The 144179-nt window shown below is 40.0% G+C and overlaps 3 protein-coding genes across 3 annotated transcripts in view; 1 reads left to right on the top strand and 2 right to left on the bottom strand.

Annotated features, from left to right (window-relative positions):
• Nucleotides 1-442: 442 nt before the first annotated feature.
• Nucleotides 443-2600, bottom strand: esm1 (endothelial cell-specific molecule 1). The gene is made up of 3 exons (XM_079486056.1): nt 2207-2600; nt 1213-1356; nt 443-1096 (listed from the first exon to the last, which is right to left on the bottom strand). Exons 1-3 carry the CDS (start codon nt 2511-2513, stop codon nt 1023-1025), a joined length of 525 nt encoding a protein of 174 aa, XP_079342182.1. The 5' UTR covers nt 2514-2600; the 3' UTR covers nt 443-1022.
• Nucleotides 2601-4101: 1501 nt separating this feature from the next.
• Nucleotides 4102-61930, top strand: LOC306911281 (putative E3 ubiquitin-protein ligase HERC1). Its single transcript, XM_079486511.1, has 78 exons — nt 4102-4164; nt 8189-9158; nt 10354-10449; nt 10544-10729; nt 11859-12170; nt 12281-12377; nt 12614-12757; nt 12887-13014; nt 13097-13241; nt 13858-14029; nt 14673-14807; nt 15919-16084; nt 16364-16489; nt 16660-16881; nt 17434-17586; nt 17723-17855; nt 18093-18284; nt 18362-18574; nt 18656-18829; nt 19257-19368; nt 19630-19756; nt 19847-20018; nt 20268-20565; nt 20674-20752; nt 20843-20891; nt 21377-21615; nt 21699-21896; nt 22816-22936; nt 23435-23675; nt 23757-23926; nt 24034-24287; nt 24399-24497; nt 24587-24751; nt 25338-25577; nt 25672-25755; nt 25854-26077; nt 26444-26707; nt 27018-27775; nt 29568-29769; nt 30170-30327; nt 31048-31131; nt 31840-32047; nt 32858-32985; nt 33072-33280; nt 33363-33631; nt 33704-33756; nt 34304-34501; nt 34629-34803; nt 34894-35143; nt 35312-35528; nt 35639-35901; nt 39270-39397; nt 40039-40163; nt 40270-40485; nt 40564-40691; nt 41931-42130; nt 42383-42497; nt 42660-42791; nt 42869-42970; nt 43062-43235; nt 52985-53290; nt 53399-53464; nt 54038-54163; nt 54252-54390; nt 54673-54854; nt 54934-55089; nt 55170-55292; nt 55411-55513; nt 55587-55756; nt 55862-56000; nt 57489-57655; nt 57917-58086; nt 58187-58352; nt 58428-58504; nt 58581-58833; nt 59607-59759; nt 59924-60229; nt 60471-61930. The coding sequence occupies exons 2-78, from the start codon at nt 8223-8225 to the stop codon at nt 60654-60656; spliced, it is 14346 nt and encodes a 4781-aa protein (XP_079342637.1). The 5' UTR covers nt 4102-4164; nt 8189-8222; the 3' UTR covers nt 60657-61930.
• A 30686-nt stretch (nt 61931-92616) lies between these two features.
• hcn1 (hyperpolarization activated cyclic nucleotide-gated potassium channel 1) overlaps nt 92617-144179 on the bottom strand; it is a gene marked incomplete at its 3' end in the record, with an annotated part of 63916 nt that continues 12353 nt past the window's right edge. The window contains exons 3-8 of the mRNA XM_079485963.1: nt 125264-125425; nt 113650-113868; nt 106201-106347; nt 104324-104564; nt 101388-101552; nt 92617-93620 (exon numbers count right to left, since the gene is read on the bottom strand). Coding sequence (XP_079342089.1) covers nt 92617-93620; nt 101388-101552; nt 104324-104564; nt 106201-106347; nt 113650-113868; nt 125264-125425 — 1938 coding nt within the window. The remainder of the gene's footprint in view (nt 93621-101387; nt 101553-104323; nt 104565-106200; nt 106348-113649; nt 113869-125263; nt 125426-144179) is intronic.

A 144179-nucleotide genomic window follows, 5' to 3' on the forward strand; every position in this document is an offset into this window, starting at 1 on the left:
ATCCAATTGCATGAAGGTCGATTTTTTGTGAATTTTATCCTCCAAATAAAAAGTCAGATTGTCACGATAGTTGGACACTATAAGGTGGGTAAACAAGGATGCCCAATAACAACATTAAGATACATCCAGACAACAGAAAGAAGTATTTTTCTGTTATACACTGAACTCTGTTCTAGATTAATCATTTTAATAACCATAGAACCATTTCTGGCTGAACCTTTAACATCCAAGAACATTTCTGCTTCACAAAAATTGTTCTTGACATTTGAGTAAAGGGTGCTTTGGGGATCCAAAAATGGTTCTTCTGACAAAGCTACGAGGAACCATTATTGTTTTACAGAGTAGGCATCACAGATGATATTCTCTATGTTATCATATTTATTGATATAGATTTCAAACAATCTTCTCAAATCAAGAAATAGACCAAGACGTATATATTTTTAGAATAAGGTTGCTTTAATTTAAATGTCATATAAACAGAAAATCATATCTCCTTGAAGAAAAACACTTCATACCACACAGATGAAAATGTACATAAATTATAATCATCTCCTCACAGAAAGCTTTATTGTTTAGCATCAAAGCGAAATTAAACAGAACCACTTGGTTTAAAGTGTGACATCATACTGTATCAGTGAACTTTAACTCTCAGAAAGCATAGAATGTTTAAGATTTTATTAACACGTGCTGCGTGTAATACATTTACGATTTAAAAGCGTGTGAAAGTTCGTGTGTGAATGAACCACAAAAGAACATTATCATTAGATGTTGAATAATCGTATATGTTCAGTGTGTGATGTACATACGGCAAACATGGGTATGGGAGTGCATTGTGAATGAATGCAGAGGTGCATGCAGTATGAAACTGCTTTGGATTGAAAACATAACATATAAGATATACACAACAATATAGTCATCATTTTAAACAGCCTTTTTAAACATATCAAAATATATCAGTTTGGTCCTTTCATTTATTTTGCTACATATACACTGACTGAATCAAGAAGATGCTAGATTTTCTGTCAGCGAGGGGTGAGAAAGTTACGAGCGGACGATCTGTTGCTGCTGTTGGAGTCACCCGAGCCCAGCTCATTACCTGTGATACGATCCAAACAAACACACATGAGACCAATAACACAACTGCGCTCTTTTACAAAGGAACATTTTAGCTTGGTTTTAAGTTCACATTTATATTTATAAAAATAAGCTCACCTTCGTTTGCCTGGGATTTAAGTTTGGCCATTTTAGACAATAATTTAAAAGACAAGCAAGCTCCCGTTTCTCTGTCACAGAGTACCCCTGCTTTACAGTTGCATGTTTTCCTGCATTCTATACCGTACGTTCCATACATGCAGTCTGTTGAGGGAAACACAAACATGTCACTCAGCGGTTCAACTTGGTTACAGGATTTCTGGGTTTTATGGCCAATTTGTTACAGCCGATCGATGTGACATCATTCAGAGACTGAGTTGACAACTGATTCAACCGTTCCTTTTAAAAATGCTTCTTTATGTACATCCCATAACATAATCTGAGTTCATACACTTAAAGTTAACGTACACTTAAATCTTGTGGTAAAAGCATCATTTAATGGTAAGACGTGTGAAATTGGTGTGTAAAGAGTGTTCCACTGATACAAAGCAATAAATGTTCGTTCACCACCGCATGTATTTTACATAATAAATTAAAATAAAAAAATAAAATCTTACACTAACCCTCTCTCTTTCTCTCAACAGGTAGTGGTCTAGCTTTGTTGAAACTAGTAACTTTGTATTAGCACCTATCGTACTATTGCTCTTGTATGACATATAACTTATTGCCCCCTGAACTCTTTGGATAAAAGCGTCTGCTAAATGACTAAATGTAAATTAAGCAACAATTCAAGGACTCTGCAGAAAACACAACCAGTGGCAGACATTCAACTTTAACATTTAATCTTGATCCGTTCAGAACTTTTTATTTGGTCACATTCTCTCCCATAAAATTATAACTGGAACTTTTTTTCATATAAATTGTGCGAATAATGTCTTGTTTAACGAACAATAATTCAATGAATTATACTTGTAATCTATTTTTATGCATCTTAATTCAACTATCAATTTAAGATTTTTCCTCTCACCAATTTTTTCCCACCCCCATATTTTTAAACCAAGATGATCTGGTCTATTCTACCCGCAGGTGCGTACATCATCATTTCCCACCTTACCTTTACATATCCCATATTCGTCGCCATAATCATCCTCATCCTTGTAGAAGTCGCAGAAGAGTCCCGGTCCGCACTTTACGCCGTGCATCCCGGACACGGTTCGATAGCAGTGTTCTCCCCGTCCCGCGGCGCAGACCTGGCAGCATCCGCAGTCATCCAACACCGTGCGTCTGCAGCGTTGCGTCGAACCGCACAGCGCTGCGTTACATTTCTCCGGGCAGTTCACTGCATATTTACCACCCGCACCCCAAGCATCAGCCTCACCGAGCATCATCAGGAAAAGCGCTGTCATTGCGTATACATGCATGACTTGGATCGATACTAAACACACTGTGCGATGCTGAGCTGTTGCGCACCGGGGAGGAGCTGCGCTCTTCTTAGATGTGATAGTGAATTAACCAGCCCGGGCTGCATTGCTGTCAGCTTTAAACAAGTTTGTTTTGCACATAGAATGCCATCGTCAATTTCCTCAATCCGGTGTTGTTGTCTGTTTGCCAGCCTCCCCTTCCCTGTTTTAGAGATCCGGCGTGGAAGTGGAATTAGAGCTGTGCTGCCATCCAGGAATTGAAATTCGTGGATAATGATGTCAGTCCCCGAGTTGTTTGTTTGAAGATGCCCCCCCAACGGTTCCTGGCTCCTGTTTTGACCCGTGTATAATGGGAATGAACTCTTAACTTTAGCATAGGCCTATTTCATAAAAGAAATAAAAAAAACTCGCTTAGAAGAGGTGCATGCCTCGGTAAATGGATAGATACAATGTTAGTTATTACAGCTGTCAAAATACCGAGTTTATTTGAGGAAACGTGTCCAATAAATATCCAGCATGATAATTAAATCAGTGAGATTTAAAAGCATCGCAGAATCGTATTTGAGAACGTGTCTAAGGTGTGCGCAAATGGATAACGGCAACGCGTACAATCCACCACTAGATGGCGCTGATGCAAGCAAAACGTCTCAGGGAGAGTAAAAAGCAAAAAGAGATGTTCTCGTCATAAATACACAGATTGATAACCGATACAGAAGTTCAACCGATGAAATGCAAATAGGAGTAAAAACGTGTGATAATACATTCACTGCGTTTGCAAACATGCATTTTAATATATGAATTTAGAAAGAAACGCCTAAATACTAGTTCATAAAATACGACGTTGCAATTTAATTATCATTAAAATATTAATAAAACAATCAAATATATTAAGGCTGTGATACACAACAAGACTTTTAAAATCTGAACGGATCAAAAAACTAGACATCACACGCACTTGCAGACTTTTTGGACGTTTTGCACAGAAAACAATAGTTGATCAAATCTGCAAAAATCTGAGCTAAAGGTTTCTAGCGCATTCCAGCATTTGATTCATAAAAACAATCATTTTAAAACTCATTTGCAGAATAAAACGTAAAGACGCAACATGAATTTACACAAATTGACCTCATGAATTTACATAAGTTTACATATTATTTATTATATTAGATCCAATCTTTAAAAAATAATCAACGCATATATATATATATATATATATATATATATATATATATATATATATATATATATATATATATATATTCCGTTATATAACGGAACCTTTCAAACGTCACGACGTCTCGAGGCTACGCTAAATACGTATTCCTACGCTCTACGTGCATTCACGACAGCCTACGCTTCTATTTTTCATGGCAACAACAGTCCACAGCTCGCGGAGCGGTAACCCGCCTCACTATAAACACCCTCCTGAGATTAACCGGCGTTTGACCTCGCCATGCGTATCTTCTCTTTACCGACTGCCATTTAGTCATAGTTCATTTAAAACGTGCGTTTGTAGAGATGAAAACGGGACATGTTTTATAATAAAGCGAAGGGTTTTCGTGTTTACCGGTAGGTTTAAAGAGCCTCGCGGGGGGCCGGTGGTGGTGGACGTTGGGCGTGAATGACACAGGAGAGGATATCAGATCAATCGGTAAGCTCAAACTATACCGGGTGTATTCGACTATATACGATTCTAGCCGTTTGAACAGCTGCTATTGAGTAGATGTCATCTATTTTTGTATCTTCGTTGTTGCTGTTAAGCACCAGCTGATGCGGCAATGTAACTCTAGTGACACTTCATGCATGTTGCTGTCGTAATGCATCTTATTGTGGTTACAATGTTGCGGATTGCGATGGCGTGCATGGATGTGCATTTAGCTTTCAGGGTGAGGCGAGATCAGACGCATATGGTACTTGTCCGATCAGATCTGATTCATCTTGGTCCGACATGCTCGAGAAGATGGCAGTTTGGGTAATGTTGTTTTTAATAGTGGGTTCAAACCGTAGAAAGGTTGATTGATGCTGTTTGAGAAAGTCGTTTAAAGATGTGTTTCCTACACACCCTAATGTCGTTTAATGTGTTACAGGCAGAACGTTGTTTGTGGAAGTTAATAGGAACAGAGAAGAATGGGAATTAAAATGAATGCAATTTGTTAGACATTATCCAAGTTACATTTGCATACATTCAAATATTGAAAATCTAAACTTGGCCTGCCTGCCGTGTTGTTGATATGTGGTACAACTCGTTGCTAGCAGGTGATCTATAAATGGAAAAGCAAGCATTTATTTCGAGGTTAAGGATGAAAGAAATTTGTTTATCTGCTCTACTCAAAACCAGAAGCTCAGTTCCACGGACAAGCATCTTGGTTCCTTTGCCTTTCTTTGGCACGTAAGACTTCGACATGTGCTCGGTATTTTGGTGTCTGAAACCGAGGAGCTCACGCTGTACGGAAGCTTTAGTGGTCACAGTTGCTTCAGATTAGTCCGCCGCTCGGGCCATTCTGACCGGTTGGTTTGTATTCATGTCTCTTGTCTGTCTTTTTTGGTCTCACACGAGGTCAGCAGCGATGGGCAGCTGGTGGTGGAGTCAGCGCCGTTCTTCACTGCTCTAGCTGGGAATGACCCTGCCATTCCTTATGCTGTACAGTTTAAACGGACGACGTCTGTGAAATTATTAAGAATTCCATATAGGTGTCGTGAACTGCGTTTGTATTTATAACGTTCTTATGGGTAGATGTACATCACGTAAAAACATCAGAATTTAGGAATAGTAGGCTATTTACTGTACTAGTTTTGACCCTCTCTTTAAGAGATGCTGTTTTCATAGGTGTGGTGTAAAACACCCACTGCTATGGTTGGCTAATAGTTTAGCATATTGTGTGACTGTGTATTTTGAGAACAGTATGGATCAATTTATTTCAAAACTGCCTTACTGTTGTCATCAAATATATTCAGGAATGTGTTTTTGTCTCAGCTCCTGGATGTGAATCGGTGGGCGGAGCAAAAAGGGGAAACTGCGGAGGTGTTGATCTAGAAGCGGTTTTGCTGACATCATACTGAGGCAAAATCGGACACAGTGTTTGGTCAGCTTGGCAGCTTTTTTGGAGTAATGAGGAAGTTCTATGTTTTGAAACTCACAGGTGTTTTATAGCACAATGACCTATTATATGCCAAAAGATCACAACTATTTTCACGTTTCGAATCACCATCCTTTTGGTAAAAAATTTCTCTGAGCCTATTTTTAAACATGTTCCAAAATGACTCTTTGGGTGTATTATTTCCTCTTTCTCATTATTAATAGCAACATGCAACCTAAGATTGTCTGGATCGGCACCCAACACATTGTAATGAGACCAAAACATCTGTTGTAATCCAGTAAACTCGCTGTATAAACTCAATTATGCAAAACATCTCTCTGCGTAGGCCATCATATTACAAACTTATCCTTGTTGTGGTTTTGAATTATTAGTTGGAGTTCTTAGAGAATGTTACACTCTGTCCCACATTGCCTCCCACATGTGAGGTAGCTTCCAGATGGTTTTTATTTTTACGCACAGTGAAACCGTATAGGTGTACGGCTGATCTTTGAGCAGACAGAGAAGTGCTGGGTCATTTTGCTTGTGGCTGTGACCACGGAGGGGGCCGGTGGTAACCTACTGGAAGGAATGAAGGCCGTTGGGTTCACTGACTCGAGACTTTTCAGGCGGAGGTCCAGGTCGCTCAATTCTCAGACTGATGGTGTCTGGATTATTTTAGACTTGAAATGTCATTTTATATGGACCCAATAGTGCATTTGTGAAGAATGAAATGCTGCTGATTGCTTATGGGCCAACATGACAAGTGTTTTCAAGATAAAGGTGAACATTATTTGTTTACGGAAAATATTTGTGTGGGATGTGATTTTATTCTTTGGCTTGTTACTGGGTGGCACTTAAGGTATGATATTATTGGTTAAAGCCACAATATGGAATAATTTTATCATGAAATGTATTTGTCGCATATCAATATCCGGTTCTTTGCAATACCGGAGTCCGGTTGTAGAAACTATGGCAACAGAGAAATGCAGAAGTGGTTATACAGCATCTGGGACGCAGCAGCTTATGTTCTGTTATTATGGATCACGATAACTCTTTGGCGAGTTAAGGCAACCCAAAAAAATTTACTTGTTGTTTACTTTTTAAACGACGACTGTCTGACTGTTTTAAACACGTATTACTGTGTAGCTTTACGCTACCAAATAAATTGACAAAGTCCAATATCCTTCGCAGGCTAACGTAGCATTCCATTCCATGTTTCTTGCAAGCTAATTCATTACGATGACATAAAATAAAATTCATTCATTATCTCGTCCGTGAACATGAAGGGCTATCTCCATACGGCTCTGGATGGTGAAAATTCCACTCTCCTACATAACGTCATTTAGCGTCGCCTTTTGTTGTTGTTTCGAATGTGCACCATCTAGCGGTCCAAATTTACATACTGTGGCTTTAAAATTTTCTATGCCCAGACAGTTTTCATTATGAAAAGTTTCATAGGTTGTTTTGGATTATGATTATGAAGGATCATAAAGTTGATTGTGTTTTACCATGCGCTGAAAATGGAGCACAATTAGACCAGGGACATAAAGAAGGAATAATGCACAGTTCAGATTTAGTAAAGTAGGTCAATTGTAGGTTAGTTTCTCTGATAAGTGCAAAACAATCAATAGTTTTGTTATTCCGTTTCGTGATGATATTGGTGCAGAAATTATACACTTCTTTAAAACATGGCACTGCTCAGCCTATATAAGCTGGCTATAAAACCCACTGACATGAAAAGTTAATAATAAAAATCGAATTGATAGAACTTTGCCTGTTCCATTGAGTTACTGACCCAGTCTGTCAATTTGGCTGACTATACTGTGTGTGTGTGTCTGTGTGCCCGCTGACATGTTTTGACACAGACTATGTGAGTGAAAGCCGAGTTCTCATGAGTCATACTGCTGAGCAACTTTTAGTTTAACAGCATTTGAGTTAGTACCACAGCCTCAATGCACAAATAAAACAAATAAAACGCAGGAAATTCATATTTTAATGATATGATATAATAACAGCTAGTCATATGATAGCTAGTCATGTTACCCAAGATTAGAGTAAAAGATCTTTTACAAGATTAACATATGGACAATAAAGGTAAATATAGCTGACAGCGTGGACTTCTAGACAATATCCATTATTAAACTGTAACTCGAATACATTTTGATACACATCTAAAATAAAATGTATGGACCTAACTGTGCATAGCTATGTCTTCAGAGGTTTATAAAGTCCATAATGAAGCGTTATGTTTTTATTACCTTAGAATGAACTATTTCTATCTACATACACCATGGGTCCCCTTACATGGAATTCATCATGTTGTTTCTACAGTAGCCCTAAATGGACAAACTGCTCTACAGATTGCGTTTCGTAAATACGTTATCTTCTTCGGCAAAGAAGCGAAAAAATGACGGCATCTTACTCGTGTATCAGTCACCGTAGTGCTTCAAAAGGGAGTGAACCATTGGTGGAACTCTGTTGATGACATGTGTATAAAAAATTATATCACTTATATGTGATATGTCTAGTTGTCACCAAAACAAACACATTCTGAATAAAGTGACTGACCCCCTTTTTTCTCTTTCTTTCTCTCTTCAGCTTTCAGCCTCGTGTGTGTGAATGATGTTCAGTAATGGTGCCTTCTCAGACACACGTGATGCTCAAGTGGCAGGAGCACCTGAACGGCTCATGGGCGGCGGAGGACAGCCTTAAGACGGCCACGCGTTATGGAGCCGCTGCTCTCTATGCTAAGCTACACTACAACAAGGAGGTTGTCGGCCTGGCCCAGCCCGTGCAAGATCTGATGGGCCCGCGTCTGCCCGACTTCCAGTATGAATGCAGCGCTGAGGAAGAGAAGGAGGAATATCTGTCCGCCCTGCTTCACAGCCAGCGCTGCCTGGCCCATCGCATGCTGGCGCGGACCCCCTTCGCCCTATCTGTGCACCACAGGCTGATAGTTCTACAAAGGGTTTTCTATGCCCTCCACAGCAAGTATCACGACCGTTTCCGTGCTCCCCTGCCTCCCCAAACCGCATCCTCCACTGCAGAAGGGGGTGCTATTGAGTCAATCTCGGAGCCTTGGCCTACAGGTAGTTCCCGTTCCAAATCGGGCACAGATGTTCTCATCGAGATGGGCGTCCGGACTGGGTTGAGTCTGCTTTTCGCCCTCTTAAGACAGAGTTGGCAGCGTGGGAGTCTTGAGAACCCTCCAGATGTCGCTCTGTGCAATGAAGTATTAGCCACTGCATCTTCGGTCCTGGCCGCTCTGCCCCCTCTCTCATTGGCCAACGAGAACAAGATTCCAGCGGTGGGACTGGACTGCCTCACCCAAGTCGGAGACTTCTTGAAGAAGACGGCAGTCAGCAGGTCCGGGGCTGATCGGGCGGGTCGCAGATTGGCTTTGGAGCTCTTGCTTTCTCTGGCGTTGCAAAGAGGATCCCTACGCTTTCTTTTGGAATGGGTGGAGGTGGCGCTGGCTGCCTCTGCTTCCTCTACATCATCCTCAGAGACTGTTGGGGTGGGCTACGAGCTGATCCATCAGACCCTGCAACAGATGCGCCAGCACACGGTGTGTTCCTACGCTGTGCATTTGACCTAGCGGTCATGCTAATAACATGAGTGAAGTAATGTACAGAAATGGTGACGGGTAATGGGCACTAATATAGGAAGCTGCGCCTCTTTCGCACTCAGCGAGAGGATTGAGTTACAGTACCAGCCTTTATTTCTATTTGTTCACCCTTACATCAATGTTTCAAGCACTTAAAGGAAAGTGCTACTGATAATTGTTACTGAGAAAACATTACCACTGTTGGCAAGATGCTAGTTTAACCACAACATCTTGCAATATTTTGTAGGGTTGGGTCGCTGTAGCAAAAAAATATCTTTCATTATTTCAACTCATTTTAATTCAAAGCTTGTATGTGACTCTTACTTCTGAAGAAAACTAAATATATTTTGAGAAATGTTTCAGTGGTTTTGTGTCCATGCAATGGAGGCCAATGGGTGGCAACGTTGTTGGAGCACCAACATTCTTCAAAATAGTTGAGTTCTAAAGAAGAAAGAAAGTCATACAGGTTTGGTATGGCATTAGGGTATTTTTGGTGAACTACAGTATTCCTTTAAAGGTCCATTACGTAATTATGTATATTATATTACATTGAAAGCAACATAATATACATAACTATGTCTTCAGAGGTGTATAAAGACCTTACATAATGAAGCGTGGCGTTTTATTACCTTAAAATTAGAGCCTATAATAGTAACTTTTTAAAAATGCTATCTGAACATAACTATATTGTTGCTCTCAGACTCACTAGACAGGGAAGACAAGTAAATTTTGTCGCCAAATAAAACCATCATTGCAATGTTCACAATGTTGCTCTTAGTATACTGTTGAAATATCAGCCCGTTTTGATTCTGTATTCCTCTCATGAAGAGCAAGAGCAGCACATATTTTATCCTACTGTAAATCAGACTGCGGCTTTTATTTGACCGGGAGCTCCAGGCTGTGTTCCAGCCCTGAAAGCCACCAGAGACGGGACGGACCCGCCATGTGCTGCACTTTCATTTATTCATGTCTTTATCAATGCCAAACCCATCTCTGCTTCAACCACTATTATTAATTTATCCCCCAAGATCATTTGTCCTCTGAAGCTCTAGCTGGTAAACACATCGGTGTAGCCGCAGTAAAAAGCGCTCAACAATGAAACTGTAACACAATTTAAGGATATGTGCGTTTGTTTAATTAGTTGTTTTTGTTACAGGCTGTCCGCGGAGAATCCCTCAATACTCAGGTGTTGAAGAAAGATGCAGATGGACTTTGTAGCCTTTCACATGTGGCTCTCTGCCTCTTTGAAGAGGTGTGATGATGTTTCTTGCATGCAAATCTCAAGTCTCATAATAAACATTTCTTTTTACAGGTAAATCTTTAATCTGTATGTTTGTTTGTTTTAGATCTGTACCCTGGCCTCTAACTGCCTGTGCTCATGTAGCGCGGGCTCGTCTGCGTCCACGGCCTCGGAGAACGATGCTGTTATGGTGTACGTGTGGGGCAGCAACAGCAGTCATCAGCTTGCCGAAGGAACTCTGGAGAAGATTTTACAGCCCAAGCTAGCTCAGGGCTTCAGCGATGCACAGATGGTATGTATGTTTGCGTGAAAGAGTTTATTAAAACATTAGTATTGCAACAATATCGGAGTAATGTGGGGATAACTGTGGAGGTTTATAGTATTCCATGGCATGGTGTTGGTTATTGGCTATACAGTAACAGGTACAGTAAAACATTTTTTTTTCACAATGACTAAATCTAGTCAAAATTGCTAGATTTACTGATATTTTTGACAAATGTATGAAAGAATATTTGCATTATGAAAGTAATTGGTAGAATGTCTAATTTGTTTGGATCGGTAGCTGGGATTTCATCATAACTATAAACAAAATTCGTATCTATATTTGAATGAAATCACACAAAGTCATTCATATGATCTCTGTTATGTAAGGGATAATGTACAGGCTGTTATCCCAGAAATAAGCCCCGACAGTTGTTGTTTGTACATTATCCCGCTTATTATACGGCTTCTTGCCTCTTGAGAAAAAAATTGGACATAAAATGGGAACTTTTACAGAATGCAGACCTTCTTTGTGGAAAAGCTGTTTAGTTTTGGATTTAAAGTGAGAAACGACGTTCAAACGTCACGAACAAAGTGGTTTAAACATGTGTAAATATAATGTCATATGTTATTAAAAGACATATTTATAATACATTTTTGTGTATTATTAAACTGCCCCTCTCAAAATGATTTGCAGCATCCGGGTTACAGGGTGCTGTTAGTGTTGAGTGTTGGAATGTCGCAACTGGCCAATCAGAATCAAGCATTCACATTAGCATTGTAATACGTTTTATTATTGTTTCGTGCAACGGTGTTGCTTCATTATTGTTTTTCCGAATAGGTTATTAAAGACGTAGTTCACATTCAAAATGAAAATGCTTGTAACCAAACAGATCTCGACCCCCATTGACTAACAGTTGGGAAAACATATATCGCGATATGCATGTTGTTTTACTCACATTTGTGATATTTTGATAATTTTGAGGGACTATCTTGCAGCCCTTATTAATTGTCTGAAATAAAAAGTGAATTGATTCATGTTCAGGAGTCAGTTCTTTTCAATACAGACAATTTTGAGAAAAACTAAAAAAAACTAAACAACGTCACTGTTTTGACACTAATTCTCTGAGCACCGATTGGTGTTCTGGTCTTTCTTACAGATCGAGGCGGGACAGTACTGTACATTCTCCGTGTCGGCTGATGGTGCGGTGAAGGCTTGTGGGAAGGGAAGTTATGGTCGTCTGGGTCTAGGGGACTCTAATAATCAGTCCATGCCCAAGAAGCTAGTGCTGGAACCGCCTCGTACCATGAGGAAGGTGTCGTCTTCCAAGGGCTCCGACGGACACACGTTGGCCATCACCGCTGAGGGTGAGGTGTTCAGCTGGGGGGATGGAGACTACGGCAAACTGGGCCATGGGAACAGCGCCACTCAGAAATACCCCAAGATTATACAGGGGCCTCTGCTGGGGAAGGTAAGAGGAAATGGGATTTAAGTTTGTTTTATAGATTTTGAGTTTCTGGGAATGGAACACACAAGGATTGCATCATATATGATGTCGTTTTCTCTGTCCGTATGTTGCAGGTGGTTGTGTGGGTGTCTGCTGGATACAGACACAGTGCTGCAGTCACTAATGATGGAGAGCTTTACACCTGGGGAGAGGGAGACTTCGGTCGACTCGGTACATCGCTTTCTTCTTACATAGACACAGTGCATCAATAAACACACTGTTAACGTGTATAGTGTTGTCAGTGTAATACGATCTAGTATGGATTTTTTGAGGTGGTTTTTATTTCCCAAATTACCCCAGTGCGAGCGTATTTATATTTAATCCAGTATGAAATTATTTCTCAGGCAGTCGCCAAGACGCCTTATCCCTCAGAATGAGACTCAGTTTTTCGTCTGTCTGTTATGTAGGACACAGCGACAGTCACAGTCGTAATGTGCCCACTTTAGTGAAGGACATCAGTGGGGTGGGTCAGGTGGCCTGTGGGAGCTCTCACACCATCGCTGTGGCACAGGACGGCCGAATCGTCTGGTCTTTCGGAGGAGGTGATAATGGTATGTTTATCGTAGGTTTTAGAGATCACTGCTAAGGCAAACATCAACATTTCTATTGTACATACAAAGTAACAGACTTGAGATTTGACTCTGTAATGTCGAAGGTTTATCACATATTTTGCATCGCAGGTAAACTGGGACACGGGGACACGAATCGTGTGTACAGACCTAAAGTAATTGAAGCCCTGCATAGTTTCATCATCAGGAAAGTGTGTGCGGGGAGCCAGTCATCACTGGCTTTGACATCTGCTGGCCAGGTATACTCACACAACACATTAACTGAGGACTTAAATATATAAATTCCTGTGACTCTAGCTTATGTGTGTGTGTGTTATGCAGGTGTTTGCGTGGGGCTGCGGCTCGTGTCTTGGTTGTGGCTCATCTGAAAGCACTTCACTCCGACCTCGACTGATAGAGGAACTGAGCATCTCAAGGATCATCGACATTTCTTGTGGAGATAGTCACTGTCTCGCCCTTTCTCACGGTGAGAATGTTTGGGAAACGGGGGGGGGGGGGGGGTTATTTGATTACATTTTTTAAAGGTCCAGTGTACGAAATTTAGTGGCATCCCGTGGCGAGGTTGCGAATTACAACCCACGGCTTACTTCACGTCTCCCTTTCGAAGCACTACGGTGACTGATACAGGACTAAGATATCGTCACATTTTCGCTTCTTTGCCGAAGGAGATAACGTATTTACGAAACACAATCTGTAGAGCAGTTTGTTCATTTAGGGCTACTGTAGAAACAACATGGTGAATTCCATGTAAGGGGATATAATGTCTTTTTACACCTCTGAAGACATAGCTGTGTATTATTATATTGCATTTTGTCAATAGACCCTTCAAAAAAATTACACTGGACTTTTAAACATAAACAATACTTTATTATAGCCACCAACTTCACGAGGTGCATTCTGGGATGCATTCTGACAGAAATAGCATGTATGCTGGACATTCCTAATAATTATCCCAAAAATGTAATTTTAAAGTCTGGATTAAAACTCTTTACAGAATGTTAAATGTACACTTACCCTTGCTCAAATACATCATATCTTTTTTCTCAATATGGCAGAATATTTCACACTGTTCTGTGTTACAGAAAATGAGGTGTTTGCTTGGGGAAACAATGCCATGGGGCAGTGTGGGCAGGGCCACACCTCAACGCCAGTCACCAAACCCAAGAAGGTGATTGGTCTAGAGGGAGTGTCAATACAGCAGATTACTGCAGGCACCTCCCACAGCCTAGCCTGGACAGCCGTCCCGACAGACAGGTGAGGAGAGAAAGAGAATGTTTTGCAGGAACATTAGTGTAAGTGGATTACTTTAAAAAAAAAAATTTGCACAGTTGCTACCAATAGATCTTAAAGTGATAAAAAAGGAAAATTCTGTATAAATAGAAAGATATTTGGAAGAATGTTAGTAATTGTCAGTTCCTGGACGTCATTGACTACCATGGTAGGACAACTTGATGGGAGTCAAAGGTATCCAAGAACTGTTTGTTTTCCTAAATTCTTCAAACATCAAAAGAAAAGAACTATATATTTTTTCCTACTAGTCAATGATGTTGCAGAACTCAGAATTGCTGACATTCTTCCAAATGTCTTTCACTGTGTTCATCGGAAAAAGTCATGAAGACCCGGTATACACAGCTTAAGATAAACAAGCCACACATCTCTGAAGAAACAAACAATCTGTTCAGAAATTTATATGATAGAAAAAGCCTTCCGGCCAAAACCATAGCCATTTAACCTAAAATGAAAATATGCCAACCATCAGCCATTTGGTTTGTTCATTATCATCCAGACCTTTAGTGCATTTAATAACATTTACATCTTTCATTGTTTAGAGTTTGTACGGTTCGTTCTGGCATTAATTCACTGGGAATAATTAAAGTGGTCTGTGTGTGTTTGGCAGGCAGTTGGTGGCTTGGCACCGACCATTTTGTGTGGATCTTGAGGAGAGCACCTTTTCCTACCTTTGCAGTTTTTTGGAGCGTTATTCTGACAGCGTCAGCAGAGACACACCACCCGCCCCTTTCCCCTCTAAGAGGTAACCAGTTGCATCACAATGATTGATCAGTGTTATGTAGAGCCAAAGAATGTTGGATTTGGCAACAGATCTTGGATGGGAAGGGTTGTATGGGGACAAAATCACCACCAGCAGCCAAATGCAAGAACATTTTTGCACATTGCTAGGTCATTTTCATATCCTTCAACATTTGGGTGGGCAACCTCTAACATGCTGTGGATTTCTATTTGAATATAAATGTTGTTTAATGGACACGTTTCAAGACTTTTTTTTACATTTTAAGAAACAAAGTAAAGTCCAAGTCGAAGTGTAGGGTGGTGAGATTTGTTGAACAGTAGCGCCTTGCACGCAGCGTGAGAACCTTTCATTGAAAGCACAAACAAAAGCAAAAGTGTTTTTTGGTCAATTTAATTGCCAAAAATATATAAGTTAAATATCTTGTAATAAATTTGCATAACCTTTAAATAATTCATGTTTTTTTAAATACTAGAAGCTAATTGGTCGTGATGTGACATTTAGTTGACTTTTTATTTTAATATTTTATTTTATTAATTATTTTGTACTACTTTTTTATAATTTGTTTGATTTATTCTTTTTGGGAATGTGTTATTCTTTAGTTAGCTTTAGCCAGGTTCCACAAAACAAGTTTGAGGCTAAATAAAGAATATGGATACGGGTGGAGAATTCCATAACTTAACACTAAATGACCTTCCACCTGCAGTGGACAGTCTAAACTTGGGAATGCTAAAAAGCCCCAAATCAGATGATCTAAGAGACCGAGTTTGTATATATGGGTGAATTAGGTCTTTGATATAGCGAGGGGCAAGACTGTTCAAAGTATTAAAGGTCAACAGGCGAATCTTAAACTGTATGCGTGAGGAAACAGGTAGCCAGTGAAGACTGTGTAGCAGTAGAGTAAGTGAGCACTGGGCCTGGTCGCAAAAATCTCTTAATATTTGAATAATATTTCCTCACTCTCATGGCAGGGGTGTGATAAACATCCACAGGGTAACTGGCACAAACCCACGAGCATCTACACACCCACAGGGCTGAGGTCAGAGCAGCATATGGCCTGGCATTCTGTAAAGTTCACTTCATACTTCAAACGTCTCTCTCCTTCTCTCTTTTCTAGGGAACATCACCAGTTTGTGTTGTTGTGTATGAAGCTGCTGTCCATACACCTGTCTCTGGCTCATGCAGGAGGAACAGGGGCTACAGTGCTGGGCGCTCAGGGCCGGCCCCTCAGGAATCTGCTCTTCAGACTCATCGATTCCAATGTACCAGAATCCATACAACAGGTGTGAACTACAGAGCTTTTGCGCGGTCTGCATTTTGTGTGTCAATGATCCAACGCTCTACCAATTGAACTATATCATTATATTCTTATTCTCACTGGTTAAAAGTCCTAAAGGTTGAAATCTAGCTCTGTTATTTAAGACGCATATCTTTGAGGGAGTTTGAAAAGCGTCACAACTTTTAACAACCTTCAGGAGTTCAGTGTAACAGATTAGACCGAGTCATCTGTCTGAATGCCAGAATATGAGTCATGCCACGTTGATGGATCTGTGTGTGTTTAGGCGGTGATGAGCACGCTGTCCATCGGAGCGTCTCTGTTGCTGCCTCCTCTCAGGGAGAGAACAGAGCTACTTCACTCGCTGTTACCTCAGGGCCCAGAGAGCTGGGACAGTCTCTCTAAAGGACAGGTATACACAAACAGAACACACACAATGTTATTTAAAGGCCTAGATTAAAGAAAATGAAACGCATTTATGTGTGAAATGCATAATAATCCGTAACAATTTCCATTTTTAGATTATAAAGATTTTAAAATTGATGCACAGGTTTTAGGTATGACATTTGTCTATCTCTACAGCGTTTACAGCTGGACATGGTGCTAAACAGCCTGCAGGAACAGAGTCACGTGGCGTCTCTGCTCGGGTACAGCTCACCCGGAGAACTGAGCGCAGGTCTGGCCCTGCCGCCCACCCCTGACCGTCCCACAGGAAGTTTGAGCTCCAACTCCGAAGCTCCGGATCACCTCCACCTGGCCGAGGTTCTCCTGAAGACCCTGCTGCTCAGTATGGGCTTCTATACGGTCAGGCCACCAAACGTCTTAAAGTTCACCGGGGCAACATTTAACAGAGGGTCATGAAAATTTCTGTCTACCTAAGAAATTTGTTTCAGTCATAAAGCCAGATCAAACTACTTTTTGTTTTAGTACTAGCATAGGCGTGCCGTGCCGCACACGCCCTGAAAAGTAAAGCCAAAGCAAATTGATCGCCCCCTGGTGGTTTGCTGCAGTATAGGTCATAAACCCAGCCCTCTTCCTGTAAACAAACAGGAATCGTGGCAAACTGAAATTCAATTGCACTTCAGATATATTTTTGCTAACTCACTACTGTGCAGACTCTGGTTTCAAATCGACGTCACCACTGCAATATGTTAGCTCCGACATTTTGGCTTTATTGGCATTTTTCTACAATGGAAGTGAATAGGGGCACGTCGTCCATCTTTTATACGGCTTATGTTTACTACAGAAAGATTCAAAGCTCCAAAATGTGTCTGAATTTTAACATTTGTATTTTCTCAATTATGTCCATCAGTGAAGTTCTCCTTTTGAATGAGAACTGTGTGTTTGTGCGTGTAGGAGCGTGCGTTTGGAGAGCTGGAGAAGAACAGTGATAAACAGAGGTTCAGTCAGTCTCAGAAACAGACTGAAGCGCCATCACACTTCCACCACCTGCTGTCTGCTCTTCACAGACACCTGCTGGCTCACTGCTACATCCACACAGGTGCCGAGGTACAACACCTTCCCCTCTCACACCTCTCCATAATGCCTACACCTAGCTCTGAAATAATAAGTAGGCAGATGTAGCAGCTGTTTTATAATTATACACATGTGTGAGGCTGAAGATTGTGTGTGTTTGTGTGTGTAGGATGAGAGCAGCGTTGTGTTGCTTCATAAGCACCTCTGTTTGCTGCTGCCGTATGCAGCTGAGACCTTCAGGAGGTCCACATTACTGCTGGAGGAGAGCACGCTGGACAAACACGTCATCAAGAAACTGCACAGTAAGAGCATTTACTGACACATACACATGTGCGTGTTCAAATGTTTCATCCATCTTTCTGTTTATACGTTCCTTAATTCATCCATATATCCGTGTCAACTATTCATTCATTAGTATATCCCTCTCACAACCATCCATCTAAACTATTTCTCCATCCATCCATCAATCAATCTAATGATCATCCGATTACTAGCTCTTTTGTTTTTGTGTTCACTAAATGCGTGTGTTTTTTTTGTAGCTGTGTTGTTTGGCTCAGTAGCCGGCACCCTGCTGTGTCAGGTGATGTACTCCCTGCTCCTGCTGCCATTGGCTGTCGTTAGGCCCCTCCTCCCTCACCTGCTCACACTCCTGGAACACCTGAATGAGCTTAACTGTTACCTGCCCAATACGGCACACCTGGAGGACATGGAGTTGGAGGGAAGCACACAGGGTAAATACTATTAATTAAACACAATTTATTGTCTAAAAACATCACACAGTAGTGTAACGTCTACCGTCTCATTACAGAAGTGTCTGAAACCACGGAGCCGATCCTGGTACCCGAGTCGGAGGATTGGGAGTGGCTTCTGGACTTGGAGAGGTCTGTAGCTCTTGCTATTGGCAGATGCCTTGGCGGTATGCTGCAAGGCCCGCCCTCTTCCATCCAAGAGAAGACGACAGAGTTCTGGTTGTGTAACCCGCTCCTGAGAAACGGGCTGGACATGGACTTCGAACAGCTCGGTAATGACCATGAGGCAGCAGTTTTGTTTATACTGTGATGTACGACCACAAAGAAACAAGTAAACACATTCTTTTTTGTAGATTGGGCAATGGGTTGGTTGACGGAGGCCGTGTTCGTGGGCTGCGGAGATGTCAGGTTAGCCGAGCTGCGTCTGTCAGAGGAGAACACAACGCTGGTGGACCTCGCCCTCGGGTCACCACGAGAACCTGCGGGCGCCCTCTGGAGGAAGATGAAGGAGTATGCAGCGAGTAGAGGTGAGAACAAAAGTACAAGTTATTATATAAGTCATAATACATTCAATTGAATGAGAAACAAACAAAAAAGTAGATTATATTTCATTAAAAAATTCAAACACTCACCCTCACATCATTACAGATCAGTGTGACTTTTCTTCTTCTGTGAAACACAAAAGAAAACATTATGAAGAACATTGGCAACCAAACAACATTGGTCCCCATTGATCTCTATTGTATGGATACAAAACCAAACATTTCTCAAAATATCTTCTGTGTTCCATTGAAGAAAGGGTCATATATAGGTTTTGATTGACTTGAAAAAATGAATACATCATTTTTTATCTTTTGGGTGAAATAATCCTTTACGCTATAAAGGAAAATCAAGCATAATTGACATATTGACATATGTATCTGTATCATACTATATGTGTGTGTGTTTCTACAGACTGGGACAGTGGGGGGTCAGGATCAGATTCTTTATTAGAAACAGCGTGCCGCTGCAGTTTGGCTGCTCTGCTTAAACACGCTGGTCTTCAAGAAGCATATTGGCAAGATAAGTAAGTGTCACCAACATCTATTAGATGCCTTTCTCACTCCATGTCTCACTTCTGCTATAATATACTATTAGTTGAATCACTCCAGATTAAAGGAATATACAGTATTCCCAGAACCACTCTTATAGCCGTGGTCAGCAATGTCTGTACTGGGTTATATCTCGCATGATAAATGGCACAGCTATGATGGCTCATTTGTCAGAGTTGAATGTGAACTGACTTTTGTAAATGCTGAGAAATGTAAACCCGTCATTGTGTGCGCAGATACGAGCCCTGTGAGGTGCTCATCGAGATTTATCAGCTGGTGTATAAAATCCGCACAACCCTGCTTTCATATAAGGAGAGTGTAGGAAGCACGAGCAGTGCACAGCCTACATCTGCCACCAAACAGGTAACTCACCAGTAAACATATAAGCAAAACTGTGTATGTTACAGTTACTCTTGTTGAACTTCCTGTTTCTCTTTTCTACTTTCTGTTCAGGCGTCGCCGGGGTCTCAAAGCCCCAGCGAGGAGAGGCAGGAGGCGGGGAGCTCAGGAGAACAGGCAGGAAGAGACACAGATCCCAGCATCCAGACGCCCCACACAGCTGAACACAACCAGGATGATCCATTAGAAGAGGAAACACCCAGCATCAGCAGTATGTACCTGCCGGGTAAACACACTGCTTTCTGTGTTTTTCACACAGCGAGTGTGTGCTGTCTATTGAGCTGTATTTCAAACATTTTATTGTGCTTTGGGGATAAATATTTAAAATTAAACAAATCATAAAGAAGACATATTATTATAAGATTAATAGTTTCAGTTTACTCACCTTCCACGTAAAAGCAAGAGTGGTAAGTTATTATATTATTCTCATTAATGCACGAGTTACAGTATGTGCCTGGTTGTGTTTACCTACCAGAGGTGCTGCAGTGTTTCCTGGCCACCCGGGAGGCCATGCAGCTTCAGCAGAATGAGACTGTGTACGAGTCGTCTGGAACCAGCACTTTACCCAGCAGCACTGAAAGCCCCGGTACCCCAGACAGAGAGCCCCCGCAGCGGCCCTGGGAGCATCGCAGCTCAACCAGCCAGGGTCTGTCCTTCCCTGCCGCCTGTCACCTGCTGGTCTCACGCTGCCTCTTCCTGCTGCTGGGGGTGCGAGCTGCCTGGCAGGAAGAGAGTGTGTCGTCACAGACGAATGCCGAGAGCGGCACAGTCAGGTCTGTGTGTTTTGTATATTTGAAGCATGTGATTTTTGTAATGTAACATTTCATAGGGAATGACAATTGCAGGTCATTTTTCTGAGTGATGTGTCTCTTTCTCCTCAGGGCTCCACTTTACTATGAGGGACTTGGCACAAATATGGAGTTGTTGTCTCCCTCTGAGAGAAGATTCGGTGAAAGAGAGGTATTTGCTACGTTTACCTCCTGAGGATATGCATTATATGGATCTTTTCTATGGTAACTTCTCATTGGTGTTGTTTGTTGTCCTTTTAAGATAACCGAGCAGTCTAGAAGTTCCTCAGGGTCATTCAGGAATAAAATGGGTGGGTGGAATATGTTATGATCTGTATATTATTACATATCTCACCTTGCATTCTGATCCCACATGTCTAATCTCTCAAATCTAATTCCACGTATCTGATCTGTCACATGTGTGATCTCACACATCTGATACGTCACACTGTCTGATCTCAAAAATCTGATCTGTCACATGTCTGAGCTCATGTATCTGATCTGTCACATGTTCTATTTCACTAACATGAACTGTCACATGTATGATCTCACTTATCTGATCCGTCACATGTATGATCTCCCTTATATGATCTGTCACATGTATGATCTCCCTTATATGATCTGTCACATGTCTGATCTCACTTATCTGATCTGTCACATGTCTGATCTCCCTTATCTGATCTGTCACATGTCTGATCCGTCACATGTCTGATCTACCTTATCTGATCTGTAACATGTCTGATCTCTCCCATCTGTAATACTTCCTTGTACTGATCAACTGTATTTTTTACCTCAGGCCTGCCTCTGTGTTCTCTGGGCATCATGAAAGATGCCTGGGAGCGACTGCGGCAGTGTATCAGCCCCACTACCATTGTGTGCCATGGTGGAGGGGGCACCCCTATACTGGGACATGTCTTCCATTTTCTGTGTGGGAATCTCCTCCGGACATCAGCTCTGGTGGACAAAGATGGAGAGGCGCAGGCCGACCCAAAAGCCATCACTGTTGCCATGGCACAGCAACACCAAAGAGCACAGGTAGGAAACCCATGGCTCATAAAATCAGTTAAGGAATAATGTTGGTGTAGAGTCACATACAGTGTTTGGTATCCTGTGTTCAGGTACGTTTAGAGGCGTTGTGTCAGATCTCCTCATTCCTGACTGAGATGGAAGAAAAGAACACATGCTCTCTAGCGCCACCTCGATTCCCTGGCCTCCTGCAGTCAGTGCAGCTGCAGTTCCTCTCTGGATGCTTTGGTCTTGGAGCACCAATCACTGGCAGTCTGACTGCACCCAACAACAAGGTTCATCATTACACTGTAAGACAGTCTGAAAATGTATATAATGTATTTATATAGAGTAGACGATTATGCAAGACGTAAACCCCACCACCCCAGAAGCACTTTGTGTTTCATTCTCCAAGATGTTTGTTTACAATTGATTCAGTTCTAAATATTCTGTCGGTTGTATCTGTACCAATGTTGTTTACGTCTTACGTCTGTACCAGTGTTGTTTACGTCTCATTAAAGTCACCCGGAAGTTCAGATCGTTTTTACTTCCGTATTCTGACACATTTCCGAGTGAAAAGGAATTTCAAAGGAGAAAATAAGTGGGTGTGGCTTGCGTTTTTCACTAAGTATCGATTGGATGTGTTAAAACTGCTATTGCATTGATTTTGAAATGAAACTGACAGCTGACTGACATGTTGAAGGGGAGGAGTTAATGGATGCTCCGCCCAAGCTCTATTATTTACCACATTTGAGGGCGGAACTGCATTTTCAGATTTTATTTGAAGATTATGAGGGTACATGAATTTTAAAAGAACATGGCCTACATTGATAAGCTTTTTACTGTAAATCTGCAATATTTCATGAACAAAATAAGAATTGTCATTTTCTATTTCACTGGGACTTTATATATTTTTCCATGATATAACATTATACTTGTTTTAGGTTTCTAATTTGTTTTTAAACTAAGAACTTGTTTTTTTAATCTGGCTAGTTTTTAAAATAGTTTAGAGTTCTTTCTTTCCCATTTCATTGCAAAATGATCTTAGTCTTACTGATGTCAATTTAACTTTATGCACAAAAATACACAAAATGCATGTTTAATGTTTTTACTGAAATATTGAACAAGATGATGAAACATGCATTACATTAAACTTGTGCACATACTGAGATATAACTGTTTGTGTGTATTTGTTTGTGCTCTTTTGTCGGTCTGTGTTTGTATGTGTAGGCTGGGACTCAATCGGCCCCGACAGGCGTTCAGAGGGATCTGCAGTCTGCGGCTCACACACTGTACCAGCAGCTTGTGCGTGTGCTTAGACAAAAGGTGGCGCAAGAGAGAGAACAAGCAGGTTGGTAAGACCTTTCACGGAGCCTAAATCTACATAAAGGTTTTGTAAAATTATATTTAATTTCAGAACAGAAGGTGATACACACCAAGATATAATTGTCAACGGTGAGTGCATTGAAGTAGTAGATGAATACAAATATTTGGGGCCAGTCATTGATGCAAAATCGGGTGCAAACACAGGGGTTATTTATAAGAAAGGGTTGCAAGGAGTATGTTTCATGTCTAAGCTTTGGTTAATTTGGTGTGGATACACATATAGGATACTGGTTCTTTTCTATCACTCATTTGTGGAGAGTATTTTGACTTTCGGCTTTATTGCTTGGTATTTCTCACTGTCTGTGGTACATAAGAAAAATGAAATAAGATTGTTAATATGGCAAGTAAGATTGCAGGTCAACAACAACATGGTATGACAACATAATGTGAATCTGGAGTTGTAAGAAAATAATTTAGTTTGTTGGGTGAACATTTACAGTATTTGTGGTCGGTCTCATTCCAGGCTCTTGTCAGCACCTGCTGCTAGCTACGGTCTTTGCTTTGAACTTTCACTATCAGCCTGTGGATCTGGTGGTGATCATTAAATGTGGCGTCCTGGAGATTTTGTCCACGTTGACCGATAACACATGCGTGCTGGTGAATCAGCGCTGGCTGGCCGCGTCCATGTCGGGTCACATGCAGCTGGGAGGAGCGGTGAAGCTGGCTGCGGCCAGACACCTGCAGATATTTGCCATAGCTGCCAGGTGAGATTATGGATTTGTAATTAATCTGAGTTTGCCTATTGGTTGTTTAGTCAATTATTCCCTGATATACTATAAAAAAAGTGCGTGCGACACATCTCGCTCCTGTGAGGAAGCTTTGCCATTGGAGGTGTCCCAGGCTCTCATGGATGTCATGAGCGAACAGTTACAGGGTTTGTTACATGCAGTCCACCAGGAGGGGCCAGAAAGAGAGTCTACAGAGCATGTGCAAGAGGAGACCTCCAAACAAGAGAGTAAGTAGTTGGATTACGGTAGCGAGTGCCTATATAAAAGAGTATAGTTGTAACTGTCGTATTTATTTTTAGTGAGTTTATTGATATTTATATACAATTTTCTTTAGATTTAGGTCGTAGCAGCAGGGTTGTAGAATCCCAGCTCGCAGACTTTCTGGTCTTCCTAAGACGCATTTTGTCGCTAAGGGTCGCCAAAAGAGCCTCTGCGTTTGTGAAGTGGATCGATCCGCTGATGAACATCATCTCATATAAGTGTAACTCAGGAAATCTGCGTTTCCACAACCTGCGGACGAAACTGCTGGCCTTCCATATTCTAGAAGCTCTGCTGCCGACGTGTTCAGACCCCACCATGATGAAACAGGTAAGTTAGGAAGTGCTTTATTTCTTAAATCCAATAGTTGTTGTTGTAATAGTGTAATTGAAAATGATTTAAAAATCTGATATTTAAATTCCATTTTCTGTTTTCTTTTAGATTGTAGAACAGTTGTTTAACCTTTTATCCGCATACATGTGGGAAGAACCCGTAGCCTTGAGAAAACATGAAGAAAAAGCTTCAGAGATCTCAAATAAGGTATATAAACGCATCTTTATCCATCATGACGTTATATTCATATTCACTTCAAACACAGTTTATATTGTCTTCGGTGTGTATTCCCACAGGGCGGAAGTGAGGATGAATGTATTCCGATTGGGGATTTCTCCTTTGATCCTCACAAGCTGATTTGTTGTTCTCTGGAGAGTGGGAATATACTGTCCCACGGGTCGGGCGGTAAAGGATACGGTCTGGCCACCACTGCAATTACATCAGGATGCTTTATCTGGAAGGTACAACATTTAAAAAAAGTTTCCTATGACATAACCAAAAACTGTTTAAATGACCCTTTCTTTTCCTCTCTTTGATCTATGAGAGTAAAAGGGAGACAGTTATAGTTATATTATCTATGACAGTTATCTATGACATGATATTTTGAAGAATGTTATTCATTTTCAGTTTCCATCTACTACAGTTTTTTTTTTCATCTAAATTCTTCAACATATCTCATTTTGTGTTCAACAAAACAAAAGGGGATATTTCACGTAAAAATTATGATTGTGTCATCATTTAGTTTAAATGTCTTTGTTCTGCTGAACACACGGGAAGATATCTGGAAGATTGTCAAATCTCACCCCCCCATTGACTCCCATAGTATTTATTTTCCCTACTATGGTAGTAAATGGTGGGTGAGATCTGACATTCTTCCAAATCTCTTCCTGTGTGTTCAGGTAAACAAAGACATTTATAAAGGTTTGGAACAATCTAAGGGTGAGTAAATCATGACAGCATTGTCATTTGTGGGTGAACTATGCCTTTAACACAATTTCAATCTTTTTAGACATCTGCAATTGACCTCTGTCATCTTGTCTCCAACAGTTCTATATCACTAAAGAGAACAGGGGGAATGAGGGGACGTGTATCGGAGTGTCCCGCTGGCCCATCCGCGACTTCAACCATCGGACCACAACAGACATGTGGTTGTACCGGGCGTACAGCGGAAGCCTGTATCACGGTGGAGAACTGGGCCGAGCCCTGCCCTCATTCACCCAGGGCGATACCATAACCTGCATTTTAGACATGGAGGCTAGAACCATCTCCTTTGCCAAAAACAACAGGGTAAGTGTTGAATTTTGTAATATTGAGTCTTTTGTAATTGAAGTCTGATTGGACTAACCACGGTGTTAAATGTGTTTTTATGTGGGGCGAATAGGAACCCAAGTTGGCTTTTGAAGGTGTAGATGCCACAGAACTCTATCCCTGTGTTTTATTCTACAGCAGCAACCCTGGAGAAAAGGTTGGGATCTCTGAAATCAACACACCAATAGCTAAATAACAATCTTTTTAAAATGGTTCATGCACATGTACGTTATATTTTCTCCCTCTGGACTTTAGGTGGCGCTGTGTGACCTGCAGATGCGTGGGATGCCAAGCGATCTTCTGCCAGGTGAGCCCTTGTGCAGCCCGCGGGCGACAGTCCTGCTGGAGTCCATCGTTCAGCTGCTGAGACGACTGTATGTCAATGACGAATGGGTTCATCATATCAACCAGCACATGTTAAACAAGCTACAACTGATCCATCCACTCATGAGGGAGGGAGCGCACTGCAAAATCAGTCAGTAGACTTTGATGAATTTCTTTTATTTTTGTTTTTTTAAGTGATTGATATTTTGGAAATATTTACTGTGTGTGGCCTTAAAGGGATAATTCACCCAAAAATGAAAATTCTGTCAACATTTACTCACCTTCGAGTTGTTCCAAATCTGTATAATTTATTTTTTCTGATGAACACAGAGAACGATATTTGGGAGAATGCTTTAAACCAAACAGCCTGTGAAGTGAAGAACAAAAAAGGAGTTTCATGGATCTCAATGCTTTCAAAGTCTTTCATCAGATGACTTTAATGACTTTTAAAGATGTTGTATTCTGTTTTTGACACCAGGCTCTACCAGCAATGAATCGGATGATAAATGTGAGGTGAACAGAGAGAGGGGCTCTATTTGGGCTGATGTGGGGACATCTACAGACCACCTCTCCGGTCCAGCGGGTCTCTCTGATACCCAGCTGAGCGTTTTGTGCACGGAGGTCTGGCCTGTCATGGCCCTCATCGGAGGAGTGGACAGCGGTCTCCGTGCCGGAGGGACTTGTCGGCACAAACCCAGCGGGCGACGGGCAACTCTTCTCGGGGTATTGAAAGAGGGAAGCCCACTGGCTAAACTACAGTGGGAAGAGACAGATTTTACTGTGAGGTAAGTACATGAGGACACGCAGTTTCTTTGGGATGTTATTGATGGGATGTGTACCAGCATTGTCATTATCTGTATACAGACGTCATTGTAATCGTTGTATGTGTCTTATATCTGCCCTGTTCTTTTTGGCAGTTGCATGTCTGTTTCTTTTCTTTTTCGATATCACTTCCCTTGTCTTGTATTTGTCTTTTGTCCTCTTAGTTTTTTTTCTAATCATTATATCCTTTCCACCCTGTTTCTATCTTTTCCTGTGTTTCACTTCTACATCTTCATACTGCTTGTGACCTGCTGTGGTCCCACTAACCCAAAGCTTCCTGAATTCTTGGTCACCTAGCGACACCCCTCTCTCCTTGCTGGAACCGTGCGACGTACCCCAGTTGGACATGTCCCGCTGCTGCGGTCTCAAACCGTCTGTGCTCTTTGACCTCATCCTGATGACGGGCATCTTAGAAGAGCAAGAGTCGCCACCCAGGACGTCCGGATTGCCCCGGAATAGAATCAGCTCAGAGGGTGGACCGCGCAGCGAGCTGGAGAGGCGCCTGGACGAGGACATTGCACGCATCATGATGGACGAAGACGGAATGGCCTGCTCGGTGGACGGGGAGAGGAAAGGGGACACCCAAGATGATGCGTTCAGACCTCTGAAGCAATCGAATGAAGAGTGCGGTGGCACCCCCTGTCCCCTGATAGTTGCACTACAACCCCGTGCAGACTTCTTTGCTCTGGAACTACGTGCCATACGCATTTCCTACCTCCTGCTGGGGGCGCTGAAGTCTCTGGCTGTCATTCTGAGCTGCGGGAAAATCTCCGACCTTCTCCTGATTCCCAGATCGGAAGCAGGGGCCAACATAACTAGTCCTGATCCAGCGAGGACTTCTGCCGACGGGGAGGAAAATGCAGAGCTGCGCTCTGTGCTACAGTTTGTGGTACGGAGCATGGTGAAGTGGGCGGTCAGACCCTGTCCGATCAAACAGGCCGTGGCTTTGTCAGATCTCGAAAGAGCTCAGATCATCATCTTTAAAGGAGCGCTGAGCAGACTGCAGGAGGATGGAAACAAGGAACACAAGGGTTTGTACCTGGTTTTTACTAAGCTAGAATCCAGTGTGTTTTAGTATGTTGATACTTGCTGTATTCAATGCAAAAGTTATGAAATATTCAAAAAGACATTTTATTGAACACAGCGTTTTCTTGGATCTTTAGAGATAAAGGTTTGATGTTTTGTGAAGCCACATTTCTCTAGAGCGTTTTCTTTAAATAATGCATGATTTTCATTGAAACTATCAAAAATATATTAAAGTTTTTACAATTTAACTTTCAAATTCGAACATTTATCAAAATCGTAACATTTGAAACCATAAATGATAGTGGATTGGATTTAATATCTCTGTATTTTGAAATAAGTAACAGGAATCAATTGATATTTAAACAACATATTTACTTGGTTATCAATTTTCAATAAAATTTTTGTTGTACACACAATTTTTTAGAGAATTTACTACAGACAAAGTTTAATTGAACCTTTTGTATCTTAATTTGTACAAATTTAAAGGAAAGCAATAAAATAATAAAATGAAAAACAAATCGCCACAGTTCTGCTGTACAGATCCACCCCATTTATGAATGAGTTATAATAAACACAGTTGGGTATATAGAGGCTAAAGTTATGGATTGCAGCTTTCAGCATAAAACATTAAAAGGGGTCATATGGCGTGAATACGTTTTTGTGTGTCTTTGGTTTGTTATAAGTAGGGCTGTGCAATTAATCGAAAATGAATCGACAATTTTAGCCTTCATTAATTACAAGACAAAATAACCCAAGCAAACGATTATTGTGCCGCATTCCATTTAGCAAGGATCCTCTTTTCTTGTAGTATAAATCCACAGCGCACCCTTTTCTTTACAGTGGTTCAGCAGTGCTATTTCTTTACATTTATTTTTCAGTTAAATTCAATGTTTAAAGCAATGATTTTCTATGTTGTTTTATGGGTTAATGAGTCATCGTGTTAAATTATCGGGATCTCAATATTGGCCCAAATAATCACAATTATGGTTTTTGGCGTAATCGAGCAGCCCTAGTTATAAGTTGCCCATGCATGCATGTATTAGAGACGTAAAATTGTCAAAATGTAAGTGTCGGCACAAAAGATGCATTCTATCTAAAAGCGAATGCTCACCCAGACCTGCCTGAAACGTTCGGTACAATTGCTTTGTAACTACATTTCCTTCACACGCTTGCAGTATTCGACCAATCACTACGCACTGGTTAACTGGCCAATCATAGCACACCTTGCTTTTCAGAGCGATGAGCTTTGTAAAAATCTGTGCGTTTAAGAGAGGCGGGGCAAAGAGGAGATACTACCATGCACGGTATGGTATTTTGGTCAGTCCAGTCCAGTGTCTGTTGAATTTCAACAAAATCAAACCTCAGGATTGACAAAGTCATCCAACACTAATCTGAAAGACTGACGGCATGACAAGACACACGAAAACTGTGATAAAAATCAAGATTGTCACATAAGAAATATTTTTTGTCATGGACAAATATTACTGTTTAATTGCTTTAAAGTGAATATGAACTTGTTTTCTTGCAGAGCATCTTTTGTGTTATTTTGACCTGTTTTTCCAGTTTCCATTTTCTGCAAATAAATGCAAATAGAAACAATATTTTTATTTTACATTTGGCAGAAGTATTGTTTGTAGATTACAGAATGAAACAAAAATTCTGAAAAACAACAAAAAATTTAAATGGTCTCTTTATGTTTCCCCGCACTGTAACTCAATCAACAGTTGTCATTATTGTATGTAGCGCACAGCAACAACACAGTTAATGTGTGATTTAACCTGATTCGTGTGTTTTTAGATTCTGCAGGTAATTCTTCATCTCAGCCCGTGTCCAAATCATCCAGTTCAGTCTCACTGTACAGCAACGGTTCTGAGGGAACCGCCATCTTCGGCCAATCAGCTTCCCCCTCCACCAATGACCTCACAGCATCCCTTCTTACAGCCCTGCATGCTGACGGCCTGGAAAACTTTAACCCGTTCCTGCCCATCAACCTGCTGCAGTGAGTTTCTGATCAGTATCTGATTTACTTGTGAAACAGATCATTTAACATTCTCCGTAACATTTTGAGAAAATCAATGCATAAAATAGTGAATTTAACACGCACAAACACATGGTAGCATCCTTCTTATGTGGATGTTGTCACTCCAGATCGCTGTCAAATGAGACACACACTCACACACAGGTCACTCAGAGCACGTGTGAGAACACAGGTGAGTGTGTGTGTGTGTGTGTGTGTATGTACAGCTGTGGCTGTGTGTGTAACTGTCTAAATCTAAGCACGGCTTGATAACTAGAGTCACATGCTCATAAAACGCTATGAAAACCCACATCAAATGCTTTGGGTGCTAGCAGTTTTTCTGTTTTTGTGTGTGCGGGTGTGTGTGGCTGGGCTCTTCTAGGCGGATGGTTCTGGCCCGTTTTCCCACATTGGCAGGTCTTGTCCACAGTCCGGTTCTGCCCCCCGGGCTCAGCCTGACTAGCTCAGCATCCTGTGAGGGGTTTACTGAGCAGCAAACCAGCTTCCTCGAGCCCTGCGGCCAGACCAGGACGCCTGTGGGTAAGACTAGACAACAGAGAAAAGCATCGAGATTTGAGTTTAATGTCCAACTACGGCACAGTTCACCCAAAATGAAATTCGACAGCTTTAGTCACCATTCACTTTCACTGTATATAAAAAGAATACAGTCAGTGCATGTTTCGCATGTTTGATTATTTTGGTTGTCATATACTAACTGAATGCGAGAAATTGTCGTTTAGTTTTTTCTGGAATTTCACACCCTATTGAATGGCATCTTGAAACTTGCAAATAATTACATTTGCTTGTATACAAAATAAGATGTATACATTTATTTTGAATAGTTTTAATAAAAAAAGTTTTAATAAAAAAATTATACAGTTAGTGTAACGCTCTGACAGAATAAACAAGATACTCAAAAAATAAATAAGAAATATTTAAGATTTAGTTCTTTTATGTACAGTAATAATGTGTTTTTTCTAAACCTTTCTGTCTATTACGAGGTAGATCTAAACAAGGTTCCAGATTCTTTTGATGTGGTCTCAGTGTAACTTTTTAAATACCAAAAAAGAAGACAGTACAATGTGTCATTTCATTGCAACTTTTCTTACCTGTATTGTATACAGTAGCACATCAGACTTAACCTTGTGCCGCATCGTTCATAAATCATAAATCGCAGAATAAGAATCATGTTTTCTGAAACAACCACAGAAATAAGTCCAGCCCAGACACACGTTTAACCTTTTTATTTCTGTCCCTTAGAACAGCCCCAAATGTTTGTCCCTGTTCGATTACTTGAAATGGGCTTTTCAATGAGACACATCTACAGGGCCATGGAGGCAGCAGGTACTAAGTGCTTACAGGAAGACCAGCGTGATGTGCTTTTTACAGTAAAACTGCTGTCAAATTTGGGAAACAAATAGCTGCTGTTTAATGATGCCAATTCAGAAATATCAATAATAGGTTATTGGGTTAGGTCGTGTCTCAGTTTTTTGTCATCCGAGTATGCTGTTATTGCACTAAATGCACTTAAAAGTCCCATCTAAGCCCTTCAATTTAAAGGGGCACCACCAACAAATTTAAATTCTGTCATGAATTACTCAATTTCAAGTTGTTCCAAACCGGTATACATTACTTGTATAGACGAAAGATATTAAGCAGATTGTAAGCAACTGAGGTAGTCAAAAAATGCTAGTCAAAGGTGCCCACGAACTGTTTGTTTTCCTAAATTCTTCCAAATATCTTATTTTTGTGTTTCTTCTACGGTAGTCAATGGTGCCCCATAAATGTCGGTTGCTAAAATGGTTGTCAAAAAAACTGTATACCGGTTTAGAACAACTTAAGGGTAATTCATCACAGAATTTTCATTTTTGGGTGGACAATCTCTTCAATTCACCCTGTTCTTGAAATATTAGTGGAGCACTTCACAAAGTCTATTTGTGTTCGTATTAATGTTTTCACAATTAAGTAAATAAAGTCAAGAGTCAATCATAATGTTTATTGAATCACTTTCTTGGGTAGTGGTAGCATATTGTTCTATGACCTCTCTCCCAGGGGTCACGGGCGAGGTGGACTCTCGCACCATTGAGGTTCTGGCCAGCTGGATGCTGGAACACCCTTTAACTGAAGAGCAGCTGGCGGTAGAGGGTTCGTCAGCAGGGGGCGCCACCGATACGCCCTCATCTGAAGGTCCTGAGACACTGCAGTGTCCCGAGTCTCCTGCCCCACTGACCCTGCAGGACAGCAGGGAGCCCAACGAGAGGTGAAAAACTACCACATAGTATCTTTCTGGATGTCTCTCGCTGAAATAATGTAATGACTTTGTGAATGCAACACAATGAGAGGTTTGCACATTTATACACACTTGCTTACTATAACTTGAAGATTGGTCTCATATCCCCTTAGTTGGGGTTCGTGGTTAATGCAGTTATTGCTCACAAAAAACAGTTATTTAAGTATAAAAATAGCAATGAAATGAAGTCTGGCCAACTCTCAATAAAAATAAAGATAAGACCAAAACATTTATTTAAATAAAGTTAAAGCGATAATTCACCCTAGAATTCAGATTGGTTGTTTATTTACATCAGGCCATCCGAGATATATCTTAAAATCTGCACACACGCGTCCTCCCTTACTATATAAACAAACCAGTGTCCGTTCACGATAAAAATCTGCTTTACCGAAATCCAAAAAAGGGATTTTGTAATTGTATAGCTCTTCACAAAGCTTCTATACAGAAAGCACACTGTGGAAAAATGCAGATGGAGGTAGTAATAATAAAATGGAATAATATAAATGTAGAAATATGAAAAATATGCCTATAATCTTAAAGTAGGAAACTTGGAAAATGTCTGTTATAGAAAACATGGCATTATGGCAAAGAATTGTGTTATTTTATTGTATTATTACGGTTTAACATGTACAAATTACAAATCTATTATGAATTACATAACATGCTTGAATAAAGACACACGGAAAATATGTAAAAATGTAATTATTTAGCAATAAATATAACTACACACAGCATCAGCACTTGCAGGTATTCTGACCTGTTTATTTTATCTCTTGCCAGTTTGTTAGCAGGTTTGGACCTGGTGGAGAGAGAGAACTTTTTAGATGTTCACTTGACAAGAAACAGACCTCCTCCCGCACGAAGACAGAGATCTGGTGTCAGCCAGAGGACTTCCTTCAGAAGAGCAGGTGAGACTCAGACGCAGTGAGAGTTCAGAGCGACTAGAGATTCGATGTCAAATATAAACGAGTCTCGCATGTTGTGATGGTTTCAGATTCCCCATCTCCCAGTCCTGTGCCTATGCTGTACAGACAGGAAGTGGGTGGGTCAGAGTGGCCCGAGCGGGCTGAAACGCATCCGTTTGCGGCTGAAGAGGAGTCTGAACTGGGCTACATGGACGACCCGTACCACGAAGAACCGTACGAGGAGCTTCTCACCCCAGAGTTCATTAGCTCGGAGAGGGACACGCTTTGGATGGTGGAGGTACTGGAGACTATAATTTTATGTTTTAATATTTGTTGCAATTATAACGGTTTTCATCCGTTGTTTGTTATTTCACCCCCAGGGACGAGAGGAACATCCAGAAGCTCATGAGATGGTGGAGTGTGAACTGTGCAGCACTCTCACCCTTCAGTTCAACAACCACATGAAGCGACATCACCCGGGCTGCGGTCAAAGCGCTGGTCGCCGTGGTTACCGCAGCAACGGGGCTTACGTGGACGGCTGGTTTGGAGGTGAATGCGGATCGGGCAGCCCTTATTATCTCTTGTGCAGTGCATGCAGGGAAAGATATCTGGCTTCCAACCTGGGCATGATGAGCTCCAAACAGGACAGGTGCGGATTGAATGGAACATAGGAAAAGTTTTCAAACTACAGTGCTACAAACTACAACTTTTGTTATTTCAGGGCGAGGGGTTTGGTGTCTGATCTTATTGGTCAGTTGGATGGTACATCAGATGGTATGTGTGCAATATTTCAAATGCATAAATAAATATTAATTATTAATATTAACATTAAATAAAGCTGTGAAGTACTATGTTGGTTGTGTTTTTTTAAATAACGTTATTCAATCTTAAGGTTATTTCAATGTTTGTTTGTTATAAAGGTCATAGTTCATCCAAAAATCTGTCATAACTTACTCACCATTAAACATGTATCACTTTCTTCGGCAGAACACTAAAAGATATGTTGGTTACCAAACCACAATGGGTGGTACCCATTGACATGCATTGGTTTTGTGTCCATTCGATCGATAAGAATGGGTATCGCCGTTGTTTGGTTACCGACATTTTTCTAAATATCTTCATTTTTGTTTTGCGAAAGAAAGAAAGACATACAGGTTTAAAATAGGGAAAGGGTGAGTAAATGATGACAGAATTTTCTTTAATGTCTTCCATTTTTAAGGATTGATCAAAAATAGGTTGAGATCACACAAGGATGATTTTCCCACTCCTACATTCCAGAGGAATATGTGGTAATTTTGTAATGTGTTTGTGTGTCCGTTAGACGAGTGGGATCCAGGTAACCCGGAGGATCTGGACCCAGACCGGTTGACGGGTTTGGAGGATTTTGGGACTCTTTTGAGACCACTGGGTTTGAGTGAGAAGAAGCCAGTTCCCGACCCGATTCCTTTCTCAGAGCACGACCCGCTCGGAGCTCTGGCCAGCGGCTCTGTCAGTGCTGACAGCAACCTGCTTTACAAAGGTAACATTGCATGAAACCAAGAATGACCTGGGTGACACCATCCACCTCCTGTTTCCCTTTAGTTTTTTAGGTTTCGCACTCTCTTTTTGGCTTTGAGAATTAAATGTAGCACATTGTTTGTGAGCAGGTGTGGTGAGCACAGAGCTGAAGAGTTCTTCTGTTCCTCTGAGTCTTGGAGAGCAGGCGGCATCTCTGCGGGAGCCTCAGGAGAGACTGCTGGCTCTGAGGAGAGTCACCTCCACTGCACAGATCCTGCTGGCTTATAGCATGGTGATGAGAGCGCTCTCCCAAACCTCCTACAGGTAACACACACACACACAGAGTAATATTTGTACTGTAATATAATACAAAAGTTTTTTTTAATAATCTCAAAAAAAATTTGTATCTGTCAGTAGTTCTGTGTGTAACCAGTCTAGTGGTCTCGAGGCTTTGGGTTTGGCCGACATCCGCATTTTGGTGCGACTTATGTGTTTAGCGGCAGGGGGCCGTGTCCACACAGCTGCGGATCAGCAGGGGGTGGGGCGTGGCTATGTGAGCGATTGCACAGGCTCCGCCTTCCTGTCTTTCCTCAGCTCAGCTATTGGCAGTTTAGTGTCCCACAGTTCTGCTGCCTACAGAGAATTGGTGGATATCTGCACGCAGGTACGCACTCGCTATCCGTTTCTCTCCCCCGAGATGTCATCCTCTTTGCGGTTTGGCTCACTGATCTTTCTCATCTCATTAGCCTTGCACACTTCTCATCATTTTCTCGTTTTCTGCTCTTTTAATCATCCTGTCTTCTCGTTCTCGTCTGCATCTCCTCCTCCTCAGGATCTCATGGCTGCAGCTACAGGAATGAACGTCAGCGCCATCACCGATCCACATCAGAGGATGAAGAATGGCTCCTCCTACAAAAGGCCCACGCAGGAGCCCAGGGAGCTGACACCGCCTACTTTTCTGGTCACGCAGAGTTTGGTCACCCTGCTGACGGAGAAAGGCATCCGATACCGTTACGGTGCGGAAAGAAGCGAATCTGCTGAATTAAAGGGTAAATAGTTGTATTGATCTGTCTGCTGTTGTCATAACCAGTGCAAACAAGAATCGCACAAAAATATAATTTTTTTCTAAAAAATCTTGATGAACTCCGTTATTGGACAGAAGGAGGAAGTCCTCAAGTCTCCAGTCCCCCCAAATCTCACGCAGGTGTGCGTGTCGGCCCGCTGGAGCTGGCTAATGCTTTGGCTGCCTGCGCACTGTCAGCCAGGTTGACCAGCACACACCGTCAGTGGGCGGCACAGCAGCTGGTCCAGGCCCTGGCCGTCTCTGAGAAAGAAAACAGTGCCAGACCCCAGACCTACAGCGACATGGCTGGAGACCTGCGCAAGTGCTCCATCAGAAAACTTGAAGGACATCAGAACAGGGTAAAGAGAAGGTTAATACTAACATAACACTAAAAAACTAAGTTATTTGTTTATTATTTATGTTTCTATATAAGATTAGTAAATTTGTATTTGAGTTCTATTTTAGTTTTTGTGTATTTATGTAATTACAGTGCTTTTTTCTAATAAACAGAATAAACGGATACGTTTTAAAAATAAAAAATTTAATAAACTATAATAAATATTGCAAATGTTTGGACACAACATGTTTGGGTTTAGAATTTTTTTGCGCTATAACAAAACTTAAGCGACAAAGCTTTTTATTAAGGTATGATATCATTACGCACACCATTTTATCGGTAAAAGGACAACTGGACTGAAACAGCCTGGAGACAGCAAATCTCGCAAACATTTTGCCACACATTTGCTTTGTCAATAACAAAACGGCACAAAAACTGTAAGGAAATTGTTATTTGGAACCTGTGGGACTTTCTTTTTCTGCAGAAAGTTGGTATCAGAGCAGTGCCAGTCCCCATTTACCTCTATTATATGGCCACAAAACCAATGCAAGTGAATGTGGTTACCAACATTTTTCCAACAGATAATAATTTAGACTAAACAATAGTGCAAGTGATTAAGTGTGCATAAATTATTGACATTAGCTGTTAAAGTTGCAATGCAATAGGTGAGTTAATGCAGTTGTTGAAGTTACAGTGCAGTGGATGAGTAGATGCAGTGAATAGAGTTACAGTGCAGTAGATGAGTAGATGCAGTTAATAGAGTTACAGTGCAGTAGATGAGTAGATGCAGTTAATAGAGTTACAGTGCAGTAGATGAGTAGATGCAGTTAATAGAGTTACAGTGCAGTAGATGAGTAGATGCAGTTAATAGAGTTACAGTGCAGTGGATGAGTAGATGCAGTTAATAGAGTTACAGTGCAGCATATGCAGTTAATAGAGTTACAGTGCAGTAGATGAGTAGATGCAGTTAATAGAGTTACAGTGCAGTAGATGAGTAGATGCAGTTAATAGAGTTACAGTGCAATAGATGAGTAGATGCAGTTAATAGAGTTACAGTGCAATAGATGAGTACATGCAGTTAATAGAGTTACAGTGCAGTAGATGAGTAGATGCAGTTAATAGAGTTACAGTGCAATAGATGAGTAGATGCAGTTAATAGAGTTACAGTGCAGTAGATGAGTAGATGCAGTTAGTAGAGTTACAGTGCAATAGATGAGTAGATGTAGTTAATAGAGTTACAGTGCAATAGATGAGTAGATGCAGTTAATAGAGTTACAGTGCAATAGATGAGTAGATGCAGTTAATGGAGTTACAGTGCAGAAGATGAGTAGATGCAGTTGATAGAGTTACAGTGCAGTAGATGAGTAGATGCAGTTAATAGAGTTACAGTGCAATAGATGAGTAGATGCAGTTAATAGAGTTACAGTGCAGTAGATGAGTAGATGCAGTTAATAGAGTTACAGTGCAGTAGATGAGTAGATGCAGTTAATAGAGTTACAGTGCAGTAGATGCAGTTAATAGAGTTACAGTGCAGCATATGCAGTTAATAGAGTTACAGTGCAGTAGATGAGTAGATGCAGTTAATAGAGTTACAGTGCAGTAGATGAGTAGATGCAGTTAATAGAGTTACAGTGCAATAGATGAGTAGATGCAGTTAATAGAGTTACAGTGCAATAGATGAGTACATGCAGTTAATAGAGTTACAGTGCAGTAGATGAGTAGATGCAGTTAATAGAGTTACAGTGCAATAGATGAGTAGATTCAGTTAATAGAGTTACAGTGCAATAGATGAGTAGATGTAGTTAATAGAGTTACAGTGCAATAGATGAGTAGATGCAGTTAATAGAGTTACAGTGCAGAAGATGAGTAGATGCAGTTGATAGAGTTACAGTGCAGTAGATGAGTAGATGCAGTTAATAGAGTTACAGTGCAATAGATGAGTAGATGCAGTTAATAGAGTTACAGTGCAGTAGATGAGTAGATGCAGTTAATAGAGTTACAGTGCAGTAGATGAGTAGATGCAGTTAATAGAGTTACAGTGCAGTAGATGCAGTTAATAGAGTTACAGTGCAGCATATGCAGTTAATAGAGTTACAGTGCAGTAGATGAGTAGATGCAGTTAATAGAGTTACAGTGCAGTAGATGAGTAGATGCAGTTAATAGAGTTACAGTGCAATAGATGAGTAGATGCAGTTAATAGAGTTACAGTGCAATAGATGAGTACATGCAGTTAATAGAGTTACAGTGCAGTAGATGAGTAGATGCAGTTAATAGAGTTACAGTGCAATAGATGAGTAGATGCAGTTAATAGAGTTACAGTGCAGTAGATGAGTAGATGCAGTTAGTAGAGTTACAGTGCAATAGATGAGTAGATGCAGTTAATAGAGTTACAGTGCAATAGATGAGTAGATGCAGTTAATAGAGTTACAGTGCAATAGATGAGTAGATGCAGTTAATAGAGTTACAGTGCAGTAGATGAGTAGATGCAGTTAATAGAGTTACAGTGCAGTAGATGCAGTTAATAGAGTTACAGTGCAGCATATGCAGTTAATAGAGTTACAGTGCAGTAGATGAGTAGATGCAGTTAATAGAGTTACAGTGCAGTAGATGAGTAGATGCAGTTAATAGAGTTACAGTGCAATAGATGAGTAGATGCAGTTAATAGAGTTACAGTGCAATAGATGAGTACATGCAGTTAATAGAGTTACAGTGCAGTAGATGAGTAGATGCAGTTAATAGAGTTACAGTGCAATAGATGAGTAGATGCAGTTAATAGAGTTACAGTGCAATAGATGAGTAGATGCAGTTAATAGAGTTACAGTGCAATAGATGAGTAGATGCAGTTAATAGAGTTACAGTGCAGTAGATAAGTTAGTGCAGTTATGAAAGTGATCCATTAGTGCAAATGAGCATATTTCAGATGTGCAAGTGAGCAGTATAGAGTGCAAATGATGCTGTGTGTGTGTAAACAGTCCAATAGAGCAGATAACATGAAGTACTGGTGCGTACAGTTCAGTCATGCATAGCAGCCCTGTAGTGCAATGTAAACGATGTTATAGCAGCTTGGAGTTCAAGGTAAGAGGGGTAGTGGAATCAGTGGGGGCAGAGTTCAATAATGAAACAGCTCTGGGAAAAAAGCGGTTTCTTAGTCTGCTGGTTCTTGTCCGAAGGCACCGGAAGCGCCTACCGGAAGGCAGGAGAGTAAAAAGTCTATGAGCGGGGTGAGAGGAGTCCTAGAGAATGCTGCGAAATCATGCCAGAACCAAGGAAAAATGTGCAATTAATAAACATTATAGCATAAATGGCTTTTCTACAGCATCACCGAATGTCATGTGGTGCTCAGTCACTTCAACCGGACTTCAGATTTCTGATTGGCTGTTGTGTTTTCAGGTGAGCAGCTGCGTCTGGAATGCAGAACAGGCTTTGCTGGCCACCAGCTCACAGGATGGTACCGCTCGACTGTGGAACATCACACCAAACACGGCAGAACTGCAGCATACACACACCTGCAGTGTCAGGTGAGACACACACAAATGTATAGATTTAGACACGAGGAAACAGACAAAGTACGTCAATTTAAAAAAAGCTTTTCCCGTTTGAAATGTAGCTGTATCTAACTAAGGTCACGTTTACACGGCTTTTCGTTTTTGAAAAGTTACGCATACACATGACAGCATTATCAAAACGGTCTGCATCTACACGGATCCAGGAAAACGGATTAAAACGCTGCAGTATGCACGCCAGGCCAGTACATGGCGATGTTGTGTAAAGAAACCGGATGTGCCTTGACACAAGCACAGTTATGAGTCAAAAGTGCTTTTTAAAAGCATTGGTCGACGTATATGTGTGTTCAAAGTCTGGCGAATGTAAATAGTGTGTCTCCACTGGTCTTATTGGTGCAGGAAATCCACATCCGCATTTTCAGTCCCCCAAAACGCTGTTTACATTTATACGGATAGCCAAAATGCATACTTTTTTTGCGTTTTTAGTAGAGAAAGGTAAATAGCCTCTAACCTTGCCCTTGGGGGTGTCTGCATTTAAAAATATGATTGATAAATAATATAATTATCAAAATATGTCATTGTAATTATAATAAGCTATGTATAAAACCGAGGTTTTGAATGGCTAGGTAAACACGCTTGCATGTGTGATACTGTAGTGAGGATACACAGAGCTCAGATGGATCCATGGGGTCTCATCTGCTGTCCGCTGTATCATGGAGTACAAGAGGGACACTGCTGGCCGCCTTCCAGAACAAACTCATCAACATCTGGACCGTCACCGGTGAGACCTGCAGCTGTCTGCCTTCGACAAACATCACAGCTGACAAATATTGTGCTTTACCGAGCAATAATGTACAACTGAGCTATTCTGTCAATGTTTCCTGCAGGTTCTCGAGCACACGTAGAAGCTCAATCCTCGTGGGTCACGGCGCTCTCGTGGGTCCAAACCTCCACTCCATTCCTCAGTCAGGAAGCCTGCAGCCAGACAAGCCCTCCTGAGAGTTTACTGGTGGGTCGGCTTGATGGCTCTCTCTGCTGGTTGGAGGTCACAGAGGACTTAAGGGTGGAGAGCACCGAACTCGCGCACTGCCACAGGAAGGAGGGTGCGTCTCAATAGACACAACACAAGCTATCTTCAAAATTCAAGCTTTATGTTTATTTGTATTGTTTTCTTCGCTCAGCACCTCAGTGTGTGGCCTGGTACAGTGTGGATAAACCGTTTGCCGTGGGTTATCCAGATGGCAAAATTCTTTTAGCGGCTGCAGAAAGCTACGAAACTGATCCGCCCATTCTTCTGACAGCATTTCCCGTAAGTGTGAACTATGAATTTCCCCAAAAATCGGGTTTTAAAGGGGTACACATACAGTGTAATTGGTATCTCAGTTAGGGTCCCATACTAGAACACAAAGATAATACATAATTAACTAATAAAGTCAAAAAACGTTAAATATATAATTCATTACAAAACCGAAAACATAATTGCCATTAGAGTTGTTATAGTTTTGTTTTTAGTTTTATTGTAGTTATAAACTATACTATATACCACTATATTAGTACCATATATAATAATATTTTAAATCCACTTTAACTATCAGATTTTTATTGTAGTTATAAACTATACTATATACCACTATATTAGTACCATATATACTAATATTTTAAATCCACTTTAACTTTCAGATTTTTATTGTAGTTATAAACTACACTATATACCACTATATTAGTACCATATATACTAATATTTTAAATCCGCTTTAACTTTTAGATTTTTATTTTTATTGTAGTTATAAACTATACTATATACCACTATATTAGTACCATATATACTAATATTTTAAATCCGCTTTAACTTTCAGATTTTTATTGTAGTTATAAACTATACTATATACCACTATATTAGTCCCATATATACTAATATTTTAAATCCGCTTTAACTTTTAGATTTTTATTTTTATTGTAGTTATAAACTATACTATATACCACTATATTAGTCCCATATATACTAATATTTTAAATCCGCTTTAACTTTTAGATTTTTATTTTTATTGTAGTTATAAACTATATTATATACCACTATATTAGTCCCATATATACTAATATTTTAAATCCGCTTTAACTTTAAGATTTTTATTTTTATTGTAGTTATAAACTATACTATATACCACTATATTAGTACCATATATACTAATATTTTAAATCCGCTTTAACTTTTAGATTTGTAGTTTTATGTTAATTTTGGTCAAACAATTTTCAGCAATTTTAGCAATGCTTTCCTCATACATTTTTTATGTTGCTATATAAAATACATTTTTTGTTTATAATTATAATTGTAGTACCTTATACATTTTTCAGTATTTTTCTGAGGCAACATTTTATTGTTAAATAAAAATATACATTTTATTTAGTTTAAGTTTTTCAAATAATAGTAGGCCAATATTCGGTTTGAATAAACAGAAACGTTTCAAAGTTGTGATTTAATTTGAACTAAATGAACCTTGCTGGCAATGCAGGAAACTTCTGGCAAACTTTTATCTTTGTTTTTTCACAGGAGAGCGTGAGTGCACTCAGGTGGGATCCCACAGGTCATCTTCTGTTGTCCGTCGGCCGTTCGGACGTCTTGAAAATCTGGGGTCGTTCTAACGGTGCATGGGTGACCCTTCATTCCCTCTTCCACGCGGGCAACGTCAACACAGCCGAGTGGTGCCCTCTGCCCGGGCGAGGGGCGGAGCCTCATCTTCTGATGGCTGTGTAAGTGTGCAACATTTTCCATCTTTTTAAGCAAACATTGAATCTGATTGGTCTCTTTGTACACGTACTGTTCTATTTCCACGCTCCTTTTAAACCCAGTGTATAAACATGTAGACATTGTCTCCATCATGAACACATTAACATAAGACAACCCTCCATGTCAGCACACATTTTTTATAATAATTTGGGATGAAAGTGTCTGCTAAATGCTTATAGTACATGCTAAGATTTTTAGTTTTGTTTATTTCTCAGTGGATGTCAAAATGGCCTCCTGTATGTCTGGACTCTTCCTCAAGGGGGCGCTAGTGTATCAGTGCCCAATTTCCTCTCCCCTTCTACCAGCCAAGACAAGAGCAGTGCCATCAAGGTCAGACTCAATTATCTATTGGTTTATTTTGTGAGTGGTTAATGTAGTAAAGTAAGCCTTATTCTTTTATACCTGTTTATTCTCCTCTTCAAATTAACCTTTGAAAATAGATATTTTTTGTTTGCAACAGTTAACCAAGAGACATGTGTTTGTTTGTTTCAGCGGGGTAATGCTAAATGTGTTTTTCGACTGAGCGGACACATTACCGCCGTGAAAACGCTGTCATTTTGTCCAAGTGGCCTTGCCCTTGTGTCTGGAGGAATTGGAGGTTTGCTGAACATCTGGTCCCTTCGGGTAAGTGACAGATTTCAACCAGTGTTTTAAGTTCATTTTACAAAACTTCTTGCAATTAACACCTCTCTTTTATCTAGGATGGTTCAGTCCTGCAGACCGTGGTTACTGGAATGGGCTCAGTGGTTTCTACCACCTGGATACCACACACAGGAGTGGCTGCCTGCTCTGGCAGATCAAAGGTACCAAACGCTTTAAAATGATTGACTTTGATTTCATTTAAATTTGTAAACAAAGTTTAACATATTAATTTCTTATTTTTCTCTCTCTCAGGATGTTTTGTTAATTCGCTGTAGTCCTGACTGGATCGCGCAGAATCACGTTCTGGTGTCGTGTCGCTCTGTTCTCCGCAGTCAAGGCATTCTGGGATTGAACCGTGCACCCTGCATGGCCGTCTTTCTTGAAAGACTTCCCACACTGCTACAGGAGCAGTACAGCTATGAGAAGGTAGTCTCATTTTACATCTAAAGAAGCTCCTGAAAAATCTTAAGAATACAAATGAATGCTGGTGGAACCTGATTAATAAAACATTGTTTTTAACAACCATTATTTCTTTTTACATTTATTGTAAGAACTGGAACTGTTAAAGTTGAGGTAACACACACAGTTTTTTTCAATCTCGTATTAATCTTGAGTAACTATAGAGTGGTATTGTATACTTCATATCTTTGAACAACAAAACATTTACTGCTGTACGCCTAATTTCCGAAAACAGTCAAGGCCCTGGAGGCGTGCAGTGGGCAGAACTAAAGCACGAGCACATCATACATCATCGTATTATCCCTGCATAACTGTGTTAATTCACTATAAATTTGTGTTGTTTACATTTTGCACGTACACGCCGATTGCTGATAAAACACAGACATATGACTCAGTTTCACTTCATGTCTGGCATTATTTAGCGCTGGGACCATTCCATCTATCAATTTCGAGCAACCTGCAAATCCTGCATTATATCCAACGTTTATATTACATTCATCAACGAAATGGTTTTGTGGTTTTGCCAAGTTGGATGATGAGATCGTGTTGCACCGTGGGGTGCGCCGGAAATACAAGTAGTTCTGTCTTGGCCAGGTTCAGCTGGAGGTGATGCTCTTTCCTCCAAGCTGAGATGTCTTCTAGGCAGGCTGTAATGCGAGTTAATACAGTGGTATCGTCTGGGTGAAATGAGATGTAAATCTGGGTGCTGTCAGTATAAAAGTGAAAGGAGTAGCCATGTGGCCGTATGGCGGGTCTCAAGGATGTCCTGTAGATGGAGAAAAGGAGTGGTCCAAGCACTGATCCCTGAGGGACCCCAGTGATCATGTGGTGAGCAGTGGACAGGCCCTCCATGACACCCTGAAGGATCTGCTGGAACAGTAGGATTTACATTTAGTCATTTAGCAGACGCTTTTATCCAAAGCGACTTACAGATGAGGAAACATTGGAAGCAATGATAACAACATAGGCAACAAAATACATAAGTGCATCAAAACTAGTCCATTAAAGCCTAGCACAGTATACAAAGCTAGTCAGGTTTGAACCGGCGGAGAGGAGTGCCTGAGATTTGTAATGATGACAGGGTTGCTAGCAGTATCTGGTGATTGACAGTGTCGAACTCTAAAGATAAGTCAACAGAATCAGGACAGAGGATTTAGATTCTGCCTTGGCTAGTCCTTCCGTGACCGATAGAAGTGCAGTTTCAGCGGAGTGGTTTGTTTTGATGCCGGACTGCTTGTTGCCTAGAAGTTTATTCTGGGATAAGAAGGAAGACACCTGGTTAAACACTGCCCTTTCAAGAGATTTCGCAATAAATGGGAGGAGAGAGACAGGTCTGTAACTGTCGGTAATAGAGGGACTAATCGCTTCTGCCACACATCAGAAAAATATCAGTACACACAAATGTTTTCTATTTTAAAGATGGCAGTAATGGTGTTATGAATGTGACAAAAAAGAGCACAGTTATTGAGAGAAACATACTTCGTAAGATTACTGTGGATTAAAATGCACAGACCATAAGCAATAACACCCAACAAATGGAGAAGGGATGGCTCCTCATAGAACATTAAATAGTCATTATATTTTCATGTGCCCATTTACGTGAAATATGGATTGTTATAGATTAAATTCTGAAAGCTGCACTTGCAACACCTGACTGTGAAAAATCTTGCAGTAAAGATAAAAATGTGCTTTGAAAACATGGGTTTGTGAAATTAACTTTATGGCTAGATATCAAGTTGAATATTATTATAATGTACAGGAACTGGAACCTGATACTTGTCTTAGTAAGCACTACTAAAAAGTGCTTTGTGTTGAAATCTGTTGTATGCCACAGAAACTGCTTGTAGTAGTTCATAAATATGACATACTGTGTCTGTTTTTAATGCATTATGATACCCGACACATGCGCACAAACTCGCATATATAATTGTCTTCAACGCAAAACTCTGTGCTGAGCTTTTTGTCTCTGTTTGCTGGCTCTTCTCCCGGTTCTACTGCAGAGTTTTGCTCTATTATCAGCTCATTACTGTACTCTGATAAACAGCAGAGAGCTCCTGCAGTCCAGAGAGCCGTCACACCATCACACTGCAGTGTTTTCTGTTCTCATACATGAACTGCTGGTTCAACCAGAGACATCAGGTTCCCTTTCTGTCGGTCTCTCGACGTTGTGTCGAAGCCGACAGATGGGGTTCGCCCTTGAGAACCAATCGTCTCTGACTATTTTGAAAAGGCCAATGAAATTGGCGAATGAAATTTGCATGCCGGGCTCCGCCCCCGGATATCCGGGTATAAAAGGGGAGCCGGCGTGCTCATTCATTCACCTTTTGTTCTTCGGAGCCTTCGCATCTGATGACATTCTTCGAATTGCCGATTTCTACGACGCGGTGCAGCGGAGATTCCCCTGGGCGTCCTGGCAGTTCCTGAGGTATTTTTCTAAAAGAGCAATTTCCTCAGCGTGGCATTGCCCGCTGATCTCTTGGGTGCAGTACACTCATCGAGGACGGGGACGGACACGGTGGTTGCCGCAAGTGTTCGGGGGTCCGATCACTGTGGCAGCCTCGTGGATTCGTCCTGCCCGCACGGCGCGCGGATGGCTATTCAGACGTTGCGTCACTGCGCGCGGATGGCTAGTCAGACGTTGCGTCACTGCGGGCGGACGGCTATTCAGACGTTGCGTCACGTTGGCTACGTTCTGTCAAGAGCAAGCCACCACCTCGTTTGCTTCCCGTTCTGTGACCGCAGCGGCTACGGCCCTGCCGTCAGCGGCGGCGAGCAGCGAGGGTGATGTGGGGATTATCGTGAGCGTTAATCCGTCAGCCGGTCGGCTCGCGGACCGCTCGCGCCCCGTCTCGCTTGTTTAGCAGGTCCCCAAGGATGGTCCTAAGCCATCTTATTCCTCAGCCACGCGCTCGGACACGAGCCGTGGAGATGAGGTGTCTCTTGCAACATCGGAGCGCGACCTGCTGGCATCAGACTCTGGCGATTCCCTGAAGCTCCCTCCCTCGGGAGGTCGAGCACAGGTGAGAGCAGACGTCAAGATGTCAGCCATGCTCGCTCGGACCGCCGTGAGCGTCGGGTTGCGGTGCAGCCCTGGTGCTCGCGGCTGGGTACTCGCACATTGGGCCCGGCTCAAGTGCCAAGTTTTACCGAGCTGCATAAGGAGTTCAGTAAGACCTGGAGCGTCCCTTTCGGCGCGCTTCCGTCTAGCTGACTCTATCGCCCTCTCTTCCCTCGGGGCGGGGAGGCAGCTAGGGACTATGTCAATGCACCCTGGGTGGAGCATGCAGTCGCGGGTATCCGCAGACGGCGGCCACCTGGGGGGCTTGACCTAGACTCACCGTCCAGGGCATGTAAGGTCTCAACATCTCTGGTGTTGAGGCTGGCAGTGCCGTGGACCAAGCTGCCTCCACTCTTACGCATGGCCTTCCTGCAGGCCAGGGCGCTAAAGAGAGCCCCACGGGGTAAGACCGACCCAAGTAGTGCCGCCGCCGACTGGCCCTCCGGGGACCGCGGTGGCAGCGCAGGCTGGGTCGGACGATGTCCACATCAGTGGCCCGGAAAGATGCCTCGGACCCAATCTTGCGCAGGGGGGCGATGTCGAGAAAGGCCACTTTCCCGACTCCCCTCTCGCAAGGTCGGCTGATTGGTGGCGCTGTCAAGGACTGCTCCAGCAGCCTTTTGACAGTGTAGAAACAGACCGGCCTGCTGTGACCCGGCCGCCTTTCGGCCGTCGAGGTCTCGCACGTGGTCTGCCCCCAGCAGCCCTGGCCTTCTCCAGCGTCGACTCCGGTTCTGGTGCCCCCGCAGGTGGCCCCCCGGAGGAGGACGTCAAGAGAAGGACCACCTAGAGAGATTGAACCATCGGGCCCGACCCAGCCTGGGTTGCTGGATGGTCGGACTGGGGCGGTCCCTGCCGCGTCCCAAACACCTTCTGGGCCCCTTCGGGGGCCTAGTGCCCGCCTTCTCACAAGGAGAGGTCTCTCTCTGGGTCCCACTTGCAGCCGCTCTCACCCTCTGAAAGATGGTGTTCGGCAACTCGACGTTGCGTCGTGGCGGCACGCAATGACGAGTATAAAGCAGCCCTCAGCACTCTCGCTTCGACGGTGCGTCGAGCTGCGCCATCGCCTGGCAGGTGATTTAGCGGAGCCGTTCCCCCCGGGGAGAACAGCACTGCTAGTCATTGAACCAACCCCCGCGGGTTGATGAAGTAGATCGCAGCCCCCCCTGTGAGGTCTCTGGGTGCTTGGTTAGCATTTCAAACCATCACGGTGGCTGGGAGTGTGGTCCGTCTCGGCATTCGATCCAGCTCGCCAGACCTCCGCCGGACTTCAGGCATCCTCTTACCTCAGCAGAGGCAGGGATGTTCCTGTGCTCCAGGCCGGGGCTGCCACCCCTCTGGCGAAGGCGATCGAACCGTCCCCTCGGCCGAGATGTCCAGTGGCTTCGACAGCCGCACTTCATCATCCCCAAAACCAGGGGTCGCTGCATACCTTGAGCAGCACCTTGCAAGGGTGCCGTTCGGGAGGCGCAGAAGCGCGTCCTGGTGTCTGTCAGACGCCAGGAGTGGTTCATGACAACTGACCGCATACTCTCATGTACAGTTCCCTCGGCACTGTCGAGGGGCTGGCATGTCAGTAAACGGGTCAGCCGGGAAAAAGAGAGCAGCTCTCCCTGGCGCGGAGCTCCCCCTTTTCCTGGTAGAGAACTCAACACTGTCTCCATGACGGCGTGCTCGCTCACGAGCACGCACAGTCAGTGCTGAGCTGCTTGAACTTTCAGGCAGCAGCCAGCGGTCCCCTGAAATCAGTTTCAGAGGCTCCTGGGCATGGTGTCCTCGGGGGTGGCCTGTCCCCCTCGGGTTGACGCACATGGGACCGCGACAGCACTGACTACAGAGATGAGTTCCCTGGAGAGCGTGGCGCACCGGCAGTAGGCGTATCGTCATTACACCTGCTGCCGTCGCATCCTAACCCCGAGCAGGTCTTGAGGCCGGTCGTGGAACGACAGACGCCTCCCTACGGGGTGCGGGTGCGGTGTGCAATGGGCGCGCAGTGTCGGGTCGCTGGACGGGCCCCCGCCTGCGTTGGCAGATCACTGCCTTCAAGTTGCTAGCTGTCCTGCTTGCACTGATGAGGCTCCGGCCTCTCGTGCAGAGCCAGCATACTGGCCCGGACAGCACGACCGGCGTAGCGTACTAAACCTCAGGGTGGCACTCGCTCGCTGCAGTCATCGCAACTCGCCCAAAACGCCTCCTCCCGTGGAGACAGCAGGTGGCAAAGCCCCTGCAGGTCACATGCCCACCGGGCGTCCTGAACCAGACAGCCAAGCGCTCTCTCGTCAGTTGACACCCCGTGGGAAGTGATGACTCCACCCCTGCGGGCTGGCCTGGGTGTGGTTTGGGCGGGCACAGGGGGACCTGTCGCCTCCCTGAACACCACCCAGTACCGCTGGGCATTCCTTGGACGAGGACCCCCTCGACACGGAGGCCCTAGCACGCAGCCTCCAGTGGAGACAGCAGGTGGCAAAGCCCCTGCAGGTCACATGACCACCGGATGTCCTGAACCAGACAGCCAAGCGCTCTCTCGTCAGTTGACGCCTCGTGGGAAGTGACGACTCCACCCCTGGTGGAGACAGCAGGTGGCAAGGCCCCTGCAGGTCACACGCCACCGGGTGTCCTGAACCAGACAGCCAAGCGCTCTCTCGTCAGTTGACACCTCGTGCGAAGTGACGACTCCACCACTGCGGCCGGCTTGGGTGTGGTTTGGGCGGGCACAGGTGGACCTGTTGCCTCCCTGAACACCCCCCAGTGCCGCTGGGCACTCCCTGGTCGAGGCTCCCCCCTCGACACGGAGGCCCTAGCGCGCAGCTGGCCGCGGGACAAGCGGAACTACGCTTCCCCCCAGTGAGCTTCATTGCGCAGGTCCTGTGCAAGGTCTGGGAAGGGAGTATCAAGTGCTGCTAGTTGCGCCTTACGGGCCCAACTACACTTGGTCCTCGGAGCTAATACTCCTGACGACAACTCCCCCTGGCCAAATCCCCTGGCGAAGGGCCTACTCGCAGGGGATGGACACGTTGTGGCGTTCGAGCCGGACCTCTGGGTCTGGCTCCTGGATGGGACGAGGAGTTCCTGGATGACCTACCCCCCTCAGTGGTGGAGACTGTCACTCAGGCAAGGGCCATGCCCACAAGGCTGGATGCCTTTAAGTGGCGCCCCTTCTCGTCCTGGTGCTCTTCTCGAGGAGAAGACCCGCGGAATTGCTCGCTCAGGAACGTGCTGTCCTATTGCAGGAGAGGCTGGGGAGTAATCTCCCCTTCCACATTGGAACGTGGGTACCCGCTGTCGCGGTTATCACGTACCAGTTGCTGGTGAGCCTCTGGGGCGGCATGACCTGATTATTAGGTTCCTCTAGGGCGCGAGGGGCTAAGGCCTCGTCCGCGCCCCGTACCCTCTTGGGACCTTAAGGTGGACCTTTGGGTCCCCTTTTTTCGGGCCCTGCCGAGAGCCCCTTCCTCGTTCTGCGAGGGGGGTTGGCTCTCCTGCTGGGGCTCGAGTCCATCCAGAGGGTGAGGCACCTGCAAGCATTCCGTGTCCACCGATTGCCAAATTTCAGGCCCGGTGACTCTCACGTGATCCTGAGACCCCGGCCGACTTACGTGCCCAAAGTTCCGCCGCCCCCCTTTGGGACTAGGTGGTGAACTTGCAGGCGCTCCCACACCGGGAGAAAGACCCAACCTGTACGTGGGGTGTCCAGTAAGCGCATTGCGCCTCTACTCGAACCACACTGAGGGCTTCAAGGCCCTGAGCAGCTCTTGTCTGTTATGGAGGTCAGCAACGGGAGTGCTGTATCCGAGGAGAGTTGTAGCGCTGGGTCGCACACGCCGTCACTACGGCGTGCCGATCCTAGCCCGTGCCCATTTGAGTGACGGTACACTCCGCTCGGGGTGTGACCTCCTCGTGGGCATCGGCTTAGTGCGCCTCTCTGGCAGACATCTGTAGAGCTGCGGGTTGGGCTACGCTATACCTCGCAGAGGCTTACAACCTCCGTGGGGAGTCGGCAGCTCGAGTCTTGCCAGCAGGTGAGACCAGCAGTCGTGGGGCGTACGCCTGCGCATAGCGCCATTCCCCTTCTGAGGTGGACCAGTGCGCTATGGGCTGCCTCCCTTCTTTCCCCAAGGGTGAAGAATAGGCAGTCCGTCCATCCATCAATAGCACTCAGGGCGGCGGGCTCGGCGGAGCAGCCCTGCCGCCTATGGCCGGGTATCAAGCTGAGTTATTACATATAGCTCTAACCGGACCTAGTGCCCCACACGTAGTAACCCCCCACTAGGGTGGTTCCGTCTGAGATGTCGTCATGAGATGGTTCCCCGCGTGGCAACCCATGACCTCCCCAGGTGGACATCCACCTTGCGGCATTCCGCACATACCTCCCATGAGTTCTCCCCTATTTGGTGAGACCATGTTGGTGTCTCCACTGTATTCCCCCCTAGGGTGAGAAGTGGTCTCCGTAGCGCACGTCCTCATTGAAGGAACAGCGCTTACCCAGTAGCCCTACGACTGGATGGCCCTCGCCAATGGGGCCGTCTGAGTTGGCAGAGGGCAGGGGCTACTCATCTTTGCCAAAAGCTCTGGGAGCCCCTGCCTGCCCACTGGAAGGTTACAAATTTCGCGATAGCGCTCACGTGTGGCTCGCCCAGGCCGGTCAACGTCGCTTCGCTAGAGATTGTGACGCGGCTAGTGCCGTGGCGTTTTCCATAGGAACCCCATCTGTCGGCTTCGACACAACGTCGAGAGACCGACAGAAAGGGAACGTCCCGGTTACGTATGTAACCTCTGTTCCCTGATGGAGGGAACAAGACGTTGTGTCCTTCTTGCCACGACAATAGCCGTCCGCTGCAGCAGTCACGAGATGCTCTCAGGCTCCTCAGCACAAAAGGTGAATGAATGAGCACGCCGGCTCCCCTTTTATACCCGGATATCCGGGGGCGGAGCCCGGCATGCAAATTTCATTCGCCAATTTCATTGGCCTTTTCAAAATAGTCAGAGACGATTGGTTCTCAAGGGCGAACCCCATCTGTCGGCTTCGACACAACGTCTTGTTCCCTCCATCAGGGAACAGAGGTTACATACGTAACCGGGACGTTCTCCCTCGTTATGCTAATGTGATTTTAATAAAGTTAAAAGCATAGTTCACCCAAAGATTTCAATCCTCTCATCATTTATTCGACCTCATATTGTTCAAAACCTGTATACGATTCTTTCTTCTGATTAACACTAAAGAAGATATTTTGAGAAATATGTCAGTGGTTTTTGCGTCCGTACAATGTCAGTGTTGCTTGGTTACCAAGCAACGGAATACAAGTGCCGGAAATACAAGTAGTTCTGTCTTGGCCAGGTTCAGCTGGAGGTGATGCTCTTTCCTCCAAGCTGAGATGTCTTCTAGGCAGGCTGTAATGCGAGCTAATACAGTGGTATCGTCTGGGTGAAATGAGATGTAAATCTGGGTGCTGTCAGTATAAAAGTGAAAGGAGTAGCCATGTGGCCGTATGGCGGGTCTCAAGGATGTCCTGTAGATGGAGAAAAGGAGTGGTCCAAGCACTGATTCCTGAGGGACCCCAGTGATCATGTGGTGAGCAGTGGACAGCCCCTCCATGACACCCTGAAGGATCTGCTGGAACAGTAGGATTTACATTGTCATTTAGCAGACGCTTTTATCCAAAGCGACTTACAGATGAGGAAACATTGGAAGCAATGATAACAACATAAGTGTATTCGGTAGTCTATATGAGTCGATCCTTGTATTCAGGGGCGTAATTTCCGCTGGGGACGGGGGGACATGTCCCCCTCACTTTTCAAATGAGTATGTAATGATTTTTTACAACACACCGTCATCGTCACGGAGAAGTGGAGTATAGGACCGAGCAGGAAGCAATCGGCCTGTGTTGACTCTAAAAATAGATCACTTAAAGATTGTTTTCAATCATGTGGTTTTGATTTGAATTGAATAGAAATTAGTTTTTACGTGGTCGTTGTATCGGTAGGCTATGTTAAGCTATTTCCTTATAATAGACTTCTATGGGGAAGAAACGCGCAACGTGTGATTTATTACTTTATTCGTTTAATAAGGTCTCGTGCTTTTAACAGCAGTTAGTGTTTATGACAAGGCTTGACAGAAACGTGGGTTTCTCTGGTAGTTGTTTAGGTACGTTAAATCAGTGGTGTAGTTTACATGATATGCCGTATACACATTATAAAAGATTAAAGATTTAATCCACGCAACAATGTGCTTTGTGTCGGAAAAGTGAGACGCACTGACTAGATTTCCGAAATGAAATGAAAGGAGATCATGAAAGGCAAGCATACACTATTTGATTGTAAGTAAGCCTGCCCATGAAGCTACTGCTGCTTCGGGTTAGTGTCACAAAAAAAAAGGCCAACGAGGTTCGCAAGGTCGCAATAGTGTTTCTCTGTTCTCCAATGTATACTTTCTGCTGATATAACTGACCACACTTTTAAAAGCACTGCCGTTCTGTAATAAATTTAGCATATTTGTTCATTAACATAACTGTAAACTGATAGTTGGCATATTAATAAAATAGTTTCTAACATAAAGCAAAAACATTTTCCCCCGTTTTGTGTCCCCCCCTCTTCTCAAACCAAAGTTACACCCTTGCTTGCATTTATAAACAGAAAAAGCATTTATTATTTTAATCCTCAGGTTCATGTGATGACAGGAGATCAGCTGACCCACAGTGCCTTCCTTCAGAGTTTGGCTTCACTAGCCGTGGGTCTGTTCCTGGATCAGTTGCTGTGTCGTCACCCCGTCCCACCTCACCACACGGGGACGGGACCGGATCAGGACAGCACCCTCGGATCCCACTGCCCCTCAGAGTGGAGCTGGCTGTCCACTTACTCCACCACAGTGAAGAGCGCAGAGGCCTTTGCTCGTGGCACTCCTTTCCCAGAATCCTTCGCTGTACCCGAGTTTCATCAGCCTGGTGCCGCCGAGTTCCCCAAACCACTGGTGAGAGCTTTAAACATTATAATAAATGATTTCGTCTAGTTTCATTTTCTAAACCTTTGTAGCATGATGTTTTTGATCCAAGATTTTTCTGGTTTGTGGTCTGTGCAGGACAACAGTAAATGGACCTTCATGATGGATGAACAGCTCATGTCCTGGGCTACCTGCAGGCCTGAAGTAAGTTTGTGTCCACATGATCTGTTTACGCGTTTGCAGATTTGTGAAAAAACTGTTCTTGCCGGATCGGCTTCATTCTTCAGTGTCAGTGTAGTCTGTGTTTAGCACATTGTGATCCATGACAGATTATTATCAGTCCTTGTGGTTTTATTTTATATTCAGCTTTTATAATACCGGAGCAAATCCTCTTTCTGCCTCACATAAAATCTGTGTCCAGCCTCAGAGTCCCGTCTGTGCCATTTAAAGGGATAGTTCACCCAAAAAGATCAATTCGGTCATTATTCACCATTTTGTCAAAAGCTGTATATGACTCTTTCCTGTGTGAAACACAAAAGAAGATCTTTAGAGACATTTTTGTGTCCATACAATGGAAGTCAATGGCAGGTTAGCAATGACACAAAGGTGAGAAATGATGAATGATTTTTATTTTGGGATGAACTACCCCTCTATCATAAAATGAAATGTGCCCTTTTTTCCAAGAAAACTTGTATTATTGTGTTTATTACAATAGTTTCTATGTATACCTGACTTATAGACATACATGTACACATTTTTGGTTATTTCGGGTGGCAGGACTGGCAGCAAGGTGGTAAAAGCGAGGTATATCTGTGGGGTAACGGACGTCATGGGCAGCTGGTGGATGTTGGAACGAGCGCATCTGTGCCCACCCTCGCGTCTTCGCTCTCTCAAACACAACAGGTAGAGCGTAGATTCAAAGTTCACATGTAAATACTACAGTACACATTATTCCCTCAGCATCCGGTTCATAAATGTGTATTTTTCTCAGGTGGTGTGTGGTCAGAACTGCACATTCTTGGTTCAAGCTAATGGTACAGTACTAGCTGTAGGAGAGGGCAGTTATGGGCGGCTTGGACAGGGCAACTCGGACGACCTCTACATACCCACTATCATCTCAGCCCTACAAGGTAACACAAATCACTGCAACTCACTTGGTAGAACGTACAGTAGATGGATGTTATTTACTGATATTCATGGCTTTGAGGAAAAATGGGAAAATATGACGGGTTAAAAGTATAGCTCACCTCAAAAATTGTCCCCATTGGAAAATAAATTACTATGGTCAAGACAATTGGGACCGTTTTTGGGTGAACCATTCCTTTGATGAGTCTTGCTTGATCGAATATACATAATGTATATATATTGACGTAATGTGTTTATGTGATAAAACATTTTGTATTTTATAACAGGTTACGTGGTGACACAGCTAGTGACATCATACGGGTCGGATGGTCACTCTCTTGCTCTCACAGAGACCGGAGAGGTGTTCAGCTGGGGTGACGGGGATTATGGGAAACTGGGTCATGGGAACAGCGAAAGACAAAGACGACCCAAACAAATCGAGGCTCTGCAGGGAGAGGAAGTTGTGCAGGTACCATGAGCAGTTTGTGAAAATCAAATAATCTTGAAGTGTTTTTTATCTTGTAGATCATTTGATATCCTTTTTTTAGCTGGCTTGTGGATTTAAACACTCTGCTGTCGTCACATCTGATGGGAAACTTTTCACATTTGGAAGTGGAGATTCGGGTCGCTTGGGTCAAAGGTCGACTTCCAACAAGATGCTTCCAGAAAGGGTTACAGCACTAGACGGCTATCGCATAGGACAGGTAAGAGGTGCCATTTTTTGTTTTTACTTTTGCTTTCAAACTATTTTATCAATAAATGACACAAGATCTTGTTGTCATAGGTGTCTTGTGGTATCAACCATACTTTGGTCCTTTCGTCGGACGGCCTTACCTTATGGGCATTTGGAGATGGTGATTATGGTAAACTCGGTATCGGACCGTGTACCGTCAAGTGTTACCCACAGGTACCATCCATCTCTCTCTGTTTTACTTTCTAAAACTTGATCTTCAATTTCTCAAATTCTCATTGGCTGTATGATTTTTGTCATTTGCTGGTTGTCTTGTGTTTCTATTGGATGATAGAAAGTGGAGGTTCTCTGCAACAAGGGAATCAAAAAGATCGGATGTGGAACTCACTTCTCGGTTGTTCTGGCTAAAGATGGACACGCGTACACATTCGGCCAAGGTAGAACCAAGGAAATATCTGTATCCAAATGCGTTCTGGATCGGATATCTTCATGTTCTATTTGTTTTCATAGAGCGCCTGATAGGTCTTCCTGACTCTATGCTGAAGAATCATAACCGGCCACAGATCGTCCCTGCTTTGGAGGGCGTGTTTATTGAAGACATTGCTGTTGGTTGTGAGCACATCTTAGCTCTGTCTAACACTGGAGATGTCTATGCGTGGGGCTGCAACTGCGAGGCTCAGGTGCAAAAATTTGCCATCACATGTCATCTTGATTTAGTCCTCTGTGCGTCTCTTGTAGATCTGTGTGCATTCTTATCTAAGCTTGTGTCTTTGTGTGTAATGTAGCTTGGTCTGGGTCACTCCAACCCTGTTAAGGAACCCACTTTGGTGACTGCTCTACAGGGCAAAAACATCAGGCAGATATCTGCTGGACGCTGCCACACCGCTGCCTGGACCACACCAGCTTTGTCACTCAGGGCTTCGGGTACTTAGAGTCTTTCAATCTGTTCTTATCATCTCCTTCTCTGTGTAGTAAAGCAGCGGTTCTGATCTATGTAAACTTGTGTATGTTATGTGTTATGTCACGTTAACAGCCGAAACTTATTAAACTGGTGATAAAACAGACACGTACGATATCATTCAAAGCTGTAAAGGGTTTACATTTATTTGCGCAGACCCACGATAACCACAAAACATCGTGCTTTTGTCATATTACCAAAGCCAAGAGGATGCACTTTCTGCCGTCTGTGAACTGTGAATCTCTCCGTCCGCAGAAGTGCTTCAGGTGTGCGTGTGATAAGATGTTATGTGAGTCATTTACAGTGTTTTTAATGATCAGACACTATAATCCCTGAACCTCTAAAAGAGCAACACTCTAAGGTGCTTTTAAGTGGTCAGAACAAAACGTATTTTAGATTTAACTCCTGTTATAAACTCAGAGATGTGGATTTGGACGGCAATTAAATTACCGCACAACCTTGGTGTTTGTCAAAAAACAGTAGGTTATTCGGCCGGGGATTTTCCCGCGGATGGTGGGAGAAAAACACAGACAGTATGCATTCAGACAGCATTTAAATTTGTATTTACCCACGTAAATGGTGAAATATCTTACATCCCTATGAGAAACAATTACCTTTCAAATAGGGCTTAAGACTTAACTTTCTTATAAATGACTGAATCTAATTTTTTACAGGTGCCTAGTTGTAAATAATGTAAATAATTTGGGATGTAAGATTCACGATGCGATTCACGATTCTGATCTCACGATACGATTTAAGAATAAAATACAGTGACTTGAGGCAAATCAGAAATGAGCAACTGCCCTTTTATCATTTCTCAAAAACTGCACATTTTTGTGTAAAATAAAAATATATTCAAATCGCACACTTCAAATAAATGTTTCTTAAATATTGGACAAATACCTCATATTTACATTTCATTTGAAAAAATAATTACCAGTTAACGGTGCTTATACAAGAATAATCGTCTTGCAGACGGTTGAAAATACAGCCGTAGGAAAATGAAGAAACCATTTCAGAGACCATTTTTCTGATTTTATTTTATTTTGAATATCGTGAAAATTTTGTGAACTACTAACAATATTTCTATCAAATTTGTTTCTGTTTACATTAATTTGCAGAAAACATAAAAATAAAATAACAGAAAATATGCTCTGTATTTTTTACAAAAAATGCAAAGAAAACAAATTCATGTATTTAGAATAAGTAAAAAAAATGATGTGATAACCCTTTCATCACAGTTTTCATGTGTCAGTCTTTCACATTGCTGTTGGATGACTTTGTCACTCCCGAGGTTGGATTTTGTTGAAATTCAGGAAACACTGGAATGGGCTCAATACATCCAGAAATGCTGTTTTGAAACGGAAATTTTAAATAAACTCTTCATTTTTGAATTCCGCGGCTGTATGATCCAAAACGTGATCACAAATCGACACTTTTCTTGCGTCTTGCAGGTTGTTCAGGGATACAGCTGGGTCTGCCTCAGTCCGTGCCCCCTCAGTATAACGCCCTGAAAGACTGCAGCCCAGAGGTGCTAAACACCCGTCTCCGAGTCCTCTACCACTTCTCTGACCTCATGTATAAGTCTTGGAGGCTTCTGAACCTCGATCCCAGCAGCCAGGTGCGTTCAGTCAATAACACACACGTTTCTGTGAATGACAGCAACTTCCAAACGCAGCCGATAAGCTGAGTGCATGAATCTTCACTGGAACCAAACCATATCTCACCTCCTGCCAAGAACTTATAGTCTTATTTTTACTAAGCCACCATGAAGTGTTCCTTGCTTAAGTTCCTGTTTTAATCACTAAACAAATTGATTTCTGTCAGTCGATATCAAGGCGAGGTGTTCATCTGACTATGTCTGTCTTTGGCTGCACTCCAGGTGAATGTTTCCCGGTATAGCTCAGGTACAGCTGCCATCGTGCAGGGTCAGCTGCGAGGCTTGCTGTCCCCAAAAGTCAACACCCTTCCTCTCGTGCGCACGATCGGTAGAACCATGACCCAGGGAAAAACCTACGGCCCGCAGATCACAGTCAAGAGAATTTCAGCGAGGTACAAAACAAATCTTTTCATTGAATGACCATGTTGTAGAAGCAGAGAAACAGACGGTTGACAGTCTGTCAGGTATCTAAGTCTGTCCTCCTGTTCACAGGGGGCGCTCTAGCAAGCCCATCTTTGTGCAGATCGCGAAGCAGGTGGTGAATCTAAACCCCACCGAGCTGCGTCTGCCATCCAGAGCGTGGAAGGTGAAGTTGGTGGGAGAGGGAGCGGATGACGCGGGGGGCGTGTTTGACGACACCATCACTGAAATGTGCCAGGTTAGAACTTTTTCCCGCATCCGTGCGCGCCGATGTGGTTTGTCAGATGTTCAAAACGCTGTTCTCTGTTCTCAGGAGTTGCAGTCTGGTGTGGTGGATCTGCTCATTCACACTCCAAACAGCACTGCTGATGTTGGGAGCAACACAGACCGGTACATTGTAAAGACTGATAATAACGCTGTTAGTTTTTCCTCAAGACCGTTTCCACTAACCTGTGTTGTCTGACAGGTTCTTTCTGAACCCCGCGGCATCCTCAGACGATCACATGGTTCAATATCGTTTCTTGGGTATTCTGATGGCCGTGGCCATTCGTACGAAAAAGCCCCTGGATCTGCACCTGGCACCGTGGGTTTGGAAGCAGATGTGCTGTATTCCTCTGGGAGCTGCTGACCTGGAGGAGGTGGACCTGCTCACGTACCGCTCACTTCAGGGCATCTTGCATCTGGACAACAGTGTGATCAATGAAGAGAACTTCACAGTGGTGAGAGGAGATGCAACTATGCATCTGTCGACAATGTTTAGAGACCATTTTTGATTTATTTATAACCATTAACTATAGCATTAATGTATAGTTAAATGTATGTCGCACAATCCAACGTTGTTTTTCCAAGAAAAAACAATTATGAATTAAATGTTGAATGTATTCAATCAAAATATTGACATGCATTCATGTATTTTTACTTATAATTTAAATCAGATATAAGTGTTTATAAAAATAATATCTTTCTGAAATGTATGCATGTGTGTTTATTAATACAAAATGAATATGCACAGTACACAGACATATATTATGCAAACAAAAACTTTTCGCAATTAACCATTTCACTGCCCTACTATTATTAATATTTGATATTCACATTTAGATGTATATTCATGTACATATTTCTTCTTTCTCCTTTTGTTCTCTTTCCAATTTTCAGAATTGTTCATTTTTTGCTTATATTGCTACCTGTATAATGACAGGAGTGCTGTGCCATGCATTTTACTATATATACTGTGTATGATTAAGTATATGTTGAAAAAAGCTGTAAAATGTTTACATGACAAAAGTTCAAATAAGTGAGCAAAGTGACAAATCTTGGAATCAGACAGTAGTGACCAAAAAATACTGTTTGTTTAATCCTAATGGTGAGCCATACGACCATGAGAGAGCATCATGGAACATCTATTAATAAATCTCTCTCTACATTCATTACAGCACAAGACCATTATCTGAAATAAAACACATTACATTCTCCAATTTACTTTGCGTAGATGATACCTCTGGACTCGTTCATGGCTCACGGCGCTGATGGCACCTTGGTTCCTGTGGTTCCCGGTGGGCACAACCTTCCTCTGACCTTCTCCAACAGAACCGAGTATGTGGAAAGAGCCCTGAACTACAGACTTCATGAGACGGACAGACAGGTACCTTCAAATGACACAAACTGATAAAAGAGCTGGCCGACCGCATGCTTGAACTGTGTTCAGTTGGAGTGTTTAGTTATGTAATGCTGTAATTGAGTTCTTATGCTAATTGCGAGAGCATTGTCAGCTAAAGCGTACACTCGGGTGCGTGTGTTCCCCTGTAGGTGGCGGCAGTGCGGGAGGGCATGTCGTCCATCATTCCCGTCCCACTGCTTTCCCTTCTCACAGCGCGACAGCTGGAGCAGCTTGTGTGCGGTCTGCCCGAGGTGTCCGTGGAGATGCTCAAAAAGGTGGTGCGTTACCGCGACATCACCGACACCCACCAGCTCATTGGCTGGCTGTGGCAGAGCCTGGAGGAATTCACCAATGAGGAGCGAGTTCTGTTTCTGCGCTTCGTGTCGGGACGTTCCAGGCTGCCATCCAATCCAGCGGACATCACACAGAAATTTCAGATCATCAAAGTTGACCGGGTAAAAAAAAACATTCGGTGTAGAAATCTCTCCGATATTCAATAATAAACCTTTCAGCAAGTCTGTTTTGTGCAGCTTGGGGCTTTTGCCTCTCTCTCGCCATCTCTGTTACAAGCATGAAATTGCAGCTTATTTGCGTACTTATTTTTTATGTTCAATGATGAACAAAATCGTAAATTATTATTATGAGCCTAATGTTGTAAACCAAGGTGAATCTTCATCCTCTATGTTCTCTCCACAGCCCCTGAACGGCCTTCCCACAGCTCAGACCTGCTTCTTCCAGCTCCGCCTTCCTCCCTTCACCAGCCAGGCAATACTAGCCGAGCGCCTGCGCTATTCCATTCACAACTGCCCCTCCATAGACATGGACAACTACATGCTCTCACGCAACACTGACCCGACCGACGCCTCCGATACTGAATACTGACGCTCCACTTGCAGATGCTTTTACTTTCAAAGCACAGCAAACAAAATGATTCACTCATGCAGTATGTTGTACATGCCTCCATTTGGTCTTACTTACTCATACATGCAATACAATTCCCGTCAATGAAATCTAAAGAACTGTACAGTACGCATAGTGCACCGCTGCAGCAACTTCTTCCACTAGGTTAAAGGAAGAAACGATTTATTTGTTTTTGTACTGTCTCTGAATGGTCCAGGATGCTTCCTAAAGACTCTAAAATAAGTTAAAAGGGATTTAAAAGAACTGAAATACAGTATCGACACGAGCTCTGTGCCTGGAATAGTCACGAGGCGGCTTGTGAAGTTAGTGGCAGAAGTCGAGCTAGGTTCGTAGTGAGCACTTGGCAGCTAGCTTCCTTTACGCCCCAGGTTATGCCAAAGGCTTTTAAACCACCGTACTGTAAAATGAGTTCATAAAAAGTGCTGTTAGTCTGAGAAACGCAGCCCGCAGCGATCACGACACGTGTGTTCGTCTCCGAGGCTTCAGTAAATTGTATCTCGAATGAATGTATACTTGCAGATGTCACGCACGTGTGCACTCAAACGTACTTTTATTTGCCAAATACTGTACTAACGCTGTACATTACTTAGTTGAAATAATTTTAGCCTTTTTTGCAACTGTGATGAAGCGTGTGGATACGTTTGGTGTGTCGGTTGTGTTGTGCGTTCTCTTACGAGAGGAGAACGGCGGTTTATGCTGATAGAGCGCCAGTGTGTTTGTGTGTTTTGGGCTTGTGTGGAAATAGCGCTGATGTAAAACACATTTCAGTTTTTACTTGTGTGGTGAAAATGTGTTTTACGCAGGAGTGACTCTCTGTATGCGGCGGTTTACAGTATTGCTTAATTATAGTTGTTTTTTCCTAAAGAATATTTATCTGAGTGAGCGTTTTGTGTTGAAAGGGAAATAAACCCCAATCGTAAATGACACTAGATGTGTATGCATTGCGCTTTAGCATTAAAATAAATCTTGCTATGATATTTACAGATTTCAAACCCCGAACCTCAACAGATATAATCATCTTGGCTGATTTTCTATGAAAGTACTCTTTGTCTAACCATGAAAGATTTCACGAAGTATGATTTAATAGGGTGTTAGTGTTATGCAATAGGATTATTCAATCAGTGTTCTCATTTCAGATTAAGCCATAAAACAGGTTCTCGTGAGATGTATGATATCATTTGATGGCACCTCAGACGGAAGTGCTATACTGTAAATTAAACTTTGTGTACAGACCTGTTGAGTCCGTAAGTCCTTTTCTTGCATCGTGTGTTGGTGTTGACTACACAGTTCAGTCATTGTATCCAAATTTGCTTCATTTTTGTTCAACATGCTCAGCCAAATCAAACTCGCCTATATAAAGGACACCTGTTCATGGAAGCAATCGATCAGATTCCAAACTCTCCACCATGGCCAAGACCAAAGAGCTGTCCAAGGATGTCAGGGACAAGATTGTAGACCTACACAAGGCTGGAGGGGGCTACAAGACTATCGCCAAGCAGCTTGGTGCAATTATTCGCAAATGGAAGAAACACAAAACAACTGTCAGTCTCCTTCGATCTGGGGCTCCATGCATGATCTCACCTCTTGGAGTTTCAATGATCATGAGAACGGTGAGGTATCAGCCCAGAACAAGACGGGACCACAGTCACCAAGAAAACGATGCCTATAACACACTATGCCGTCATGCACTGAAATCCTGCAGTGCCCGCAAGGTCCCTCTGCTCAAGAAAGCACATGTACAGGTCCGTCTGAAGTTTGAGACTGAACATCTGAATGAGATGAGACCAAAATCAAGCTTTTTGGCAACAACTCCACTCGCCGTGTTTGGAGGAGGAGAAACGCTGCCTATGACCCCAAGAACACCATACCAACTGCCAAACATGGAGGTGGAAACATTCTGCTTTGGGGGTGTTTTTCTGCTAAAGGGACAGGACAACTGCGCCGCATCAAAGGGACGATGGACGGGGCCGTGTACCGTAAGATCTTGGGTGAGAACCTCCTTCCCTCAGCCAGGGTATTAAAAATGGGTCGTGGATGGATTTTCCAGCATGACAGTGACCTAAAACACATGGCCAAGGCAACAAAGGAGTGGCCCAGCCAGTCTCCAGACCTTAATCCCATAGAAAATCTGTGGAGGGAGCCGAAAGTTTGAGTTGCCAAACGTCAGCCTAAAAACCTGAATGACTTGGAGAGGTTCTGCCAAGAAGAGTGGGACAAAATCCCTCCGGGGATGAGTGCAAAACTGGTGGCAAACTACAGAAAACGTCTTAACCCTTGTTTTGCAATCACATAGGTTTGCCACAAAGTACAAAGTCATGTTTTGCAAAGGTGTCGAATAGTTATTTCACTTAAAAATGCATTTCAAAAAAGTTATTAATTTGATTTTTTTGTGGCTTTTCTGTATCTCGATGTTGAAATGAACCTACCATTAGAATTTCAGACCTATCATTTCTTTGTCATTGGACAAACATACAAAATCAGCAGGGGATCAAATTCTTTTTTCCCTCACTGTATATAAAATATATTTTGAATCTCTGAACCCATAGGGATATGCCAAAAATATACTCAGGAGGTACACCGATGCAATTGTTTGACCAAAAGAGGGTTTTTTGTTGTGTACATTTCTAATATGTGAAGCGTTATGAATTCTGGTTTGAATACACGGACCAACAAAGTATTCTGTAGATGTAAATCCATATTCAATATCTTTGGATTTACGCTCCATGGCAAGCTACTTTTTTCTTTGTCAAATTAGATAATAAAGTAATGGATATACATTTTCTCAACCTCCAATTTGGAAAATGGGGCTGTAAAATACCCCCTCAGCAAAAGCTGCAGACTATATTTAGTTACTGCTACTGTCTATCCACTGACCTCATGCAATGAATCCGAGCACAGTCTTATCATGCAGAGATAATTCAGTTTATTAATGGTTTCCTGTTTTCAGCAAACAACTAGTTTATCTCAATCATTCTTTTAATGTGTCTCATTACAACAGCCAATCAAATTATGCAAATGATTGAAGTACTCAAACAAAGGTGTAATGTGATGGAAAAGGCCATACTGGTTTGAAGTTGCAGACCACAGCGTGATTCGTCGAGGAGGGTTTCATTCTCATCCTGAGATGCTATCTTTTTGATAAATTGCACACATTACCGGTCCGAAGAGGAGAGGGAGTGATCGTGATCATTTGCATTCTTGACTTTCTGCACTGAATTATATTAATTGATGAGTTACAGGGAGAGTGAGAGGGGAGGAGATACACATTAAGATGCTTCGAGCTGCTTTCATGTATTTGAAAACGTGTGTTGATGCAGGTCGGAGATGGTCCGAGACTGAAGAACTGTCCTGAAGAGCCACATGTACCGATAAACTCTAAAAACAAAGCGTAATATATTTCAACAATTGGCTTTAAATCATGGCCTTGGAATGGTTATATTTTGAGCTATTCACAAATTATTATTCATTTTATTTGTTTTCGTTTTGTACTTTTATGACTTTTTTTATATAAAACAAAAACTTTGAAGCTCAATATCTCAAAACTGCTCAGAATGCAGATAGAACCTAAGAATTCCAATGTGTTCGATCCGACAAATAATATTATACAAATAAAGATTTTTGTTACATTTCCAGGTAAAAGAAAAATGCACTTATATACACTTAAACACATTTTTATTACCATGGACTTGTTTTGTATTTAACATACAAAAAAAATGAATAGAATGAGCCTTTTAAGGTAAACTTAACTTTGCGTATTCAACCGTGCTATTTTGAGACACCCTGAATAGAACAAAGACTGTATTTTAATTAAAAAATGTTTTAACCTGGGTTTTCCCGTGAAAACCTTGAGATTGACGCATCATTTGATTCTTTTTGTGAAGACAATAAAGACCCGACACGAGATTAAAAAAACAGTCGTCGAAATGATGCAGAATGGAAAAAAAGAGAAATAAATTAAATTAAGAACAGACAAAACTCATGAAGATAAACAAATGTATAAACGAAATACAAATGTCTCGAGTAAAAAAAAGATCCTTTAAATGTGGCATAACATATTTGAAAGCTTTTTGGATTCCTTGAAAGAACTAGAATGTCAACAAGATGTTTTTCCTCACTTATCAATTTTTGTTCACATAGGACAGTGGAGAACCGAAATGAAAAGAGGGATAAGAGAGGGACCAGGACATGACCCACCTCGGATTCGAACGCGGGTCCCCGTGAATCTTTGCCTCATTTATAGCATGTGAACTGACCACTACAGCACAGACAAAAACAACAGTGTGTTTAATGAAAACATGGGCATTTTGGCACTTTGCTGCTTGTATCCGAAGTTATACAAGCCCAAGGTAATGCAGGACATTTAATATTCCATATCTAAATCATATTTAACGGCTGAAATACTCAATAATTCTGATTGGTCAGTTTTGACTGTCATATCAATAATAGTTTGTTCAATAATGTACTTATGTGGTAAGTAGCCGTGTAAGATGTAGGATATGTTCAGTGTGATATACCACCCAAGTCCTGATCACCCTGTCATATACTGTCTTTGTGTGATCTTTGGGAATTAAACCCATAATCTCAGTGTTGCAAGCACATTACCACTCAGTAATGTGTTTTCCGAAGATGAAGTATTTAAGCGTGCTGTCCCATACATGCCGAGTTTCAGTCTGTTCATCCGTTTTGATATGGTTGATCCTGCACAGCTCTTATTTGTACCGCCGTCGCTGTGAGAGTTTGACACACATGCTGAATCAGCATCCGTGAAGCCCATTTCTCAAGAATGTGTTGTCTGTGAGGGGAAAACATACTGCTGGCTGACCTTATTAGGCATCTGTTTAATGCCCGTACCTGTGTGAGATTCCTGCAGAAGTCAGCAGCCTTGCAGCTGGTCCAGGGACGGTGGAATCGTCAGCTCTGTGCTGTTTTATGGGGTCATTCATCTATCATGGGCACAGCGCACACATTTAGAAAGGACATTGGAGAATGTCACACCAAAATATACTGCTGAGCTACAAGCGCAAAGACTTAGAAAGGTTGGTGTAGAATTGTGAATATAGTATACAAGATAAATGTGGAAAAGGTCTTATGCACTTTAGATTAAAACGTCATAGGATGTTTTCACATCTCTAAATTCTTAAAGTTGAACCCGTTGACCTTTCATTTATAACCGAAAGAGGTCAAGTCGTGTAAATAAAGCGTATAACCACACTACAGCTTGAGGGTTGAATACTTTTATTTTTATTTTCTTTACGCTAAACCACTCACCGACTATTTGTATTGGATTTGTACCGGTTTTTTACAATCTCAGAATCGAGCTCCAGATGCGATGAGAATGCGGAACACAACCGGACGGTGCAATACGAGGTCAGATGTGTACACCGTGATGTCTTTGTGACATCATTCTCATTGTTTCCAAGGCAACGGGGCTTGCTGTGACGCAGGTGATTTGATACTCTCTCTGGTCACATAGGATAATGTTTACATGCTGCAGAAGATGCACTGAAATGTTGACTGCATCGTCATCTCTCTCTCTCTCTCTCTGTCTCACAGGTTAGGTCGAGTTTGGTATTGTGCAGCGGCGAATCGTGTGGTTATACATCCAAACACGACAGCAGATATAACAGATATTGGCAGTCAGCATTTGACACAGGCATTTTCAAAAACCTTTTCTTTTTTTTAGTTGTCTCCAAAAATGGTTTAACCATGGGTTATGCATGCCATGTCATATAGATATTCAGAAGCAGCTGTAGTGTTCTGTGGTTTATCCAAGCCAAACTTGACTAGGCTATTGTACAATTGGTTTGATTTCTTGGTGCAACAAATTTGGATTTCACCGTTCACATCTCCGTTCACGCTCAATTGTTTGCTTGTGAACTGCAGTTCTCTTGACTCAACAAGCTCCAGCAAAGTCTCTGGTAGGCCGAGTCAGTTCTGTTTTCGTTCAACACGGTAACATCCCCAGACAACTTGATTTACCCTTACAAGCACTGCTTCCATCTACTTGAAAAGCTCCAAAACGTTTTTCTCAACACAGTGTAACAAATTTTAGTTAGTGAATGTATAGTTCTTGTCCAGTTCTGTGGTGCTAGTTATTGTGGTATATTCATTTTCATGTAGCAACAATGTTTTGGTGCATATTTAGTTTGAGCTTATAATCATTAATTACAATCTAAGATACATATTTTCACAAATATACAAAATCTACATATTTTCATATATTTTATGAGGCTAATTATTTTCCAATTGTCAGGAAACTTTTAGAAATATCACAAGTAGCACAAGTGTATGACTACGTCTGGAACGTGATTTGTGAGGACAGTATTAGTCATAAAACACAAAAACGATCAAATGCACACTTATGAAGTTTTGGACGACTCATTATTAATCATTTTTATGTTAAACCGTTGTTTTGAGCTCAGTGTTATGTCAGTACCTTGTTATGTCTGCGTACGAGTAATAGCCGAAATATAAAAAAGTGTCAATATATCTGTAGTCTTTTTGTGAAAATAAGCGATTTTCGTATTCAACATCATTCAAAACTTCATACATCATTGTTAACGGTTCACTTCATGAAGAAGCAAGTGCTTTCCTGTAGTTCAGTGGTAAGAGCATGGCGCTAGCACACCAAGGTTATTGTTTCGATGCCGGGGATACCAGAACCTCTTCCACACAAACAAAACTGCTCCAGCCTTCAGGAAAGTACATGATTCATTTTCTCATTTGAAGTGAAGTTCTCTGTCCACTATGGCCATGCGTTTTTAATGGGCTCCCTTCTCGGTTTCACCCAGAAAGATCCACAGTCGCTGGTCTCAGATCATAGCAGATTTACAACTTCTGCCAGTTTCCCCTGTGAGAATTATATTCCCATGGAATGCATAATGATCTCCTTATCTTATTTATAGAGCTGGTGCGGGAAGAATGCACCGAGGGCTGGAAATAAACCTCGTATGTGATGGTATATTTGTTTCAGTGGCTGGCGATTTATTTGTTTGCGGTACAAGCGTCATACATCATCCTGGTGATCAAAGCCACAGACTTCAGTGCTTTCTGCTGTGTTTTAGTTTCTATCACCTAAATGTTTTGAGCTGGCATCAAGAACTATTTTGCGTCAATTCCAGTTTAATTACGTGCTTTGCGAATCCCATTGAGTTGGTTACCATATAAAAAATGGGTGAGATCATCTCATTAAATCATGTAAATTTAAAAATAGTTAAAATTTTCAGACGTTGAGAACGTTGTACAAATTTTAAAAGGCTAGAACAGTTCACAGAAAAAGCAATGAAGACAGCAGTACCTCTCCTGACCAGCAGGGGGCAGTCTGTGAATTGAGTCGTGGCCGAAGCTCTACTTTTCTTTCAATCTCACATCCCTGTTTTACTGTGTGCTCTCACTTTCATTACCAGACACATTCTGTTTCACCTGAACTTAAGAGATACACGTATAAAAACACACACCGCACGATCTTCACGATTCTTCAAATGCCACAGCATTGTTAGCCCCGCCCACTCTTCACTTCCACCTGGGTTACGGCAGTGATTGACAGGCGCTTACGGACTTCTCTCAGCTCTGTGTCTGCAATTGTCATCCTGCTTGATGTTGACTAATGACTCTTCCATCTCCTGTTATCTCCATGACTGCTGCCGGCATCCACACACGAGCTTGTATCTCATTTTCTTTTGAGTTTACATGTTCTTTTACTCCTATTCCTGTTTGATAAGAAGGCCAGTATCTCAGTTATGTCAGCACGGATGTTAAAATGATGCTAATCATATTCATCGCTACAGGAAGAACAGTTACCTTGAATTGTAGCTTGTGCGATGACTTTTCTGTGCAATCAGACTTATGATTTTTATCTGGACGTCCTGATCTCACTGGAATTCATAACTACCATTCGAAAGGACTGACTTATGAATTTGTGTTGTGAATCGTACAAAAACGTACAAATTCCAAAAAGCCCCAAACCTAAAGTCAATGGTGGGAAAGCAAATAGACCAAAATGTATTCATACGAGTTAGCCATCTATAGCCATAAGGTGTTTGAGTGATGTCCTTTGAGAATAACCTGGGCAATTCCAGACTAAACTGTTTTTTTATAGATAAATGTTATGAATCATTTTATACCTATATTCCACCTACATCTGTTTTTTCATGAATTCCCTGTATAGGGGATGGTTGTAAAGATTTGTTTTATTTTGGGTTTTTTAATCTCTGATGTGACAAAGCCGTATCATGCCTGAATGTCCCAGTGGAGTAAAGTAGGAATATTTCCTATACTTTATGAGCAACATATAAGCTTTCTGATATTCTAAATAAGGGAATGGAGGGAACAATTCAGCAACACCAGCGTGCTGAGCTTACAGAATTTATATACAAATGTAGAACTTGAATATGATGTATATTGCTTTGGATACAAACCAAACGCATTCATATTCATGTTCTGTACATGTGTTTTTAATTTGACTTAATATTTAGCTTGACAACATTTTTGGATGCCATCCAGCTTGACTCATCTCACATGAATGAGATGAGTTTTTTTATTCATTTTAATTTATCTCTTTTTAAATCATTGTTTTTGTATGGCATTTTAATGCAAGTTCTGGTATTTTATGCATACGTCTTATCGAGCCTTTGACCTCATGACCTACTCCGAATTACCAGCAAACTGCTTTCTCCCTCATTCTCTCTCTTCCTCTCTTCTGTTCTCTGTCTCTCTCAATCTGTTGAATCGCTGCATGTCATTCTGTGACGTCATTAGAATTCCTCCACGCGAGTCTGACCTCACCCAACATCAGAGCCGTGTTAAAGCTGGAGTGAGATGTTTTATTTACACCTTTTGTTCAGTTTGCATGTCTGTAACCTGCAGCGTTATTTTGCTGGAAAAGAGGCACTGAACTGAATTCTGGAAAGGTCACTGAATTACAATTACATGAGAGAGAGAGAGAGAGAGACTGTATTAGAGCGTGTGTCTGATGTTATTGGCATATAGATGTGTGCTTCACAGATTGAGGGTGCAGGTCTTGCAGTTTTAAAGGTGAACTTGATTTTCCCGCTGGGGCAGATATGAGGAAAGACACCTAAAAGAGAAATACAAGGAGCAGCAGTTGTGGGGCTTGATTCTGTGATATTTCATCAATCACTCTGTGGTCTGATGAGAGTGTGTGCGTCGAGAGCATTTGTTGTCTAGAGTGTTTTGGAGTGTGACGGTGCCGTCGGTACAAGGATGACAAAGTTGTGACCCCCGCGGGTCTGATCCAAGACCACAGATGATCGCCACTCTTCGCCTCTCTCTGTTCAACAGAAAATTGGACACATGATAGCAGTCAAACGCTTGGATGTCCTGTCTTTGACTCGGGTCCATCTGCAGCTTCCGGCCATGTGGTTGTTTTCATGGCACAGCATGTACTTATATAGAAGTCACTGTGATTTTAGAAATAAAATGGCAGGTTTAATTTCATTTTCCATCTTGTATTTCAATAATGTCTTATGTATTCTCTCATCTGTCCAGAGCAGAGATCTTACATTTGTTAAATAATTATCATCTTTATTTAAAGATTGGTATAATTAATGCAAGACATAAACTTAAAACATGATTTTTCTATTTTCCGCAATACAATTATCAAAATGTCCTTAACACAAGATATATTTACTCACACTGCAAAAAAAACTTAATATGTTCTCAATACCAATATGAAATTATTTTCTTCAGAAGCAAAATAAAAAAATTGCTAAGTTTCTTCTTAAAACGTTATTATTTCTTCATTTTTTTAATTCTGTACTTGCTCCATTTGGCAGATATTTTGCTTGTTTTAACAAAGATGTCTTATGTTATTTTACTTCTCAAATGGATCTTCATTCAAGAATAATGTTTAGATATTTGTACTGGAGAACTAGACAAAAAAAGAAAAAGTTTTATTTTTTACAATGAAAGATGCAAAACAACACATTTAATGTCTTGCTTTCAGAAACAAATGTATAATATCTATGCTTAAAACAAGAAAATCCAATTCAGAAGAATAAAACACGAATATTTCTTGTCACACAGCAAAATTGCCAGTGTTAAAAAATATCAAATGAACTCTCACAGTGCATATCATTATTATATTATATTATTATATATACACTTTGAGTGTTCATTTAGCCTTTTTCAACACTGGCGATGTTGCTGTGCAGTTTTCTCTAAATTCAAGACATCAAAAATCAAGGGTCACAATTGTTGTATAAGCTCTTTGAACCTTGACCTCCCGATGACCCCGCTGACTGGTCAGAAATCATTCAAGTATTACCCACAACCCCCAGGTTTGACTTTATTAATGTGCAAGTAAAATGGCTTTGCTTTCACAGTCGGTTTTCTATCCAGCGCTCATTCTTGTGTTGTTGTGCCTGCAGAGGCTTTGAATATTTCTCTCTCAGCGTGATGAAATTAGCAGGAAGGAAAACACACTGTTAACAGTTTCTTCCACGAAACTCTCCGTGGCAGATGCGCTTCGAACCAAACTCTTTTTCAGCGTCGATTTATGAGCGTGCTGAAGCGGCCTCCAGCAGCTGCTGTTTCTTGTGTTACTGTTTAATGCTGAGATTGCTCCTTAATTCCCTTCACTGTCGGGTTTCATTTGAATATCTCCCATGAAAGCTTTGAATTCCTTATTTCCTTCACACTCGCTTGCTCTACGGTTTTGTCCTGTTGTACTTTGTTGTTGTTTTTCACCCTCCTTTTGTAATATTTATATAGCTTTGTATTAACGCACCCTAGTGAGTGATCATATGTCATATCTTATGGTTTTGTCTAGAGAGAAAAAGTGATAAATTTAAAAAAGTCCTCTGCGTTGGATGTAGTGTAGATTTTGATCTGTAAAGTAGACCCACAATAAGAGACGGCCTGATGATGTCATCAAAAAGAAAGGCGCGTTTCAGTCATTTTAGAAGTACATTTGGCAGATGCTTAAAAGCGACAAGTAATTTGTTTCATGTAAACTTGACGAAAGATTAAAGGCACATTTTGATGGAATATGATGCATGCGAATCTTGCGCAATACCACCAACGTGTAAGAAAATTTAAATTCTAACATGTAGTAAGCTTTCTTTCTCTCTCTTTCTCTTTCTCTGTTTTTTTTTTGTAGAGGACAGGCACTGTAATATAAAAGTACAAAAGTATATTTACAGTACATGTAAGGTGTGTGTGTGCGTGTGTGTGTTGCATTGAACTGAAGTACATTGTATTCTGCCGTGGCATCAAATGAATCCAAAAGACTTCAAAAGACTTTCTGTGCAGCGTGAATCATACAGCCTGCATTTATTTCTTCAGAACAGAACAAATCAATAATAAAAAAGAAAAATAATTAAATTGAAGCCGAGAGAGGAAGTTTAAAGGAACATAGAAAACATCCACCTTCCTTCCCTTTGCTAAAATGGTTTATACCTTAGTTTACCCAAAATATTTCTTTGCATGGTGTTGTACCTTTATACTTCAAATAGAAAAGAGCATCCTTCAGAATATAAGCAGGCATATTTCCATGAATAAATACATTACACAAATCTAGAGACCGCACAGAAACAATGAATTGATTAAAATAATGTACAGTAATAGCCTGCAAAGCCACCAGAAGCACGAGTAGTCACACCTTGCTTTTGTAATATTTATATAGCTTTGTATTAACGCACCCTAGTGAGTGATCATATCTTAGGGTTTTGGCTAGAGAGAAAAAGTGATAAATGAATAGAGACGGCCTGATGATGTCATCAAAAAAAAGGCACGCTTCAGACGTTTTAGAAGCCCTTAAAAGCGACTAGTAAGTTGTTTCATGCAAACTTGACGAAAGATTAAAGACACATTTTATTGGAATATGATGCATGCGAATCTTGCGCAATACCACCGACGTGTATGAAAATGTAATCTAAGTTCTAACATACAGTAAGCTCACATGTACACGCGTGTGCAGACACGCTTCAAGTTTTCTCGTGACTCCGATTTAATCAAAGCTCAAGTAATAAACACAAATCCTTTGATGTTTGAAGGTGGTTCAGAAAAGTGTTGAGAAGGTTTAGAGCTGCTGACTCTTTCTCTCTTTATCTCTCTCTCTCTCTTTACTTTCGAGAGAGAAAATCGAAGGTAAAAAGACAAATTGAGGTGATTTTAAACTGAGTGGAAAGTCAGATGTCTGTTTCTGGTTTGTGCCATGCATTAGGCAAGAATTCACAGAGTAAAGAACAATTTTCTGGTCTGTTTTCTGATTCTTGCGCTCCACAGTACTGTGCATCTCACAAGCACAAGTTTTGTCTTGACCAAGAAAATGAATTGCAAACAGGGTTGTGAATAAAACATTTATCTTTTTCTTGTGCCAGAAGACATAAAAGAGAAACTTTAAATGGATAAGTCTGTTTGAAATGATGAAGAGCTTGATCCAATCTTCATGTGTACCATTTTACTTTTCCTCTCGTGTGGTTCTGCGAGCTGATTGGATGATTTTACATGCCTCTTTGGTGACGTCATAACAGGGATAAATGAAACGACAAAATATAAAAGGAAAGGTAAAGTTTAAGTATTTATGTATGTACTGCATTGATCATGTAACCACATTCTCTAAATCCACTCTATTTATAAATACAGGGGTCTGTGGGAATATTGGAAAATGAAGAGGAGTAAGATATTTTGTAAACTGGGTTTTGTTGGAATACTGTAGTCCTGCTGTGAGTCACAGTATATACTGTATATATATATATATATAGTAGTGTTTATATGTGCAGTAAGGTGAGTAATTCATTTCTGCATATTGCTTGCGTATGAGGAGGGGAAATGACATACATCATGAGAGGCTGCACAGGTCCGGTGTTTAACCCACTTGTGCAAGGCACCTGCAAAAAGAAACAAATAAAAGTCCAGCAGCTTCAGCAATAAAGGATTGTTGTCGACCTACATATGCAGAATATTCACTCTTAATACAGCAGCCATCCATCATAAAACACTCTGTCACTTGAAGACATAAGTGTACCAGCAAAGCTAAAAACTAAAATTATATATTGAAATACTAATGGTGATTGTAAAATATTTTCCTCTGGTTACATTTTTGTCATTATTTAACATTTATTTTGAGAAATATTCTTTTAGAATAATTTACCCCTGCTGTTGTTTCTTTGCAAGAATCATGGAGCAACATGAAGTCACACAACAATGTTGGTTTGCATGGCATATCATTCCACCACTATGATCGCCCAAGTAAATACATTTCCCCTTTAAGAGGTCAGAAGTGTTTCCGTCTACCCACACGTCTGAATATTTCAACAACTTATTTAGTTACTCAATAAACCACAAATCTTTATGTGGTCATTATCTAAAGCACAAAATCCCTTTTGTTATTTGCATCTCTACCCGTCTCAACTAAGAGCAAAACCTTGCTGAGAAAGTAGAAAAGCAGAGCTATAAATACTAGAAAATGACTCATCCCATCTTTTCCAGAGGGAAAAAGTCAACCGAGACGCCGCTGAAGAACTTTTGAAGATCCAGCCACTGAACTTTCGCACTTAATATCAACACATAGATTTGTTGCTCTAAAAACATTTATTGCGTGTAAGTTTGTGACATTCAGAATGTCAGCGGAGCTAGCGAATTGATAAATGTAATGTTTTGTCTGAAAATCTCTGTTTCAGAATGTTTTAAAGCTGACTGGCCAATGGAGACACAGATGTCACCGCTTATTGATTAATAATGACTGCTCGCACGTGTGTGAAATACCCAAGGCTGTGGTTGGTTGGGGTGTGTGAAATACCCAAAGCTGAAATATTGAAATCCATGAATGGGTTGAACAAGAAAAATATGAAAATCAGAAATTTGGGTAGGAGAGAAAAATTTAAATCAGTCGTTTGGTTGCAGATCTGCACTGTTGGGCATCAAGGTTTTCTTCGAAACAGTCTAGGTTTGGGGGAAACCCTTGAATTTCATCTAATTCCACATGCACATTACACATCCTTTAACAGATGTTCTTACTAATGCAAATCCCCCCTCTCCCTCATTAGGGGTCTCCAAATTTAAACACAATTACACTGAATTTGTGATTTTCATCATGCAAATATGTTTTGCTCTGACAAGCTTTGTTTGATGGTGGGATGTTTAGAGGCATGATTGGTCATTTATGATCTCAGTGGTTGACAATGATCTTCTCACAAAGTCCGCAACGATTATAAGGGCTTCTCATGAGCATCACTCATTGCCATCCATGGGAAATATAATGTCAAGAAAGGGGGAATATAAGGGTCCTTCGCACCCGAATCCAGCTTTGAATACATCAGTGCAATGAGGGGTGATGAATTCAGGCTTTAGCGAGAAGTGCTCACGTTGTCCTCAGCCAAGCTCTCATCTCTAATGGCTTATCTGACCGGGCAGCTGCCTGCTCACAAATATTTGAACAATGAACCTCCTACAGGGGATGCATAAATCAGAGCAATGTCGCATGAATACATGCATGCGAACAACCTGCGAGCACCTGCAGCTTTACAGGGGAGACAGAACTTAATCAGACTGACGCCAACGTGATCGGACTAGAAATGAAAGCTCAGGGAGTTGATGGGTAATGTTGGTCTGATGTTCATGCACACTGTAATGGGGTATTGCATGTTATCATGCATGCAGGGATTTACAGCAGAAGTAAATATGTCACATCCTTGATAGTAATGAGAACTAAAGCAACCCTTTTGCACCTCCAACAAAAAAACTCAGGATTTGAATTTTCATTTGCATGTGGAAGTTGACCTTTGTGCAAAAAACTTGCAAAACAGTGGGTGTGCAGTCGGTGATCTATTGTCTCTGACTGCACTCGAGTAGATACGCCTTCTAGCAACATCTGTGTTAACACAAGAGATGATATACAAGCATATTGAGTCCAGGGGCTCGGATGAGCAGTAAATAAAGAAGTGGAGGTTTATTCTGTACACATTCATTTGCATCCCGTATGTAGCCTGTTCTGCTGTTCCACATATGCTCAATTGAAAAAATAAATCTAAAGCAGTTTATTGAGATCTTGGGTGATCTTTAATGCGATACTTATTCGATATAGGTACTTTTATGAACATTTTGGAAAACATTAACCATTTTGTAACCATCAGCTCCTTTTTGAAGCACTGACACAGGACTAAGATGTCGTCACGTTTTGCTGAAGGAGATATTTACGAAACGCAATCTGTAGAGCAGTTTGTCCTGTAAGGGCTACTGTAGAAACAACATGGTGAATTCCATGTAAGGGGACCCGCGGTGTATGTAGATTAAAATAACTCATTCTAAGGTAATAAAAACATAACGCTTCATTATGTAAGGTCTTTATACACCTCTGTCACAGCTAGGTATATTATATAACATTTCTGTCAATAGACCCACTTAAAGTGACCTTTAGTTGGTACATTTTAATGTCTGTTTGTTATTGGCTGAATCAAAATGCAGAGCCTCTTTTTTTATCAGGGATTTCATAGTGATGTTGAGGAAGAGGAAACTATTTATTAAATAATTTCTTCCTTCTGCAAGGCAAACAACACAGGCCGCAAAAACCAGGGCCGGCTAATTTGCTGTGTTTATATTGAATCTTCATGAAATGCTTTTTTTGCCCCTCACCTTTTGTTTTTCTTCCAGCCTATTCAGCGTTAGCCTTTTAATCTCTGTCAACACAAGAGCTTCCAGCTCAATCCTCGTGATCTGAACTGTAATCGGACCTCTGCATGAGCGCACATGTAAGCTGAACAAATAAGAGTTCCTCTGTTATGTAATGCGCTGAGGTTACAACTCTTGAATTAAACTGGTCAGTGCATGGACTCTTTACATGTTAATACTGAAAAACAACAGCACTTTTTTTCATTAAACATATACATGTGCAATTGGTCATGCCTAGATTCTATTGACGGTTTCAGCTGCAACAACACAAACGTCACATGGCCCAAACCTAACTTCCAGTAGACCTCTGTAAAGAACTCTTGAGAAGTTTTAATTGAATACAATTAATATACAATAAAACTAATCTAAAATACTACCACTAACCAGACTGGTAACCAAACAGGCTGTAGAAGTTAAAACATCAGGCCAGCAACAATAGACAGAAGTGACAGAAGAATAAAACCAGATACTGCACATTTGTCTTGAATACCCACTTTTATGTCTTAACCCAATGTTGACATTCACAGTTGTATTGTTTTGTTCAACCAGAGATTTATCACCTATACGGTTACTGGAAAAACCTTTCAGAAAAAAATACCAGGATTCAGACTGCTGGCGTTTCATTGAGGTTGGGTTTGGGACTTGGAAACCATGTACATGTATTTAACAGTGCACTTTAGGTCAGACGGTACAAGCAGTTCTTGTATTTCTGTACTGATGCCAGCTAAATCCAGACAGATGCTGCAGTTGAAATCCACAGCACGCATACATGCAGCTCATTCCTGTGTCACCCTTCTTAATCCTTAAATGATCTTGAATTATCATTCACAAGCATTAGCATTCACAATTTTATTTGTAGTCTTTTTTTCTTTCTCCTTTTAACCTCTATAATAGAACAGTTTTGGGAAATCAACGGGTTTTTTTCTACTATTTCACTGGTATCAGCACTCCCTCTGTTGCATGCTGGGTAATATATGATCGCCTGCTGCATTTGTTCTCGAGTTGTTATTGTTGAAATGTGTTTTTGCAGGTCACAGTGTAAAATTGCAGAAGCGTTTTGCATTTAATAAGACCGTGTCTACAATAAACTCACTCATTACTTTTTTAAACCAACCTCTTATTTTATTCTCTGTTACTCCAGGATGATTTGAGAATATTATTTCATTTCGTTTTGTGTTTTATTGACACTATGTTAGTCTGATATATTTGTGGGGGATATATCTCACACATGCTTATTTGATTGGTATCCTAGAAGTAGCGCAGTATCTTTTAAAAACATTTATGCTGTATTACCACAATTCAATTGTTTGCATAATTTTTTTAAAGATTGAAATAATACGATTTTCAGTGTGATGGTGATCACATTTTTGAGCTTTTAAAAATGTCACGTTGTGAATGAAAGAGATCTTTCAAATTCAAGCAAATTCAACCTAAAGGCCCTTATGTGAGTGAATTAACTGATGTTTTTGAGATTAGGTTCATGGGCATTGACTTGCGATCTTGAACAGATGTGTAATCCTCTATAGCCCAGAGACGGGAGGGGGGAAGAATAATAATCATGATAACATTAAAAAATGATAAAGACGGGCAGCTGTGAGGCTGTTTTGTTAGGAAGCCACCGAATTATAGGATCATTGGAGTGGTCATAGAAACCAAAACAAACGCAGATGAAATATATAATCTGCCACTATAAACTCGGGATTATTCTCTTGCGCAGCTTGCTTTCTATGTCACATGTTGTGCAAAATTCAGCACTTAAAGTCATTTTGGTTATACTATTGACCAAAACAGTACTGTATGGCAAAAGATGAGACCGTGGGGTTTATACTCTCCTGTTTGTAAAATGCTCATATGAATTTTGTTGTTTTTCCGATCATCCGTCACTGCCTTGAGTAGAAAGACAGGCTTATAAAGCCCTTCCAGTTGCATTTGGCTCTGAACGGGCTGGAAAATAAATCAATAGCAGGCAAAATAGTCCAGTCGGACCTCAGGGTATTCAGCCGGTTAGCACTGCCACACTGCTTCACTGGCTGTCATCGTGAACTGTCATGTTTAGCTCTGAGGCCACACGTGAGGCTGAATATACAGTTCATATATAACTTATATAACATATATATATACAGGGCTGGACTGGGACAAAATAAGGGCCCTGGCATTTTTACTCAGACCGGCCCACCACAATGGGTCGGACACAACCAACCAGTACACCATCCTTGCGGTCCATGTAGATATGCATATCTACTGTTCCATTCCCCCAAAAACCTACAAAGCTGAGGACTAAGTGCCATGGACCAGTGTACCAGTGCAAGTGGACCAGTGTACTCACTCTCTCTTGACTGACTCCCTGGTGATAGACCTATACCTACTTGTGGTGTGATTCGCGCAAATTGAGCGTTAGTAAGGGAAGCCAAACAATCCAATAGTGGGATGAGACAGCGGGGTATTACAGAGCTCGCGCCGCGCTGACATGTCATCTGCGCGATTCAATTTCCTATTGCAACCGATGGGCAGCGTGGCACCAACCAATCCGCTGCACTGACCACTTAAAACATATACAATGTTAATTTAGAGCCACTCATTTACATTTTACCCATAAACCTCTGCTATTATTAACATAAATAGTTGAGGGAAAATGGCTAGGCGCAAAACGTACTACAATAATAAAATAAATTACCTGAACATGTAAACTGTCCTATATAATTTCCAGGAGGTTTGCGTGCTCCTCAAGACTACGATATTGGAAGTCATTGAAGTTTCTGCTTTGTACAGGTCTTTCCGTAGCCTCTATAGTATAGAGTCTATACATATGTGCAGTTCTTCAAAGTATCGATGCAAAACACTACCGTTTACTTGTACACTATTAAAGATGATAATTAAAAAATATTATGCATTTCATCCTGATTTCCTTTGTCTTCTGTAGGGAAAAACAAACTTGTGTAAATGTAAACAAATGTAAATGTTTTTAAGGAATGAGGGGTTTCTTTATTGTACATTTGAGTGTACGGTTTGCGCTGTTTAAATAACGTGTGCGCTGACGAGGAGTCGGCTGGCTGGGCGATTGAGATGGCAGAGAATTGGGCATATTATGTTTGGATATGCCAACGGTCCATTACAATAAACAAGTGTATTTCAGTGTGATATTAGTACTAAAAAAATAATTACTTGAAGCGCTAAGTATGTACTTTTATGTCCTCCTCAGGAAAAGGTCTGCTCTGTATGAAAATGTAAGATATTTTAAGTATAGGCCTACTTGGCTTTGTTGTGTACTGTTGTTTACTTGATGTATACTTCAAAGTGTTCTTTTATAAACTAAAATGTGTCACAAGAATTGAAGTGTATGTTTACGTTTACATTTACATTTTGTCATTTAGCAGACGCTTTTATCCAAAGTGACTTATAAAGAGTTCAGGGAGCACTAAGTTATATGTCATACGCTCCTGTATAATACAATAGGTGCTTATACAAAGTTACTAGTTTCAACAAAAGCTAGACCAATACCTGTTGAGAGAAAGAGAGAGGGTTAGTGTACATTCATTTTTTTTATTTGTCTGTCAAGTATTCACAGAAGAGATGGGTTTTAAATCGTTTTTTGAAGGTTGTGAGAGATGTGGTTGACCTTTCGAATGTTGAATAAGGCATATAGGCATGATCGTGTTGTCTTTGCAATGTGATCATTGAAGGACAGCTGTTCATCAAATATGACTCCAAGGTTCCTGGCTGATTCGGAGGGAGTGAATGTGCTATTGCCAAGTTGGATGGTGAGATTGTGTTGCACTGTGGGTTGCGCCGGAAACACAAGTAGTTCTGTCTTGGCCAGGTTCAGCTGGAGGTGATGCTCATTCATCCAAGCTGAGATGTCATCTAGGCAGGCTGTTATGCGAGCTGCTACAGTGGTATCGTCTGGGTGAAACAAGATGTAGATCTGGGTGTCGTCAGCATTACAGTGATACGAGAAGCCGTGTTCCTGTATGATGGGTCCCAAGGATGTCGTGTAGATGGAAAAAAGCAGCGGTCCAAGAACCGATTCCTGAGGGACCCCAGTGATCATGTGGTGAGCAGTGGACAGCGAGCCTCTCCGTGACACCCTGGAGGATCTGCCGGAACAGTAGAATTTGAACCAGCTGAGAGGGTAGCCTGAGATTCCTAGATATGACAGAGTTGCTAGCAGTATCTGGAGATTGACCGTGTCAAACGCTGCAGATCAGGACCGAGGATTTAGATCCTGCCTTGGCTAGCTGCAGTGCTTCTGTGACCGATAGCCGTGCCGTCTCAGTGGAGTGGTTTGTTTTGAAGCCAGACTGCTTGTCGTCCAGTAGTTTGTTCTGGGGTAGGTAGGAAGACACCTGGATGAAAACTGATGTTTCAAGAGTCTTAGCATTAAGTGGAAGGAGAGAGACAGGTCTGTAACTGTGGGTAGCAGAGGGGTCCAATGTGGGTTTCTTAAGTGGGGCGTGACATGTTTAAGTTTACTTGTAGTATAGTTGCATTACAAAACGTATTTGTAAACTAGATGAGTTGTTTACTTACACATGCGTATGCTTGAGTATCCTTAAAATTATACTGTCAGAGACTAAAAAGCGGGCCTGTTTAGTCCCAAGTAGTATAGGCTATTAAAATTGTACACTTCTACACACGTATAAGACTTAAAATGATGACAGTTGTGAACTAGGTGGGAAGGGAACACAAAGGAACCGCTTTATTTTAAATTCTAGTTTACAAAACATGCTCTGATCGTCAGTTTTGATAAAAAAACATAACAGAGCAAAAATGAGATAATGGCTATTGTTGATTGAAATTATGAATCGGAAGTCTGAATCTGTGTTTTGACTGAAATGTCTGGAAATATGTCTTTGGGTATAGTTGACACGTTCTGCAGTGTGACGTCTGAAAGCTCACACTCTTTTCTCATGCCTTCAGGTGATTCTATTAAACTTTCCATGATTATTCCCTCGAAACATCTACCTCCCACCTGACACGCTGAAACATCTTAATCCACCCTGTTTTAAATCACCCGTTGTGACTTCAATAGCCCCACAAGCTTTTAAACGTCAGCCGGTTTTGGCGGTTAGGTTACTATTTTTATCCAGTGTGAGATGGAAGATGGCTGCAGGAGGTAAAAGAGCACGTCTTTGTGTGTCAGCAGCTTTAGGCATTTGTTCAGGATGGCAGGTGAGATAATGTTAGCGTGCATTTCAAGGCCACAGACACACTACACTCCATTTCAGAGGGTTTAATCCTGTTCTGTACACACCGTTTTGTTGTTTATGGGAGTGACAATGTATATTACAACCAAATTCCCTGAGGACCAAATGTCCATCATAATGATAGTAAATATTGAAATACGGTACAATTGAGAAACCAGCCAATGGTCTTCAAAATAAAATTTGCTTAAACATACAAATTGTTTTAATGTTTTTACAGCAATGCTCAGGTGAGGTGATGGAAAATATCGTTTGCTTAGGCCTTAGTATATTATCAAGTACAGGATACAGCAACAAACAACCGCATATGTAGCCGCATAAAAGCAATATGTATAATTGCATTGTTTTCCAATAGTTGTTTTTCTACAAAGTAGAACAACACTTAAAGTTGTTAAACTCTTTAAAAAAGCCATTGCTGTGCCGTGCAAGTTCATTCAAACTTTAGTTTATTAAGTGAAATATTCACCTAGAAATGGTCGGAAAAACTTAAAAAATGTAAATGTTGCCTCAGAAGTAAAAACTGAAATAAAATCAAGGCACTTAAATTATAAACTAAAATAAAACTAAACAAAAAATATATTAATCTTATATGACAACATAAAAATAAATTAAATGACAGTAGCATATTGCAGAAAACTTAATGTTAAAAAATAAACGTTTCATTTAAAATGTCAATAAAACGAATTAAAACTAAAAAACAAAGTTATAATAACTTCTCGTGCTCATGGGATGTAAGATATTAAATATATATATATATATATATATATATATATATATATATATATATATATACGATTTTTGTGAACATCAACATAGAAATGCTGTTGGACTTCATGTATAAAGGTTCTTTATAAATTATCCTGTTTTATTGGATATAGTGTACTGTCCAATATGGTGCTTGTATAACAAGGCCTGTGGTTACTCCCCTGGGCGACTTCAAAAACAAGAGCACGTGGCTGGCAAAAGGACAAAACAATCACACATCTGAAGCTTCAATTTTTCATAGAAGTGCACAGCACGAGCCATGAGTCCAATTCATGCAGCCAAGGATTGGTGTCTTGCCTCAGTGTTCTGACCACAAGGGTGATGGGGAAAATATCCTATACACTAACACTGAAGGTAGGACCGAAGTCATACAGTGTATAGAGGTCAAATGAGAGATTTTGACTCTTCTGTTGTTATGGAAGTGTTTCCTTAGTTTTTCTTTGAGGTGAATTTAGTGAAGGTGACACACACCATAAATTATGTCCTTTGGAGAAGAGATATTGACCCCAGTGCACATTTGTCATGCGAACAAAAAGTGTTTGCAAAGATTAAAACCTTCTTTGCTCTTTTGAGTTAATTGGAAGCTCATTAAAGCTTAAGTTTGTGCGTGTAAATCTCCTTTGAAGTATCTAACAAGGTAAATATTTTAGTTGGCATCCTCTTCTCATACATTATCAGTTCAAGGTTCAGCACACTTGAGGGAATTTCTCACTATACAAACCCTTTGATAACGTTTTTTAGTTTTAAAAAACAAGTTTCCACATTTTTTGTTTATTTGTTTACAAATAATGTTGGTATAGTTGAATAGTAAAATTGAAAGAAGCAGACAATAGTTGCCCAGCATTAAGTTAAAGAAATATGTAGATGTGTTCAAACATTTGGTGGTGTGTGTAGAGACCATTCCGAATGATCATTTAATCATCTTTTCTACAGATGTATTGTGACCATTCCAGTCCAGTGTCTGTTGAATCCCAACAAAATTAAACCACAGGAGTAAAATAAGTCATCCAACAGCAATGTGAAAGACTGACAGCATGACAAGACACCCAAAAACTGTAAACTTAAATTAAAAATGTTGCACTTTTCTTACATACATGTAGAAAAATACAGCAAATCTTTTATTTTGATTTACGTCTCCAGTTTTCTGCCAATAATGCAAATAGAAACAATATTTTATTTGACATTTGGGATATGTCAAAATACAAACTGCGCTACATATTTACTTCCCTTGAAAATAAAAAGATGAATTATTAACAACATCATTATTTATTTTTTAACATTAGGTTGTACATAAGTCAATTGACAAATAAAGTTGTCGACCCTTGTTCTGTGCACTGAGAAGTGCTTGTGTTAAAGTGCCGAGGGTCTCGCTCGGCAAATCTTGGTTGACTCTTTCTCTCCCCCTGCCTCTCTCCCCCTCTCTCAACTTCATTATCAGATGGAGATCAGAGACCCAGTCATCTCTGTGACCCATGGAGAATCCAATAACCTCAATGCCTCTCCAGCCTAAATATCTGCAGAATATTTAGCTGCTAAAGTCAGTCTGTGCTAAAAGCCACATCTGCTGAGAAGGATGGTTCATTTTCTTATGACTCAACCATTAACATTTCCAGTACACTTCGGTCATGGTTAAACCTCATCGGTAGCCTGTTTGTTCTCTCAATTCTGATTGATCCGGGGGTCACTGTTCTCACTAGAATTCATGGTTTCTCAGGGTTTGACGTCCCACCTACAGAACTCGGATCTTTGCTTGGAGCAATAATTTACTTGAAGTACCAAAAATGAAGTGGGAATTGCAGTTCATTTTAATCCACGGTGGCCATTCTTCTGGAAACAGGCTATTTGTTTTACCTCTACATTTGACTCAATCGAACATTTCAAATCTTTAAAACCTGAGACAGATGGGATTTCTTGAGCTTTGTGCTGATTTATTGAATAATGCCTCCGGCCAGAACTTTTTGTAAAAACAGAAAAGTATTTTGTTTCTTTAACAAATACCTCAATGATTCTGAGTGCACAGAACCTTAAGAAACTCCAGAAATAAAGCAGAATTATGTGAAGTGTACAGATGATGAGACGGACGAGGAAAGCTGCACTGGGCTCTCGGGTTGAGATGTTCTTTTGTACATGGGAAATTAGTTTTTGGGACGATAATAATAATAGCACTAAAATCAGAGAGCATCTCCCATTTGATCTACAGTATGTGACTTCTTTTTATGGAGTGTCTTTGTGCAGGTATTTTGGAGCAGCGGTTTTGTTTTATAGCCATGGAGAAAAGTATGGTCAATAAATATCTTTCTGGATTAATTCAATTCAAAACCAAACACATTTAGTTTTTACAAACCATTGACATTGGATATACTATTACAGTATGCCAAAAAGTTTCCTTCATGATGCTTTCCATCATGGAAAGTTCATTGTTGGATGGTCGGTGACTGTTATCACTTTCTCATCGATCGAAAAATAACACGCTGTTGCTGTTTTGTGTAAAACGTATGTCAAACTTTGATTGTGTGTGCATATGATAACGCCAATGTTTGCATAGCATGCACCTCAGTTGAGAGCAGCCATTTTGTAACGTATATGAAGAGGTAACACACTTTATTTTCTAAATAATACCGTTGGGTTGAGGGTTTGGGTCAGGGAACTGCTTAATAGGACAAATTGCCATTCAATATGCATGCACGTAAAAATTTGCGTATCATATGCACGCAAAAATAGGCGTTATTGTTTGCACACACAATTGAACTTTGGCGTACGAGTTACATGTTATTGCTACAGCGTGTGTTATTTATATGCAATTGATGAGAATGGGTTTGTTGAGTTAAACATGAAAGTTAATTTAAAGATATTAAACACTCATGTTTGCGTAATTTAAAAATAATCTTTATCTTTGTAGTAGTAGTAATGTTTCCCAAAAGTGAACTCCAGCAGATCCAGGTCCCTGGTCCATTAACGGCTGCCAAAAATGTCTGGAGTACTGGAGCTTGGCAATTGCATCACAAAAAAAAAAAGGCAGACGTTTCGCTGGTAATTTAGTTTCTGTCTCGTTCTCTGTGAAATATGGAGATGTGAAGTGTAACGATGCCTTTCATTACCAGAGCAGATCTCCAGGAAAAACGGATGAGTCTGACTTATGAAGTCAGTGATCACAGACACATCTTTCCACCTAATTACAGCCAAAAAACGTCGGAGTTAGATGAGAAGTCCTGGAGATCAGATGAGGCTTTGCTTTTTTAACATGTTTCCAGATTCAGAAAACTGTCGGAATTGTGTGGAGAATTCAAACGTCTGGAGGAGCCAGAACATAATGAACTAAGCTCACTGCTGTGGATCCTTTTGACTTCTCACCTCCACCCCTGAGCCAATGACACGACCCACTGCAAAAACACTACAAGATTCACTTCATAAAGCATACCGTTGGCATTATGAAGTTATGGAATATTAAAATAAAACGTTTGATAATCATTTTTTAAAACACTATTGCTGTAGTGTTGGATTGAAAGTATTCATCTCACACACACTATACTACGACTGGTATACACTGCACTTATGGTTTGAGGTCATGGAGGTCTCTCCCGTAACTGTAATGCTGTTTTTTGTCTTTCAGAGGAGATCAAGCCTGTAATCCTGCAGTGAGCAGTTTATGTAACTGGATCATTTCATATGTGGTTTCTGAATATAGAGAAAGATGAGCTCCTCAAGAACTGATCTGAACGCTTGAAAAGAGAAAGCCATACTGTGTGTGTATTTATGTGTATATACACATGAGATGGAATGAGAGGGATTCACAAACATAGGCTACTGTACTATCTTTCTTCAATGTGTGTCCTGATAAATATGTCCCCATATGGTAATACCAGGGATTTACTTAAAATATTGTGCCTCATTTTTTGGTCCACGTGAGAAAAACAGATTATATCTAAATGTTTATTGGAAAATGAAGGTTTGTTAGATTCAGAGGTAGGGGATACAATATACAGTTTGTAAAGTCACTCGGAAAGTCTCCATAAAACATAGAAAACCAACGTGTGTGCGTGTAAAAAAAGGTAGAACTGTTTATTCCCATTTCTTTACTTTCAGATTTGTACTATAATTCAAGAACTTCTCAGTACTTTCTAATATTTGCCAGGTGGTCAATCGACCAGTCCCCCACAGATGCCCTTGATCGGCTGCAGACCTTCTATTTTCTCTCATCCGCCCTCTGTACGGTCATGAAAACCCAGCTGAACCGGACTAGATTCTCCCATTGGGACAGCAGACAAAATAGAGCAAACCGGTGCTTGACAACACTACTCAATGTCACCTTGGGAACAATAGTGCCTTTGCCCATTTGAGTCTGTTTCTTAGTTCATAATTTTAAAGACTTGCTAAATGAATGTACCAATTTGACTAGTTTTACCTACTCATTTATTATTATTCATATTTTTATTAGCAGTAGATCTGCCTTTGTTATTCTTTGATCTGAATGTACCTCCATTATGTCCAATAATAAACTGCAGATACAATAACACCTTGGTTGCTGAACCTTAACTGGGAAACGTCATATATTTTGAGATTTTAATCTACGTTATATTTCCCTGACAACCCTGTGTAAATTCAATAAACTTAATGTGATTGGCTTGAGGACATGGCATAAATTGATCTCTTGACAGTTATCATCTGAAACACCACAGCCATTACAGAATAAAGCTATTTCACAAGATTACTGACCAGCATCTTCAGCTCGAGTGCTGATTCACTTCCCGATGGAGGTTATTCACATTTAACACTGATTCAGAGGAAAATAACAAAACAATTATGATTATTAGCTTTTTTTGTGAGTCTCTGTGTTGTGTATTCTGCACCGTCTGGTGTAGCATCAGCCACAACATTGTTTTCCTTTTGATTTTATTTTAATGATGTCAGAATATATTTATGAATTCTTCTTTTCCAAACAGCTTTCTAAACACAGCTTTCTAATATGACTGCGCATATAAAAATGGAATGGGTAAAATTGCTGTGTTAGCATATTAGCAATGATAGAAATTCAAGCTGAACCGCTGTCATGTGAAACCCTGCAGTTCTTGCAGAAACACAATGTTCAGAAGGTCGGGTTGTCTTATCTGAAAAGAAATGATGGTTTAAACAAGATCTCTCTAACAGCCTGGGGTGAAAATGCTCTCCAGTCTTCATGTCTGAATGAGATGTTAAGTGATGCTTAATGGCCTATTCAAATCATTTTGGTTTTTACAGATTGCAATAAAGGCTATCTTTTGATAGATATATGATGGTTGGACAGTCTTAAAGTGACAGAACATCTCATGGACAGATCTTTACTCTGGAAGCCTCCTACACACTTCCTTATCCTGCAAATCTTCAGGTCATGGCCGTTTTCTTTGAATGAAATCGATTTAAAGCTGTCTGGAATTCTAATTGGGTGGATTTGGCTTTTGTCATGTTTTTACCATGACTTTCTTATCCTCTCTGTGACAGTAATGTAGTGTTGAAATATTGAAAACTGCTTGTTCATCACTTTGTATGCAAAAAATGTAGCAGAGATGTGATCTCAAAGTGTATAGTTAATTAAAAAGCACCCTATGATGTCATAGTTTAGGGAATCCAAAAAGGGGCAGTAAAAAAACATAAGCGGAACATGTGCTAGTGTACTTTGGGGAAAATGCATACTTCCATTTTGATTTCAGTTTTGAGGACCCTAATATAACCACAACCAACATCGATGACAAGCAGACATGTCCAAGCTTTCGACTGATATCGTACATGTGCCGCATGTGTATTCGTGACATGTTGCCGTTCACTTTCTGTCATTCAAATCCCTATCCTGTAACATATTCATGAATACAGGTTTGTGTTTTGAATTCACAATCTGTTTCTTTATTAAAACCCAACAGAGGATTTACATATGTACAGATGCAGATATTAAGCATTCAGAAGTCTAATACTGTCTGTTGTTGACTGTGAGTTATGAACACACCGTATAGGAGTTCAGGTCCTGCTGTTCTGTTAATCAGAACAGACAGCGAGAGGCTTCTGTCGTAATGAATGCATACTTCATGACCAATAACTGTATCTGAGGCTAATGAATGGAAACCCTGACCGCTCCATAGACATCATTTTTCATTCCTCCACAGGAGCCACCGAGACTTATCCATCTTTATCTTTTGTTCTCTCACCCGCTGTCACTCTGTCTCGCTCTCTTTTTTCAGACATAATTCATTTTTATTTTCACTGGTCAATAGAAGATGGTATATACAGTCTTTATCTCCTATTCTATTCTATTCTATTCTATTCTATTCTATTCTATTCTAGATTCCATTATTAATGTCTGGCCATGTGCTAACTTTCATAATTGTGAATAAAAAAATACACACAAAAATGTGCTTTACAATGCTATAGAAGAACCATTTTGGGCTGTATGGTCATGTAAAGGTGTTTTACAAAAATAAAAAAATTTAGTGGAAAAAGGTTCTCTAGATTATAAAAAAGAAAGAAATGGTCCTTAGAAAAACCTATATGAAAATGGTTCTTCTATTGCATCGCTGTGAAGAATCTTCTGTACCGCCATTTTCTTTTTTTTGACCACCACTAGTTAAACAAAAAAAGCAAAAGTGCACATTTTCCACAGAAGCTTGACATGAAACGGACACAAGCCCAAATGTAAATGGCAATAGTTCTTTTATTTTTTCTCTATATTTTAAAGGTCTATTATTTACAAAGAAACAAAAAACAAAAGAAAATCAAAAATTTTGACAAACACCGTTTGTCTGCATATAGGTGTAAGAAAGCATACATTTACCTTTTTTATTCTGGATCAAGTAACTATAATTGTTCATGTTTGTTTGTTGTTATGACTTTCCCCTTTTTATTTTTATTTTTTACATTTTTTTAAACCAAGCGTTGGTGCACATGAACAAGCATAATGGAAAAAAATCAGCAGAGATTAAAAAGAGCTTGAGGCCTGTTCTACAGTCTTCCATCTGTGAAATCTTGCATCATTACAGTAGAACGTTTCGAAACAAAATAATTTCACCTGAATCGAAGAAGCTGCAAACCAAACATTTGGTTTTTCCCTTTATTCCAAAGTCACTCCTCGTTTCCCTTTGCATTTCTCATTTACCATGACATAAACACAAATAGGAAAAACAAAGATATGTGCTGGTTTTCTCAAAACACCTCAATGACTGCATTCGTTTTTTAATAAAGCGTAATGAACGTCTCCTCGTCAACCCAACCCAGAAATCTAACAGTGTTTACATCTGAGAGGAAAAAGCACATTAATGAGAAGCCTTTCCCTCTGAAGGCAAGTACAGTATCAAAAACCATCCTACATGTACACTAGAATCTATACAGCATGGCATAGCAGGAGTTAAGCGCTGTTTGTATTTAAAGACACAGTACCTCCTGTGCGCCCTGAACAACAGGGCCGGAGGATGTGATTCTGGATGATACAGTAACCCCTTCACTTATCCAACCTATGTATATTTCATCCGCTTCTATACTTCTCTTTCTTTAAAATGAAAGTGCAATTCATGATAAAAGTTTTTCATATGTTTCACTTTGGCCAGTTTCATTCAATGCAACATTTTACACTAACAAATTAAACATCAGAGGCTATAAAGTAGGTTACAAACTGCAGTATTTTACACACGTTAAATCACACCAGACATATTTTGATTTCAGTTTATACTGGTTTTTGTTTTTGTTAAATGTTATTCGCATATTATATATATATATATATATATATATATATATATATATATATATGCATGTCCAACGCAATCTCACGGTAATGCATAACTAAGTTTTATAAATTGGTACAATGCCATTTTTGTGGGTTTTCGTATGATCTGCTTTCGCCCCAGAGACGTTATGTTAACTGGCGGGGCATTATTCTAACATCGTGCGAATTCCTCGTAAATAGTTAGGTTTCCTGTGAGATCGCGCTGGCTTTTCACTAGTATGTTTCTCAACTGATACGTTTGGCCATTTTCATTGCTTTTGATCTCCTCGAACATTGAACATACACGTCGTCTACACACACGTGCGCACAAGTGCGCGCGCACACAAGAGTCACACCCATAAAATGAACAGGATGAAACATGGCTATAGTTTAGGCACAAATACTTCATGTCCTTTTCGTGAAAATTCTATGTTTTTCATACTCAGAAAACGTCTAGGTAGACGAACGACCAGAAAAAAAACGGAACCTCACAATACATTTAAACGTCAACATTTTTAAGTAGTTTCTCTTTAAGCATTTGTGACAATGCATGCGTTTATGGTCAGCTGTATGGGAACCGCACTGGTACAGCACAGACACACGTGGACTTCTGGAGTTTCTGAGCCTTTTTTCAGTTGTGCGGGGGGCTTTGAGACTTTTCAGAAGTGAGGTTTAAAACCACAAAAATCACAGCCTCTGCATCTTTTTGCTTTCAGCTTTGATATCGGCCACCCGAGGTCCATCATTTAACCCAGAAGAAAGAAGCTTGAAGGGTGAAAAGTATTGAAAGAAAGAATAAATAAACTAAACACACGAGTCACAAAGGGCTACAGAGGCTAGTTACTCCTTGAATCATTTTACCTGCACACTGATGTGACATTTCAAAGTCTCAAGCCCCCGACTGAATGAATTATCACACAAGTAAGACAAAAACCTTAATGCAAAACATCTTTTCTATTAACGTCAATATTTTTCTGTCTCCCCTTGGATTCAGAAAACACAATTACTCTAAATAATTTCCAGAAGGAGTAGAGTAATATCTGCTGGCTCTTCCAGTAATGTGCTGTGTTTGCTGTATCATCAGTTTTAGATTTTCCAAGTTTTTTTTGTTGTAGAACTACCAAGGTAAAGCCAAGCTTTAAAAGCATTGCATTAAGTGAAAAATGTTTTTCAAATCATAGGTGAATATCCATAATATTAAGCACAGAGTTGGAGTGGTATGGACTGTTGTGTGTACTGTACATGTGTAAATACTGATTCATACAAATAAATAATAAATATCAAGCATCTATCAATCGCATGTATGCCAGTGGCTTCCTTGTGTCTGCCAGCAAAAACTGAACTTAAATAATGAAATAAATACACTTGACTCTCATTTAGAGAATGTGACATGATGTAACACAGGTAAAATGCATTAAGATTGCAAATTATATTTTGATATACTGACTGTACAGTCGTGTTGCTTTACCTTCTTATGAGGGTAATGATATTTTGGAATAAAACTATTGTTGTCAGAACAGTGCAATGCTATTTGCATTAAGGTTTTTCTCTAATGGTTATTTTCGATGTAGTCACACATTAGCATTTGAATATATATAGATATAAATATATATGCATATATAGGCATTACCCAGGCTGCTGACAGAGAAGACATTTGCCATGTTTGAGAAATGCACCACACATTACTTTGTAAATACTAGTTCTACAAAACTATGTACAACACACATATAGGTAATCTTTATATCAGTCTATTGCATAATGGTGATAATCTTTAGTTTTATAAATATTGTAAATGTACAGTGACATTTCATCATGTCCATCCCGTTCGGAAATGAGAAAATAAAACCATCCCATCATCCTTTTCCAGAAATAAAATAAGAATGACATTAAAGACGCTCAATGCACAAACTCTGTCTTGAAACGGAACGCAATTACTGCACGACACAAAGTATTGCAGAGATCTGTGATCTGGTGCTCCGAGCATTATCTGGTGTCTTCCAGCAGGTTGGGTTTATAAATGTGCTTTTTAAAAACATTTCAGTTTTCCCCATGATCAAAAATGTTTCCACAGTGATGAAGCTGCTAAATGCTGGACTTTTGTCATCTTCTCAACATGAAAAGAGAGAACGAGATATGAAAGGAACGAAAAGACATTTCCAGACACAATGCATTCCTGTACCATACGATGAACGAAAAATCCAAACCATAAAATAAATATAAACAACTCCAGACACATATATAGTCACATGTTAGAGGAAGACTTGTGTTTATACTATAGTATTTTTCCATATGGTCAATGCCAAATATTCTAGTTGGATTTTGCACATATATACATATATATATATATATATATATATATATATATATATATATATATATATATATACGCTATATATATATATTTGTATAATATACATTCTTAAGTTGAAGGGGACGTGTGTCTAAAATATAGTACGAGGAAATTCTGTACAAGATAGCTATGAGGTTATTTTTTCAGAGGAAGTTGGTGGAAAAAAATACTTGAGTCTTTTTCCCCTTCTGTCTATCTCCGTAAAAATCAATCAAAATATCTTTAAAAAATCAACAGGAAAAAAGTAAAACGGGATCATAAATTCGATGCGAATCGCATCTTGTCTTGTTCCGTCTCTGTACCGCTTGAGACTGCTGACTCTCTCCTGGAACCCGTGGATTCCCTGTGCGGGCCACTAGAGGGCGCAGCACGTACCGGCGGTAACGCGCCCGATGACATCTGCCTGAAAAGGACGACCCTCTGTGGGACGTTGGATCGGATTCCGCTTTGGAGAGCGGAGCCCGGGGCCTGGATGCCAGCTGCTGATCCCACTGGTGGCGGAATGGAAGCGAGCGATTCGCCCGACGTTGGGTGCGCCCTGACAGCCAATGAGGTCTCGTGGGGTAGCGACGGCTGCGAGGCGGAGAGGTGACGTACGTCTCGGCTCAGGCTGCCTGACTGGAGAGCCTGTGTGCTCTTGTGGACCTCACTCCGCTGTGGGGACGCCCCCTGTGCCGGCTGCTGCTGCTGTTGGGGTATGGAGGCAGGTGAGGACTGCTGGGGTAAGGGTTGCTGTACAAGGGATAGCTGAGAGGCCGTCGGAGATCCGTACTGGAATGTTCGGCTGGCTATTGGGGTCTGCACTGGGGGGCTGCATACAGACGCGGTGAATGAGCACGGAGACATGATCGCAGATGCCGGCTGCTGTAAAGGCGTAGGGGGATTCGGGGAAGAAGTGTTAAGGTTGCTGTGAGAGACGCTGGGCGCCGAGAACATGACACCCTGCGAGGGTGGCCCTCGACTCGATGGGATGATGGTTGCCGAGGTGCTGTAGCTTAGTGCGGCGGCCTGTTGTAATTGGTTGTTACCCAGAATAGCGGTCGCCGTTGCGAAGGGTGGCTGAGCGGGGGAGTTAATGATGGAGTTTCCAGACATCGGCGTGGAATTCATCCCCGTGACCGATTGCTTCCGGTCCACCATCATTACCATCTCCCGGTCCTGCCGGATGATCTGCTTCAGCAGCTCGTTCTCCTGCGTGTTGAAGACGCCGGCGTTCAGATCCTTCTGAAACTTCTGGAGCAGGAGTGAGTTCTTCTTCCCTGTTGAGGAGGAAAAAGCCAAAATTGTACCTTTAGTCTGGGTTGACAATTTACAAAATGTGGTGAATATTAAAGAACGAAGATATATCAGAAATATCGAAGGATGGGTTTGACATTACTCAGAGATTTTAAGTAGAATTCATGGGTTTAGATGTTGGCGTCAACACATGGACCTCAAATGAGTCTCAATAAACATTTTCCTTTAGTTCTAGTTCTAAAACAAATGTGACATCAAATAATAAATGACAGTCACAGTTTTCTAACAAACCACAACCATTCCATTACAAAGTAGCAAGAACATTTTTATTATCTACTGTAATCTCCTGTAATACTATATTAAAAAGAACACACACAACGTTTCTAGGCATCAGACTGAGCAAAAATGGGCTGCTATAATGAAAGAACAATGCACATCAGTAGCAAATGGTCCTTCTCTCTCCTGTTACTGTACCTGTATATACATTTTAATGACTTGATCGTCTGCTTAATTATTTTGGCAATCTGAAGAACGAGAATAGATATTATAGATCTAATAAGCTTGTTGGACAAGTAGTGTTTAATTAAATGTAGGCCTAGCAACTTTATTTTCAGAACATTTGATGGAAATGTGCTTTGCTGGCCTTGGTTTTAAAGGGACGGTGCACCCAAAATAAAATAAAACTTGTTTGAGACTCTTTCTTCTGTGGAACACAAAATAAGATACTTTGAGATGTCTCAGTTTTGTGTCCATACTATGGAAGTCAATGGGGTCAGTGTTATCTGGTTACAAACTTTCTTCAAAATATCATCTTTTGTGTTCTGCAGAAGAAAGAAAGTCATACAGGTTTGAAATGACAAAGGGTGAGTAAATGTTGACAGTATTTTCACTTTTGGGTGAATTATCCCTTTAGTCATTTAGCAGACGCTTTCATCCAAAGCGACTTACAAAGAGTTCTTATAAAAAAAGTCTAAAATAAGTCTAAAAAGTCTATCTACCCCAAAAATCTTAAACTAAACTACAACAGGTCTCTGTGCTGTAGTGTCTTCAAATGGTGTATATCAAAATATACAGACATCCATTGATCATGGCAATAATGGTCCTTCATTAGTGGGTTACTGTGAGATCAATGCTGTCTTCTATAAAGTTGAAAGAAACACCTGATCATTGATCGACTAAAGAGCACAAGAATGTGAGATTATTTACGGCCGATGGATATTAGGATTTCCTTATTTGACTCCAGCAGAACAGATTTATTTTGTTCGGTCCTTCTCCAGTAACTATTATCAAAAATAAGGGATCAATTGGTTATACTATGAAACGCTTCTATTACTGTTGTTTTTGTCACAATAGCTGAGTAGGACTAAATTCTTTCATTACTTTATTGGACGTGGTGCTTATGCGCTAAAGGCATGAAGCGATAAGCTATCAGTCACCCAGCCAGAGCCATAAAAGCGATGCGGTCAGAAGGACGCTACAATGTCTTTACCATTCAAGGTGAAACACATTTTCATAATCTCGCAGTTGAGGGGCAAATAAAATAGCTGCCTTAGTGCGAGTAGCTGAATATAAACTAAAGCATTATATTTATTCAGTTTACTTGCTAAATAAAAACAGATAATCAGTTCGAAATGAAAATGCTGCACATATCTGATCAGGTTGCAACCAACAGTCCACTCCACCTCTCCCCCAGCCTTTCGAAGCATTACGGTGGATGACAGATCACTAAGATGTCGTCATGTCTTCGCTTCTTTGTCGAATGAGATAACGTATTTACGAAATGCAGATTGTCCGTTTAGGGCTACTGTAGAAACAAAATGGCGAATTCCATGCAAGGGGACCCGCGATTTGAGTAGATAGATGTAGCTCATTCTAAGATGAATAAACATAACGCTTCATTATGTAGTCTTTTATACACTTCTGAAGACATAGTTTAGTATATTATATTGCATTTCTGTCAATAGATCCTCTAAAACATTACACACCTGACCTTTAATTTATTGCTAAATAATATCAAATACATCCATTTTCCATAATCATAACATGTTATAAATACCCGCGAGACCATCCCCTTGAGGAGGGGGAAACAATCAATAACCAATAACACAGAGGGTGAGTTTCAGCTCTGGTGTCATCCTCTATCAGCCGAAGCGGAAAATGAGAAATGCAGCGTCACTTGAGAAACAAATCAGGTCTCAACAAGAACCCATATTGAGACGGACAGGAATACAGTGTTCACAATCACATTTCGTCCCTTGACACTTCTGTGAGACTTCGGCTTTACACACCTGATGTGTTCCTGAATGTCAAAATACACAAAATGGTGCTGACGTCTGGAATCCACATTTAGGAAATCGTCTTGGCTCATTTATTATCACAAGACAAAAGCTATGACGTGTAATTCACCGGCAGCCACATTGACTAGAATCCAATTAAACACAGATACACTACTGTCTTCCTCTAAAGCAACACACCTACTGTTCATCAGACTTACGTGTCGCCTGAAAAGACGTATGGAGGGATGATGAATTCTGTGAATGAGGAGTTGATCATGTTATTCAAAGCTTTTGGGATTCTTTAAGGGGGTGGGCTTCTAGACCTCTAGCTTCAGACTAATATTAAACGTGGTCTCTAAAGGTCTCAACATGTTCTGTAGACTTCCAGCTACATTTTAAGGTATAAAGTTTCATTTAGAATACAATTTTAGCTACTGTAGCATTACTTCTTGGTGTTTTTAGTATCACTAATGTACGATGTAATGAAAAATAACACGCATAACTTGATACAAAGCATTATGAATATAAGGGTCTGATATGGCAGTTATTTTTATATCACTAATGTACTGTACAGTTTATGAAAAATTTCAATGATTCCATCTATTACTATGTTTCATGTTTTTTCTGTTTTCCCTATGCACCAACATGTACAGAATTTACAGTAAATCTGCTTTGCAAAAATGCAACATTGCAAAAACCGATATAAAAATACATTTGAATTCAATCGAATTAGTTCTAGTTTTGGACACATTTATAGAAAATCATACATTTAGATAATATTACTTATTTTTGGGAGGAAGCACTGTACATGTATCTTTAAATGATCATTTCACCCTAAAATGAAAAGTCTTCTTCATTGACCCGCCTTCTAGTTGTTTCAAATCTGTATACATTTCCTACTATGGTAGTGAATGGTGCCTCAGAACAGGCGTTTGCTAACATTCTTCCAAAAACCTTTTTTGATTGTGTTCCACCGAATAAAGACATTTTTACATGTTTGGAAAAACTAGAAGGCAAGTAAATGATGACAGAATTTGTATTTTTGGGTGAACTATCCCTTCAAGTTAAGAATAGAAAAAAATAAAGGGTCTTTGTAAATGTGCAACTGAAATACCAAGACAAATGATCAGAAAAAATACATTTAACTGTGAGCATGTTTTCAAAAACAAGACATTCTGAACATTGCTTCAACACTGATTTCACAGTAATCCAAAGTTAAAGAACAAAACCTATTAAAGGGATAGTTCATCCATAAATGGAAATTCGGTCATCGTTTGCTCACCCTTATGTAATTTCATACCTGTTTAATTTACTTTGTTCTACTTCCATAGTAGGAAGAATGAAATGCTAGTCAAAAATGCCCGCGAACTCCTAAATTCTTAAAACACATCTCATTATGTGTTCAACAGAACAAAAAAATACAATATTTTGTATTGTATTATGTCAGTGGATGATGTACCAGAACTGAAAACTGCTAACATTCTTCCAAATATCTTTCTCTGTGTACACGCAAATAAATGTACACAGATATGAAACAACCTGAGGGTGAGTAAATGGAGACGGATCTTTTATTTTTGGAAGATCTATCCCTTTAAGGGCTTATAATGAGAAAGACGTAATTCTGCTTAAAGTTCTTAGACACTCAATGGAACGTAACGTTCTTTCAGAGATATTAGCTATCTCCATTCTTCTGGTGCTGGGCTGGCATCTTCTGTATCTGTGTCATTAAAGACGTCTAATAACCTGGAGTCTGTCTTCTCTAATTAATGAGTTGAATGTGGTGAGCTGTAAACCCGGCACCTCATTGAGCACAAGCACCTTGCCAGGTGGCCGTGACGTTTGGACCGTAGCTATAAATAGGCTGGAGAAGAAAAGCTTCTGTTTTAGAAAGTAAAACTACGTGTGATGTTATGACTCTAACCGATGTTATTTAGGCGTGTTACCAATGTAGAGAGGGTCCCAATGGTCACTGAAAACCTGGAAACATCATGGACATGAAGTATAAGTAGTCACCGTGAAATTATAAGGTTCTATCTGACATTTGTGTCACGATCGAGTTATTTAGATATTCTTATACGACTTATTTACATTATGTGATGTTTTAGTTAACAAAAAGGTTTTATCTACAAATCAAATGGAATGCAAAAACTCTAAAGCTCAATATCACAAATCTGCTCAGAATGCAGATAGAACTGTATTATTCCAAGGTGGCCAAATGTTATGAAATTTTTCATTGGCCGTAAGAAAATGGGCATTATGGGTTTGATTGTTTTACCACAAAGAACTGGCAAAGTCATTGGAAAATAATTAGATGTGTAAAAATTGTTATAGTTTCCCAGAAATCAAAATGTTGTTATTTACACACCCTCTTTCCAAAGCTATATGATTTTCTTTCTTTTTAAATGAATCATTGAGTTTGATCTTTTACTTCAAAAGCTTGAAAAGCTCCAGACCAACCTTACAAATATCTTCTAAGTTTCTCCATTGGTGTTCCAAGAAAGAAAGTCATATATGTTTGAAATAGCAATAGTAAATAATAACAATTTTCATTTTCCCTTTTAATATATTAACAAATAATAATAACAATTCACCAAAACGAAGTTTTTTTTGTGTGTAGAAACATAATAATATCAAGCGCCAGTGTTTCATCATTATCTTGCCTTACCTCTTAAATGTTTTAATAAAACAGTTTGCATGCACTGGCTATCCTAAAAACAGACATTTGTCCAAACAAGACAGGGAATAGACCTTTACTACTTGCCTTGACTTAAACAATAGCATGCAACTTTAATTTTACTCACAATGGCACTTTTATCAACTGATTTGTTTTGAGGTCCACTGAATGCATGCTGGCTGCATTAAGCCTGTGGATCATTTCAGATGTGAGGGGGAAAATCTGGATCGTCATGTGGAATTTACCTGCTGCCTACTGGTCGGCCAGGACACTCTTGAAAACGAGATGAGCTCATCTCAAGAGGGGCTCCTGGTCAAATAATTTTTGAATAAAGATAGATACATCAATTGTACAGACATGTCATTCCGGTTAATGCATGGTAATGCTTCTATTCTCTTTTTTTTGTCAAATTCTTTCGGTTAAGACGAGACAAGCATTTGCAGTCCAAAAAAAGGTACATGGAGCACGACTCAATCATGTCACGGTCCGTATTTTTCCCTTGTATGAGACAAGACCCCTTGTTTTAGTTTGGCTAATGGCAGATCATTGTATGAGTGCTGGCAAGTTGCAGAAAAACAAGCCTGTTCTCCACATGAATGGAAAAAAGCTTTGACCATCTCGTGTTGTGGCCGACGTTGATCGAGTTTGAAGAGTGATTACGTCTGAGCCACAAACGGAGATGGGTGCAGATACGATTTTAGTTGAAAAATCTGACAGCATTATGCATGCTGTCCTCTTGGGGATCTGTTTGATTTTATTGGCCCGATCATGTCAATTCTTATCTGTTATGGATTGGTTGTGACTTGCGTGTCACAATGGTGTGGACGCATCGATCCAAACCAATCCAATCTGACTTTTAGTGCAAGGCAAGTCAATGGCAGCATGCCAGAATTTAGAAAAGAAATAGAAAAACAAAAAAACATTAGAATCTATTTTGAAAGATTAATAACGTATAGGGCCGGGTTGCAGGCAAGAGGGTAAAAAAATGCTCTCAATATTTCACTAACCAAAGAACGTAAAAGGAATTTATTTTGCATGCACTCAAATGTATGCAGAGCTTCATGCTATATTAGTAACCATCATAACCGATTCATATGCGTATAGGAGAAACATTTTACTTTGACTTTCCAGGTCACATCTTATCCTATCTTCGGGTTTTATCTTATGAACTGCGAAATCAAAAGATAAAACACACATTTTACTGCATTTAATCATATCAACCCCCTTTTCCAATAAAACACTATATTACAAAATATTTAAATATTTTATATAAAAAATATGAGCTATGCTAGGATGTGACCACTGAATTTCAGATATAGTCCTGTCTACCACAAAACATTGAGATATCTTTACTGAATAAAAGATTTATGGAAATGTTGGGCGAAGAGTAACAAAGCTCGTGGTCACTACTCGCTGAGTCAAGAAACTAGAGACAAGGTCATCGACCAAACCCGCTGGACGGTGCAGAACATCAGAGCGATGATCTACGAATGTTCAGAATGTATTAGCTCACATTTGAATTCAACACAATTCAAATTTATTATGAACTGTGGCCTGTACTTCCACAATGAGATAAAGAATAATATATTACAGAACAGTTATCTGTCTTAAATAACTCAGTTTTCTATTGCATTGTCCCGATTTTTTTTATATTACTATAAAGAAAATCTGAGCGGTGATGGATTTGTGTGTCGTTTTGTTTTCTATGGATGTATAAGCTCACTTCATTCTGATACTTTTTGATGATGTAATGTATTTTTTTTTTGAGACGTAACATCTTAAATCGCTTTGCTTCAAGAAGCGAAACCTTGATTTAAGAATGTAAGAGATTTGAACTGGAAAACCAGTTTTTTTCTGCATTGAAGATGGTACAACATACGGCTAACTTTCTAATATTGAGGCAAGGAGAAGAACATTCAATCAAATATGAGTGAAATTGCTGACTTTCCTAAAAAATGTCAAGTGCGATCTTTAAAATGTTAATGTTATCAATGTTGTCAATGGATGTTGATGTGATTTATACAAATTTTGTGCAAATTATCTACAAAAAAAACACAAATTCGGAAAATAAAAAACAAATGTCTGCTAAAAGTGCTTTGGGGAAAAAATAAAACAATAAAATAAACAGCTACACTTACATGTGAAGAACTGGTTCTAAGTGAATTGGTAATTATTAAGAGCCCTTGCCCATTAGTGCACCAGCTTAAATCCCCTCAAGGGGGCGCTCTGCTGCTGCTAGGGTCAAAGGGGGGCGGGGTGGTGCTCATACCCAGGTGTGCAAGGTGGGAGGGTGGGACGGAGGCTCATGCTGGTGAGGGTTTGCCTCCATCCACCCTCCATGCGTCCATTCGGGAAGACACTGAACCAAAACCAGCAGGCCGAGCAGCCCTGTGCCGGGCAGCTACATGCACTATTGCACACCGACAGACCACTTAATCAACACTAGCAGTTCACAATTACTTATATATTCAGAGTTTACCTGCTATAATCCATATAAGACGTTTGGACAAAGAAAGAGAGAAAATAAGATAGCATGTCCGGCTAAAAAAATCCAGCTAGTGTTGTGTTGTGGAACTGGTATCTGGTTTGAGCTACTTCATTTGACCACCTTAAACTGGTTATCCAAGATGGTCTACAAACTGACTAACTGATGACCAGTTTAGACCAGTTGTCCAAAACACATTTTTACACCATTTTAGCTGTATTTTCCAGCAGGGATATACTGTACACTTCATGCAACACAATGGTAAATGACAAAATGGCCATGAAGAACAGAGCGGACATACAAACACACACGGTACAGGCATTGAAAGGGATGAGAGTTGACACTGAGGTCTTACCGATGCGGTCCAAGCGGTCGATAGCCACGGTCTCGAAAGCACGTCGCATCATGGGGTACTCTTCCAAGACTTCATTGAAATGATCGACAGACAGTGAGAAAAGTCGGCAGTATGTGTCTGCACGGACGCTGGCCGTACGACGACCTTTTGTCAAGAGGCAAATCTCTGTTGGAAAACAGACATTACAAAAAAATCGGTTATATAAATTAGTTGAGACCTTGAGGTCTGATCATCAAATCCACGGGGGTTAGCAGAGAAGCAAACTTTGAAAAGAAAATGAGATTAGGGCAATTGCAAGTGTGACTATAATCTTCCATCTTCCAAATTTTTCAGCTCAAGCGTTTGAAAAATATTCACTGATCTTCCATGTGTTGTCTGCTTGAAAAGATTTCTAAAACACACATTTGTGATTTTAGGATTTTTAAACAGTCAATGTCTAGGACATATTTCAAACATGTTATTTAAAAGGGTTTATAGACAGTGTCATATTGTCCACAATTTGTCTTTATCTCTCTCTGGAGAAAAAAGTCTATAAACTTAAATCTGAAACCCATACGGTTATTTTGGTTAAAAATAAGCTAAATCAGTTTTTAAGCAATTCATGACATCAGTGGTAAGGGAGTGGTCACGAGCAACTTTTTTGTATTTTATTAGTACAAAATATCGTATAATTAGCAAAAACAATAATTATACTTGAAATATATTATCTTAATATAACTTTTTGCTCCCACCAGAAAAATTCTTGTTTACCACAAAAGACAAAATCAAAAATATTAAATTTTTCAAATGTTACATTTTTCTGTCACATTCGATTTTTGCTGCAGTTGTCAATTTTCAATAATAATAACGATACATTTTTTACTATACTTGAAAATTATACTTAATTATATTTAATATATTTCATAAACTATACTTTAATATATATTATAAATTACAATTATGCTTGAAATATATTTTCTTAATTTAACATAAGCTTTGTGCTCTCACCGGTGAAAGTCTTGTTGCCCTTTAAAGACTAAATACAAAATATTAACGTCAAATAAATTGCAATCCTTTTTTAAACAGAGATGGCAAAGAGAGGCAAAAGTTACAGATCGCATCTTAAAAAACTATCCATTTCACATTGAGATATGCAGGAGCACTGTTATATGTCATTTCTGTAGTCTGGAATTGGATTGAATAACATATGACTACTGACTATTCTTTGAATAATACAAGAAAGCTGTCTTTGTGGATCAGGATGCGAAGTCCTTCATTTGCACCAAATATATTCAGAGATTCCCCTGATATTTGTCCTGGACAGGGAAGGTACAGAGCCTGCGGGACATGTTAACAACGTTTTCAAGTCGGCTGTGGAAAAAAGGTGTTAGAGTACTTTAATGGAAAATTGCTTCACCAAAATTCCGTGCGGTGCAGTATAAAGGTGAGGGTGGCAAGAGTACTTGGTGCCAACTGTTCTCTTTTTAATTGGTTCATTAGCCTGAAATGTCACTTGCATGTGCATGTTCATCACTTAATGATGAGCGAGTGATTGAGAAGTGGAGAAAAAGAGAAGATTAGTGAGATAGGAAAGAAAATATGATGAAAGAGTCGGAAATTTCTAGTAGTAATTGTTTTGCTATGTATATCTTTGGCCTGCTACCAACGGTGGACGAGTGCCTGAACAAGGTTGCACATAAACTAGCGAATGTGTGAATGTGTTTGTCTCGCACACATGAAAAGCAGTCCAATCAGCTCGCTCTCCTCCATGGCCTCTGTTAATGGCGATGACACTTGACCTTAGCACTTTGGAAGTCAATCAGTTTGCCGTATATCTCAGCTATAAGCCGATGGACGGGATTGCCTGATTTATCGTGATGCTTCACCTTAACCGCCTCTTTCATCAAAGACCTCTCAAGTTTACTAGGCCACATACTGTGATACCCACATTGACTTTTGTGTCCCAGAAGATTCATACTGTTTACACGTTTTAATTGACATGAGGTTGAATATATTTTTGCGAACTATCCCTCTAACAAACTCTTTAAAAAGACTTCAAAGACTTTATCCACATCAATGCTAGTCTAAACATAGTTTGAGTTAATGTAAGTCATAGATTAGTGAGTGTGTATATTGTGTACTCCTGCATGTTTTTGCAGGATGTGTGTATGTTTCTATCACAACGCAGTGAGGAGGAAGAGATTTTCTGACACTGCCAGGCACATTGACACACGTGAACCCCCGCGCGCACGCACACACACGCGCACACACACACACACACACACACACAAACCAGTGTTCCTGCTAGGGGCAGAAATACCACTAGCAGATGGTTTTCCATTGGAGCAGGTGGTTTGCATCGCAGTGTACCACGGTAGAGCGGGCGCAACCTTCATGAATCGTGAGAAAAAATATGATTTAATTTCAATTTATACAGCTGAGGTAACACTGAAGACCATGTGCCAAAAAAGCCATCAAGGTCATTTGTGACATAAAACACTGCATGACTGTGATTTACTCTCAGTTAAGACTGGAGGTCTTGTGGTAAATCATTAGACCATAGTTTTCTTAGGCATGATGGAAAAAAGAAACCTAAAGTGCATTACAGACAGTGTAAACTTATGATAACACTCAGAAGTTGTAGGCTTTTGAGATGAATTCAGCAGCATGGTAAATTACTAAAGCATTTACTTTGTGTTCACTGTTTACCAGAGTAAAACTCCCTGTGGAGGAAGTTGAAACACGATTTAAATGGATGGATTATGCTACTTAATATTGTATTACAAAGGACATTATTCAATGTTTAGTTTGGCAATAATTTAGGATTCGACCTCGGTGTTCCTCAACGCAGAAGATTACTGTGATTGTTAAAGGAATTTAACCAGGTGTAATGAGGGAATCATTTGACGTAGGTGTTGTTGACTGAAGCAAAATAATGACCGCATTTATCAACTGACCTCCAAAGTAAGATCCGTCGGTGAGTTTGAGCTCTTTGCTGAATTTTGTTATGACGCTCGCCACTCCGTGCTGAATGAAGTACATCTTTTTACCCACGGTCCCCTCACGGATGATGTAATCGTTGGGCTGGAAGACTTCGAACTTTAGTTTACTCAGCATTCCCGTCACGAAGTTGGGGTCTGCGTTCGCAAACAAGGGCATGGTGGCCACTAACTTACGACAGTTGAAGTTTACGATTTCCTGTGGGACAAAAAGCAAAAATTTATGAATATCAACAATCTTGCAACAAAGATTCAATTCTGTATTTATACTCTATATACAGTCGCAGAAAAGAAATTCTTGATGATGATAATTTTTATTATTATGTGAACTACTAACAATATTCCTCTGAAATTTCAAATATTTATTTTATTGAAAATATTTGGATAAAATGAAAACTTGAGAAACAGGTCAAAATAACAAAAAAGATGGCGTGTATTTATTCAGACCTCAAATACTGCAAAGAAAACAAGTTCATATTCACTTTTTTCTACATGTACACAAAGTTTGTGTGACAATCTTGATTCGTATCACAGTATCGTATCATGCTGTCAGTCTTTCACATCGCTCTTGAATAACTTAATGTCACTCCTCGTGTTTGATTTTGATTTTGTATAGAAATGCGGATTAAATGACAATTCTTCTAAAAAGTCTCTTTATTTTCCTGTTACTGTATAAAAGGAAAGACATGCTAATATTGTAGCACATCTTCTCCATGGGAATCAGATTCGACTACGGTTTCTCCTCTACTGCATTACAGTAGCAGTATATCAAGTGCTTAGCTCACTCCTGTATCTTTAGTTTAAGAACTCACATATCTGTGAAACCTGTTTGTTCGGTTTGGGCATGAAATCTAAATTTGCACTTTGCACCGAATCGTGATTCCGTGGCGGCAAGAATCTGAGCGCATCACACGGGAGGAATAATGAGTTTGATGGCCACGTCCAGCCCTTTACCTCCACCGGGGAGACAAGCTGGAGAATTTATCTATTTAAATCTGGTTTGTCACAAGACCGTGTATATAAAAATAGCAGCACTGACTAACTGAGAAAAAAGAGAGAGAGATCTTGGAGGGAGGGAAGGAGGGATGTTAAAGGTGTTGTGGGGATAAAGCAGTCAGTGTTATCTCACTCTGCTGTGTCATAACAGGCACACGCCCTGTCTGCCCAATCATCACAGTGCGTGGGATGCTGGGTAATATTCATAAAGCCTCAACGTGTGTCAAGCGTAAAATGTGGAATCCACAGGGCTTAAATCCTGGGCCATTTCAAACGCTTACTAAAGTAGCAAGTAGTGTAATACAGTTTATAAATATACTTAAACATACCTGATAATATATGCATGAAATATTAAATGAAAACCAAGTTTGCTGTAACTTTAAGCAATAGTTATTTCAAGCTCTGAATCCTACTGAAATTGTTTTAAACATTAATATAATAAATAATGCCTTCCTTTTTTCCTCTATTCTTTTCTTCTCAAATGTGATGTTTAATATATACAAACATAATAAGTCTCTTCTACATCTTTAGAGAATTACCGTATTGTTTGCATTTAACATGCAGAAAAGGAGAAAACATTTATTCAATCTTTTCATTTTTGTGAATGTAGGACACCACGATATGTGTTTGCCATAGCTGACTGAAATAATCAATAAGACCTCTCATGAAGCAAAGTCGTTTTCTTTTTCTATCCAAATGAAAAGGATTATGGGACAGGCAGGAAGATAATCCTTGATCAGCACTTTAAGTCTGAGATACTTGGGTACAAATGGACCCTTGCCCGTACAGTATTAGCTGTGACTCGAGGTCAGCACTACTAAGTGGTATTTGCGTCTCACCTCTTTGAGCGGGTCGTTGAGTTCGTTCAGGATGCTGTCCTCATCGAAGATCTTTCCTTGGTAGCGGTGTTCGTAATAATCGTGGATTTTCTGTCGCATGTCGGCCGGCAGCTTGTGGAAAGACATGTACTGCTCCACTTGCTTGTACTGTAAGATATAAACACAGAAGCTTTTAAGAAAATGCTTGAAAATGGAAGTGAGATCCGTGCTTGTGCGATGGAAACATCACAATCGAGATCAACCCTCCTTGGGTTTTCGGGAGCGAACTATGAGCAATGAAATGTTTCTGTGTGTGTAGGTGTTTTAAATTAAAAATTTAAATCCGTGCATGATTTACTGATAGCTTTTTAGATTAATCCTTTGTATGCACACACGTTGTGCCGGCTGCGAGCAGGTGGTGCGTGTTGTACGACTGCAGACTTCCTGTTTGCCAATTCCGCTGATGAAATCACTGTGGGGATGTCTAATCCTGACACCTGCTCAGTTACCTTTTATCTGTTACCAAATAATTGAAAATTAAATTGACGTATATATGACGTCTATACCTGCATAGGCCGCCCACTCCATATCGTCACAGGACATTAAAGTTAGAGAAGAATCTATTTATACTGAAACATTGATCCGCTCTTATTTCTATTCATAATAAATCATTTGATGCTGTTAGATACATTAACTGCGTTCTTAAAAAGGATGATGAATCCATACGCCCTTTGCTTTAAGATAAACTATCCTTTTATAGCATTGCAGAGTGTATTATCTATTTCTGAATGGAGGTGGGAAATCATTTGCATATTCATGAATCCAGCAAGGATGTAGTTACATTTGAGTTTAAAAAAATGTATGCTTAAATATTAGTTTTAAGTGATAAAAGTATGAATGCAGTCGGACTTTAAGAGTAGAATTAAATAGGGATTAGGGATTTAGTTAGGTTAGAAAGTTACAATAATAACCACAAAAGGGGAAAAATATAACAAAAAATACAAATATATTAAATCAAAAATACAACTACAACCTAACTACAGAAAGAATAAAATACTTATATTTCTCATTTAACGCTGCATCACCAATCTCCAAATAAACTTTTCAGTCCATTACATTCACATTTAGTCATTTAGTAGAGAAATTTATCCAAAGTGATTTACAGAGAGTTCAGGGAGCAATAATACGATAGGTGCTAATACCAAGTTACTAGTTCCAACAAAAGCCAGAACAATACCTGTTGAGAGAAAGAGAAAGAAATACACTAAAACATAATGCCGTGAATTTTGATCATAACAAAGAATACTTTTAAGTTTACAGAGTCAAAGCAAAGTACTGTTTTCACATGCAGTGAGTTTAACCGATCACAACTGTACCAATTATTTGATATGGTAATTCAATAACTGTAAGCACATGGAAATCTATAACATGTGTGACATGACCCTGTATATGTTTTAGTATTATCAAATTCATTTTTTATAGAAAGTGGTGTGTGGGAGAATCAGTTTCACCATCAGCGAGTGAAAATATGACTACAAACACACCTACACACTCACGAAGCAATCACACTAATGTTTTACGGTACGCTTTCCGTCTCTCTCTAGGGCTGGGCCCTGCAGGGCTACTCAAAGTCTGGACAGCCGGTCTTTATACCTGTCTGTAACACAAGACAACCTAAATGCTGATGCTTTCAGACTGTGGGACTCAAAGTTAACCGAGACTGCTTTAGCTCCACCACACAGTTTTCAATCTCGAAGAGACTTTGTGTTTTCGATGCAAAAGCAGAACACTGGCAGGATGTTGATGCAGGGGCCGGCGCACATGCTGGGGCAACGTTTATGAGCTGAAACGGTCTGAGTCAACGTTCAGAATATGAGTAATTTTGACCTGAGGTCCGTCCGTATGGTGCCGGAGTGAGTCTCAACAGCATCTAACAGAGATATGATGAATCATCGAGTATCAGGGAAAAAACAAAGCAAGCTGATATGGGGTACTGGGATGTCTCTGCACAAGCACACACACACACACACACAGAAAACCTTTAAACGGACATGTAGTGTGTCTGTTAAGCAAAAACTGCTTTTTAAAGGTATGTGTTACAAACACGGAATTCAAGTTGAGCCTGTTTACTTTCACTGTAAATGCTTTTGGTCTTGATGTGCACGGTTTTAATATGCATTGTGTAAAATATTAATGTCAAGTCGTGTAAAACTAGCCACGTTTCTGATGAAAGGTTGGACAAACATAAAAATGATCAATATCACATTTGATTACTGTCCTTCCCAAACCTTGTGTGTCCAAATTCTCTATTTTCATGAAATAGAAAAAACACTACGTTATAAATGCTTAAATAGTGTGTTGTCTAAGTTGACAAGACTTTTTAATACTTTTTATTGGCTAGATATTCGCAAAACCCAGTAACAAACGAAAAGAGGAAAATAGTAATAAAAATGATTTATGTGGAGGTACGAGGTTTCAGAAGGGGAACGTTGGATTATTAGTTTTCCAACCAAATCATGAGTATTTCCTAAATCTTTTTTGTGTCTTTTAAGTCATAATCATATTTACACAAAGTATCTTATTTCATTTTTAATATGAAGGCTTTTGGGGATACTTAGATAGCCCAAAATCTAAATTCTGTTATTATTTATTCAGTTACATGTCATAAAACTTGTATGACGTTTTTCTACAGAACACAAAATATATTTTTAATCCCATACAGTGGAAGTCAATGGGATCTGATGTTGAATGGTTACCAACGTTCTTCAAAATGTCTTTTTTTGTTCTACAGAAGCCATAGATGTTTACATTCTGGGTGAACTATCCCTGTTAACATGGACAATATTATGATCACTTACTGAAGAACTGGGAAATACAACTACAGGGACTTGAACTGAACGTCATCCATTTTATCAGAGCTGGCTCACAGACACACGCGCGCACATGTACGCAGACACACACACACACACACACAAAAGACAAACACACACAGCAGAATCAGGGGATCGGTGTGTTTACTTTAATGGATTGTCACAACACCTGTGAATAAGCACAACACCTCTTGTCTTGCAGGCCGTGGTTCTACAGCTGTGAACTCTAGTCACGGCAATGTCGTGTTAAAACAGACGGTGACGGTGGAAACAAAAATCTTTCACTTCTTGTTCTACATCGATTACAGAGCGTCTGTCTGGCATGATAAGCCTTTTCTCTGTTTGCATTGCATTGATTCACACAAAGAAGTGATCCGTGGACATCGTACCATTTCAGAGGTGAAACATTGGCTTTGAGGGAAAAGTCAAAGGTATTGAGAACCATATAGAAGTCAAGCAGTTTTGGGGCATCTGACTCATGACACAGATAGCGCTTGTACCGCCAGAGAAGCAAAAGTCACTTCATCCTGAGGGGATTTGATAAAGCTTGCTTACACGGGCTTCATGATTCCCACAGAGGTAATGATAAAATGTTTCAGCGGTTTCTGAATGACAGCTGGTATCCTCCCCACGGAGTCAATATCAACTGAGTGTTCATATATCCACTTCAAAAAGCCACGATCACCGTCGAACCATTCACCGGCTATTCCTCTTCAACATGGTGCGAACAATCTCATTTTTTCCTGTGCTTTTCATTTTACAATTCCTTCCTTCTGTGTCCAACACCAGGCTGTGTTTTCCTGTGCAAAGGCATAGAAAGCTAACCAACGATCAGGTTTATCGACACAGAAATGCGATGTCAAGATTAGGTTTGCGTATAACCTCTCTGTTTTCCAATTTTGCGGCCATCACATTAACTGTGAGCTGGGCTCTGGCAGGGTTCTATTAGATGTCAGACACAATCCGACCCGACCATCTCGGGTGCTTGGAGCTGCCTCTCTCTCTCAATGGAACAAAAGAGAAGAAAAAAGTATCTGACCTACAGGTGCTTTGTTCCTCAAAACACCCCCCTGGTGGTGTGTTTGTGCGGGAAGATGATAATACAGATAACGGGGGATGATCAGACTTTTAATCTGTATTTTGGGGGTCAGACGAATAAACATGGCGGTTGGTGTTGTACCGATGCCACTTAAACATACTTACACAAATACCAGCCGTTTCATTTATTCGTACATACTAAAGACCCTCCTGGGTCTACTCTTAAACATCAAAACAGCATCAGGTGAAGAAGGTGGACGCTGAAGGCACTTTACAGAAACTGAAAATATTCTCCTGCTGATTCTTTTTGATCTTGCACTTTGAAGGCGCTCTAGTCCTCAGCACACGTGTGGGACGACTCCTGTCAGTGCAGGAGTTTAGAAAACACACTATCAGCCTCTGATCTCAACCCTGTGCCGGTTTGATCCGCTGATCAGAGGAGATCTGCTAGCATAAGCTGTAGACGAGAGCGATTAGAGATAGCGCTGGAGTGTGGTTATCTTGTATTAGTTAACTTTCTTAGGCTTATCTTTGCAAATGTAACGATTGTGAGTCAGACGGTAAGAGAGAACGGACAGATTTGTTCCAATTTGCTCCAAATTGCTAAGTAAAAAGAGGTAGTTAAAATCTGAGCACTAAAAACTAGTGAGCTGCCTACCTACAACATTCTGAGGCATCACCCCTTATGAAAATTAAGTTTGGTAAATATAAAACATGGTTAAACTATTGTTAATGAGGTATAACCATGGTTTTACAAACGGTTGTCAAAACACCAAAAAACATGGTTACTACAGTTTTACCACAAAAAAAGATGGTTTATTTTCATGAGGAATGGGTTCCCCGCTGTATGTGAGAGCAACTTAAGAAGATTAGAAGGATTTATTTTGTAAAATATCTCAAATTGGTCAAATTCTTATCTTTATATATTTCAATAAACTTATTTTCAAAAATCATTAAATACTTTCATTTTAATTTATTATTAACAGCTTATTTAGTGTTTAAATAGTACATCGTTTTCTGTCAGTAACATTTGTGACATGGAATTTTGCTTACATGAACTTGGAGAGCTATGATGATAACAGATCAACTAAAATGAATGAAGAAAACAATATCCGAAGTAATTAATGTTAGCATAAAGACTGTTTTCTTTATCAGGGTGGGCCGTTGTCATTTGACCTCCACTGTTTATATATAGTGTCCACTGAGTGACCTGTTCAATATGAATTTCATTTGCACATCTCTGGTCAGGGGAGCCATATCTAATATCCATTTGCAACAGAGCCAGATTTTGAACGACCACAGCGGTGACATTGCGTTTCTAGAACAGAAGCGTCTCCGAACGGAACATCACACGACTACGGCAAGGTCAAAAAAATCATATTTAAATGGAAGATAAGAGCCGGACGAGAGGACGGCGTGAGCCTTTTGTCCGTTTCAGACCTGCTGCATCATTGTCACATTCAAGGTGACCGCGGCTATGTGTGGAAGTCTGATAAGCCAGAACACGGCAGCCATGACAGGGTAATTGATGGGACGTGTGGTCCATGGGTGTTTGGAGCACCCTGCTTTCCCCGGTAACGGAATCTCATTAGCTCGGATGGAAACCCCACGATTCCCTCCTCTAAATGGCTTCTGCTAAATAGCCTTGTCAATCGAGATGTAGGGGAGAGAAAAGGCAACTTCATAAATTCGTGTATATTTGTAAAAGCTGTAACAAATGACCTGCAGTGCGATGAAACGTATAGTGGCTGGATTGTACACGCCACTCAAAAAACAATGAAATAATTTAACAAAAACTAGCTTACACAAGGATCAACATTCAGTGAACATTTACTAAGCATCTTGTCATTTTAAACTCTTTACTGCGATATTTAGATGAAACACAAAATAAAAATTCTGTTGTCATTTATTCTAGTATACAATGAAAGTCAATGGGATCATTGTTGTTTGTTTATCAACATTCTTCCAAATATCTTCTAATAAAATCATACAGGTTTGTAAAAACACAATGTCAGAATTTTTATTTTTGGGTGAACTATCCCTTTAAGCAAGTAGAAAGGACTTTATGACTCACAGCGTATCCCAGAAGGCACCTCATGAAGTTGGTTGAGAGAATACCCAAGATGTGCAAAGACAAAAAGTTGTCTTTATACGTTATCGTTTTTGGTGTGAACAGGCCTTAACTCTATACAATTCAACCCCCCCCTCCCCTATTTGATTCTTATCTTCCAGTAGTAAATGAAAAAGTGATATTGTGTGTGTCTGTGGCGTGACGCAAACTCGCCTCATTCAGGTCTGGTCACCACCCAAACAAAATCCACATGAGATAAGCCCCTCCTCCCCTGGGACAAAGGTGCTCGGCACAGAATTGCCATTGTCGTTCACTTGGGACAAATCCTCTTTGGAAGCAGAGGATATAATGATGTGCTTACAGTACAACAAACCTTCAAAGACAATGAGGGATAATCTGCCAATCCTTTTCCCACAGTGTGTTTAAGATGAAGGCGCATGCTATTTACAGGGAGTGGAATCGATACACTGTGGCATCTCTGAGCTGATGACTTAAGTACCACAATCCACCATTTAAGCATACTAATGAACTACTGCCAGCATCCACCGCACCCGATCTAAAATTCATGTAGGTGAGAACTTGAAATGAAAAAGAAATGTGTAGATGTTCCAAACACGTGCTTTCTCCATTCGATAAATTATTGTGACAAAATAATACGTTTTTCGCCCCCTCTATAGGCTACAGTAACTTTGTGGATGTGTACAGCCCTTGTAGCTGATACATGTATCTGAAGCACGCAACCTTCTATCCGTGTAACAGAGGTAGAATCTCTTTGACGTCAGATCAATATTGGTGTCATTCCTGAATGATTCATGAGCAATGAGCTCATAATGTGCTCGTGATACACGATGATGACACAGATGACCCAAGATGCCATTTAAGTCTGCTAAAATCAAATGCAAGGCTAGTGCAGGCATGCTGGGTTAATCTCACCAAAACATGTCCAGGTCACATTTCACTCAAAAGAGCAAAACATGTACATGCATATTTAAATAATGCGTTTTGTTTTTTAGAAAATATGACGTTTTACTATTTAAATACAATATATTTTTTTATATCTTTATTTATAAATACATTTATTATATTTAATGACATTTTTATTATATTTTATAATTTATTATATTCTTATTTTCTTTTTTAACACTATGAAAAAAAGGAATTATTTTGTAAAATTTGGCATAACAGCAACTATTATTATTTTTAAATTATTTTAAATATAGGCTTTAAGCAAAATTTCATTTTATTTTTGGGGTGCAATATGACATACGCGTGTTCTTCAAAGGTTTACATAAGGCCTACAACGCCAAAGAACATTTGATGAAAAATACCATGTATACTATTATTTTCTTATTTCAATCTTTTTTCCCTGCTTTGCAAACACGCAAACAATTTTAAAAGCGCAACAGAAATATATTATAATTGTGTGAAAATGTTGTGTGCGAGTTGTATTAAAAAACAGTGTAGTGTCAGGGAATGTCTGGTTGTTTTTACCTTCTCCTGGTATTGCCTTCGAGACGAGTCCAGAGACTGGATGAGGGCTGTGGCGTGTCCCACGAACATGGCGTAGCAGGTGGCGCCCACAATCATACTGAGCATGGTGATCCAAAGGTCCGACATGCTGACCGGCGCTCTGGCTCCGTACCCGATACACAGCATGTGGCTCATGGCTTTAAATAGGGCGTAAGAGTACTGCTTCCCCCAGGAGTCGTTCTAAAAGAGCGTGAGAGACAGGGGCAAGATGAGTTAAAAAGAAGCGGTATCAGAGATGGAAAAGCAGATGGACTGACTTTAAAACGTGTAAGCTTGCAGTCAAACGCTCTGCTGAATCATTGAGTCTCCGTAGAGCCTCCTGCCAACATAACCTTCACACGGAATAAACTCTCTCTCCCTTTCTCTCTTTTCTCTTCCTATTTGCGTTCCAGTTTTTATGTTTAGATTAGAGCTATTAATACATTTTTTAATCAAAATATGTCATAAGCGTATTAAATTGAAACGATTAATTAATTAATGACATACAGATATTTGCTAGGAAGGTTCCAAATTTTGGAAATAAGGTAAAAACATTGCAAATTCACATGAAATTCACATAATCCTTTATTGAAAGGAACCTTAGTAACCATAGTAACCATTGATGTAACCACATTTCTTTTGACTTCATTTGATGTATAATCATAGTAACCACAAATTTTCCATCCTCTTACTATAGTAACTATAGTTTATCCATGATATTTGTAATGAAACTATGGTAGTACAAATGGAAATCAACATTTAGTTAAAGACCCTGTTTTAGCGCTTTTGCTGAAAGTCTATCTCAAAACGTCTTTGGAGCCGGGTGTGAAAACAAGTGATGGTTCTGGTGTCCGCTAATCAACTTGGATTACTTCCATTAGCCGCTGTAAACTGATGTACGGCTCTCTGTGTCCCTCATGTCGGATGGTAAGAGAGAGAGCAAGGACACATTCACTGCTCTCACAAGCTATTAGTGCGTTTGATTTTAATAGAGAACTGTACGAATGAAAAGAGACTAACTGTACTCTGAATGTTACTCGCGTGCCTTTGTGCAACACAACTCAATACGACTCTTGAAACCGACAAGCAGAAGATAAATATGGAAAATAAATTGAATATCGGGGCTGCATGGGCGGAGTCAAAATTCATACACCAATTAGATCCAATTGTGTGGATACAAATGATTGATTTTTAAAAGTAATACTTATTTTGTAGAACATAATACTGTCATGTTCACAATACATAAACAAAGAAACCTTTTAAAACGCTTGTTGAATCAGCACAGGCCATTTCGGCAGGTCATACGGAATTCAAAAATGCTCTGTTTATGTCGGATAAATTTGCTTCATATGATATATCTTTTTATCCAGAAGCTATTTTCAGTTTGCAGTGTGTCACTCTTCAGTGTCAGCAATCCTCTCCCAAACATCAGTTACTGTTTTGCTGAGAACACTTGACTAAGACAAGACGTGCATTATTTCCGGACGGCCTCGGCTCCAGTGAAAACTCGCTGGAGGAATGTGACAGTCGTGTTCGTGGATGGGGTATGGAATGGATATGCTGACTGCTCGAATCTCTTCCTGTTCACTTGAAAGGGGAAAAAAAGTGCTGAGGAAGGCCTGAACCTGCTACCTGAAAACACACACGGTCGACAGACGCAAGCTGGGATGTGTATCACACACCCTGGTTCTGCTGAGTGTATGTGTGTCAGAATACTTTGAGGAAAACGGTACTGATCTCTCTCTCTCTCTCTCTCTCTCTCTCTCTCTCTCTCTGGTAATGGTGAATTCATGAGCAATTCATCAGCTGCAAAAACTCACGTATTAATGCTAAATCTCATTTCCATGCTGATTACTTGTTTCTTTTAAAGATGAATACAAATATGCCATGAAAATTACTTGCATTAAGTTTGTAAAAAAATGACATCATATGTATTACTTAGACATTCTTGGTTGCATTGTCATATTAAACACACAAACAAGCGTTAGTTGTAATAAAAAAAAAATTAATAATAATATAATAATTAAATTAGCAGAATTAAAAATACAAATGTAAGTGTGGCGAGCAGGGCGGCGGAGAGTCGTGAGGAAACGGAGCGAGACCGGTGCACACGCAGCCTCGCGTCGTTCCCTCACGGCTCTCGTCCCGCCCTGCTCGCCACATTAAGTAATATACTGCACATAAAATTGGAAAGTGGAAGTTATTTACACATGTCCATAATTCAATACTGTATACAACTGTGTACACAACTGTAAGAAAAAACCTTGTCCTTCTGAAACCTTGTATCTCCACATTTTGTGATTTTTTTCTCTCCATAATTCATTATTATTAGTCACACTTTATGTCTGTCACTGTGTTTTGCAAGTATAAAAAGAGTGTTCGTCAACTATGACAACACCGTATGTAATGATTTAAAAGTACAGTGTTTTGTACATGTCCTGAAAAAAATACAAGGACATACAAGGTTTCTGAAGGCCAACGACGAAATTTGTTTACATAAATACTGTACGCAAAAACACTAGTGCAGGATATTGCAATATACACAATATGCCAAATATGCGCATAAATTCAGAGTACAGGAAACTAGGCAAACAGCAGTGCTATCCGTTTTACTACTGTTTTGGAGGTGTGATGGTAGCTAAATTATTTTCACTATATGTACATCTTCTATTAGCAAGCAATTTATTCCAACAGGACGCAATGTGGCGTGCAAAACGCAACAATTGTTTTTCTTGTCACATTGCATTGTGCGCACTTTACAACCGAGCGAACTGAACAAACAATCTATGTCAGGAAAATCCAATTTCATTCACGGTTTAAGAAAACAATTCACAGACTCTTTTGAGTCAACACTTAAAAGAGAAACTGCGCAGCATTGACATCTCTATAGATAAATAAATATCGAGGTAAAAACTACTGTTTACAAATGCTTGTGATTCAGTTATATAAACTAGGCCCAAATTTAGTCGGATAAACTATGTGTTCAATACCCATAATGCTTCGCATTGCATTTAAAGGAACAGTTCACACCAAAATGGTTGTTCAAAATAACAAGTCAATTTCTTTGTTCTGATGAACAAAGAGAAAGATATTTGTAAGAATGCTTTTAACCAAACAGTTCTTGGCCATCATTGACTTCCATAGTAGAAAGCTTAAAACAGTTCTGGGGCACTTTTGAGTACCCTTGTAGAGTGTCCTAAAATGGACGTCAATGGTGGACAAGAACTGTTTGCTTACAAGTAAATGTATACAGATTTGGAACAACTCGAGGGTGAGTGAATGTTTTTTACATATTTTTGGGTGAACTGTCCCTTTAAGAACACCCTACATGTTGTAAAAACACCATTGCTAAACTTTCAAAGTAGCTTATCCACTACATGTCATTGCCTACACATATACACATGCACGTTGTAGGGGTGCCTTTATACATGTGCATCGATGTTGGATTATCCACGTGCATCACGAGTGTCTTCTGGGGTTATTATAGGGATTAGAAATATGACATAAGCAACACTCTCTCTCTCTCTCTCTCTCTCTCTCTCTCTCTCTCTCACACACACACACACACCTGGTGACTCATCCCAATCCTTTGAGATGCATTATGTAGAGGTATGACGCTTATGGTACTAAACACACCTCTACATATGTCCACACACACACACAGATTATCAGACAATCAACACACTTCCCAGGCGGGGTCTTCTAATCATGTGCAGACCACTTAAGGACGAACCACTATCAAATGTGAAGTGTTAGTTAAAACACTGTCTGATTGCGAGGAATGAGAGATTGCAGACGATTGTGGAGTCAGTGTGATTGGGCTGGGTCTTGTGTTTGACCATCAGAAATGACACGGGACGCCCCATAGGGACACCAATTATAATCAGACATGACCACATTAAGATTCGTTCCTGGGTGGGTTCAATCGTTTCACGCTTTCAGGTGTAAAAAACTTTGAGTTGCTTTAGATTCACATAATAATATAGGGACATTTACACTGATTACTATGTCTATTATATGATGTCAGAATTTAAAGATGCAGTGAAAAAAACTGCATGACTGCAAATAAAGGTCTGAAGGGCAATCGCTATTATATATGTTACATCTGCGCTTTTTTACTCGATGTAATTTGCATATTTGATCAATATTTGCAAACTGCAGTGCTGATATACATTTCTAATTAAAACTGTCCTGTTCATTTCTGTAAAAGCAAAATATTTTTGTTCTGCGTGAAGCCATAATCTGAAAGAAATAATCTTGAAAAAGACACCTAATAAACCACAGCCTGTAACATTCAGTATGAGACGTGTGGACTCAATGTTCAGTTTGATGCTCTGTTTCTCTCTTTCTTTATCTACCGGTCTATGCTTCTTTCTCTGTCGTTCTCTTTCTTCTTTGACCTATCTGCTTTTCATCTTCTCGCTCACTATTTCTCCTCCATCCTCTCTCACCCTCCCCTGATGGATGTCAAGCTATCTGTGTGAGATAAAACCAAAAGCCTGGCAGTCTCAACGGGTCTCTGAGAATTAAAAGCCATCTTTGAGTCAAAACAAGCATTCCAGAAAGATCCAGTTTATCATTTGCATCCGTTATTTATTACTGTAACAAGAAAACTGAACCGATGCTATTGACGCATTTTGTACAACAAAACTGAAACCAAAGAGAGATGTTTTTAAGATAACAGCAGTCGATGATCAATAATTTGGTACAAACAAAAATGCCAAAAGATGGCAAGCGATTATTTGACAATTGGTTCAAAGTTAGTGCTAACGTAAAAGAAACACATTAAGAAAGCCATGAAATTGAAATAATGAAATTGTTTATGGTACACGCCACATTTTTTCTCCTTTAAATCCAGTCGGGGGTTCGAGGAAATGAATTAAACTTCGGATGGTAAAAGACACAAAACAAATAAAGACATAAGTAAATAAACTAATATCTGGGACCTCGTGTATAAAACTTTGCATAGATTTCATCTTTGAAGTATGCATAAGTCGAAATCTGTAAGTTGTGCACATATTTACACTATGTGTATGTGTGGAGAATAGCACATTTCAATTATCATCTGTTTAGACATCAGGCCTGTTTTTGTGCCTTAGGTTTGCGAAAGGTTTTCCTCTTTAACAAAAACAATGTTTTGTGCAAAGTATACTGCAGGAATATTAGTATGCTATAATATCTCCACTGCAACTTTGAGGGTGAAAAATAAAGAAAAAAACATAACCTTGTGGTCTGATTTTAGTAAACATTTCATACGAACATGGGCTTATAACTTTGCGTAAGACCAAAACAACTGAGAGTAAAATATATTGTTAAAGCCTGAAGCTCATGTTATGAAATGCATTGTGGGTGAGAAGTTTAAGCTTGAAGATAATGAGGCAGGTGCTCTGCTCCTTATAAATAAGCTGGAAATCACCTTTGTTCAACTGGGTTTTTTCCTCCCGATGAGCAATAAAAAATATACATTTAGATGAGGATCTACTTCCTCAAAACACACATAAAGGAGACGCATTATTCTCTCTTCTCCTTAAATAACTACAAAATGTGAAACCCTTATATAAAAAGGGGTCCGTACGGTTGTGCTATTAATTTGAATTCAACATTACAGAAGATCAAGAGCCATATGCCAAAGATAAGAGAGCTTGGGTAAATTGCAGGCTGCATGATATTACTCAATATAATCCATGTTATAAGGCCTGTCTCTCTTCAGATGGGTCCGGCGAGTGTCTATCTGTGCTCAACTGAGGGTTTGTTATGTCCACTGGTTATAACTGAAGTGCCTTCTTTGTTACTCAGATAACACATAAATCCTCCCGCTCACCCTGATCTCTCACACCAACCGACATTACATCACCTTTGACACCAAAAAAAACAATAGACACACCACAGACAAGCAGCTCTCGGTTGTGTTGTTATGCATCTGCAGTTATTTATAGTAGTTGCAATAGTCTTGATTTGGTGCAACGGTTACTGAAGAGATGCCCTTATGGATTGGACTGGCTTCTCAAGTAATGGCTTATCCCGCCACGGCAGATAAAGTAAGTAAGTGCTTAAACAAGTCAAAGGACCGTTTAAAATTGCGTTTCGCTTTTAATTTCAGTTCTGAGCTTAGTGTTTGTTTTAACGGGAGGTGACTGTTATCAAATGGTGTGTTGGAAATGTTTTTTTTATTTCCTTCATACACACACATACAGTAAACACACAGACACACACGCACACATAAGTCCGGTGACTATTGAAGCATAAACCAATAAGACTGCAGTAGACAGGATGTCCGGAGAAAGATCGCGTGTAAATCTAAGGTTTTTTTAGTTTACTAAAACTAAATGTATTCAAACATTTCTGTTTATTAACATCAAATAGTTGGGAAAATGTAGTTTTAAAAACAATATGAAAGTTAGTTATGTTGCCTAAGCAATCAACAAAAATAAGGCACAAAAATATTTAAATAAAGAATATTAAAATAAAAATAACTCAACTAAAACGGAAATAAAAACAAATTATACCGGCTATGCAATTTTAAACTCCAACAAATATTAAAATGAAAGCATGTTACAAAATAGCTAAAAGTTAAATTAAAATTAACATGAAAACTGAAAAAAGCTCATTTGAAATCAAGAGTTTGTTTACATAAACATTTAATTCTGGTTTTAATTTTTTTTTTTTTTATATCTTTTTTATTGCATTTTATTGTATTAGTTAGCTGTATTTTTGAGTTATTATTACTTGATCAAAACTAACCAACAACCGTTTGATTGATATAAATTGGAATGCACAATAAAAAAAAGTTGATTTTAGAATAAAAAATCTGATTTTGTCAATGATGTCTTCATATATGAATAAAACTGCAATAAAACTGAAAACAAAATTGTAATAGCTCTACATTATGGTCTGTTTTACACAAATGGTGGTCTGTTGTAGGGATAAACTGATGAAAATTGATAAATTCATTCAAATAAAAAACACCTGCCAGCTGTAAATATCTCTTGAAACCCAGAACAGTTTTTAGGAACCTTTTAAGACCTCTTTATAGTAACTGTTCTGGTTAAAAACTAAATATCTTACAATGCTTGTATGAGACTGATAGCTTTTAGGTATAAATAAAATTCAGACCGAGTTTGTAACACAGGCAGACAATTTTACGTGTGAGGTCTCTACAGTACAAACAACATCATGCTAATGTCTATGTAAATTAAACAGTAAAAACAACTAAGCCAATCAATATATATTTACCGGTAAAATGTGAATATGCATCATAAGTTTGGTATTTACACCCTCTAGTATATTTCAAACCTGTATGGCTTTCTTTCTTCTGCAGAACACAAAAGGTGATATTCTTAGGAATGTTTGTAACCGAACAATGGCGGTACACCTTGACTTTGTGTACATGCAATAGACGTAAATGGGTTCCACCACTGTTGTTCTGCAGAAAACAAATCATGCAGGTTTGCAAAGTAAATGAGGACAGAATGTTCATTTTTGGGTGAACCATCCCTTTAATGCACTATACTAAGTTTGTGTTTCCTAAGAAAGGATGTATTGTTTGCAGTGGTACGCAATAGCTACACATTTGGAAAACACTGCACCGGACTAATGTTCTGGCACAGGAAAATATGTACGTGAATGATTTATTACAGGCATCCAACGGGATACATGTGGATTATTATAATGTAGAGAAGATCAAATGAAGCATCTCATTATCTGGCTGCGGTACTGCCGGTCTGTAATGCAAAATTCATGGTCGGGTCACGTGTACAGAGGGCATTTGCGCACAACACATTGTTCAATTAAAAACCTAATTTATTATTTATTATGTGGAAAACAATTATAGCTATTGATATTTTCTCTCTGCAGCAGTGGTTTTGCATGCAGAGCACTTGTCTTTGCATTTATGTTCAATGTTTCACTCAAAACCTCTGTGGGTTCATGATTATTCTCTTACTGCAAGTTGCCTATAGGGGGAAAACCGAAGAGCATTACTTTTTAGATTATATTTGGCCTAAACACACTCGATTACATATTATAGAATTTCTTATTACATATACTAATATTCACAAATCCCCTTTCACGAGTTCGCCTATGCAGATAATAATAATAATGCAGGTTGAAGGGTGTGCGTATGTGCCGTGCTGTCCGGGGAGAGGGCTCAACCGGCACTCAGAGCGAGGAAACAGGCTTGTGGTGAGGAGCCTTGGGTTGTGATGGGTTGTGAGCCTGAAGACTGTAGAGAGAATTCAGGTAAGACAGCTTTTCCTATTTGTAGTAGTTCTCTCTTGAGCTGATATTTGAGATTGCTGATGGCGAACCAGCCGGTTTCCTCACTAACTTTGTCATCATCATATCTAGTCCAACCAGACCATAAGCTGCAAGAATGTTATGACATCACAACTATGAGCACTTCAGGACATGACTGACCACATTTACAAATGAACACTTGTTTAGCAGCTTGACCTATTAGTGTGAAGTACGCTGAGAGCTCAGAGGTGAACAATTATAATGATAGGCCCAATTCTCACCCTTCCGATTTAATAAGTAACTCTGGTTTAAAGCTACATTGTTTCGGTCTGTGCCCTGCTGAAGTAGGCATGTCGAACTCCCTGGATACCTCTGCAACACTAACCTACCTGATGGCTAAATTAACCCGACAGCCCGGCCAGCAGCACAGTCGGCGTTGTCTCCTGCATGCTCAGACTCAATGTTCCAATTAGCACCCAACAAATCCCCCACCCCCCAAGCCCACCGGCCTTACATCCTCTTCTTTCCTACAGCCAGTAATCCCTGAATAACTGAACAGCAGGGTAACCGCTTCCCTTTGGGACCCCCGTCGGCGCATTGGGTAAAAACAGCGCCGGGAATCTTTGCTCGTTTTTCATCTGCATTGATTTTTTTGGGGAGGAAAAAGTGGTGCAGAGGTGGACGGGGAGGTCAGCGATTCAAAGTCACGCAAAGTCTTTGGGCAAGAAAGCGATAGAGTGCACCTTGATAAAAAAGGTACATAAAAATGGAAATTAAGGAGAAACAAACACATCTCTTTGATTTCCTGTTTGTTTCTGTTGCTGTATTCATTGAAATAAAGCCCGGGGGAACATGGCAGATGAAAAATAATGATGCAGTCATGATTTAATTTTCAGAGAGACATATGAGCTGCATGTCTCTTCCAGCTTGGAAAGCCCTCATTTATGACTCAATAACAAATGAAAATTTCAAGACAATGGATTCTTGTACAATGGAATGGATCGCAATATTACATCTTATGGAGTCAGCAGTGGTGGGTGGGCATGGTTTATTTTTAAGGACAATGGCAGTGCATGTCTAATGCTCAAGTCATGCTGGAATTACTCTATTTAAGAGATGCAAATAACTGACATAGGACTGTCGTATTTACAAAGGGAGTGAGTTGTGGGTGCACCGATAAAGAACTCAAAGTGGAAACAAATAAGATTGGGTAGTAATTACATTTTAATTGTAAATGTGGACTACGCAAAGTACTGTTAATGAAGAATAGAAGTATTCAAACTTATTAGTTGGTCTATAAGGCAACAATTAGGGATGCACTGAAATGAAAATTCTTGGTCGAGCAGAATAAAAACGAAACACTTGTTTCGAATACCGAACAAGGCTTTTCGTATTTCATTTATTTATTTAGCCAGTTTTTTTCACTATTGCATAAAACTCTTTATATACCTCTGAAGATATGTATATTATAATGCATTTCTATCAATAGATCATCCCAACAATTACACACTGGCCCTTTATCTTAGCAAAACAAAAAGTGTAGCCCTCTCCCTTCTTAAATAGTCTATATTGGGCCTATAACTGACTGCTGAAAGAATGTACTGTACTCTGTACCTCTAAAACCAAAACACTTCATTAACAGGTGCTATTCAACATTACAAGCTTAAAATATGAATAGACAAAAACGGTTGGATTATTATAGTCTACACTGCAAAATGATTTGAAAAAACATCCATGCAAGCAATTCTAACTGCGGCCATTTCGGTTCCGGTCTCTCCTCCTCCGGGATGCACAGAACCTACTTTGACAATTTGTTTAGTACAGGGAACTGTGTCGCCCGCTCCAGTCTGAAGTACACAAGTTACCATCCGGTAAAGACGGTTTCACAAGAAGAATAAAACACGTCAACAAGCAACAGTTACAATAAAACACATTAGGCAAATAATCGGTTTTTCATTGGGTTGCATTAGCGATTGAAGGAGAAAAAAATATATAAAACTGCAATTATGTTGCAAACCCTTTTAAACCCTGCTGTGAAAACCATAGTTTACTAAAACTAGAATCCTTAAAACATTTGATAATCAAAATCAAATAAAAATTTGTCATTTGAAAAACTAAACAAATATTAGAAATGTAGCCTCAGCACTCAACTAAAGTCTAAGTTCACGCACTTAAAGTATTTACTAAAAAACAAATGAAAATAAATGAATAAATTAATATGATTTATAATAATATAAAATAAACAAATATGACAAAAACACAATTAAAGTCAAATAAACATGAAGACTATATAGACGGTTTCATTGGACGCACGCACCTGGACGGAAGTTATATCCGGTCTGTGTTTGCTTATAATATAACAATTTATTTAATTTATATTGATATTTAATTGTAAAATAATTGTTTTAATTAATTTTTTACAAAAGAGCTGAAACCTGAGGCGGGTATTTTAAAGCAGGACTACAGGGGGCCATTTCAACCTTCTATCTCTAGAGAGACGTACTCACAGGAAGTGACATAATTGTGTTGCAAATATGCAGATTACTTTTTTAGAAGCATTAAATCTTGAACAGCCTAGAATTCATAGTTTTCTTCGATTTTACAAGAACATCTGTGGCTCGCTATTTTCATTTGAGTAGAAGATAAATTGCTCTTGAGATAAAACAGACACGGCAGCGACTTTCGTTTTCTCTATACTCATCACCACGTATCATTCATTTGTCAGAAATGCTGCATTTAATATAGCCAGAGGTTTCGCAACATTACAACAAGACAAGAATATCAATGATTCCCGGTAAGGCCCTCCAGAGCCGGGGGCCACTGTATCCTGCAGAGCCCCACAAAGTTAGATTGAGCCCCTTGGGCACACTGCATAACTGCCGTATCAACCACCACCATACGAACCGTTATCTAATGAGATGCCACGGCTCAGACACACATGCACGGAGATCGGCATGTCAAATGCATGTCAAATGTTGATCTCTGGATGCTTCTAAAGCGAATACATAATCTCTGATTTCCTCAAATCCATGTGACTCTGGATTTATAAAACAGCACTAAAGTATAACCTTGAATATGAAGAGTTAATGCTAAGAGAAGAAAAAATGATCTTGGCATTTTTGCGTTCATTTTGCACCAACACGTCGTGCTGTGGAAAACCAAAGCGAGCCATCTGCTCTGATTAGCCAAACATCTCTCGTTTGATAAAGGTCAAGTATAAAATGTTCTGCCCAGAGCCGCCGAGTTAAAAAGTAACAAGACATGCAAGTTCAAGCATTCATACGCATTCAAGCTTGTTCCATTTAGTTTGACTTTGTCACAAAAATGAAGAACAGATTGTAGAAATGTTTTGAATACTTACAACCATACCGTTTAGCGACACCCAGCAATCCGGAGGGAAGTCTTGCAGGAAGGGAACGAGGAACTGCAGGCAGCCATCCCAGTGACACAACAACAACATCATGCCAATCAGATTAAAGATTCTTACCACTGCACTCGCCAAATCATACGTCATGTGGAAAATCTGTGGGAGAAAAAGAAAAAAGTCAGCTGTTTCATTTACTGTATAAGCCTTTTTTCATACTCTCAGTTCACTGGAACACAACATTCAGTCTATGTCTGATCAATAAAATTAAAATGTACATTTCTTCCTATTTAAAATGATCTCGCATCAGAATTGTACCACATTACAGGAGCAAAATGGGTTTTAAAGACTTTCAAGACATCATCAAATGTAATCTATATTCATTGTTAAAATAACAATTTCTCATATTCAATGTAAACGTGCGTTATCCGTGTACAAATAAACCGAATTATAAACAAGGCAAACCGTTTATAATAATATTATTCTATATAATATTTCCACTCCAATTATGTAAATCGGAAGACATTTCCTCTTACGCAGAATAATGCACTATGATAAATCGTACACAGCCATATCAGAGACATTTATTAAGAATGTAAATAGGGCTGTTTTGATCTCATCATTCTTAATAACCGTGTGATATTGCGCCTGAATTGTCTTGTAGACACGCAGAGCTCAGAATGTCATGGCTTTTTAACTCCCCGCCGATTTGTATTACTAATAATGCAGCGTGGATGGAGAGAAGATCGCGAGAAGACAGCGTCTCAGAATGATGATTCATTGCCTGAAGGCTTCGGAGACACCAACAGTCAACACGAGAGCAGAGATGATGCGTTATCCATCTCCACCCACTGAAAGCCCTGATATTCAATTGCACTGCATCAATAAAAATGCAATGAAAAGGGCTGTTCTGCAGTCTACACCAGTTTAGAGTAAGCACTCCTAGCCTAGCAAGGCCCAGTTTGAAAGTACAGTTGTAAATTGATTTACAGTCACTGAAAAACAATATTTTAAAAGTATAGTGCGGCAAGAGAGTGGTTTAGGCGTCTGCTATACAGCAAGAAACAAAGAAAGATATAGAGATATCGAAAATGGGGGATGTGGCTTTGATGATAGTAATAATAATAATGTTATTGCATTTAACAATTGCTTTAATATTCAATACTAAGTGTGTTGTTAAAAACAACAATAACTAACAATACTTAATGATTATTATAAATATTAATAAGTGATGATTAATAACAATAATACATCAATGTAATGTATCATGTATATAATCACGGAAAGTAATAATCCCCCATCGCTACTATATGAAATGGTAAAGTTTTAACGTTTGAAAAATGGACCCAACAAACTTTCACATTATCTTGTGGAGAATTACACCTGACTAAAGGTGTGACACGAATAAAGAGATCAAACTCATTCCGCTGGATGGTCAAGGCATCGTTAGAGGACAATACAGAATAAAAGGTTTCAGCGAAACAAAGACGATCTTCTCTCCTGAACGCTCTCATGTGCACATTTGGTTACTCAACCAATCTCCATGTGCATAAAAAATCATTCATTCCAAACCAAATCTCAGTTTCTTTTCTAGCCCAATCTGTTATTTCATTACACACCCCTGACCGGAGAAACTAAATACAGTAGACAGAGGCTTCAGCGGTTGCTGGTTTTGCACGATAAACCCCATACTGTCGAAATATTTCCCCGGGCAAATTAAAGTAGAACGTGAGGTGGAAGTAATTGTTTTCTATTTTAAGTCCATAGGATTGCTCAAACGCTTTAAATTGCTAATGTGTGAATTTGATGGCGTTTTAATGGTATGGGTCCTCTCACTCCAATCATGAGGTATTTTATGCTCAACAAAACCCACATTAAAACGTGGCAATCTTTTGTGGTCTCGTGCTATTTATGAGTTACTGTGAAGATCCTGAGTGGATTACCAGAACGTATGAATGTAATTTACGAAAGAGAAAGAGGCTTGATATTCTTTCTCATATGCTTAGGCTGTTGTCTTTGCATCACGGACACATGGCAGTGTTTCTTCATTTTGCAAATGAGAAAAGGTCACAGGAAACAGATGTTGGAACTTGTTTTAGCCTGACATGATCACCTGAGTTAACACACATTGATTTTACACTCGAGAGAACATTAGGTTTCATTTTCCATTACATTCACAATTTAGTAACTTTTGCTATTTTACCATTTAGAACATGAACAAGAATAAACAACACAACAATGTTCTGTCAGACTGCAAAACGCATAAATGTAACATTTTCCTTCTGGTGTAACCTAACCTACGAATAACAAATAATACATCGATAATTGAAATGAATCAGAAAGATTAACCAAGTTATACCACAGCCACGTGTTTCATCTAATCTTTGTCTTGATGGATAGTCTTGTTAAGAAAACCACAGAGCAGGACTTCTCATTTGAACACAGTCAACAGTCATTAAGGTGTGAGGTCAAGTACTGTATATTGTCAAAACGCATTAACCTTCAAAACCAGGCTTTGAGATAATGGCTGCACGTTAATAATGGCAGTCTCTGTACTGTTTGTCATTGTGGGACCCATGGGACAGACACACAATCTTGGGAAGAGCTGACAAGGGAAAGACTGTCTATGGCAGAAACAATCCAACACGGGTTCAAACACAGGCACATACCCACATTCTGATCTCCACAAAAATATATTGTAAAACTGTCTGTGGATTGCTTTAATTGTCAAGTGGACAAACGTTTTTCGTTAAATTCTGTACATTCTATGTTGCTCGAAATATAGTTGTGATCCTGTGGCGATGGGGATCGGTTGAGGGTGACTCCAATATCTCCAATGTTATTGAAACCCCAATTGAGTTTAATCCTCACTGCACCCTTGAACAAGGCAATTAACCTCAGACCGCACCGATGGGCCCGTTTCCGGGATTGTTTTCCTGTATACGAGTACTAAATTATATTATCATTTTGAGCACATAGAACAATCGGATAAGAGCTTATGAAGGCATTTGATTGTTATTTCAGTTTACGTAAAGATAGCATGTTGACAGAGGCATGTTAAAAAGTTCCCAAAGGCCTGGCTCCTGATCGCTAACACACAACAGTGTCAGACGGAGGTCAGGCATGATGTGAATGCTAACCAACAGAGACCTGACTCACGCTCAAGGTTATTGGCGGAAGGGCGTGCAGCACTTAAAAGATCGGAACGACACAGCAGAGGGTCGGATATCTCCTACTAGGATCTGCAACAGACATAGGAAGTCGAATATTCTTAATGATCGAACTCATGAGCCGGTACATGCATTTCTGAGTGTTGTTATTTTACGACTAAATGTATTTGTGATAGAAAACTACCACAGCCACAATGTTTTAAAACACGCATTATTGCTAATTATTTCCAAAAAGGTTACTTTATTTACAAACATACAAGTGCCAATTGCCTGTGCAAAACCAATTGCGACAAATACTGTGTGTGGTTGTCAAGGTGTTGCTAGGTGACTTTTAGCATGTTGTGGGTGGTTTTCAAGGTGTTGCTATGCAGGTGCTAAGTGGCTTTTACCATGTTGTGGGTGGTTGTCCAGGTGTTGCTATACACGTGCTAAGTGGCTTTTAGCATGTTGTGGGTGGTTGTCAAGGTGTTGCTATACAGGTGCTAAGTGGCTTTTAGCATGTTGTGGGTGGTTGTCAAGGTGTTGCTATACAGGTGCTTAGTCGCTTTTATCATGTTGTGGGTGGTTGTCAAGGTGTTGCTATGCAGGTGCTAAGTGGCTTTTCAGCATGTTGTGGGTGGTTGTCAAGGTGTTGCTATGCAATTGCTAAGCATTTTTTAGGATGTTGTGAGTGGTTGCCAAGTTTTTGCTATGCAGTTGCTAGGCATTTTTTAGGATGTTGTTAGTGGTTGCCAAGGTGTTGCTATGCAGTTGCTAAGTGGGTTTTAGCATGTTGTGGGTGGTTGCCAAGGTCTTGCTATGCAAATGCTATATCTTTTTTGCTATGTTGTACAGCATTCAACTAAAAATGCCCAGTTTGAAGTCCTTATGAAATTATTCCTTAAGACATATACGGTTATATATCTGAATGTAAAGTGTGTTCAATATTTCTTCACATGGACGGCAGATTTAAACAGAGAGAACAGAATGGCAAGGCAGGTCACAGGTGCTGTACATGAACTTACTATAAATAATTCTCAACTCCTCTATCCCTATAGCTTGTTTGATTCTCGCCTCTCTGAGATGTTTGAAGGATTCCTTTTGTAATATGAGTTGATAATATGAATCCCGACTGTATAAACCTCAGTGAGTTTGCACGCAGTGTTCCACAGTGCCTCACTGCGTCATGGGAAGTGTTATCAGACCTATTACAGTGGTGCATCCCAGGCCAAGGGTCTCCCACAGAACACACACGCAGATGAACGCACACATACATGTAATAGTTTTCTTACATATATATTTATATATTTTTATATTTACATATATTTATAGTGGCAATCACTGCTACTACAATAATACAGCAAATTTCACAAGACACTTTGAAGTAACCACCATTATTATACAAAATTGAAAGAATTCCAAAGAATTCCATTCTTACAGTTTTGCATTGTTGCAAAGCATATAAATACATGCATATAAAAATGTAGTTTTGAAAAAGATAAAAAAGGAAAATATAGATATAAATATGCATTATATGTGCTTAAAAGGTTCTACAAAATGCCGTGGAAGTAAATTAAAATATTTCTAATTCAAAGCTTTTGATGGAATATTTTGTTACTATAGCTATTTTTATGTTTGATCTCAAGACCTTCCAAGCAAATACTCTTTTGTTTTTCTTTCTCCTCGACCTCCTTCTACTTCTCTCTCTCTCTCTCTCTCTCTCTCTCTCTCTCTCTCTCTCTCTCTCTCTCTCTCTCTCTCTCTCTCTCTCTCTCTCTGTGCTAGTTCAGGCGATGATACAGTGAGGGCTTCTGTAACTCTATTAATCATCCTGTGTGAGAGATACTGTACTGGTGTACAGTGTGCGAGGTCTAAAATTAGCCGACGGCTGTGAGGCCATACAGCTCTCCGTCACCATTCCAGAGCTATCTCAAACAATGCCTAAAGATTATATCTATACTAACATAATATTTGAAAAATCACAGTCACACACTGTGCACATAAACACACACCCTGTCAAACTAGATATAGTGTTACTGGTCATTTCTGAATGTTCCAAACATTAAGGAAATGATGGCGCCTCGTATAATGTCTAGTTTTAGCCAAATCACAAAGTCTGCATGGTGTGTTTCCTTCCTGTTGCTTTTATTGTTTCCTGTGGCTCAGTGGTTGGAGCATGGCGCTAGTTAACGCCAAGGTCATGGGTTCGATCCTATTTCACATAGTCAGAATGTATAGTTCAATACAATGTAAGTCGCTTCGGGTAAAAGCATCTGCCAAATGCGTAAATGTATTGTGAAATATATATATATATACACAATATGTCTATTTAAATAAGTCTATCCCAGAATGCTCTGCAACAAGCTTAAAATGGCACACAGAGTTAAGGGAAATGTCAACATCATACAAAAAATGTAACTTCACTCCATATTTGCACTTTTAAGTATTTGTCATAAGCACTGCATTTTCAGACTCTATTAAAATCTATTTGTTGGAGTGTAAGGCCTGAAATATACGCAAGTATGTGAATTCAGCTTCTAGCTAGATTTCAACATCGATGCATTTCAAATCTAAGACAATTGCTGCCTATGTAGAGCTTATTGATTTAGTCAGTAGCCTACAGTTAGAAAATCGGCTAGAGTCCTCATATGTAGACACCAGACAGCAATACAGATCGTTGTTTAACACAAAGCCAAGAAATGTTTTCTACAGTAACAAACCCACACTGTATTGTGTACAGTAGACAATTGCAAATACAAATCCTACACTCACACACGCTGAAGCAAAGAACATCTGAGCGTCTACAAATTGTTTCTAGAGGGCTCAAAAACATAAAAATGTATAAAACACGCACACATGCACACACACGATAATGTTTGACAGATGGATACGGAGAGACCCTTAAAGCCCCCCATAGGTGTCAAACGCATACAGTACTGTGAAAGAGCAATCACACTTTAACTGTGCTAACGTTTGACTGTTGGAGCTAAAACAGGTTTGAACAAACCAAACCTTAATGCTGTAGAGAGAGAGAGAGAGAGACAGAGGGGGATAGAAGGAGAAAGGGAGAGGGACATTGTGATTGAGTTTATCAGTTGGTCCCAGAATAAGGGACGCAAACAGAAAGAGCTGCGTCATACAGTTATACAACTCAAAAAAACAGCATGTCAAAAATGTTCAACATTTATATAAAAGAATTATATAAGAAGTATATCAGAAGTGTATAAAGACCTTACATAATGAGGTGCAAGATGCCGCTACATTTCACAAACTGGACCTTCGATTATTGAAAACGGTCAGATTGACAGATGCAAGTGAAACATGTTTATAGGTAAAGGGATGAAATATAAACTTTAACATTCATTCAAATTGATAAAAATAATTTCAAATTTTGACATTTCCGTCTATATTTGGGTGTCCTATAAAAATGTACAAGAAAAATACTAAATTCTATTATCTTAAATCCATTGAACATGTATATACGTGTTGCATATACTTATACATAAACAAATATTCATGCAAATCTTGAAATGTAATACTAACCAAGACCAACAGTAAAATAAAGCATGTAGACGTGCATTATGCAGCTTGGTTTACCCATTTGAGGGCATGATGCGTGTTGTGTTGGGATCTGTACACATCGTAACAAGCTAAATGAAGTGGAAGGCTTTGCACTCGAGAGGAAATGTGACTCACTGCGTTTGCTTTCAGGGTATTTCACTGTTCTATAGAGGAAGAAAGCTTTTTACAGTGCGCCTGGCGAACCGCCACATGGAAATGACATCACCCTCTCTGGCGCACGGTGAGGGGCTGTGAACCGGACCCCTGTGGGGTGACGGCGAGAGGGCCAGAACTTTGAGTACAGCGCTGCCGTCTGTCATTAAACCTTCTGATTCAGCCCGCAACGCAGCCATTTAGCACTTTCACGTCCTACTCAACATCGACCTGTAAGGCGCCTTGGAGCGAAGGCCAATCATTAGCTTGCTTGTGAAAAACACAGGAACAAAGCATTAGGGAAAGGGAAGAGGATGGATTGTGGTGGAAGTATGGAGTGAGAAGAAAGGCGGAAAGCGAAGAACAGGGGAAGTTGAAGTGAGCAGATTGTCTATTCGAAAGAAATGCATTATTTAGACGCAGACGTCTAGAATTTACATTTAACATTTTCGACATTAGGCCTAAAGGAGGCAGTTTCCTCCTGATGAGTCTCTGCTGTAATTTAGTGACTAGAGACATTATTAATTCAGGCTAAAGTAACAATCAATGAAAACATTTGTTCGGTCGCTGCTGTGTGTGTGTGTGCTGGCTAGGTTTTACAGGCGAGCCTTGCCACTTCGATTACTGACGTTCAAACGCTTTGAAGAGAGATAGGGCGCTGATCCAAAGGTCACATCAGCAGAAAAAAATATTTTCTTCGGGAACACAAAAGAGGTCAAACTTCATGAGCTGTCAGAGCTTCAAAATTCAGGATAATGGAATTTGGGACTTGCAGAATTTAAAGTATCAGAGGAAAAAGACAAATTTTATACAATGTGGCTTCCGCATTTCCGTAAGAGATGGAGTATCAAATGACGCTTTCTCTTGCATCTGTTCACAATTGCATGTTTGTTGTACATTTAAGCTTATTTCATCACTTTTTTACCTTCTAATGCCTCTAATTTTCATAACAGGGCTGCACGATATTGAAGAAAAATGCAATAGGTGATAATTTGCTAAATGATGCTGGTATGCGTTACAATAATGGTTTAAGTTTGTAAAATGAATTTAAACTATATTCAAATATAAAACTAAAATTGTTGTATAACAAACATATCACCTTGCATCTTCATATTTTGTGATTTTGTCATTATTGTTTGTTGGTTTTGCAAATATCTAACCAATAAAAAGGCTTAAAAATGCTTGTTAACTTGAACAGCACAGTATTTAATCATTTGAAAAATACATTGTTTTTCAATTTTCTGAGACAATAGCAAAAAACCTAATGTTTCACATGATTTCTGATTATTGATCATCTTCCACACATCAGACACATTCTTTGACTCTATATTAAGTTTAGTATTTTTTTTTGATGATTTAGTTATTGCAAACTATAGTGAAATTCATACTGTTTCGCAATATTTAAATGTTTTCGAGTTGTGCAGCCCTATTGACAGTGAATCAGATGGACACACATCATTCTTCAATATTTTATACGTTAGTTTTTCAATTTTCCTTTAAGCCACGGCAGGGAAGAAATCTTTCCTTTGTAACAATAGTCATTATTTCATTACATACCATAAAAGTCAGAATACTCTAATTTTCAATCTGAATTATTTCTTAATCTGTTTTTCAACCTCTGCCTCTCAGAACGTATGTTATATTTAGTGTTTCGAAAAATCTCAAAGTGTTTGTGCCACAGATACGAATGTCACTTCAAATCACTTGGCTTGTGGAGGAGAGGTTTGCTGTTACTCGCACTATCACCTGGCAGATGATAAAAAAGTTGACAAAATTCCAGACTTGCATAGTCACTAGAATATCGGTAACCACCAAGGAAGGTCATGACAACATTTTTCGAAGAGGAAAAAATCTAAGTCCTTACTATTATGCGTCCCGTTTTATTTATATTGTGTAGGAACACAAAACATTTTGAGGGGTGTAAAACACATTATATGTCTGGTGTCATAGCACAAGTAGTGATGTGGAACAGAAATGAAGAACGATTTCTCTTCATCTCTACATGTCCTAAGTGGCGCATCTTCCCTGAATGCGGCAGTTCATGAGGGCCGGGCCGGTCTGGGCTGCTATGGGTCTATTTTAGTCTCCGAAGCGTGATAACCTCAACTCTTCTGCTCTTTTAATCTCAGCTGTGCCACAATGAGGCCTTGAACGAGGCACATGGATCTCAAGAAGGAACTGCTTCTCTGTCTTTTCTTTACTGTCACAGCCGTCAATCATTTAAAACACTTTCTGTGACCTTAAAGGTAACAGGATCAACGTATTTCCAATCTGTTTGACATCGTCTCAGAGTGCAACATAATATTCAATGAGGAAAAATCTAAGTATGGAAATAAACACGGTACCGATACCATGCGAACTGACTGATAAGAAGGCACATGGCCCTTGTAACATTAGAAAGTTACATTGCGTTATTTTAACGTCAGCCTTGTGTGGGACGCTTTTAAAACAAACATTGAAACCTATCACGCCCAAGGCTTCACGTTTCAATGCTAAACAGAACTTATTTATGGTCCGAGGGCAAAGTCAATCGATTCCTCGATGTAACTCGAGAACAAAGAACAAAACACAGACACAGACAACACAGACTGATGGCTTCAATCGAAAACAGCGTTTCTCTGATACCAACCACACAAGCTGGCATGGTTTCTCATTAACGCCACAGTCACCCACACCAATGATAACAGACGCTGTTTTATGAACATATTCTTTACAATTTAATGCCCTGTCTTTATTGCAATTCTGGAGACCAAGATGCAGTCCATAGATTCTGTTTAAAGGGAACTCAGGGTATAGAGAGATGTACGGGTTTAGGTTGCAACCATATGACGTTGACGTCACAGATTTTGACAAAAAAAATTGCGGCATCCTAGTAAAAAATGTTTTTCAGAGTTTATTAATACTATGACTGTTTTTTAATTTCACATATATAAATTCAACTCCATTGTTAATATATCAAGCCATGCATCTCTCTATACCCAAGGTTCCTTTTAAGACACGGTATTTATTGCGTTTTTAGGGATCTTATCAGTTCATTTGTTACGTGTAACATTAAACTCTGTAGATCTTGTACGTGCTTTCTTCTGTCATTGATGTGTCATTCTGTACGTCCTCAATATGAACAATAAGAGCCATTAAAAATGCAGTTACGGGAAAGCTGAATCGATTGAACTCTTTCATATACTTCAGGTCCATTGCTGTTGCCACAATGAAGCACATGAAGTATTTATCTGTCAATACTTACATGTATCCGCAACATTTCTTTACAAGACAAAATATAAGGATATGTACAGTGGCTTCGCTCTGTTTAATGAAATGGCCGCATTCCCAGAGTCCGCCTGCCTCTGACATGTCCATATTTCCTTAAAAGGAGCCATTTGCATTCACGGAGAGAAAGAGACAGCGTATGAAAGAGACACTAACTGCCCATCTGGCAACAAGGCTACAATAGCCACAACCTAGAAAGCCACCAAAAGCCCATCCAATGTCCCTAATTATAGAGCCTAAATTACCAGAGTTAAATTATTGATCAAGGCCACAGTTAATGGTTGTGTCATATAGTTGATCTCCCATGATTCAAATGCCAAACTCCTGATCCAGACAGCATCACTCAGCACGTCTGACACAAATGAACATCCCTGTGTGGGGTGAGATGGGAAAACTACAAAGTGGACGCCAACGCAGACTTTGAAAACCAATGGCTTCGGGCAAGTAGAGCGGATCTGTGGGAATATGTGGATCTATATAGCTGGGGATAAAACAGGAAGCATAGGGCAATTTGACATGAGTGTAACCATTTATATGCATATTGGTAGGTGACCAATAAACCGTAAATGTGTCCGATGGTGTGACAGCAAAGATAAAAAAGATAAACAATGCAAGATAGATCTGCCTTATGCTATGTTATATTATAAATATAAATAATATTAAATTATATATTATTAACAGTTTTTTCCTCCAAATTTTAGCTGTCACACCATAGGACACATGTACGGATTATAGGCCTACCCACTTAAATGTTCTTTGTAAAACAATAACTTGCTTACATTACAAGACATGCCAGTCAGTACAGACATTGTTTTTTCATTTTTATGGATTTGCAAATGTGAAAAATACAAATGTTGCCACAAAAGAGCGACCATTTCCAACATACGCATGACATTTATATGACAAGCTGTTTGTCTGTCAATTTGTTTTTCATTTTCTTATGCTTAAAAGTAGAAAAACATGTGTGTATGCATTGCATTGACATTATGGGGTATCTAACATAATACAATAATAGTCACAACATATAGGCTGAATTCACATATTTGCACACATTCAGATTTGATAGTTCAAAGTGGAACAGCTGTGAGATTCGAGTAACTGTCTAATGTTTCACCGATGTGTCTGTCACTAACAGATTTAAAAGAGATCTTTCATCGCTCTATGATTGTGTTATGGGGAAGACTGCCCTGAAAGCGCTATAAAAAGCATTCGAGGCTGACGCTGCTGTCTGATGTCTTTGTATAATCAAGATTCGTGAAACTTTCTTTTGTTCGAGCAATGCAAAAACATCTGGTCTCAAAGGTTGCCAACAAAGTAACAGACATTTTCATTAGTCAAATCTTAGGATGGGTGGTTAGTACTTAACTAATCCAAAGGGAGTTTCAAAGAAAGAAGAAGCTACTTCATTAACCCCCTGACACTGTCTCTAATGTGAGGGACCATATTTAGCAATGCCAGCTTATTCATTCTATTGAAGCAGCCCGCTGCCAACAGAGAAAAGCAGACACACATACACGCTGTACTGTTCAAATGACAGATTGGTCTCGGTGTAATACCAGCAGAGAGTCTAAAAGCACATCGATTTAAAAAATGGCTGACATCTTTCTCCCTCTCTCTTGCTCTTTCTCTCTCTCTCTATCTCCTGTCATTGGGGCAGTACTGTACCAACTTCTTGTGTTTTAGTAGGAGTCCTGCAATGTGTCTTAAAATCTAAAATGCAGTTATAACAAAACATGAACAATTGGCACTTGAATTGGCACAATAACTGTTAGTTCAGTTTTTTCTCTTTTCTGCAAATTATAAAAAAGAAATGGAAAGACACGTTTGTAATAACGTTATTCCAAATGTGCAAACAATAAAGTGAAGATGCCGATTTTGAAGACAGCATATTTCATTTCAATTCAATTCAATTCTATATAGCGCTTTTCACAATGTGCATTGTTCCACAGCAGCTTTACAGGGGAAAATAGTAACCGAAAATCACAAAAAAGGTACAACACAGTACATGGTGTTTTATATAATGAGTTTAATTATTCTAGTTAATAATATCTAATAAAAGCAGTCTCCCGGTCGTTTATTTAGCATAAGATCAAAATGAACTTTTTCGATTGAATAATGATAATGAAATATTATAAATAATGCAAGATTAACTCTTTCAAAAGGAAAAACAGACAAACTAATAATATATTATCAGCCCCTGATGTGTTTCCATACGAATCAAATCATCACGGATTAAAAGAAAACCCATGCCCTACATGTGTTGACACTACATATTCAGTTTTTTCATTATCTTAATAAAATTCTATTCAATCTTTCAATTGATTGATTTATTGATAAATATATTACACGCTATGCATTCCTTAAGAAACAAAAAATATATTAGAAAATACTGGAAAAAGTATACTAAATAATACATTTCATATATCGGAAGCAAGTGCTCATAATTTTCAGTACATGAAAAGCAGCAATTCCTTATGCATTATTCAACATTCAATATATTTACAATAACAATTGACTAAATCGAAAGCTAATATCTAGGAAAACATCCTTGCATAAAGGATATCCGGAAATAGTTTCCTCAAATGTTAAAAAAGATTGGCCGCTCTTGTTGTGGAAACTAGTGTAGCACCGGAGCCAATCTGGTGTGAAACAAGAAGTCTGTTCTGTGGAGGGAGGAGAGAAAATCCATCCATTGCACTTTCTTTCACAGCCCGAGATCAGCTGTAGATCTATAATAGGAACGAATGGGGGAACGTGGAAATCCTGGTCCATTCACCCCACCGGCTGAGGACAATGTGTATCAGTGCCAAAGAGAACAACGCAAGGTGGAATGAGACTGCGAGAGAGAGGATGAGAGGCGAGGGGGAGGAGGGAGATGTAGTGATGGCTACAGGGTTTGCACATTCTCAAGAGCATTTTCCTCTATGTCAGTTCATTAGTCTAGGAACAGTCTAGTGTGCCGAGTCCATTTTTGAAGGTCATCTGCCAAATGACTAAATGAAATATAGAGATGAGAACAGATAGCGGAAAAAGAGGGAGGTTAGAGAGACTCCACAGTAATTTGGCAATATCTGTGCTGAGACTGCAGTCTGGTTGGATTAGGAAATACTAGTGTGAGAGAGAGAGACAGAGAGAGAGGGTGAGGAGTCAAAAAATCAGCTGAACATCCACAACACCGGCTAAACAGGTAAATACAGGACAAAAGTCTCCATCTCCTCTTTATTTGGAGTCCGGAAACAATTGAGATTTTTTTTTTCTAAAGGTACTGACTGCTATGAAAAATCCTGCGACTGAAGGGTTCTCATGACATTTGCTTCGGTTAACGGTTCTTGAGCACCTGCGTTCTTCCGCCGATGCAGACGGACCGCCGTAATAAAATATTCAGAGCTTTTCCTGCATATTTAACTGAATCAACAGCGCCACAACAAAACAAATGATGCTTTGAGCATTCAGTCCCAGACGTCACTTATCAAGTGACAAATAAACAACATGTATTTCTATGCTGTGACTGATTTGAATCAGTCGAAATTGTGAGTTTTCAACATTAAAATACAACAGAATACCAAAAATAGTATTAGTAGCAAAAAATACTAAGAGAACTTTGTTGTCAAGGAACTTGAAGTATTCTTGTTTATTTGCGATTATGTTCCCCGCTGTAGTTGATCATTTTAGAGCAAAAGGAGAACTGAGCTGCAAATAATTCGTACAAATTCCCAAGATCTGTACGTTCACTTCTGGACGACACACGCGCGGTTGCGCCATGCAAGACAAACACACAAACATGAAAGAGCGAATAAAGAGGCTTAATTTCTCCAGAGAGTGTAAGACTTCATAAATGGGAATTTGAATTTTCAACCCTCTTTCTCTGCAGATGCATTTGTCTCTCTCTCCATCTTGTTTTTCTGCATTACTTAACATGTTTTGGTTTTACTGCAGCGTCTGTGTTTGAAATATTGCAGAGTTTTAGGGCTTACACCTGCCACGAACATTTATAAGCGTTACTTCCCTCTGGGCATTTTCTTAGGTTACCGTCTACGTCATCATACAATTATCATCCCTATGGGGCATCACAATCAAATATCCACGTGATGGAGTCAGCTCCACGAGCTATGAAAGTTTGCCGATGTATAATTCCTCTTTCCCCCATTGTGACATCAAAGGATATGAGTGAATTCTCATTGACAATTGTATCGGTTTTCACATGTAGGACAATGAAAGGCACCAGTGCTGTTTCCTGGCAGAATGTCATCCCTCTGCCCATTCCACTAAACCACACGACTACAGCGAACATCGGCATCCCTTTAATTCTTAAAATGAATATCAGTTCAAATCGGTACAAATTACAGACTTGTTTTCTACTTACGTCTGTAGTAATATTGGGTAAAAACTAATCGGTGACAAATGTGAATCATTCCTTTGCATCCAAAAACAAGCCTCAGCACATTATCTCCACAGCCCGTGTAGTAACAGCCCATTTAAGCTGTAATGTATCAACCATCGCCCTGTGACATCAGCCTTCATCTCAGACACAACCAATGTGATTCTGTTCATAAATCGGCATCGATGTTGACAATTCGAGGCTCAAAATGTGTGAAAGAAATAAAGAGTAAATACACAAACAATACACAACTTAATTTGCACTGACATACATTTTGTGTTAGCTGCATTAACTAATGTTATTAACCATCATAAACAAATGGAACCGAAAAATCACAGCGATCTCAGGTAGAAAGTGCCACATGTCTCAGGAATAAAATCATAAGTGTATCATCCCACTGTGTCCGCAAACACCAGAACAACTCCATCTGTATTAGTCACACAGTGTCCTGTTGCCTAACATTTCACGATACTGTAGTGTATTTTACTGATGTAGTTCCTCCTGTGGCCTAAAGGGGGTAGAGCTTGGAAAATCTGGCTTTTGGATGATTCAGCATTTTCCATAACAGATTCTTTCGGGTGGTGGAGGATGACTAAAGACCTAAACCCCAGCAGGCTGTTCATCTGAAGGAAATAAAACTCAGTTGGTACTTTTAAAATGTCAAAGAATAAAGACGAATCACATTTTTGGAGCCATATTTTGTGGCATGAGAAAAATAAAGCATCCATGTTTAAAAAGAGGCAAACACGGATCAAAAGAGGCATTTTCACAAGTGAAAGAAATCCTGCGACTCCATCTATAGGTGACAAATCATCCGTTATTGGATCAGCTCCTACAATTTTTGCATTTAGACGGTTTCATCTTAACAACATAAACAAACGTTACCCCAACTTAACTTCCGGTACACATTCACAAACAAAAGAGTGCCAGAAACCATGAAGAACCGTTACTTGGCTAAACTTGTCTCTCCATTATTTTGAATGTAGACTGCGATATCAAGCTCAAAGATGTCAATGAAGCATTCGTTTTCTTTAAATTTGTCCAAACTACAGGACAACAAATTGTTTATTTAATAAAATGAACATACAACAAAATTCAATAAATCGTTTAATACAATCAGTTTCCGATAAAATAATAATATAAATGAATATTAAATTAAATAGAAATAGAAACACAGACCGGAAGTCAACTGGGGGTCAGGTGTGCGCCCGCGTTTGATGAAACGGTCTATGGGCTTTAAAAAACAACCTACAAGATTATCTTTAAATTTAATGAAGCAGCTGTGTGATAATTTGGTTCTGGCCTGTTATGACAGGAGGCTTATTCAGCATCAGTATATCTCAGCATCCCCTGTTGTCCTTTGGGGAGCTGGGCATTTGGTGCCCACGGGCAAGAGGAAAAGAACAGCTAGTTCTTGTTTATTCTCTTGCGATCTTCAGTGCTGCTGTTTGCCTGTTCTTCTGTATAGCCGAGCGGGGGCAAGTTTTGGGCGAAGATCAATTGTTAATTGAGAGGAAGAGTAGAGAAATTGCATTAGCATGCCCGGACAAAGTGAGCGTCTTGAGAAAACGAATTAAGCAAAGACGTGGAAGTTTAAAGAGCACAAAACAAACCTAGCCAATGGAATATATATTCTCTAAATACTGCTGCTAATCTAAGAACAGCTTCTACTGATATAATCCTCATCATAGGATTTGAATCGGAAATATTTATATGCAATGTTACTCATCGGTTTCCGAAAGCACTGTATACCCCCCCCCACACACAGGAACAATTCAAATGAAAGCCACAGACTTTGAGACAATTGACAAATACATTATGGGTTATTTATTTGCAAAATCCAGTGACAAACATGAAGAGTGCCTATATGATGTATGACACCAAAAATGTAAATCCTAAAATATGGAGATACGTGGTTTCGGAAATCAGTGACTTGTGATATTTGGGTATTCATTGTATAAACGTATGAATCTCATGAAAACCGTCCAGTGTCATATTTTGCCATAAAATGCAATAAAAAAATCAATCATATATTGCATTCGAATGAACGTGTTTAAAAAAACTAAAAATGTTGTTACACAAGTGGCGCAAAAATGACTAAAACTACAAATATGTATTTATCTTTTGTATTTAGGGAAAGAGAGGTCAAACATGATGACACTTTGCAATAAGGCTGGATATTTTAACATGAATTAATGCATTAGCTAACAATTAAAATACTCATCAATTGATCTTAGTTAATGTCAATTTCAGCATTTACAAAACATTTTTAAAAGCAAATGTTAACTGTTGACATTAGTTAATGCACCGTGAACTAAAATGAACTAACATGAAAGATAAAAAAATTGAAATACCCGATTGCTTAATACAGTTATCAATAGAAAAGCTTTTTTTTAAATGTTACCAAGTAGCATTGTCTAAACTAACTGACAAATAAAATACCACGGTAATAAACCAGCAAATCATATTGTTTTATAATGAATCATTTCAGGCTCACACTGTTACAGGCTCCTTACGATTAACACACACTTCCTGTTAAAGAGATCCAGCGCATCCCAACACTCAGTCACACACACTTTCCGCGTGATGAGAGCTTTTAGTCTGCTAACTTGGAAGGCAGACAGCTTACACACACACACACACTCGAGGAAACACATGAGTGGCTCAGGAGGATACATGCAGCTCAAGAGCAAGTGGACGTCAACAGAAACAATCCACTTTTACCTTCCATTTGCATGTATGAAATCCATCCCGGCTCAATGCATGCCACTTTAAGACTGTCTTAGAGAGAGAGAGTTTAAAAATAATGTGTCTGAAGTCACATGGATTACATCTGACCTTCTATTGGCTCTCCAGAAAAGTTTGTGAATTTATAACCCTAAAAAAAGCATGAAGCATCACATCCTAATTTTCATATCCTCCCTTGGGTCTTTCCTCCTGGGTCCTGATTTCCATTTGGTATATTATACACCTTCCCATGCTCCAACAGCATAAAACACAATCTCACCCTACATTTGGTCCTTGTAAAGATCACTCGTAACTACACCAGCATACGTACGATAAAACGAGTTAACCACTGCTTTCATGCCAGCTTTAATCCCTCACAGCACATCGACACACTCCCAAAGAAAAGTATGACACAATATAAAGCCCATCAGAAGAAAATTGCTACACATAAACTTTGATGTGAAAGCAAGCTGATTCAGCACATTTCTCCTGCGGGAGAAGCCGCGGTAGCAGCTGAGCTGCTCTGGTCTTACGTCTTGAAGGTCTCGCAGAGGAGGCAAACACTTCTTATCCTCACCTGACATTACTTTCCTAACCCCACAGAGCCCCAAGACACCTGTGAACCTGGCACGGGCGGGAGATGAGTCATTAGAAACAGGCACAGGTGCTTCGAAAACACACACACAGGTGGACAACAAAGAGAACAACACAAGACCCGAACACACAGGAACCGGGATGTAGTCGCTTTTCAGGAGCAACATTTACTCTGGGATTTGGTGACCTTTTGTTTTAGAAAGGCCAGTATTGACCTGTCACAAGTGACATTTGAATACAGTGTGTATTTGATGGGCAAGAAAACAGTGGCACATCGCATACTTGTCCGTCTAGACGAGTTAACAATTAAATGACTTTTATAGGCTTGATACAGTTTAAAGGGATAGTTCACCCAAAATGTTTATAATGTCATGAATTACTCAACATCAGGTTGGTCTAAAACTGTATATATTTCTTTGTTATGATCAACACAAAGAAAGATATTTGGAAGAATGTTTTCTGGGGAACCATTGACTACCAAGGTTGTCAAAGGTACTCCTGAACTCTTTGCCTTCCTAAATTCTTAAAAATTGAAAGTGCTTTTGTTTGATTTTACAAACCGAGGTACAAATATTATTTTCTGTGGTTTCTGAAGGCTTGTAATTGATTCCATTGGTTATATTTATCTAGAATTTACCAGTATTATAAATGCAAAAGACAACCACAGCTGAAGAACAAAACCTTAACTCAAAGGAAGTAATCTTAGGAAAGTAATATCTCTTTTAAAATTAGTAGTGTCTCCGTTCAAGGATGAAACCCATGTTAAATGCCACAAAGGTATCTTTGGGATTATTTCTGACCTAAAAGCCCTGCAATGATAATGGGGCTTGTTGAATGACCTTGCCTCCAGACTAGTTTACTAACACTGCCGTCATTAAACACCATCCCGGCGGCGCTCCTTCCTCTCTGAGTGAGCTCAGTACGCAGGTCAGATTTTCCTCTTTTAGATCGATTTACCAGCTCACTGATGAATCATTCTGCCTTTAAGACATTCTTAAAGAGACAGCGTCGTCTTAATGATGCTCAGCCACGTGACCTGCTTAGTTTCAGTGAATGTGGTTCCGTTGGGAAAATCTCACATAAA

Source organism: Barbatula barbatula, assembly GCF_947034865.1.
Source record: "Barbatula barbatula genome assembly, chromosome: 22".
Lineage (NCBI taxonomy): Eukaryota > Metazoa > Chordata > Actinopteri > Cypriniformes > Nemacheilidae > Barbatula > Barbatula barbatula.

Bases quoted from the DNA above. Each gene is read 5' to 3' on its own strand.
- esm1 (XM_079486056.1), bottom strand. From the start codon at position 2,513: ATGCATGTATACGCAATGACAGCGCTTTTCCTGATGATGCTCGGTGAG. The intron at 1,357-2,206 runs GTAAGGTGGGAA...TTCCCTCAACAG, and splicing joins CGAATATGGGATATGTAAAG to ACTGCATGTATGGAACGTAC. The intron at 1,097-1,212 runs GTGAGCTTATTT...ATCGTATCACAG, and splicing joins TAAATCCCAGGCAAACGAAG to GTAATGAGCTGGGCTCGGGT.
- LOC306911281 (XM_079486511.1), top strand. From the start codon at position 8,223: ATGGTGCCTTCTCAGACACACGTGATGCTCAAGTGGCAGGAGCACCTG. The intron at 22,937-23,434 runs GTTGGTAAGACC...GTCTCATTCCAG, and splicing joins GCAAGAGAGAGAACAAGCAG to GCTCTTGTCAGCACCTGCTG. The intron at 60,230-60,470 runs GTAAAAAAAAAC...TTCTCTCCACAG, and splicing joins AGATCATCAAAGTTGACCGG to CCCCTGAACGGCCTTCCCAC.